This window comes from Schistocerca cancellata, chromosome 1 (genome assembly GCF_023864275.1).
Source record: "Schistocerca cancellata isolate TAMUIC-IGC-003103 chromosome 1, iqSchCanc2.1, whole genome shotgun sequence".
Taxonomy (NCBI): Eukaryota; Metazoa; Arthropoda; class Insecta; order Orthoptera; family Acrididae; genus Schistocerca; species Schistocerca cancellata.
The window spans coordinates 383,394,004-383,538,182 of NC_064626.1; the positions used below are offsets into that span (position 1 = coordinate 383,394,004).

At 41.2% G+C, this 144,179-nt stretch overlaps 1 protein-coding gene across 10 annotated transcripts; it reads right to left on the bottom strand.

Moving 5' to 3' along the window:
* Nucleotides 1-5,166: 5,166 nt before the first annotated feature.
* LOC126175285 (solute carrier family 25 member 45-like) lies at nucleotides 5,167-118,175 on the bottom strand. 10 transcript variants are annotated; one of them, XM_049921961.1, is made up of 7 exons: nucleotides 118,047-118,170; nucleotides 83,798-83,892; nucleotides 58,749-58,861; nucleotides 51,802-52,051; nucleotides 18,712-18,838; nucleotides 13,243-13,352; nucleotides 5,167-5,836 (listed from the first exon to the last, which is right to left on the bottom strand). In XM_049921961.1, the coding sequence occupies exons 3-7, from the start codon at nucleotides 58,800-58,802 to the stop codon at nucleotides 5,571-5,573; spliced, it is 807 nt and encodes a 268-aa protein (XP_049777918.1). In that variant the 5' UTR covers nucleotides 58,803-58,861; nucleotides 83,798-83,892; nucleotides 118,047-118,170; the 3' UTR covers nucleotides 5,167-5,570. The 10 variants fall into 10 exon arrangements, with proteins under 10 accessions (XP_049777918.1, XP_049777925.1, XP_049777946.1 ...); XM_049921968.1 differs by lacking the exon at nucleotides 118,047-118,170 and adding an exon at nucleotides 117,742-117,832; XM_049921989.1 differs by lacking the exon at nucleotides 118,047-118,170 and adding an exon at nucleotides 115,591-115,685.
* Between the last annotated feature and the right edge of the window lie 26,004 nt (nucleotides 118,176-144,179).

The window sequence follows — 144,179 nt, forward strand, 5'->3', positions numbered from 1 at the left end:
TCACCTGATTTGCTTCAGAACTGCTACAAATTCGTTGGGCAATAGAGCGCACCACTTGAACTGTTGACACAAGTGGCACTGCTAACAGTATCCTACAACTTCCACATCACTGGCAATGGGTTGTACACACTGTTGGTGACTACTTTGAAGGTCAGTAAAACTATTTTCCATGAGCTGTAAAGAAATAGTTGCCACTATTAAAGTTCCAACCCTTGTATTATATTCAGTTCATATCAAATGTTGAACAAATCACAGCTCCATCGTATCACTTGCATTGTAAGAATGTCCCCTTTGTTTGGAGAGATGAGTGCCAAGTAGCTTTTCAAAAACTTAAAGATGCATTGCTCAGTGATCGATGCTTAGTTCACTTTGATCTTGACAAACCAGTTGTATTGCAAGTTGACACTTCCTCTTACAAAATCAGTGCAGTGCTTTTGCACAGAATTGGTGTTGCTTTCACATCAGAAGTGTCGTCCAAAGCTCCTGTGTATCTATTCACAAACTCAGAAAGAGGCATTGGCTGTTGTGTATGTTGTCACCAAATTCCACCACTATTTGTATGGTAGAAAATTCTACTTAGTAATGGATTACAAGCCTTTGCAGTCCTTGTTTCATCTGACAAAACTGGTTCCTGTATGAACTGCCCAAAAATTGCAAAGATGGGCTTTGATGTTGTCTGAATACCAGTAAGAGATTATGTATCGTCCGACGACTGAACACGGTAGTGCAAACATGCTTTCACATCTTCCAATTGGCCCTGACATAGACTTTGAAGCTTCTGCTGCACCTTGTTGTCATATTGATGCTCAGGATTTTGAATTGCTTCAGTCTTCTCTGCTGAACTATATGAAAATTGCGCAGGCCACAGAAGCTGATTCAGATTTGAACATTTTGCTAACATATATTCACACATCTTGGCCTCACTCATTGAATAGTATAAAGAACTCTGTAGTGCACCAATACTTTGCACATTGGCATAGTCTCAGTGTACAGAAAGGAGTGATTCTTGGTCAAAATGATAGTGGACAGTCACATGTGTTGATCCCTAAAGCTTTGCAAAAAGATGTGTTGCAGTTACTTCACCAGACCACTCGGAGATCATTTGTATGTAACAGTTAGCATGTTGAGACTGTACTTGGCAGAGTATGGATGCCTAACTAGAACAGATGATGTCACAGTGTCACACATGTACAGAAAATCAGTCCACTCTGCCACAAAAATTCTCTGCTTGGCCTAGGTTGCAATCACCATGGCAACATGTGCACATAGACTTTTCAGGACCTTTTTGGAACACTCTTTGGTTGATTGTGGTTGACTCATATAGCAAATTTCCTTTTGCTGTGCCAATGAACTCGACAACATCCTGTAGCACAATGCAGGTGTTGTTCTCTATCTTTTGCATTGAAGACAACGGACAACGGACCTCAGTTCATGTCAAATGCATTTGAAACATTCTGTGAACACAATGGCATACAGCATGTAACTAGTGCACCATTGCATCCATAGTCAAACGGCGAAGCGGAACATTTTGTCAGAACCTTTAAGCAGCAGATGGCCAAACTTCGCTCTGTACACACCAGGAATCAAGCATTGCAACTGTTTCTTGCCTCCTATCATTCACATCCACAAGATGGACTATCACCGGCGGAATTGCTTCATGACCCCTGCCATCGGACACTGCTCCACCCTCCTCAGCATCCGGCACCGAAGGAAGGCTACAAGTATCACTTCACACCAAATGATATTGTCTTTTACAGGATTTTTAGCAGCAGCAGATGGTGGGTGCAAGGTGGATCATCTGTTGCAATGGTGCTTGAATGTATCTTATTTCAGGTCCAGATGGCTGGCAACACTGCTATGAAAATCAACTTCACCTCTGTCATGTGCATGTATGATCTTGCAGTGTCTCTTCTGCCAGATTCATGGGTCCAGAGGACTGCGTAGCCACAGCAGCTGCCAGAGGGTGTCCTCACAACACCACGGGATGATCCTATGGAGATGGAGCCTTCATCTCCTCCGCCTCCTCTTGTCCTATCGATGGAGCTGGGCCCGCCCACGCCCCTTCATTCACCGCCTTCTTCTTCTGGTTCCTGGCATCAGGAGGGGGATGCATACCCTTCTGGTCATTTTCTGGGGGACGTTTCCACCAGAGCACAGGCCAGATGGCAAGGTATGACCGGAAGCTTGACGTCCCCTGCCACCACAGCTTCCAATCCTGTGAGGCACCCACTCTCCTGCCTGCCCCACTGTGGTCGCACACCCCATATGATGACAGTCTGTTGCTTTGGGAGGCAGAAATGTTTCAGTGTATTGACAACCACTGGCATGAAGATGAAGAACACAAGAGCAGAGAAGGCTGTGAGATGATGTCAGCCGATAACCTGCTGACTAGGATCACACCATGATAACAGTGACCTCTACAAGAAGAGAATATAAGCATTGCTCCTCCCAGCCTTGGCCACACAGTACTAGGCCTGCATTAGGAGAGCACTATGATAGCACTTATTAGTGATCCATATCCATTGTTTGTATGGTCCACCCCGATAGCTGAGTGGTCAACATGATGGACTGCTGTCCTACAGGCCCGGGTTCGATTCCCGGCTGGGTCAGGGATTTTCTCCAATCAGGGACTGGGTGTTGTGTTGTCTACATCATCATTTCATCCCCATCCAGCATGCAGGTCACCCAATGTCGCGTCGAAAGTAATAAGACCTGCACCAAGGTGGCTGGACCTGCTCCGCAAGGGGCCTCCCAGCCAATGATACCATTTACATTGCTTGTATGGACACAGTATATAGAGAAAGACACTGACTGTTTGCTGTCACCCATTACTTGCAACACATTCTTGTAATACAAAGTTAAGTATTGTCTATCTTCTTTATTGTAATAAAAACTATTAACGTGATTTGTTTGAATTGTTGAATAGCAGTCCGAGAATGCAGCATCCTTTAGGCACCCTATACAAAACGAGTGGGTAGGACCCCACACATTTAAACATTTCTGCATAGCTTTGAAGTAATGGATTTTTGTTTTTATATCTTTGGTGCAGTATTGTTCACTTCCTATGATCCAAGATTGTTTAGTATATTTATCTCATCATAATCAGTTTCAAGGAACCAGTTATTAATTTATTATGGTTGCCAAGTACTATGTCTATCCATAATAACCCACAAGAACTATCTATTTCAATTTTCCTAAATGCTAAACTACTTCTGACAGCAATAAAAACTCCACCACCAACTGTATTTAATATATACTTTCTGAATGCGGTTATGTCCTTTATAAAAATTTTGACTCAACTTAATTCCAGTTTTAGCCAGCTTTCCATACCAATAAAAATTTGAGATTCAGTGTTTTTAATTAGTGCTTGAAGCTCTTGTCCTTTCTAACACAGCTACGACAATTTATAACTACAGCATTGATTGTTTATATGTTACCCTCTTCCTGTGTTCATCCTTCACCCTACAAAACTAAAGTCCTTTCTGCACTTTCCTGGGATGCTCTAACCTAAAAAAAACTGCTCAGTCCACTCCAAGCAGCCCTTGATACCCATGACCTATTTAGTGGAACCCAGAAATCCAGCACGCTATGGCGTAATTCAAGAAATCTGCAACCTACAGGATCACAGAACCATCTGAGCCTCTGATTCAGACCCCCCTCTCAGCTTTGTACCAACAGACCACAGTTGGTTCTGTTAATGAAGCTGCACTTTCATCTTGCAAGCAAGACTGGCAATTTTTACTACTTCAGCTAGCCACCTGAAAGCAGAGAGAATCTCTTCCAATCCAAAGTGACACACATTATCAGTACCAGCATGAGCCACCATCTGAAGTTGGCTGCACGCTGTGGTCTTTATGGCATCTGGAAGCACCTGTTCCACATCTGGAATGACTCCTCCCGGTATGCAGACAGATTGAAAACTGGATTTCTTCTCCTCCTTCGCAGCCTTATCCCTAAGGGGCGTCATTATGCACCTATGTTGGAACTCTCAACCACCAGTAATCCCTCACACTGTGACTGCCCAAACTTTGCAGGCTGAGAGGATTTCTCTGGAACAGGCCAAGTGACTTCATCTGGCTCTGGGACTTCATCAGTCGCAGACAGCGCCCAATACCTGTTCATCAGATGGACTGGGAGACCCTCCAACCGGCCCCTCAGAAAGTCTTTTGCTGCTTGCCACACCTTGGAACAACCTCCCACTAGACCACAGGTGAGGGATCAACATCAGTGTGAACAGTTCATGGGGCAGTCACATAATGGAGCGTTTGAAGGACACATGGCTCATGCTGGACATCCCTCCGATTACGCCGTCTGTTTCCCCGCAGTCATGCTCATAGGCAACAGCTCAAGCTGCGTGACTAAAGACAACACTGGCTGGAGCTGTTAGTGAGGGATCACCAACTTGGCTCGCAACTGGACACAGCAATTACAGTTCTTATCCATACTAAAGACAGCCTGATAAATACCCATACATGCACGAAGTACAACAGTTGACGCTAAAGAACGCTGATGAAATTTTAAATAAGTTGCTTCTTGTGAGAAGCTGTGGCAACTCACAATACTCTGATGAGCTGCTGGTACTGCTGCTGTTGATAGGAGAATTACCATTTGACTCTTTATTCTATGAAATTCATATTTGCTGAATGCCCAGTGGAGTGGTGAAAATTGCAATATCAAAAATTTCACTTAAGAAATAAGAAAAATAATATATGAGTGAGTATAATCAGCAGATAATGGAATTATTATTATTATTTCAGTGCAAGCATGGAAAGGTAATGAGTAGCAGAATCTGTAATGTTTTATACCCAGAATCTCCTTCTGTCAGACTTATTGGAAAGAAGGGAGATAACATGTACTGAATTAGAGAGAAAAACACTAAAAATCTAGAACTGAAAAAAGGTAATAGTTGACAGTATGATATGAATTTGATTGTTCCAGCCAGCAAATGTGATTGTGTGTGTATAAAAAGCTTAATAAAGTAACTGACAGTTATGGGTAGCTCTTCCTTCCTATTGCAAACATCAATATGATGTGAACTTGAATTCAGCAACTTTGTTTCAGATGTTTAGTCTAACCAGATGCCATAAAACATAATTTGTAAGAAAAAGGTCTAAATATTATTATTATTTTGGACATAATTTTTTATACATTCAAACTAATGAATCATATCACATTCATAATGGATATGTACAACGAAGAGACCACATTAGACATAATAATTCAGATATGTTTAAATAAATATTTGCCAACACTAATATTCTAAAAGCATTTATGTACAAAATACAAAACCATAAATAATCAAGTTCAGAAATCTATGATGGTACAATTAGCAAATAATCCATTATCAAGAGAGAGATAAGGAAAATGACAGAGAGGTGACCTAGTTATTGATCTGCTGTCTTTCTATATTCTTTCTGTAATGTTTTGTCTAAGCAGTTATAGTAGTCTTGAGGAAAACTGCTTAACAGTGTTATAAAATTAAATTTCTTACACTGAAATTATTTCCCATAAATACTGAGACATTGGTATTTTTAATGAAAGGTAAACATTATTATTAACTGATACAATGATTATTTATTGCATATTTGTTGTCCAAGATAAATACTTTCGAAAAATTGTAAACTTTTTTCTAGTCCAAGAAATGTTGCACCATTGACAGGAAATGCCCTTATAATTGTCATACAGGAACCTCTAAAAAATACTTTCAATCCATCACTTTGATAACTTTTGATGAAACAATCCATTAAACTTTTGTATTTTGGATTATCAGGGTTGTCTGCCTGGATCCTTGACTTCATCACATCAAGTGGTATAATACTAATCCAAGACAGCATACCTAAAAGTAATCACAAAAATTTCATTTTCAGATTCCTGAGAGATTAAAAAAGATACCACACAATCAAAAATAATTTAAATATTGTTATTATGTTTTAGGAAACGTGAAACAATTACCAATATATAAATGCAGAAGACTAAATTAGAAAGCTTCATATTATACAGTGAAAGAAAATAAGTTATACTCACAAGGTATGGGAGCTCTGAGGCATAAATAATAAATATACTGTACTCCAAAATAAAACATGTACAACAGCAGGAGGCACAAATGATTGTGATTGAGCTTAGGCTTGTTCTGTGTGCCTATGCCATGCAGTCTCTGACAGCCAATGAGCATTCAGTACTGTTCTCAGTGATCTGCTGTGAATGTCATACCTAGTGTGAGCATTAAACATGATGGGAGTGATTTATTTGGCAATTTTTTATTGCAGCTGTTGCGAGATGTGTGATGTAACAGAAATTAGTGGCAGTTACACCATGATTCTTACCACAGCAGAGTGTGTAAGTGAAAATATAATGGTACAACAGCTATTAAATTATTTAAATATGATGTTCTGATAATTTTTATTCATAAACTTTTGTTTGAGTTTGTTTCATGTCATGAGGAAGAGTTTCACAATGCACCGATGGCAGTACCTTCATCGCTGCCACCAGAGAAAATAAGCCAACCACTGCTACACACTAACCAGCAGCCAGTATGAAGAAGATTCTGCCAGCTGCTACTGCTGATCTCTGCCCTCATATGAATTCCTTACAAAAAATATTGTAACTGAAAAATAAATTAATAGCTTACTGTTAACTGATTGACATGTGGTGAGATTATTTAACTGTCAGTAGCAGTTGTGAACTTGCGTGTAGTTACTACTTTGTAATAAAGTCCACAAGAAGTGAAAATTAGTTGTCTGACTTAACATTCAAGCAGCATACAGTGGTACATTATACACAAATATCAAACAGACAATTATCTCAACTGTGTTGCTTGAAAGAACTGTGTTGATTCAAAAGTACTGTGGAGAACTGAAAATAATTTGAGACTGATGATTTCCATGAATAGGACATCTCAACCTGCGCTGCCCATTCCAGAGACAGGCTTTATCACTGACATTTTAAGTGAAGTTAACATGATTGTGGACATGGAAAAATTGGAAGATTATTTAGATACTTGCTCTAAGTGTGAATCATTAAGTTTGAAGGAGAAATAAATACATAAAGTTGCATTGGACAAATAAGTCATCTTGGAAACACACATAAATCAGCAGTAGCAGATCATGCTCTGGGGAAATCATCAAATTCCTTTCTCTGATAAGGTACTAAAATTTTGTAAAGGTCTAATTATTATTCACTATGATGTAGAAATTCAGAATGATAAAAAAACTTACTTCATGGTTACAAGTAAACAATTTTGCAATTTTGGATAGCTGAACTAGTTTATGTTGGAGAATGCACTACCTACATCTCCATTACCTCTGAAATTGTCCCCACAGTATGAGATAAAATGTTAGGCATCAAAATATGCTTTAAGCTACGGCCTGATACCTGGGAAACCAGTGTTGCCAAGTTTGTCTGGGATCTGCTGGTTTTGTGTGGAAGACAACAGCCTTTACGGAACATGCGCCATCAAATCTCAGCTGCCTACATGTGACTTAAGGCAGCTTGTGTTAGTAAAGCCTCTGTTGATGACAACCTTTTTCTTATTGTTTTGGCCAAAATTTGGTGGTTTCTGGGCCATATACTATGTTTTTAACTTTCAAGTATGTATTCTCTTTTTTAATTTTATCTTTGGAATTTTCTTTTCATCCAGAAAAATCTGAACTCATGTCACCAAACATGCATTTCACTCATAGTAACGGAGCTGCACAAGGGTGCCCATCTTCAGCTGTGTTTGACAACATTTTTGACTTGTTGCACATGTATTGCATACTGTGGTTATGTGTCCACAGTGATGACACCTGAAATAACAGATATGGCTCATGGACACATATTCTACTTTACAGGCAGCTGTTATATGCTCAGGCAAATTTGCTTTCTGTACCTATTCAGCTTGATGTGATGCAACTGTTTCCATTATGATGAGGGTCAGTGTGCTGACCAGTCTGGATATAACATTTAGACAGTTTTCCCCACCCGACTGGGTGAAACTGGGCTGGTTCACAAGCCTTACACAATTTTCAAATGTTAAGAGAACTTTTGCTCACTTTCACCAGCACTATACACAGATAGTTGGTGTACACATATTCCAATCTGGTGGGGGGAGAGTGGTGGAGAGGGGAGGGGATGGGAGGGAAGGGGAGGGGAGGGGAGGGAAGGGGAGGGGAGGAGTGGGGAGGAGAGGGGAGGGGACAACAGTGTGGCAAAAGGAATCCCATCTGGTCACCCCTTAAATTAACAATGCCAGAGCCATTCATAATGATGCCAACCCTGTGCTAATGTGGGACCAAGGCACATGGAAAAGAAGAAGGTTGACCCCCAGAAAGGAATGTGTTATGAGATGACCGAGTTAACTAGAGCTAAATACCCAGTTTTAAAGAAGGTCAAGTTACACTTTGACTAAGAACTCTTAAGGTATAACAGAGGCTACTCATTTTGCACAATAGGTTAACTCAGTGGATATTTCATTAAATATGCTATGTGTTGTTATGCTCTGATATTGTTTTCTGAAGTGAAGTCCTAAAGTGGACTGTATGAAACCCTTTTTGTTCAGTGGGTGGTACTCTTAGCAGATGGTACACCGCTCCTGGTGGGACTGTTCTTATGTATTAAACTGCATGCCACTATGTTCATACAAGTGACTAGAATTATCAAGGTCAATGCAGGTGGGGCACTGCTTATCTTTACAAGCCTTATCACACTGCAGGTGTATATCTGCTCCACTTTATTGGCAGACTTTGGGGTTAAACTTCTTATTAGACATTTATACCATCCTGACAGTCCAGGAAATTAAGACAAGGTCCCTGCTCCCTGTGATAGACAAGCTTCTACCACCACACTGCATGGTGGTTGCTGAAGTATTCACAAAGCCTGGTTGTTCATGTGAAATATGAATTATGAATAATTGTGCAGTGGGACAAACTACATAGACCTAACTTTTGATGCACTTTTGATTACCTTTCATAACATGTATGTCCACTGGAATATTCTGGGAAGCTCCATTATCGTACCAATTTTAACTAACATCCAGTTTTCCTACAGGTGAAAATTTAGCCAAAATTGTATATTTTTATGAGTAGAAAAATCTAAGAGCAAAAATAGTTACAAAAGCTGCTGTAAAAAAAAATTAACTAAAAACTGATGTTTCCACAGTATGATGTGTAAAAGATAATTTACATTTTTGTAAATCTGTGATTTTGCATGACATGAAATTGTTTTTCATGGAGTTAATTACATTCTCAAAACATAAGCTGAATATTTGCCTAGCAAAGAACAAATTACCACCTGTAAAAAATAAAATAAAATTTTGAGATTTTGCAAGAACATTTGGTATGTGTTATTATTTGAATGACTTAAATGATGGCAAATTGTGATACTTTCAGACATAATTTATTTTCAAAATTATGTACCTATTAAATTTTCCCTGTTTTAAAGTGAAGGTGATAAGATGACTATCTCTCTATGATTTAAGGTTTAAGAGTTGTAACTTGTAAAAACATTGTCGTCATTTATAAACAAATACAAGAAACATGGATGTTGAAAATGCTCCAAAATATTGCAAACTTTAATAAAAACCATGTATTGCATATTTTAAAACTGAAATGTCATCAAGCACTGTACAAGTAAAAGTGGTATCAAATGATTAATTTTGTCTAACTGTCAAAGCTTCACCTTCCTGCTCTCCCCATAAAATTACCCCTCTGCAATTTTTCTATGCAGATTTACCACATTTTATAATTTTGTAAGTAGATTAATATAAATGACAGATTACTGAAAAACAATGCGTAAATGAACCATATCCATGGAAATATTGCACACAACAAATTAAATGTATCATTATAATAAATAAATAACAAAAGATAGACTTTCTGAAGAAAACTGGAAGGCAAACAAAATCAATACATTTTTTGTTTATGGCCAATTTTGCACAATGATTTAGCACGATGTCTAATAAAGAACGGACTCATACTATTACTAGTGCAAAAATATTAATTATAAATAAAAGAAAAAGGCTATAATTAATAGTTGAGAAAAGGAATTATCTTTTTAATCTAATTTTAAGTTTCATGTTGTTGCTTTCAGCAAAGCAAATTACTGTTCATGTCACTGAAGTCAATATTGGCCGCTGCACTGTACTCTATTGACAAGATAGTTAAATCTGACAAGTTTGGTAGTTAAATCTGATAATTAACTCCACATAGTTTTTTTTTCATGGCCTTTAATTTGTGTCTCATTAACTGTGGACTTTGCTGTCTATGGGATGGCTTGCATGCATCAGCGATACAATAGCCATACCATAGGTGCAACCACAACTGAGAGGTATCTGTTGAGAGGCCAGACAAAAATGTGGTTCATGAAGAGGGGCAGCAGCCTTTTCAATAGCTGCAGGGGCAACAGTCTGGATAATGGACCAATACGGCCCTGTAAGATAAACCAAAACAATCTTGCTGTGCAGGTACCACAAACAGCTGAAAGCAAGGGTAAACCACAGCCGTAATTTTTCCTGAGGGCATGCAGCTCTACTGTATGGATTAACAATGGGGCATTCTCTTGGGTAAAATATTCCAGAGGTAAAATAGTCTCCCATTCAGATCTCCGGATATGGGTTACTCAGGTAGAAGTCATCGGGAGAAACAAAACAGGTGTTCTATGGATCAGAGTGTGGAACATTAGATTCCTTAATCAGGCAGGTATCTTAGAAAATTTAAAAAAGGAAATGGATAGCTTGAAGTTGGATTTGGTGGGAATTAATGAAGTTTGGTGGCAAGGATGAACAGGGCTTCTGGTCAGGTGAATAAAGATTTATTAACATAATTTCAATTTGCAGGACTGCAAGAGTAGGTTTAATAATGAATAAGAAAATAATAATGTATGTATGCTACTGTGAAGAAGCATAAAGAACAGAATATTATAGCCAAGATAGACAAGAAGCCCACACCTAGCTCAGTAGTGCATTTTTATGTGTGAGGTAAGTCCACAGATTATGAAGAGAATGAAGAAATGTATGATGAGATAAATTATTCAGATAGTTATGGAGATGAAAATTTAATTGCAAAGGGGGATTGGGATCCAATAATAGGATAAAGAAGAGAAGAAAAATTGCAGATGAATATGGACTGGGAGAAAGGAAAGAAAGAGGAAGCTGTCTGGTACAATTTTGTACAGAGCAGAGTTTAATCACCATGAACACTTGGTTTAGGCATCATAAAAGAAGGCTGTATTCATGGAAGAGATATGGAGACACCAGAAGGCTTCAGATTTATTACATAATAGTAAGACAGAAATTTCAGAACCAGACTTTTAACTGTAAATTGTTATCAGGGGCAGATGTGGACTCAGACCACAATTTATTATGAACTGTAGGAAAAAAAAAAGATAGGAAATTACAGAGATGGGACCTGGATAAATTGAAAGAACCAGAGGTTTCTGATAATTTCAGAGGGAGCAATAGGCAATGGTTGACTAGGACAGGGGAAAGGAATACAGTAGAAGGCAAATGGGTAGCTTTAAGAGATAAAATAGTGAAGGCCTAGTAGAAATTCCTGAATAATGTTGGAGATACTGAATTTAACTGATTAAAGGAGATACTGAATTTAACTGATGAAAGTAGAAAATATAAAAACGCAGCAAATGAATCCACTCAAAGGGAATACAAATGCCTAAGAAAAGAGATTTACATGAAGTTCAAAATGGCTCAGCAAGAATTGCTAAAGACAAGCGCTTGTGTCTGTGTATGTGCAGTTGGATATGGGTGTGTGTGTGAGTGTATACCTGTCCTTTCTTCCCCCTAAGGTAAGTCTTTCCGCTCCCGGGATTGAAATGACTCCTTACCCTCTCCCTTAAAACCTACATCCTTTCGTCTTTTCCTCTCCTTCCCTCTTTCCTGACTAAGCAACCATTGGTTGTGAAAGCTTGAATTTTGTGTGTATGTTTGTGTGTCTATCGACCTGCCAGCACTTTCGTTTGGTAAGTCACATCATCTTTGCTTTTAGATATATTTTTTCCACGTGGAATGTTTCCCTCTATTATATTCACTTGCTATTCTATCAGATACCCTGAACTGTTCTGGTTCATCTGCAAACAGCATAATTATATGCATCAGAACATGCTTACTGACCTTTGAGATCCTACAACACTACAGAGAAATAGCAGTAAGATCTTCATTGCTGAACATGAGCTAGCTGTGTAGGTGCAGGTATGAGCAAAAAACTCATTGTTGCACCATAAACCATACTAGCGATAGATGACACTGTCATCACCATATTGTATCATATCATATCATCAACATCATTGTCATCATTCTTATTTTTCCAGCCCCTGATTGGGTCTGTCTTGCACATGAGCCTCTCCATCTTTTCCTGTGCCCCCACAACATTTCTCCCTCCATTCTGTCCCAAGCTTTTCCTCTTTTCTTAAAAAATTCTTTCACTCCAACAATTCATGTTTCTCATGATCTTTCTCTAGGTCTCTTTGTGATACTGCTCAGATAAAATGACACTATTGAAACCGCATTGTGACAACAGGATACACTTATAGTTATGGACTGAGGGAAAGGCTGCTTCTTGTTGGTAGAAGATTACAACACAAGTGATAAGAGAACACGAGTACCTCTCTTGGTTAATTTGTAAACTGTCATTCCCTTTTGCTTTTTCTTCCTTGTCGGTACCTATGCCCTTGGTAGGACCCTATCTTACCATCCATGCAGTACAGCCCAGGCTGCTGGCAGTGCTCCTAAGCTGACAGATTGAGAACCTTGGGTTGCCAAAACCAAACTCAGCCATTAAGAATGAGATCCCTGGCATGACCCAGGAGGAACGCAAGCTCAAATAGAAAGCCATTAACACAATGAAAATTACTACCCCAAAAATTATTTAGAGTTGGTGGAGAATATAAATTAGGAAATAGGTGGTAGATTAATGGTAGAAGTTTCAAACCATAAAAAAAAGGACAAGATTGTGACTGAGAGAAAGTGGATAGAAAATGTTATAAAACTTTCAGGAGCAGCATGGACAGGAACTCAATGCATAGAAAAATCTATAGGCGGCCTTATTGAGCAATGGATGGAAAAGAGGACCCTGTGTATAAAACCTTGCTTATGGCCAAGCCTGTCAGTGGCATTCATTTAAAGTTCAGGTTCCACTTCCAATTTCAATGTGGCTTCACAACTCAGTGCAACTTATCCCTGGTTGTAATATTCCAATTATAGTAACATTTCAAACTATCTCATTAAATAACAATACAAAATTATAAAAGTGTTACCTGCCATTCCACCTGCAAATATTATGCTTGATACAGATTTCTGTTCAATATTATTTGTGGCACTCAATGCTTCATATACAGCTGTGTATATACCAGATGAAAAAACATCTCTGTGGAAAAAGATACAAAATCCATGTGTCACCCTCGTGTTTTCTTTGAATTTCAGTTCAATGGGTACATCTCATTTTAAATAGTGGCTAATATGTCTTCTGCAAAAACTCAAAGAGAATTATTGACAAGTTATTCATTTCCATATTTCTACTTTTAACACTCTACAGATAATGCAGACTGGCACTATCTTTGTTTCACAGTAAGGCACTGAAGCATTTATTTGTGTACACGTTTGTTTCAGAAGTTATTTCATGCAATGTCACTAACATTGCTAGTGTGGTGAATTATAGTAAAGTTAGTCCCTGGTCACATTGTACAAACATAAGTTAATATCACCAGCACATGAAAATACAAGACAGTTATAAATGATTGCAGTGATTTCATAAATTCACCACAGCTACATTAATTCACCTATTGTCACAAAACTCAACACTCATATAGAAAAATTAAATAAGTTATGTATTGTTGCACCCATACTGCAGATTTATGCCATGAGAGCACAGCAGGTAGCAGTTTGCCAAAATGGTGGCAAGTGCTGAGAAAGTGTTTGTTGTGCTTGAAATGTTTTCACTTCAATCTGCCATAACAGTGCAATGACATTTTAGAATGAAGTTCAACAAAGATACAACAACTACCATCTTCATCTGGTGATGATAGGTGCAGTTTAGAACTTGAAGATACCTCTCCAATGGAGAATCAGTGGGTCAGCCTGTAGTGAGTGAAGAAATGGATGACCACATGCAGGCAAGTTTCGTATGTAGCTCACAGAAGTGGCAGCTGCTGCGTAAGAGCACAAGAGCACGTGAACATCCTAACTTTCAACATCATGCAGATTTATTGGTTATTTTTCTTTGAATGCTCTTAAATGTAACACAGATGCTGCAATCTGTCAGATACAGCATGTAATCTACTGCGCTACTGCTCCTATAGACTCCATGAAACTTGGCAACATGGTCGTGAGAACACCTTCAGTTATGCACGTTTTAAGATGTGCAACTTGCATAATGTAATTACCCTATAGGCCAAATACATATGGATTTGATAAACAATGTACATGGTTCATAATGTGCACAGGTAGTCCTTGCCACTCAACTAGAAGTTTATGTCAGTTCCATCAGATTATAGCACACTGCGGCAGACTTTTATCCCTGTTCACTTGGCATAAATCCTGCTAGATGATAGTACACTCCTCAGATATGCTAATTTACTCACTATATAGTAAAATTAGATCAGATGTCAGTATATTTTAAAGTTGTACTGACAGTAAATCTATTTGGTGGGTTTCTGAATGAGTTATTGTATATTAACTTATGAATTCGATCATACAGTAATCCATTTGAGGCACTGAGAATCGCAAGTGCCTCACACACATCACTGTCTACTGTGAGATTGTAGCATTTATTCATGTTTCTGAAATCTATTGATCTTATGATGAGTCAGGTTTATCTGTGCTGTAGGCCCACATTCTATGCTTGAAACTTCATGAAAAGCTGTATCGCTAGTTTCTCTGGTTTTCATTTAAATGTGGGATTGATGGCAGTGTGGTTTAGGGTCTTATGGATCTCAGCACCTCATTTGTATCCTAGTCAGGTTACCACGTTGGTAGACATTACTACTTGAGTTTAATCATTTCCACAAATGGCAGTTTGTGTTTGGAGCTGATCGTTCATTGTACAGGAATCAGCTTTCGTGTGCAGTGTAAACATGAAGTATGTTGAATCAATTTTAAATTCTAACAGAAAAATAAAGCTGTGAGAACAGGTTGTGAGCTGTGCTCACGTAGCTAAGTTGGTAGAGCACTTGCATGTGAAAGGCAAAGGTCCCGAGTCTGAGTTTCAGTCTGGCACATAGTTTTAATCTGCCAGGAAGTTTCATATCGGCGCACACACTGCTGCAGAGTGAAAATCTCATTCTGGGAATAGAAAAGTAAATTACCATGAAAAGTTTGCCACAAAGGAACTGGGGCCTCTGAAAACAGATTCAGAGAGTGGCAAAATCAAATAAGCATGACTACAAGCAAACATTTAACAAGGAAGTGTACAGTTAGCACAAGTTGTTATGTGGGTGCAGAGTAAGAATATCCAATTTTTAGACCAGAAGTAAATTTGTGAACTAATACATCTGTTAGGGGATCTTGTACACTTGTCTGAAAAAATGGAAAAGTGTGGAAACTCCAACTCACACAAAGTGCGAAATGGAGAGTTGCGAAAGTTTACACATTAATTTGTTGTTGCCCTAAATTGTACATAATTATGTACAAAACAACAAAGTTCAACAAAAACAATTCTTTCTTTTGTCAGATAAGTTAAGCATCTTATTCTTTATATGATGATGATGATGATGATGATGATGATGATGATGATGATAATAATAATAATAATAATAATCACACAGAAATTAATGACACATACAACACAGAACAAAATTATAAATGAAGAACAAAAAGGCTGCTGCAAAGGAGCACGAGGATGTAAAGAGCAACTGATAATAGATACAGAGGTGACATATCAAGCTAAAACTAAACAAAGGTCCCTACAGTACGCATACATTGATTACCAAAAAGCCTTTGATAGTGTACCCCACTCATGGTTACTACAGATTTTGGAAATATACAAAGTAGATCCTAAATTGATACAGTTTCTAAACACAGTAATGAAAAATTGGAAAACCACACTTAATATCCAAACAAATTCAGATAACATCACATCACAGCCAATACAGATTAAGCGTGGAATATACCAAGGAGACTCATTAAGTCCTTTCTGGTTCTGTCTTGCTCTGAACCCACTATCCAACATGCTAAATAATACAAATTATGGATACAATATTACTGGAACATACCCACACAAAATCACACATTTGCTATACATGGATGATCTAAAACTACTGGCAGCAACAAATCAACAACTCAACCAATTACTAAAGTTAACAGAAGTATTCAGCAATGATATAAATATGGCTTTTGGAACAGACAAATGTAAGAAAAATAGCATAGTCAAGGGCAAACACACTAAACAAGAAGATTACATATTGGATAACCACAGCGACTGCATAGAAGCGATGGAAAAAACAGATGCCTATAAATACCTAGGATACAGACAAAAAATAGGAATAGATAATACAAATATTAAAGAAGAACTAAAAGAAAAATATAAACAAAGACTAACAAAAATACTGAAAACAGAATTGACAGCAAGAAACAAGACAAAAGCTATAAATACTTATGCTATACCAGTATTGACCTACTCATTTGGAGTAGTGAAATGGAGTGACACAGACCTAGAAGCACTCAATACACTTACACGATCACAATGCCACAAATATAGAATACGTCACATACATTCAGCAACAGATAGATTCACGTTAAGCAGAAAGGAAGGAGGAAGGGGATTTATCGACATAAAAAACCTACATTATGGACAGGTAGACAATTTAAGAAAATTCTTTCTAGAACGAGCAGAAACTAGCAAAATACACAAAGCAATCACTCATATAAATACATCAGCTACACCATTGCAATTTCATAACCACTTCTACAACCCTTTAGATCACATAACATCAACAGATACAAAGAAAGTAAATTGGAAAAAGAAAACACTACACGGCAAGCACCCGTATCATCTAACACAGCCACACATAGATCAAGACGCATCCAACACATGGCTAAGAAACGGCAATATATACAGTGAGACGGAAGGATTCATGATCGCCATACAGGATCAAACAATAAACACCAGATATTACAGCAAGCATATTATTAAAGATCCCAATACCACAACAGATAAATGCAGACTTTGCAAACAACAAATAGAAACAGTAGATCACATAACAAGCGGATGTACAATACTAGCAAATACAGAATACCCCAGAAGACATGACAATGTAGCAAAAATAATACATCAACAACTAGCCATAAAACATAAACTAATAAAACAACACGTTCCCACATACAAGTATGCACCACAAAATGTACTGGAGAATGATGAATACAAATTATACTGGAACAGAACGATTATAACAGATAAAACAACAACACATAACAAACCTGACATCATACTCACCAATAAAAAGAAGAAATTAACACAACTAATTGAAATATCCATACCCAACACAACAAATATACAGAAGAAAACAGGAGAAAAAATTGAAAAATACATCCAACTGGCTGAGGAAGACAAGGACATGCGGCATCAGGATAAAGTCGACATTATCCCAATTATACTATCAACTACAGGAGTCATACCTCACAATATTCACCAGTACATCAATGCAATACAGCTACATCCAAACATATATATACAACTACAAAAATCTGTAATTATTGATACATGTTCAATTACCCGAAAGTTCCTAAATGCAATATAACATATACCATACAGTTACAAGGAAGTCACGCTTGACCGAGGTCCGCGTCACGTTCCATTTTTAACCAGACTTAAGTCTGAGAAAAAAAAAAAGTCAAAAAGATAATAATAATAACTGTAACAACAGTTATTACTGTTGTTACTGTTGTTGTTATGGTCAGTGGCTGTAGTTGTATAAACTTGTCGATAAGCATAAATGTTGTACAACAGATGCTATTAATTTCACACTCTCAAATTTATGTGAATCTAAACATTTGTGAACACCCAGAATGTTTACTCACGAGCCGCCCTTGCTCTCACATGACTATGAACAGAACAACCAGGGAGCTGAACATACCACAATTGACCATTCGGAAGATCTTAAGGAAATGAGTGAAGCTGAAGCCTTACATCATAAATAACTTTAATCAAAATCAAACAATGGAAAATACAGGATGGAATGTAACAATATTATGAGGTGGAAAGTTGTTACCATATAGCAGAGATGCTGAGTCGCAGATAGGTGCAACAAAAAGACTCTCACAATTATAGCTTTTGGCCATTAAGGCCTTTGTCAACAATAGACAGACACATATGATTCTAAAATCAAATTGCAATTTTACTTTGAGCTTAATTTGTGTATACGAAATGTATGCAACTATTGAGAAGAATAATTTACGTATGAAATTTTATTTCACTGGACTGATGTAAACTAAGATAATTAAAAGTATTGTAAAAGAAAATACAAATTGGAAGTGATGAAACCACCTTCACAGAGGAGAGAGTATCAGAAAATGAAGTCATGGAACATTGATAATACATTTCTGCATAGCTAACAAATGTGCACAATGTAACTTTTTGTTAGTTTCCACCCACATACAAAGAAGAATTAAGATTTAATAGATACTATTATTGGTTCACGGTAAGCTACTCTGTAAATCTACTCTAAGCTTCCATCTATTATAATCATAAGATTTTAGTTGCAGAATATTAACATTGACTTTTACCCACCTACCGGTAGATTGTACAGCGGTATCCTTTATAAAATATTTTGAATCCATAATCTTTATAAAGTCCTCGTACAGATCCAATAACACCACTGTACTTAGATTCATATTGCATTTTCCAAATTGATGGAAGTCCTAAGGAAAGATATAATACTGGTCAGAATGTTTAATTTTAAGAAATTTAAAGATAATCTGCATACAATTAATGCTAAGTCACCGTATCATGTTTAATAGAAATGCTAACTGCAGAATATTATTTCATGTTTGTGTTTAATGAGAAGTAGGACTATTGATATTTTAAAAAATATTGGGAATCTGATATGCCAATATTTAAAAAATATCATGATCGGCTCTCAAAAAAAGTATTGATATAGTGATGGAAAAAAATTGACATACCAACCTATTTATTTCTATTATCTTTAAATTCCTCCTTCCCTCTTTCCTGACGAAGCAACCGTTTGTTGCGAAAGCTTGAATTTTGTGTGTATGTTTGTGTTTGTTTGTGTGTCTATCAACCTGCCAGCGCTTTTAGTTGGCAAGTCTCATCATCTTTGTTTTTAGATATATTTTTCCCACGTGGAATGTTTCCATTTAACAATACCAGAGAAGGAAAGTTGCTACTCACCATATAGCAGAGATGCTGAGTCGCAATAGGCACAATAAAAAAGAGTCACACAATACACAACTTGCACAAATGTCTGCAGTCTCAGAGAGCTGAAACCACACTGCGAGCAGCAACACCAGTGCATGATGGGAGTGGCGACTGGGTGGGGGTAAGGAGGAGGCTGGGGCAGGGAGGGGGCGGGATAGTATTGTGGGAGTGGCGGACAGTGAAGTGTTGCAGTTTAGATGGAGGGCAGGAGTGAAGGTGCGGAGGGGGGAGGAGATAAGTAGCGGAACGAAGAAAAATAAAAAGAAATTAAAAGACTGGGTGTGGTGGTGAAATGACGGCTGTGTAGTGCTGGAATGGGAACAGGGAGGAGGCAGGATGGATGAGGGCAGTGACTAATGAAGGTTGAGGCCAGGAGGGTTATGGAAACCTAGGATATATTGCAGGGAAAGCTCCCACCTGCACAATTCAGAAAAGCTGGTATTGGTGGGAAGGATCCAAATGGCACAGGCTGTGAAGCAGTCATTGAGATGAGGGATATCATATTTGGCAGCATGTTCGGCAACAGGGTGGTCCACTTGTTTTTTGACCACAGTTTGTCGGTGGCAGTTCATGTGGACAGACAGCTTGTTGGTTGTCATGCCTACATAGAATGCAGCACAGTGGTTGCAGCTTAGCTTGTAAATCACATGACTGGTTTCGCAGGTAGCCCTGCCTTTGATGGGATAGGTGATGTTAGTGAGCAGACTGGAGTAGGTGGTAGGAGGATGTATGGGACAGGTCTTGCATCTAAGTCTATTACAGAGGTATGCGCCATGAGGTAAGGGACTGGGAGCAGGGGTTGTTTTTTTTTTGTTTTTGTTTTAGGGCGCAAAACTGCTATGGTCATTAGCGCCCGGTCTGTGACTTAGGAAGCAGTAAAAAACCGAAAACGGAAACCAGCAGCAATGGGGACGAAAGTCATAAAATTGGAGAAACTAAAAGCAGAAGGAAGGCTTAAAAATTCACTACAGAAGGAGGTTGGTTGTCCCCCCCCCCCCCCAAAAAAAAAAAAAAAAAAAAAACAACGTCAAATGACTGACGTCATTTCACTGGCATGAATGAACTCTAGAACGCGATCTGCCGATCGCGTGTCATCTGCTAAAATTGACGATATATCAGGCGACAGCTGTAGACGGGTGCGTAACGGAGTAAAATAGGGGCACTCAATTAAAAGGTGTCTTACCGTCCACATCTGAGAGCAGTGGGGACAGAGTGGGGGAGGATCGCCGCTTAAAAGATGTCGATGGCTAAAAAGACAGTGCCCTATCCAGAGTCTAGTTAAAATTACCTCCTCCCGACAACGCGTTCGGGAGGAAGAGGTCCAAGCACAAGGAAGAGTTTTTACGTGCCGCAATTTATTTTGGGGAAGTGTCGACAAGTGCATGTGCCATAAATGAACAACACGACGACATAAAACGCTCCGTAGATCAGTGACAGGAATCGATGGAATAGCTGGCCGGAGAGGAGAGACTGCAGCCTTGGCCGCAATATCGGCCGCCTCATTTCCGCAGATACCAACGTGTCCCGGGAGCCAGAGGAACGCCACCGAGACGCCCCCCTGGTGGAGCAGGCGCAGACAGTCCTGAATCCGGTGGACCAGAGGGTGCACAGGGTAAAGAGCTTGGAGACTGAGGAGAGAGCTGAGAGAATCGGAGCAGATAACGTACTGCATCCGCTGATGGCGGCGGATGTAGTGGACAGCCTGAAGAACAGCGTAAAGCTCCACAGTATAGACCGAACACTGGTCAGGAAGCCGAAAGTGATTTGGGGTGTCGCCAACAACATAGGCACTCCCTACACCTAACGATGTTTTCGAGCCGTCGGTGTAAATAAATGTGGCGTCCGTCATTTGTGCACATAGAGCAGCAAATGCCCGACGATAAACAAGTGAAGGGGTACCATCCTTGGGAAATCGACAAAGGTCACGGAGCAGGCAGATCCGGGGACGGAGCCAAGGCGGTGCTGTACCCCAAGTTGTCAAGAAGGTTTTTGGAAAGAGGAAGGAAAGAGAATGGAGCAATTGACGGAAGCGGACTCCTGGTGGTAGTAGGGAGGAGGGGCGGCCTGCATACCCTACATCAAAGGAGGCGTCGAAAAATATGTCATGGGCTGGATTAGCAGGCATGGAAGACAGATGGCTGGCATAACGACTCAGAAGGACTGCTCGCCGATTGGACAGCGGAGGTTCAGCAGTCTCAGCATAAAGGCTTTCCACAGGGCTGGTGTAAAAAGCTCCAGACACTAAACGTAATCCACGGTGGTGGATAGAGTCGAGACGCCGAAGAATAGACGGCCGAGCAGAGGAGTAGACTATGCTTCCATAATCCAATTTCGAGCGCACTAAGGCGCGATAGAGGCGGAGAAGGACCACTCGGTCCGCTCCCCACGAGGTACCAGTCAGGACACGGAGGGTGTTGAGGGATCGCAGACAGCGAGCCGAAAGATACGAAATGTGGGAGGACCAGCATAGTTTTCTGTCAAACATAAGACCCAAGAATTTAGCGACGTCTGAAAACGGAAGGTTGACAGGTCCTAGATGTAAGGAGGGTGGAAGAAACTCCTTACGTCGCCAAAAATTAACACAAACGGTCTTACTGGGAGATAAACGGAAGCCGGTTTCGATGCTCCAAGAGTGGAGGCGATCGAGACATCCTTGAAGACGTCGTTCAAGAAGGCTGGTCTGTTGAGAGCTGTAGTAGATCGCAAAATCGTCCACAAAGAGGGAGCCCAAGACATCAGGAAGGAGACAATCCATAACTGGATTTATGGCAATGGCAAACAGTACAACACTCAGCACGAAGCCCTGGGGTACCCCGTTTTCTTGGGAGAAAGTACGGGAGAGAGTAGTGTTCACCCGCACCCTAAATGTGCGCTCTGCCATAAATTCGCGAAGAAAAAGGGGCAGCCGGCCGCGAAAGCCCCAAGAGAACAGTGTGTGGAGGATGCCTGTCCTCCAACAGGTATCGTATGCTCTCTCAAGATCAAAAAATATTGCTACTGTTTGGCGTTTCTGGAGAAAATTGTTCATGATATAAGTGGAGAGAGCAACAAGATGGTCAACTGCAGAACGATGCTTTCGGAATCCACATTGGGCAGGTGTTAAAAGACTGCGGGATTCCAGCCACCAAGCTAAACAGTAATTCACCATACGCTCCAAAACCTTACAGACACTACTCGTGAGAGAAATGGGGCGATAGCTAGAGGGGAGATGTTTGTCCTTTCCAGGTTTCGGAATAGGAACGACGACAGCTTCCTGCCATCGTCGGGGAAAAGTATTGTCGGTCCAAATTTGATTATAAAGGCAAAGGAGGTAACGCAGACTATGGGTTGGTAAATGCAGCAACATTTGGACGTGGATACCATCCCGTCCTGGGGCGGAGGAGCGAGAAGAAGAGAGTGCATGTTGGAGTTCCCGCATGGAGAAAACAGTATTGTAGCTTTCGCGATTTGGAGAGGAGAAAGCAAGAGGTCGCGCTTCCGCTGCACGTTTCTTCGGGAGAAACGCGGGCGGGTAATTGGAAGAGCTCGAAATCTCAGCAAAGTGCTGGCCCAATGAGTTAGAAATTGCGACGGAGTCCACTAATGTATCATGCGCAACAGTGAGCCCAGAGACAGGGGAGAAACTAGGCGTGCCTGAGAACCGTCGAAGCCGACCCCAAACTTCCGAGGAGGGAGTGAAGGTGTTAAATGAACTAATAAAGAATTTCCAGCTTGCCTTCTTGCTATCGCGGATGATGCGACGGCATCGCGCGCGGAGCTGCTTATAGCGGATACAGTTGGCCAAAGTAGGATGGTGACGGAAAATACGAAGAGCACGTCGCTGCTCACGTATTGCGTCACGGCATGCCTCGTTCCACCAAGGAACTGGGGGGCGCCGGGGCAATTCGGAGGTGCGTGGTATTGAACGTTCCGCAGCTGTAAGAATAACGTCGGTAATATGTGTGACCTCATCGTCGACGCTGGGAAAGCGACGGTCATCGAATGTCGCTAGAGACGAAAAAAGTGTCCAATCGGTTTGGGCAAACTTCCAGCGTCGCGGGCGCATATATGGCAGTTGTGGCTGCAGTCTAAGGACATATGGAAAGTGGTCACTCGAGTGTGTATCATCAAGGGCGAACCATTCGAAGTGCCGAGCTAGCGGAATAGTACCGACCGCAAGGTCCAAATGAGATAAATTTGTCATGGAGGCAGACAAAAATGTGGGGACCCCAGTGTTGAGGCAAACTAGATCCACATGGTGGAAGACGTCTAGCAATAGGGAGCCACGTGGACAAGGATGTGGAGATCCCCAAAGCGGGTGGTGGGCATTGAAGTCACCAACCAGCAAATAGGGGGGCGGAAGCTGACCAAGAAGATGAAGGAGATCAGCTCGTGCCATTGGTGTGGACGATGGAATGTATACAGTACAAAGAGAGAACGTGTATCCAGAGAGGGAAAGGCGGACAGCGACAGCTTGGAAGGAACTGTTTAAGGGGATTGGGTGATAATGGAGAGTATCATGGAGAAGAATCATGAGTCCTCCATGGGCGGGAGTGCCTTCAACAGAGGGGAGGTCATATCGGACGGACTGAAAATGAGGGAGAACAAAGCGGTCATGGGGACGCAGCTTTGTTTCCTGAAGACAGAAGATGACCGGCGAGTAGGATCATAAGAGGATCAACAATTCATCCCGATTGGCTTGAATGCCGCGGATATTCCGGTGGATAATGGACATAGGGTGAACAGAAAATGAAGGAATGTGACCAAGGGTGCTGTCAACTCAACGACTGCTCAGAGCTTGCAACAGACAGCATGAAGTGGCATTCAGCCGTAGGCAGAAGATCCTGATCCATAGGTTGGTCAGGAACAGCTCCTGCCACCAGCGATCAGCCGGTTGACCGGCCACCAGCAGTGCGCCTCGGCGACACAGAAGACGGCCGAGGGCGATTTCCGCCAGGTGGTGCTGTAGATGGGACACGCCTTGGCGGAGAAGGAGAGGAACTGGGTTTCTTTGTAGCCTTCTTGGAAGTATGATGTTTAGATGAAGGAGGAACCTATGGTTGTGAAGTTGCGGAACGTAAAAACTCTTCACGAGTATGCTCTTTTTTCGAAGACTTGGTGTCTGACTTTTGGGCTCGAGATTTAGCAGAACCCGACGAAGGGTGAACCATAGAGTGGGCAGGCAAAAGTGGTGAGGTTGAACGGGCGATCTTTGCGCTGGCCGATCTGACGACCGTGGCACTAAAGGTGAGGTCACAAGTCTGCGTGGCCACCTCCTTTGTTGGCCGAGGAGAAGCAAGGACAGTGCTGTATTGTCCTGTCTGAAGCACGGTGGGCTGTCGACTGGCGAATAATTTTCGAGCAGCAAAGGTCGACACCTTTTCCTTCACTCTTATTTCCTGAATGAGCTTTTTGTCCTTAAAAACAGGGCAATCTCGAGAGGAAGCAGCGTGGTCACCCATACAGTTGATGCAGCAAGGGGATGGAGGTGGACAAGCACCCTCATGGGCATCCTTGCCACACGTAACACATTTGGCCAGATTGGAACAGGACTGGCTGGTGTGATTGAACCGCTGACATCGATAGCAACGCGTAGGGTTTGGGACGTAAGGGCGAACGGAAATTATCTCATAGCCCGCTTTGATTTTCGATGGGAGTTGAACTTTGTCAAACGTCAAGAAGACAGTGCGGGTTGGAATGATGTTCATGTCAACCCTTTTCATAACTCTATGAACAGCCGTTATGCCCTGGTCAGACAGGTAGTGCTGAATTTCTTCGTCAGACAATCCATTGAGGGATCGTGTATAAACGACTCCACGTGAGGAATTTAAGGTACAGTGCGGTTCCATCCGGACAGGGAAGGTGTGGAGCAGAGAAGTACGCAGCAATTTTTGTGCCTGGAGGGCGCTGTTTGTTTCTAACAACAGGGTGCCATTCCGTAATCTGGAACAAGACTTTACAGGACCTGCAATTGCGTCGACACCTTTCTGAATAATGAAAGGGTTGACCGTGGAGAAGTCGTGACCTTCGTCAGACCGAGAAACAACAAGGAACTGTGGCAACGATGGAAGAACCGTCTGTGGCTGAGACTCGGTGAACTTACGTTTGTGAGCAGACATAGTGGAAGGTGAGGAAACCATTGCGGAAGAATCCCCCATGATTACCGGCGTCTCCGATGGCGCGCTCCTCCCTTGTGGGGGCCCTCACTGAGGGCACTCCAGCCTTAGGTGATTGTTCACACCTCAGGTCACACCTCCCGACAAACGGACGGAGGGACCAATCGGCACTTTCGGAAGGTATCAGCTCGGGTAATCACCCCTCCCTGGGCCTGGCCGTTACCAGGGGGTACATACGCTACCTGTCTACCCGGGGCGGGGAATTACGCGTTACCCCGTCACCAGCTACGCATGGAAGTGCGTGGGTTGGCCTTCAGACACGCACAGGGAGGAAAAAAGAGAAAGGGAAAGGAAAGAAGAGGGGTCTCAAACGCCGCAGCGGAGAAAAGGGCAAAGAGAAGAGGAAAGGAAAAGAAAAGGACAGAGGAAGGACGAAGACTTGCAAGTGTAGAAAGCAAGGAAGTTGGAACAGTTTCGAGCGTCCTCCGGACGTAGGCACAAACCATACTCCCAGATGGGGAGAAAGGGAAGCAAAGAGCCAGAGGTGAGGGGAGGAGGGGCGAAGATGCGGGACGGGGAAGGATGCGGAAAGGGAAGGTATGCAGCCCGGAAAGGAAGGAAGGCCACATTAGCTCGGGGTCCTGTGCTCGCTACGCACGTATCCACAAAAGAGTTGTGGACCCCTTGGGGGGGATCAGGGGTTGTGTAAGGATGGACGAGTATATTGTGTAGGTTTGGTGGACGGCGGAATACCACGGTAGGAGGGGCGGGAAGCATAGTGGGCAGGACATTAATCATTTCAGGGTATGCCGAGAGGTAATCGTATTGATTTATTATTAGATACTTTTTACATTAACATGCTAGCAGCCTGCCTATTCCCCTTTGAGCAAGAACTGAAAGGAAAACAATGCACATTCACATTTGGCAATAGTCACTTTGCTTACAATGGTAACTGCATGTTAAATGCCACAATAAAAGGTGTCTGATAGGTTTGTCATTCGGTTTCGTCAAATATCAGATTTGTTCTTTTCATTTCTGCCAATGCCAATGACCTAGCAGTGGTAATGTCAAAACTGCATAGTGAAACTAAATGTTGCAGTTTTTCTGGTAGCACCAAGTGCCAATTACATCAGCATTTCCCTCACACATTTCCACCCACTGCAAAGACAAAGCTTGTCATTTAGATTTTTCCTCATCATTTTCAACAATTGGTTTTGAAGAATGAGAAAGTGAAGAAACAGCATATCAGTTGTGTTAAAAATCAATGAAGATAATTGTGAATTTTTTAGAACTATTGGAAGCTACCATTGTCTTGTGCATAATGTAATTTGTAGCAAATTGGCATTTGTAATTCAGATACTGTAACAGATACTCTAACAAACATATTGCGTTGCATCTAGTTTTCCCTTGAAGAGGAGTAGCCCAATACATCACCTGTATTCATTGCAAATTAACTCTGTTTTTGAGCTTGCTAACTACTGTAATTAACCTCAAAACAGCTGAATACATCATCTGCATTCATCATACATTAACTGCATTTTTGAGTTTGCTAACAACTGTAATTAACCTCAAGATCTTTTAGGAAACTAGTAATTTTTCTGTAACCTTAATAGTATTCTCATCTTGTGTATTTGTTTTAATTCTCATAGGGCATTAGCAATTTTATAGTTCAACAAATTAAGAGATAATCAGTGGGATTACTTGTTCACTTCCTTGTAATGCACCGCACCAGCCAAAATGCAACCCCAGTGTGAAAACTGTTCTCGAACACAGAATGAGTTAGCTGACAATCATAAGCAGCTGGAAATCGCCTTGACTACTATCAGATGATTGGCAGTCACTGCAAATCAGTGTGTTGGAAGACCTCCCGAGAGCAGTATATCTGTGATACTGGTACCAGAGCTACTTCAAATAGTATCCTGTCTCTTCTGCAGAGAGTACAGGATCTGCCATTACTCATCCACTTGACTGTACAGAATGGTTGCAGACTATGGAGGACTCAGGGTGTTGTCTGTTAGATCAATTGCCCTAACTGTAAAGTTTGAGATGTTGTTTTTCATTGAGTTGGCCTCACTTCACATGTTTTGGAGAAACTATTTTTGTCTGGTGTCAAGAGGAGGCAAGTACAAAAGGGTATGGGTCTATTAACTGTCAGCAGTTCAAACATATGGCGAATGATGGTACCCCTCAGGGAAATGGGAGCAAGGAACAGGAAGGGACAGAAGGTGCACTCAGTGTGTAAGCCTGGGGGCCTCATCCAACACATTGAAGAGGCTATTCTGGCAGCCACTGAGTGATACAGTGTAACCATCTGCAAATTGTAGGGCACTTTGGAGCGACTGTGCTCTGAGGTCACACGTGGATCATTGCATTGAATGGCAGAGAAGAGTGAGAACACAAGCCTTTGACATGGAGTTTCAATGAAGATCACGATTTGCAGCACTATCTCAGAACTGATCATGATCTTCTGGTTCTGAGTTGAGTGGAAGGACTGAACCAGAGACTTCAAAGGTTCTGTGATGAGCTAGGCTGCAACTTCCTGGACATGGGCCATAGGGTTGAGAACTTTAGGGCCCCCCTAAATGGGTCAGGTGTGCAATAGACAACAGGGGCTGCTACTCAGGTAGGTGACTGTGTGTTGGGTGCACATAAAGGTTTTTTAGGTTAGGAGACCCTCTATCCAATCCAGATATTAATAGTTGTAGAAAACCCAGAAGTATCAGTGAATGATCGGAAAAAATGCCTCCCACAGGTCCTAATGTCCTAATGGTAAAGTTCCAAAGCATTCACAACAAAGTGCCATAGATTGAAGCACTCATGAAAATCAGTGGACTTCATATAATACTAGGAACAGAAATCTGGTTAAAACCTGAAATTGGTAGCAGTGAGATTTTTGGGGAAAATTTGAGTTTATATCGAAAGGACAGGTGAATGGGAAATGGACACAATGTATTTGTGGCAGTAGACAAGGAACTCAAATCTACCAAGGTAGAAAGAGATACTGCATGTGAGTACCTAGAACAGGTAATTAGAAACCCCACTCAATATGGAAATATATTGGATCTATTGGCGACAACCAGTCCTTACCTCTTTGAGGATTTCCACACTGAAACTGGTATTGGTGACCATGACGTGGTTGTGGCAACAATTATTACCAGAGTGCAAGAACAACTAAAACGCACAGAAAGATATGTATGTTCACAAAATTAGATAAAATATCAGTAGTATCATATCTCGATGAGGAACTTGAAATTTTCAACACAGGGCAGGAATATGTAGAGGAACTGCAACCAGCAGTACAGTTCATAATGGGAGGGAACCTCCATTGTATACAGTCACTGTAAAGAAACTTCTAAGGAAACCGAGATTAATGCACAACAGGTGTAAAACCAAGCAATCCATGATGCCTTCAATGATTACTGTAGCAGAATATTTTCAAATGATATTTCATGAAACCCAAAGAGATTCTGGTCTTATGTAAAGGATTTTAGTAGCACCAAAGTTAACGCCTAGTCCCTAGTGAAAGAGACAGGAACTGAAATTGAGGGTAGCAGAGCAGAAACTGAAATGCTTAACTTTACTTCTGAATGCTTCTCTACAAAGGAAAACCAGGAGAACTGCCCCAATTTAATCCTCGTACCACTAAAAAAATGAATGAAACAAGTATTAGTGCCAGTGGTGTTGAGAAACAGCTGAAATCATTAAAACTGAAAAAAAGCTCCAGGGCCTGTTGAAATCCTTGCCAGATTCTATACTGCATTTGTGGCCGAGTTAGCCCCTCTTGTAACTATAATCTATCATAGATCCATTATACAGAACACCATGCCTAGTTCTTGCAAAAAAGCACAGGTCACACCAATCTACAAAAAGGGTAGTGAAAGTGATCCATAAAGACACCCTTCAACATCCTTGATATCAATCTGTTGTAGAATCTTAGAACACATTCTGAGTTCAAACATAATGAGGCATTTTGAACAGAATGCCAACCAACATGGGTTCTGAAAACACCAATCATGTGAATCTCACCTCACACTTGTAGATGAAGTATTTCTCAATTTACAAAAAGTATCTGACTTAGTAGTATACCTACATTTATTGTCAAAAGTAAGATCATATTGGGTATCAAGTGAAATTTGTGATTGGACTGAGGACTTTTTGGTAAGGAGGATGCAGTATCTTGGCTGGAGAGTGTGAGGTAACAGGCAAATTGTGGTGCCCTGAAAATATTCTAAGTTGGTGTGGCCACTCGGCCAGCCGGGGCCCAGCAGCAAACAAGCGGTGGCGGACGTTAGCTGGGCAAGAGGGGTAGCCCCAGTGCATGGTCCAGCCACGTAGCTGGGAATTCCACTGTCAATGAAAGAGACTTGTATGCTGAAAGTGCCAAGGATGGCGGACTTTGTGAAACCATCATGGCACACATTTCACAGTTTGTATAGAAATTAATAGTATCCAGATGAATGATGAGACCTCAAAAAGAAACATGTACATTACTATTATTTGCATGACAATTGTGATAGTGTAATCACACTTTCAATACCTTTATTAGTTTAAAGTTTAGTCTCTGATGGTAAATTATACAAGTAACATCCAGCAATGAATTTCCAAAATTTAAACGCTTCATCCGATTTCGTCGATCGATGTGTCTTTAGAAAGCTACTAGTGTAAACCTAAAATGGCATGATTTACAGGCATGTAACTTGAATAGTACATGAGTTACTGGAGGTCAAAGTGGCCAATTACTATCGATTGCGTCAGGCCATAAGTACTCCACAGTTACACGAAAAAAACGGTAGCAGCATGCTTGTAAATATATTTATTCGTCTATGTATTTGTTTATATTCCAATATATACTATTCATGAAGAAATTGGTTAAATATTTACTGTATGTTAGAAAGCACAGAGACATTAGGCTCCTGGCCTAACTTTTGCTTCTTTTCTTTTGAAATATTTTTATTTAATTGTTTATGTATTTAATAATGTGTGTTAGAGCATGTTTATGGTCCAGCCATAGGAATATTTATTTTATTTCAAGGATTTAAATGTAAATCCAGTATTCTGAATATGTTTCAATATGTTTGTGAGTGCATGTTGGCTTGGAGACATGGAGGAAGCACTCTTGCCAATCACAGCGCTTGTTACTAAGAGAGATATATGGAGGTTGGGGAGGAGCATCGTTTCTGGAGAGGACACGATACAGTTCTGGGCAGGATGGCACAGGACATGGACAATATGGCACATGACACAGGAAGTGCTGGACACGACGGCAAGACAGACATGGAGTTGGTGGAAAGACTTGGACAGTGGAGCAGTTTGCATGTGGTCACGAAGGATAGAAATATTTCAGAGTGCCGAGCTGTGCTCTTGTGTGATTTCCGTGGCTTCTGCAGTGAAGACGTAGTGTGCATTTAGAAGTGAATATCTCGCAAGCTATGTTGTTGTTCATAACTAATTATGTGCAGTAGGAATCTATTGTTTCCCTGTTATTCAACTCATATTTTATTTAATTGCTGGACCATCAACACCAATAATTGTTTTGCAGAAATATATCACATTCTCAAAAGGACTTCTACTATCGTACTCATCATTTAAAGTCATTAAGATAGTGCCTGCAGATTTTATTTAATTGCAATCTTTCATTTATAAATTTATATGTTACATTCATAATTCACAATTTCCGAGTGACAGAAACCTTCGACCATTCGATTCATGTGTGTATTCTTATCATATACTGTAGACTCAGCAGTATTTGGCCTGTAATGCAGCAACTATGTATCCCAGCCCCTAGACAATGAAACCAACCAAAACTTTTCGTATTGCAACTCTGAGTCGGAGGGTATGTAGCTGAGGGCCCACATCCTTTCGTCTTTTTATTGTTAGAAAGCCAGCAAGAGTCATAATGAGATGTTGACATAACTTTAGGTGTGTCCCAGGGAAATGTGCTGGGACCCTTACTGTTCATGTTGTATATTAATGACCTTGCAGACAATATTAATAGTAACATTTCGCAGATGATGAAGTTATGTACAATGAAGTACTAAGTGACAGAAGCTGCATATATATTCAGTCAGATTTGATAAGATTTCAGCCTGGTGCAGAGATTTACAACGCGCTCTAAATGCTCAGAAATGTGAAATTTTTACACTTCACAAAACAAAAAACTATGGTATCCTATGACTATGATATCGATGAGTCACTGTTGGAATCAGCCAACTCATACAAATATTTCGGGGTACCATTTTGTAGTGATATGAAATGGAATGATCACATGGATTCAGTTCTGGGTAAGGCAGGTGGTAGACTTTGGTTTATTGGTAGAATACTGGGGAAGGGAAATCAGTGTACAAAGGAGATTGCTTACAAATTACTTGCACAACCAATTCTAGATTATTGCTCAAGAGTGCGGGACCCATATGAAATAGGACTAATAGTGGATATTGAATATGTACAGAGAAAAGCAGCATAAATGATCACAGGTTTATATGATCTGTAGGAGAGTGTCACAGATATACTGAAGAAACTGAACTGGAAGACTCTTAAAGACAGATGTAAATTATCCCAAGAAAGTCTATTAATGAAGTTTCAAGAATGAGTTTTAAATGACAATTGTAGGAATATACTTCAATCCCTTAAGTGTTGTTCACATATGGATTGAGAGGATAAGATTAGAATAATTACTGCACACTCAGACACATTCAAACAATCATTTTTCTCGCACTCCATATGTGTCTGGACCAGGAAGAAACCCTAATAACTGGTACAGTGAGATGTACCCTCTAACATGTACCTCATGGTTGTTTGAAGAGTATAGAGGTGAATGCAGATGCAGAAGAATGGTTTGGTTTCATATAGAGGGGTGTACTTGGTTTTATGTAGTATGGTACGAAATAGAGCAGACAGGGTAGGTGTACCAAGAAGAGAGGACATAAACCTGTGATGAGGTATTAGGGGAGATAAATTTGAGGATGATTTAGGTACATCATCTCTGAAGGGAAAAGAAGGAAACTGGATGTGAAAAGAGTATGCCTGAGCAATGAGGAGAAAATAATATGTTACTTCAAAAAGTAATGAAACATTTAATTTTTGAGACCTACTCTGATATTGTGCAAAATAAAGGTAGCCTGATTTGTAAAATAATAGGGGATTAAAGTAAAGAAGAAGGTAATAAAGATATCAAAGTCTGAAATTGTGTAACTGAGGTAGTGCACATAAAAAAGGCAAATTTAAAATAATAAATTAATACAGGAGTTATGTGAAAACTTTAAAGATTTACAAGTCTTCAGAATGTAATTTCAATAAACTGACTTTAAGTCAAAATAAAACCTTTTATGAAACTACACAGGGTGGTTCAAAAAGCCATTTACAAACCTAAATCATACATCGGGCATACAACAAGGATCAGTAATCGCGTAGGAATAAGGCTTCACGAACTCCATGAGAGGGCTCTTCGGTCACGAGAAGGGATTATTATACAAACATGGGTGAAGTGCATGGAGACCATCGCCATTCACACCACAGAAGTGTTGGAAGTTACATGACTATCTACATGTACCACTAAATAGCTGAGAGGCATTTGATTCATGGTGCGGCCAACCACCTTTCAACACCAGTTGGACAAAAGTGGCTCATTCCATGTCCACCAGCTGGATGCTGGTCACCAATGAACAACACAGACATTTGCGGGGGAAGAAATGGTGCAGCATATGCTGTCAACAAGTACCTAATTTTTATCCTGTGCCACCGATATCATCCAACCATCTGTACGGCATATTATACATGAGAAGGGGCTGTATCCATTTCATTTCCAAAGCATCCAGGCATTGCTACTGGGGGGACTACAAACAAGCACATGGGGTTTTCTTGGTGGTTTCTGCAGGCATCTGCTGTAGACTGAAACTTCACCGCAAGTGTCCTCTTCACCAATGAGGTGATGAATGTTCGCAACCTGCATACGTTGGTGGATGTAAACCCACATGCTTTATGTATGAATGCCTCACAATGTAAATTTACTGCTAATGTGTGGGCTGGCACCACTGGAGACCATTTAACTGGGCCATCCAGTCTCCCAGATCAACTTGATGGTTGCATGTATCTCATATTTCTGCAAGAGGTTTTGACAAACATGCTGAAAGCCATGCCTATTTGTCACACATTCAGTTTCAGCATGACTGAGTTCCCATGCATTTCAGCAGACAAGTGAGGTCACATCTCCAGGCAACCTTTCCTGGCCAAAGGATTCGTCCTTTGTGGGCCACTTGCATGGCCATGACAATCACCCGATCTGTCCCCAGCCCATTTTTTCCTGTGAAGGTACCTGAAGGGCCTTGTGTATGAAACACTTCTTACATCACCAGAGGACCTAGTGGGTAGGACTGTTGTGGCAGCAGGATATATTTGAGATACACCAGATATTTATGAGAGAGTGTGCTGTTCAATGCAGTACCAATGTCAGGCGTGTGTCGATGCATCTGGAAAAAACTCTGAGCATCTTCTGTAGTGGACATCCATTTGTAGCATGTAACTAAATAACGACAATGGCATTTAGTAGCCCTGGATGGCATTTGCGACCCTCAATTGCTATGCAATTTCTGATCCATGTTGTATATGCGAAGTGCCATGTCAGTTTGTAAACGTTTTTTGGTTGGCCCTATATAGTGGCCAGAACCTGTTATGCCACTTATGAAAGTTCAATGGTTTTGAAGATTATTTCTTGTAATTATAGCCTGTAGGCCTAAGCATGGTTTATTTTTATTATTGAAGCTCATATGAGAAAGTGTGCTCCTTTAAGTTGAAAAAAAATCTTGCTGCTGTAACCATTAAGTTGTCAAAGAGCCAGTTTTCAACATCTACTAGTCATAATATGATAATAAAGATTTTATTGTCTTTAGGCCATTACAGCAATTGACAACGTCAAATGAAGTTACAATTTATAATACAGTGTGATAAGGTATTGACTACTGAAATATTTTAGCTTATATTACAATAAATGTACAGTGGGTCATCTGTTGGATTACTGCATTTTACAGTTGAAGAATTCATTGATATCATAGAACGGGTGGGCAATAAACCATTCATGCAGTCTTTCTTTGAATGTATGTTCAGGAAGATCCTGTATGGCATGTGGCAGCTTATTAAATAGCTTGTGTCCTGTGACTTCATAGCTATTTATTGATTTTGATAGTCTGTGGTAAGGCGTGTATATGTGTTTGATGCTTCTTGTGTTGTAACAATGTACATTTTCTCTACGTTTCACATCTTGTAGGTTCTTCTTCGTAAAGATTAAGACATTGTATATATAGAGGTTTATTACAGTCATAATTTTTTGTTTAGTAAATAAGGGTTTGCAGTGAGCCTTATGTGAGGAATTTGTAATTATCCTAATGGCTTTCTTCTGCAATAATAGGATGTCATGTATATGACTACAGTTACCCCACAAGATAATGCCATAGGATATTATACTCTGGAAAAATGCAAAATAAGATGATCTGATGTATGTTTCAGGTACACAATTTCTGAGTTGTCTTAATAAATAAATTACTCTAGATAGTTTACTACTAATATAGTTTACATGTTGGCCCCAGGATAACTTTTCGTCAAAATAAACTCCCAGGAATTTAACAGAACTAGGGTCATCAGATAGTGGCTTTTCTCTTAGAGTGAAGATTATCTGCTGAGTTTTATTTTCATTTAGCAGGAAACCATTTGCTCTGAACCAATATGCTGCATGAGTGAGTGTATTTTCAGCACAGGTTTTAAGATCATTAAGATTGTTACTGCTATGGAGAAAAGTCGTATCATCTGCATACAATACAGTGGTGTATCTAATAAACGAGGGGAGGTCATTGATCATTATCAGAAACAGGAAGGGCCCCAGTACAGATCCCTGAGGCACACCTACTTTAACATTTTCTATGTTTGACATTTCCTTACCAACACAAACTACCTGTTTACGGTTGTTGAGATAAGCTTTTAATAGTCTGAGACTGTTTTCTTTGATGCCATAGAATTCTAGTTTCTCTAGTAGTGGCATGTGCTCAACACATTCGAAGGCCTTGCTTAGGTCACAGAATGAGACCTGAGCAAAGCCTTTGTTCTCAAAAACTTTGAGGATGTAACTGACTACCATGTTGATTGCATCAATGGTCAACAGATTCTTCCTAAACCCATATTGTGTAGCATTAATTATTCCTAGGTTCTCAAAGTGAGATGATAATTGTTGGTACATGATGCATTCTATTACCTTTGAGAATGCGGGTACTATTGAAATAGGCCTGTAGCTAGATGGAGAGTCTTTATCTCCCTTTTTGTATACTGGGACGATCCTAGACAGTTTTAACTCATCAGGAAAATATCCCTCAAGTAAGCACTTGTTTATGCAATGGGTTAAGGGGTAGAGAATGCGGTCACACACTTTTTTTAGCAGGTTGCATGATATGCCATATATATCTAAGCTATCAGATGATTTCAGTTGTTTTATGACCCCTTGTACATATCTAGGCGATACTTCGGAGAAGGTTACCATGCTTGTATTTAGTGACTGTCTACCCCAATTTTGGGAGAGTAACTCTGATGGACTAATGTCTGGTTTGATAATTGCGTCTCCTATTTCTTTCACTGAATTAATAAAAAACTCATTGAGTGTTTGGGGTGGGATATTAATTTTGTCTTTTTTAGTATCTCTGGCAGCACTGTTAATTACTTTCCAAGCGGTTTTGCATTTATTGGTGGAATTATGTATGCTGTTGGCATTGTAGGTTTTTTTGGCTTGCAGGATGGCTTTTTTGTATTCATTCCTGCATTCCACATAGGCTGATTTGGCACAGTCAGACTTCATACTATTGTATATGTTTTACAGTAACAAAACTTGTTTCTTTTGATCTGTCAGCTGTTTATTGTACCATATATTTTGTCTGTTTTGAGATCTGGATTTGTGGCTGCTGTCCATTATTTTGATTTTCTTTATGGGAATACTATGGTTAAATAGGGTCAAGAATGCATTAAAAAATCTATCAAATATTATTTTGGCTGGCAGGTCATTACTTGATATGTAATGTCCATCGACACTACAATGGCCAAACCAGACTCTGTCAGCAAGGGAATTACAAAATGTGTTAATTTTATCCTCAGTTATGGGTCTGGTAATCACAACTGTTGGGACAGGTCTGTTTGCATTGCTCCTATTGAGGGGAATTTTACTTGCATAATTTAGAGATACGGAGTCATGTTCAGAGAATGGGAACACTATAACTTCGCATGCGTTTTCAGTGGTCTTAAAGTTTACAAAGATGTTATCTAAACATGCTTTGTTTCTTGTGGGCCTGTTATTAACATGATATCAATTGTATTGTCTTAGTAAGTTTTCCAGATCTGCAACACTACCCTTACATTTAGTAACATCAAAATCAGCATTCAAATCACCTCCTATTGCAATATCATAATGTAGCCATTTAATATTACTTAATTCACTCAATAGCATGTCCATTTTTTCTAAAAATATGTTAATGCTTCCCTTTGGTGATCTGTACATGGATACTACTATTAGCTTATGACTATTAATGATTATACCCATAACTTCAAAGTGCTGTTCATCACACAAGGAATTTAGGTCTAGTTTGGTTATTGTACAATTGAGTGACTGGTTGGAATAAATTGCCACACCACCTCTAACGTGCTCTTTCCTACAGTAGCTATTTACTATACTAAAATTGTCAAATTTGGCAACTGCAAGTTCATTCTCATTAGCCCAGTGTTCACTCAGACAAAAAATATCAAACTGGTTATCAAGACCAAACTCATTTATGATAAGTTCTTTATCTTTCAGTCCTTTAACGTTAAGGTAACATATTTTAAGATCCATGCTCTTATTGCTTACACGCTGAACACTATGGTGATTGGTTTTCAAACGTTTTTCAGGGCTTATCTTTTGGATTTCTGCCTCTTGTTGCCTTTTACTAAAAAATTGTCACTTGGAGTGGTAGCACATCTACTGTTGTATGCCTACTGGTGGTTGCTTCTTCTTCTGCTGCTGTTGAATCTTGTTGGTGATGTGTGATAGGTACTGCTGCTGCTGCTGCTGCTGTAGGCATTGTTGTGGCAACTGATGACAGTGGAGATTTGGATGTTGCTTCATCTTCTGCTGCTGTTGAATCCTGTAGATGAAGTGTGGTAGGTACTGCTGCTGCAGCATTTCTTATGTGTGTAGGTACAACTGCTGTTTCCACCTCTACTTCTACTGCTGCAATAGAAGTAAGCATTTCTTCAGGCTCTGCTTGCGTCAAGCAAGGAACTGGAAGAGCAGCAATTACTTCTTGGTTGTCAGATGCTTTCAGTATCATGCTGATGTTTTGGCACAGAATCTTCTTGCCTCTGTTATTAAGGTGCATGCCATGTTTCGTGTAACAGTCTCTTTGCAAGGAGTCCATACTTATAAAATATGTGTTTTGATAGGCTCTGCAAATCTTTGAGTATTGCCTGTTTGCTTTTATGATTTCCAAGTTCACACATGACCATTCCGAAAGGTCATGCCTATGTGGAATTCCGACTACAAAAACTGATTTCTCTCTTGTTGAATTTAGTATTGCCTTAAGGTTTCGTGTTGCACTGTGGAGGTCGTTTTTATATACATTATTGGCTCCAGCTATGACGACAATATGACGAGCATTTTCAGTTTCTATGTTTCTAACGAGTTCTTGGATGGGTGCACCTGGTTTGACAATACTAGTTGCTTGTATACAATGACTGTAACGTAGTATTTTTGCGATCTCACGTCCATGGCTATCAGAGAATATTTTCACTTTGAGTTTGTCTTCACGTTTATTGCGGAAGTTTCTGCTCATGTGCTTGTCACTATATAGATTCGGGGTGTTGTTGTCGTCACAGTTTTCCGTGGATTCCACATTTATATCTGAATCTAGTGCATGAAAACAGTTTTTTGTTACCACAGGAATTCTACAGTCACTGGGTTTCACACGACCTACCCCTTTTGGCCTAGTAAACCTATGTTGCCTTGTTGTTTCTGCCTTTAGGCCTATATCCACTTCAGAGCACTCGTTTATTGTAGGTAGGACACTGAAACTGCTTTTATTGCCGCGGTTCATTCCATTCATTGTATTTATCACCTTTTCGCTTCTTTCTTCCATGATCATGCTAGTCCTGTGCTCCCAGTTCCGTGTTTTTCTTGCTTTTGCGATCGGGATATTATGCGCCTTTTTCAGTTCGGCATCTTCATTTTCTAAATGCGCAATGTCCCGCCTTAGTACATCTACACTAATAATAAAAATAACAGACTACCATAAATGTCTGTTATGGTCAAGCAACAAATTGTCAATGATTTTAGTACACTACTTTCACCTCTACAAATTTTTCATTAACTTTCTAATATTTCTGATGAAAACTAGGAAGCTATAGTACAGGGAAAGTATATTGTGTGCAGAGTCTAATCTCTTTGCCAGAAGTAAAATCAGGAATGAATATCAAAAGAATCATTTTTTAAACTGTCTATGCTTTGTGTAAATGTGTGTAAGCAGATGTAGCAGAAAGTTTTATTACTCGCAGATGAAGTCTGAACATTACAAACATATCATATTAAGTGTGCCATGTAGATGTACCATATGACAACAAGAGCGTTTGTCTCATGCGAGGGGAATGGAGTATTTTGTGATAAGAAAGGGGAAGGGCAATTTATGAAACACCAAATTGGACATAGTAATAAGTATTCCGTGTATCACTATTCCACCCTGGAGCAGCACAGAATACCCAAGAAATTACATTGTAACAACAAAGGTGTATTGAAATGAGAGCCAAAGAGATGCTGATGTACAAGAAAGGTATTATATTTTGAGGAACTAATATCTTACATTCATGAAGAATGTTTACATTTGAAATACTGTATAGTGCAGAGGAAATAATATTTCTCTCAGTAGTAGTAGTAGTAGAAGGGTTTTGTGGGCGCACGACAGCAAGGTCTTCAGCGCCCGTTCAGTATCATAGTGAGACGGGTGTCAAGAAAAAACTCAGAACATTTACATCTAACGCAACATAAAACGGAACATAAAACACGGGGAACAATCATTGAAAAATATGTGCTCACCCACACCGAAGCGTGGGATGAAGCAGGGCGTCAGCAGTAAAACATGGACAACACAGGAAGAAAAAGGTAGAGGGAGCTAAAACAATGGAGCAGATGGAAGTGGCTGGCTGACCACAAGGAAAAAAGGGAGGAGTCAGCCACTCTGCAATACACTAAAACCACCAGCCTAAAAGCTTAGGCCAGAGTCCAGACACATCACAAAACTTAAAAACCCTAGACACACACGTCTCATCATTAGTTAAAACACAGGGCAGATCCCCATCAACTTGTGCTTCTGCCCTTGCATCACGGTATAAAACGCAGTCTGTCAAAATGTGGCGGACAGTGATGTGCACACCACAAGCATCAAAAAACGGAGGATCCTCCTGCCGTAATAAATAGCTATGTGTCAGAGGACAGTGCCCGATCTGAAGACGTGTGAGCGCCACCTCTTCCCGCCTGAGCAGCCAGCAGGAGGAACGCCACGGCCGAGTGGTTGACTTTACTAACCGCAGTTTACTGGCCGTCACCGCCAGCCATTCAGCCTCCCACAACTCCATGCACTTCCTGTGGAGTGCAGCGATGACTGACTGCAAGGGGATAGGACACTGGACCACATCCTGCTCTCTGCAGGCCTCCTTGGCAGCCCGATCAGCCTGTTCGTTGCCCCATATGCCGACATGACCAGGCACCCAGCAGAAGGATACCTCTTTACCCCGCCGTTGGAGCAAGTACAGTTTGTCATGTATCAGCTGGACCATCTCTTCAGTCGGGTACAGGTTCTGCAGTGATTGTAAGGCACTAAGAGAATCGGAGAAGAGAAGAAATCGATCGCCCCGAACTCGATTCATCTGCTCCAGTGCCGTCAGGATCGCGTGGAGCTCCGCTGCGAAAACGGTATATTCAGCAGGGAGGCGAATCCGGGTAACATGAGCAGGGAACACCACAGAACAGCCAAGGAAAGTCTCCTGTTTGGAGCCATCAGTATAAACGACAGTGAAACCGCGATGCACATCTAAAAGGTTAAAAAACAGAGATTGGAACGTAAAATCTGGTGTGCCATCTTTCTTAAAATGAGTCAAATCTAAAATAAGTTTGGGTCTCCGGAGGAGCCAAGGTGGAGATCTGCTCCAACCGCGACGTAAAACACGAAGACCAGCCATAGACATCGCACTGAGGCAATCCTGTGCACGAATCCCATAGGGCTGCGTCGCACGTTGCCGGTTATGAAACAATCGTGCCAGAGGAGGCTGAGCAACGGTATGGTATGCAGGGGTGTAGGGTGTGGACAAAGTTTTATACGCCTGGCGCACTGTAAGTAGCCATCGCCGCATATGAAGTGGCGGTTCACCAGCCTCTGCACAGAGGCTGGGGATGGGGCTAGTTCGGAATGCCCCAGTGGCCAACCGAAGCCCTTCATGGTGCACAACGTCCAACATTTTTAAGTAAGAAGGCCTCGCAGACCCATACACCGTGCACCCATAATCGAGCCGAGACCGCACAAACGCCCTGTAAAATTGGAGCAGACAAGTCCTGTCAGCTCCCCATGTACTGTGGCTAAGACATTTTAAAATACTTAAAGCCTGAAGCGACCGCCGTTTCAGGTCTTTAAGATGAGGTAACCACGTGAGCCTCGAGTCAAAAATGAGCCCCAGAAATCTCACCGTGTCTTTAAAAGTAAGAATAGTATCCCTCAAGCGCAACTCAGGAAAGGTTAAAAGCGAACGAGAACGGTTAAACAGAACACATACAGACTTCTCGGTGGAAAACTGAAAACCACTCTTCTTCGCCCAATCATCCAAACGCCTAATCGTAAGATGCAACTGACGGGTTGTCGTTGCAAGGCTTGAAGAAGAGCAGAACAAAGAGAAATCACCCACAAACAAAGAACACTGGACAGGACTTTTCACTATGGACGTAATGCTATTAATAGCGATGGCAAACAGAGTCACACTTAAAACGCTACCCTGAGGGACACCATTCTCCTGCTCAAAGCGATCAGACAGGACGTCACCAATTCGGTATCTAAAATATCGTGGCGAGAGGAAAGACTGAAGAAAAAGAGGAAGACAACCACGAAAACCCCATTCGTGAAGCTGCTCCAGGATGAGACGCCTCCAAGTAGTATCGTAGGCCTTCTCGATGTCGAAAAATACACCTAGAAGGTGATGACGGCATAGGAAAGCCTGTTGGATAGCCGCCTCCGGGAGGGCAAGGTTATCGAAGGTGGAACAAAACCTCCTGAACCCACACTGAAAGCGACTAAGGAGTTGCCGGGATTCTAACATCCAGACAAGGCGGCGGTTGACCATCCGCTCCAAGGTCTTCCCTATGCAACTAGTGAGGGCAATGCTACGGTAGCTACTTGGGCTCGAGCGGTCTTTCCCGGGTTTTAAAAAAGGGATTAAAACCGCCTCACGCCACGCGTCAGGAAAGTGACCCGACGCCCAAATGGCATTAAAAAGTGCGAGGAGGATGTCTTTGTTGCGCATTGTGAGGTGCCACAGCATACTGTAATGGATCCTGTCGTGGCCAGGGGATGTGTCACGAGCGCCAGACAATGCAGAATCCAGCTCCCACATAGAAAATGGGCAGTTGTAAACTTCATGAGAGGTGGAATGGAAGTCCAGACTACATCTCTCAGCAACGGCTCTATGGCGCTGGAAACCTGGATCCTGACTGGTTGTTGCAGTAACTGTGGCGAAATACGCTGCCATAGTCTGGGCAATGTCTCGCGGATCCGTGTGGAGAGTGCCATTATTCATTACAGCAGCTATGGGGCACCTCCCTCCTCTGCCAGAAATATTTCTCTCAGTATAAGAAAATAAATACAGCTCTGTTGACAAAGTCTTGGAGATCAAAATGGAAAGTATATTAATATCCTAAAGCTGCTGGTATGTATCACTAACACAGATCACACAGTAACAGCTGAATCACAGAGTAGATGTGGAAACATCTATATTCACCTACAGAAAGGAAGTTCAGCAGCCAAGCTTCTGCAGGAAAGTTGATGACAATGTTTTGGAATATGAAAGGTCCACTGCTGATTCATTACACTCCTAAAGGTCAAATAGTAAATAATGACAGCTACTGTGATATCTTAAACACAAAATCACAACAAAGAGGAGACGGAGGCTTACAGAAAGTGTGATTTTGCTTCAGGATAATGGACACCCTCATACAAATAGTAAAACAACCGAGGGTCATTCAAAGTTTGGTTTAGAGCTGCTGGCACACTGTCCAGTACTGATCTAGCTGCAAGTGATTTTCATCTTTTTGGTCTGGGGAAGTAACACCAAGACGAATTCAAGTTTTCATCAGATGGTGAGATTGTGGAGGTGGTGCAAGAGTGGATATGCATGATACCATAAAGCTTCTTCCATGACAGAATTAGGAAGAGATGGACCAAATACATACAAGTTGAGGGGGAGTATGTATAAATCTGATATTACTGGCAGTGTTCCTTTCCCAATGAAAAGCTGAATTTAAAAAATTGCCCATACTCTTTTATTGACCCTCATATTATTGTTTGCTTGAAACTTTTATTCTTTTGCTTAAGAGTTGCCTTTCCCCTTTCAAGATTTTCTATTCTTTCATCTACATCATACATGAAACACTTTGTACAGTTTGCCTAACATAATTGTCTCTTTTGTCTTTGTCTGTATAATCTTCATTTCTTAAGGTACCAGTATGCCACTTCATGATTAATTTTACCTCATATTTCTCCCTATTCTTAAGTGACCACTAATAATCTACATCTATGATTTCCTACCTGGTTAGTGTGTCTTTGCAGCTCTGTATCACATTTATTCTGCATTTAGTTGGCTGCCATCAGTTTAATGTCTGAAGTTGTTTATGACCATTACATCATGTACAATTTTCATAAAATATAGTTGTTTTATTCAATTTAGCTCTTGTCATGTCGTCTTTCTATTTACTTTCTTCTAGAAAAAAAGAGTTACAGGTGGAAATGTTGTTCTTGTTACTGTATTCGACTGATATATGACATTTATCATTTCTAGTATCATATCCAAAATATCCCATTGAAGATGTTTCTTTAGTTTTTGTTCTATTTCCCATTAAAACACTTGTTATCAGCTCACAGTGGACTTGCTGTCATTTTTCATCTTCTATAACTTCTGGTAGAGGTCTTCTACCTCTTATTGTAAGTGAGCACATACACTTTAATAACTTATATGGGATACCTCCAGTTAATTTTTTTGTAAAAATAGTCTTGCTCTTCTGCTTGAAATTCCGCGAATACTCACAATTCTGATTAATTATCTTGTTCGCAACAAAGTCTGCACTTGAATGTCATCCATTCCCCATTTCTCTGTAATAAAATGTATATTCTGGGTTTTATTCTATTTGGTCTTTATTTTAATTGCGAATTATGAATGTAACATATAAATTTATAAATGAAAGATTGCAATTAAATAAAATCTGCAGGTACTATTTTAATGACTTTAAATGATGAGTACGATAGTAGAAGTCCTTTTGTGAATGTGATATATTTCTGCAAAACAATTATTGGTGTTGATGGTCCAGCAATTAAATAAAATATGAGTTGAATAACAGGGAAACAATAGATTCCTACTGCACATAATTAGTTATGAACAACAACATAGCTTGCGAGATATTCACTTCTAAATGCACACTACGTCTTCACTGCAGAAGCCACGGAAATCACACAAGAGCACAGCTCGGCACTCTGAAATATTTCTATCCTTCGTGACCACATGCAAACTGCTCCACTGTCCAAGTCTTTCCACCAACTCCATGTCTGTCTTGCCGTCGTGTCCAGCACTTCTTGTGTCATGTGTCATATTGTTCATGTTCTGTGCCATCCTGCCCAGAACTGTATCGTGTCCTCTCCAGAAACGATGCTCCTCCCCAACCTCCATATATCTCTCTTAGTAACAAGCGCTGTGATTGGCAAGAGTGCTTCCTCCATGTCTCCAAGCCAACATGCACTCACAAACATATTGAAACATATTCAAAATACTGGATTTACATTTAAATCCTTGAAATAAAATAAATATGCCTACGGCTGGACCATAAACATGCTCTAACACACATTATTAAATACATAAACAATTAAATAAAAATATTTCAAAAGAAAAGAAGCAAAAGTTAGGCCAGGAGCCTAATGTCTCTGTGCTTTCTAACATACAGTAAATATTTAACCAATTTCTTCATGAATAGTATATATTGGATTGGTTGGTTTGGGGGATTAAAGGGACCAGACTGCTATGGTCATCGGTCCCTTTTTCCAAAGACAAAGAACACCCACAGAGAATAAAAACGAGGAACAAAAGAGATCACAGACGATACAGGACAAGAGAAACTGAAACAAAGACAAGACAAAACGAACTAAAAGCACACAGAGTGTGACGGTGGTTGGCCGACCAGAGAAATAAAAAAGGAAAAGCCAACCACTGGAAACACATTAAAAAATCAGTTTAAAACCGGAGGCCAAAGGCCAGAATCAACACAAAACAATAAGATAAAAACAGAAACACTCAGAGTAAAGAATAAAAACCCCCTGCCCGAATAAAACGTAAAACTAAGTCAGCCATAGCCGGGTCATCTGTTAAAAGGGCAGGGAGCGAGGCAGGCAGTGCGAACGACTGCCTGAGCGCAGCTAAAAACGGACACTCCAATAAAACATGAACCACGGATAAAACGGAGCCGCAGCGACATAGAGGCGCATCCTCACGGCGCAATAAGTGGCCGTGGGTAAGCCGAGTGTGCCCAATGCGCAGCCGGCAGAGGACAACAGACTCCTTGCGAGAAACCCGCAAGGAGGAGCGCCACACACCGGTAGCCCCCTTGATGGCCCGAAGTTTGTTGCGTGAAGGCAGGGCGCGCCATTCAGTGTCCCAAAGGTCCAGAATTTTGCGGCGTAGGAACGCCCGCAAATCGGTCTCCGGGAGGCCAACGTCCAGAGGTGGTGCACTAGTCGCCTCTTTCGCCAGCCGGTCAACATTCTCGTTGCCGGGGATCCCAACATGGCCTGGGGTCCACACGAAGACCGCAGAGCGGCCGCAACGCGCAAGAGTATGCAGGGACTCATGGATAGCCATCACCAGACGGGAACGAGGAAAACACTGGTCGAGTGCTCGTAAACTGCTCAGGGAATCGCTACAGATAACGAACGACGCACCTGAGCAGGAGCGGATATACTCTAGGGCTCGAAAGATGGCGACCAGCTCAGCAGTGTAAACGCTGCAGCCAGCCGGCAAAGAACGTTGTTCGGAATGGTTCCCTAGAGTTAGCGCATACCCGACACGACCAGCAACCATCGAACCGTCGGTGTAAACAATTCCAGAGCCCTGATACGTGGCCAGGATGGAATAAAAGCGGCAGCGGAAGGCCTCTGGAGGGACCGAGTCCTTCGAGCCCTGTGTCAAGTCGAGCCGAAGGCAAGGGCGAGGAACACACCACGGGGGTGTACGCAGAGGCGCCCGGAAAGGAGGTGGAACAGGGAAAAACCCAAGCCCACAGAGAAGCTCCTTGACGCGTACGGCGATCGGACAACCCGACCGGGGCCGACGGTCTGGCAGATGGACGACTGACTGCGGGAACAGGACACGATAATTTGGATGCCCGGGCAAGCTTAGAACATGGGCCGCATAAGCGGCCAGCAAACGTTGGCGCCGGAACCGCAGTGGAGGTACACCTGCCTCCACTAGTACACTGTCCACAGGGCTGGTGCGGAAAGCACCAGTGGCAAGGCGTATCCCGCTGTGGAGAATTGGGTCCAGCACCCGCAACGCAGATGGGGATGCTGAGCCATAAGCTAGGCACCCATAATCCAGGCGAGACTGGATTAACGCCTGGTAGAGCCGCAACAGGGTAGATCGGTCGGCGCCCCAGCGGGTGTGGCTCAAACAACGCAGGGCGTTGAGATGCCGCCAACACGCTTGTTTAAGCTGCCGGATATGAGGCAGCCAAGTCAACCGGGCATCAAAAAGGACACCCAAAAACCTGTGGGTCTCCACCACAGCAAGAAATTCGTCGGCAAGATAAAGCCGCGGCTCAGGATGGACCGTTCGGCGCCGGCAGAAATGCATAACGCGGGTCTTGGCTGCTGAAAACTGAAAACCACGCGCTACAGCCCAAGACTGCGCCTTGCGGATTGCGCCCTGTAGCTGACGTTCAGCTGCTGCAATGCTAATAGAACTATAGTAAAGACAGAAGTCGTCAGCATACAGGGAAGCGGAGACAGAATTTCCCACTGCCGCAGCGAGACCGTTTATTGCAATTAAAAACAGGCAGACACTGAGGACAGAGCCCTGGGGTACCCCGTTCTCCTGGACGAGGGAGGAACTATACGAGGCCGCGACTTGCACGCGGAAGGTACGATACGACAGAAAATTTCTGATAAAGATCGGCAGAGGGCCCCGAAGACCCCATCCATGAAGCGTAGAAAGGATGTGATGACGCCATGTCGTATCGTACGCCTTCCGCATGTCGAAAAAGACAGCGACCAGGTGCTGACGGCGGGCAAAGGCTGTACGGATGGCCGACTCAAGGCTCACCAGATTGTCGGTGGCGGAGCGGCCTTTACGGAACCCACCCTGAGACGGAGCCAGAAGGCCCCGAGACTCCAGCACCCAATTTAAGCGCCGGCTCACCATCCGTTCAAGCAACTTGCAAAGAACGTTGGTGAGACTAATGGGACGGTAGCTGTCCACCTCCAGAGGGTTCTTTCCAGGTTTCAAAATGGGGATGACAATACTTTCCCGCCATTGCGACGGAAACTCACCCTCGACCCAGAGACGGTTGTAAAGGTCGAGGAGGCGTCGCTTGCAGTCCACTGAAAGGTGTTTCAGCATCTGACAGTGGATGCGATCTGGCCCGGGAGCGGTATCAGGGCAAGCGGCAAGGGCACTCTGAAATTCCCACTCACTGAATGGAGCGTTGTAGGGTTCAGAAGCGTTGGTGCGAAAAGAAAGGCTCCGACGTTCCATCCGCTCTTTAATGGAGCGGAAGGCCTGGGGGTAATTCGCAGAAGCGGAACTCGTAGCAAAATGCTCTGCTAAGCGGTTTGCAATGACGTCGGAGTCAGTACAAACAGCTCCATGCAGTGAGAGCGCAGGGACGCTGGCAGGGGTCCGATAGCCGAAGACCCGTCGAATCTTGGCCCAGACCTGCGATGGAGTGACATGGAGGCCAATGGTGGACACATACCGCTCCCAGCACTCCTTCTTGCCTTGGCGGATAAGGAGGCGGGCCCGCGCACGCAGCCGTTTGAAGGCAATAAGGTGGTCCATGGAGGGATGTCGCTTGTGACGCTGGAGCGCCCGCCGGCGATCTTTAATAGCTTCAGCGATCTCAGGCGACCACCAAGGCACAGCCCTCCGCCGAGGGGACCCAGAAGAACGGGGAATGGCAGACTCGGCGGCAGTGACGATGCCGGCGGTGACCGATGTAACCACCGCATCAATGGCATCAGTTGAGAGAGGCTCAATAGCGGCAGTGGAGGAGAACAAGTCCCAGTCAGCCTTATTCATAGCCCATCTGCTAGGGCGCCCAGAAGAGTGACGCTGTGGTAGTGACAGAAAAATCGGAAAGTGGTCACTACCACACAGGTCGTCATGCACACTCCAGTGGACAGATGGTAAGAGGCTAGGGCTACAGATTGAAAGGTCAATGGCGGAGTAGGTGCCATGCGCCACACTGAAGTGTGTGGAGGCACCATCATTCAAAATCGAGAGATCGAGCTGCGACAATAAATGCTCAACGGTGGCGCCTCGACCTGTTGCCACTGACCCACCCCACAGAGGGTTATGGGCGTTAAAGTCGCCCAGTAATAAGAAAGGTGGCGGCAATTGGGCTATCAGCGCAGCCAGGACATGCTGCGCGACATCACCCTCCGGTGGAAGGTAAATACTGCAGACGGTAAGAGCCTGCGGCGTCCACACCCTAACAGCGACAGCCTCTAAAGCTGTTTGTAGAGGGACAGACTCGCTGTGAAGAGAGTTAAGGACATAGATGCAGACGCCACCAGACACCCTTTCATAAGCTGCTCGGTTCTTATAATAACCCCGATAGCCACGGAGGGCGGGGGTGCGCATTGCTGGAAACCAAGTTTCCTGCAGAGCAATGCAGAGGAAAGGGTGAAGGCTGATAAGTTGGCGGAGCTCAGCTAGATGGTGGAAGAAACCGCTGCAGTTCCACTGGAGGATGGTATTAGCCATGGATGGGAAAGGCGTGAAGGGACTGGGGGGGGCAGATTACGCCTCCAGGGCCCCTGCTGCTACTGAGGCACCACCTGGACAACAGCTATCCACTGCATCCGAGGGACTGGCGAGATCCATGTCCTCAGCGGACGCCAGGATCTCCACCTCATCCTCGGACGCAGAGGGAGAAGGTTGCGGTGGGACAGGTGCCACCGCAATTTCAGGATGCTTGGGAGCCTTTTTCTTTGACTGCTTTGCGCGCTGAGCCTTAGGTGGTTCTGGCTGGGAGGGCCTCACTGGGTCAGTCTCTGGGACTGAAGACGACCGTGACGCCCTACGACCAGCGACCGGTGGTTGTTTGACAACCTTGCGGGTGTCCACTTTGGCACTGGGCAAAGCCTGGGATGGGAGGGCCCCAAGGGACCCCTTCCGAGCGAGAGGAGCCGAAGAAGGCTCACGCTTCTCCGGCTGTGAAGGGGGAACAGATGTCCCCGGTGGTTGGGGTAGTGTTGCTCCTGAAGTAGATGGAGCAGGAGCAACAGGGAGTGAAGTGCCCCCCACAACCAAGGGGGCCGGTGAATGCTGACCGAGCTGAGATCGAACTGGTGTTGCAGCAGCGGCATAACTAGTTGGCATTGACACAGGATGTAGCCGCTCAAATTTCCGCCTTGCCTCGGTGTAGGACAGGCGGTCCAGGGTCTTATATTCCATTATCTTCCTTTCTTTCTGGAAGATCCTACAGTCCGGCGAGCAGGGGGAATGGTGTTCTCCGCAGTTAACACAGATAGGAGGCGGGGCACATGGAGTATCAGGATGCGAAGGACGTCCACAATCCCGACACGTGATGCTGGAAGTACAGCGAGATGACATGTGCCCGAACTTCCAGCATTTAAAACACCGCATCGGAGGAGGGATATATGGCTTCACATCACAACGGTAAACCATCACCTTAACCTTTTCGGGTAAGACATCACCCTCAAAGGCCAAGATGAAGGCACCGGTGGCTACCTGATTATCCCTCGGACCCCGATGGACGCGCCGGACGAAGTGAACACCTCGTCGTTCGAGGTTGGCGCGTAATTCATCGTCGGACTGCAGAAGAAGATCCCTGTGGAATATAATACCCTGGACCATGTTCAGACTCTTATGCGGCGTGATGTTAACTGAAATATCCCCCAACTTGTCACAATTGAGCAACCTCCGTGACTGGGCAGAGGATGCCGTTTTGATGAGCACAGAACCAGAGCGCATCTTGGACAAGCCCTCCACCTCCCCGAACTTGTCCTCTAAATGCTCCACAAAAAACTGGGGCTTGGTTGACATAAACGATTCCCCATCAACTCGCGTACACACAAGGAACCGGGGTGAATAGTCTCCACTGCCTTCTTTTGCCATACGTTCCTCCCATGGAGTGGCCAGGGAGGGAAATGATCGTGGATCGTATTTCCTGCCGTTGAGGTTAGACCTCGATCGCTTAGAGACTGCTGGTGGTGGCCCACCAGCGAGAGATGATGTACCACGCTTCATTGCGGGTCATCCGCCCTGATGCCACCTACTCCGACCAAGGGCCCTCCCCACGGGCGCCACCCAGCCGCAGCAATAGCCACCTGGCAGGATGGCCATTGCTGGGAGTCCTGATGCCCCAGGGAGATGGGCATCTACTCCTTGGCATACGTGGGGAGTTAACGGCGCAGGCATCAGTAGAGCGATCCCTGTGTTGTCAGGGGGCTACAACCAAGAGGGTACATGGCGGCCCCACCACAACGGGCTGGCTACCGTGCTGGATCTTAGGTGCAGAAATGGCCAAGGTCGTCGTCGCAGTTAAAAGAAACACTGCAGAGTGCAGTGTGGTAATCGCCCAAGAGATCGAAAACGAGCGGGACACCATTGCAACGACGAGAAAGACGGCTAAAGGTCTAATTGCACGACGGATACAGTGCACCATGTAAGGCGCCCTTCCCCAATTGGCTCGCTCTTCGGAATAATTTAGAAAGATGGAGGTCAAACCCGAGAGGGGACCAGCACATAAGGCCGAAACATGTGAGACTCCTTTTAGTCGCCTCTTACGACAGGCAGGAATACCGCGGGCCTATTCTAACCCCCGAACCCGCAGGGGGGAGTATATATTGGAATATAAACAAATACATAGACGAATAAATATATTTACAAGCATGCTGCTACCGTTTTTTCGTGTAACTGTGGAGTACTTATGGCCTGACGCAATCAATAGTAATCGGCCACTTTGACCTCCAGTAACTCATGTACTATTCAAGTTACAAGCACATCTGCTAACCATGCTATATCCCATTTGATTTTATTCAACACAACTTTCAACTTCACTAACTTTTGAAACAACAGTTTTGACTTTTATTGCCCATAAATAAATGTGACATGAGATTTATTCATCAATTTTCAAGTCATTGTATAATAGAAATGTCATGTTTGACAATAAGAATGTTTTAGGAGAAATACAAAAATTTATATATTTTATACAAATTTCTGAGCTATAGCTACACAAACATCTATTAAAGTTTTTCAGTGCACAAAATAAAATATATAAAAGGCAAAATCTCATGCCATGTGCTGCATTCACAAAATTAGCCAGGCATGCCCCATGGCCTGATGTGTTGCCTGAGATCTCAAATCCACAGCACCAAATATTTATTCATGTGGACAAGAATACTGACACCTCACAGGCTTGCATGTGGCCGTAGGGATCTGAAAATCCTATTTATTCTACATAACAGAGGCTGAAGAGATTTTCAAGACACATGAACAGTACTAAACTCTGATAGAATTATATACACAATGTAAATTTGTACACATCATAAATTTGTTATTAATATTTGGATTTTTGCCTAATCTTTATCATTATACTAACTGAAAATCTTGGGTGGAATAAAACTGTGAGTGTTTTCTTTTGTCATACCATTGTTTGTCTAAAGCTTTGTGTTGATCAAGAAAATAGTCTCTTGTATGGTTAAGACGGAACATGGGAGGTTAGTAAGAAAACTTTTAAAAAACTAAAATCATTTAAATTAAACACTAGAGAAAATCATATGCATTCTAAAACCAATGACTTTTCACAAACAAATTACCTGTCTTGGACTGAAGCTTTATTTTCAGTACTTCAATAGGGCAGTTAACAACACTCAGCAACAGGCCTGCAATACAGCCTGCAGTAAAGACATTCCAATTCCAAACATTCGGTTTTTTTGTTTCCTCCTCAGCTTGAATACCTTGAGGTTCGAGTACTTTAAGTGTGTTTCCATAAGATCCAAAAAACAATGCATTCAGCACACCAGCTGATATGATTGGAAAGGCCATTCCTTTGTAAAATCCTCTTATCTGAAAATAGACAACTTTAGTTTATCGTGGAATTATAGAAAAGAAAAAGGCATATATTGTTTCTGTTTTTGAATCCTTTCTTTAGTAGTCACTGTTTTACAATATGGGAGTAATGCTACCTTTTCAAAGAGTCTATACCAGCTCTCAGACATGTTGATGTACTGCATCTGCCACCAGGATCTCATCCCTATGAAACATACTGCCCTACATTTCCTCACTAAAACATCAGGCCCCTCCTAGAACTAACCATGATTGCTGGTTTCAAAGCACCCACTGAATGTATATATACCTTAGTAGATCAACACCTGTAACCTATAGTATGAAGACTTTCCTTCTGTATTAAAGACACGAGCCATTTCCTAGATGATTGTAATCTACATCCATCCCACTCCTACTACATACCTTGACTTTCACCATTGATGTCACCTCCGTCTATACCAACGTATCCCATGTACATGGTCGGTCTGCTGCTGAACATTACCTTGACCCATGCCCACCTGATTCCAAAACTATGATGTCCTTCCCACTCACCTTAATCAACTTCATACTTACCATCAACTACTTTATGTTTGAGAAGCAGACATAAAAACAGATCAGGGGTACAGCCATGGGAACCAGGATGGCTCCTCCGTATGTGTCAAGTTCACTAGGACTTTTCTGAAATTCATGTCATTCATCCCCTTGTTTGGTTTAAATACATTGATGATATCTTTGTCATATGGACTCACTGTGAGGCTGACCTGTTTAAATTCTTGGAATCTCTAAATACATTTCCCCAATTAAATTTCACATAGACCTATTCTGAATCCCATGATGTTGACTCATTCTCTATAAGGGTCAGCTACACACTTCTGTTCACATTAAACCTACTAACGATATGGAGTACTTACATTTTGAGTGTTTCCATCCTTTGCATGTCCAACATTCTCTCTCATGCAGACTTGGGATTTGAGGAAAATTTATTTCTTTTCATGCAGACTCTTTACAGCAATACACCAACCATCTCACTTCGGCTTTCACTGGACATAATTACCCTACCTGCCTAGTTCAAAGGAAGATTTACTGGTTCATCACATCCAATCCTGATATTGCTGATCCCTCAAAAAACAGCTGAGGAGTACACCTCTCATTATTATTGTGGCCTTGAACGTATTAAGCAGCTACTTCAACAAGGTCATGACTTCCTAAATTTCTGTCCTGAAATGAAGTCCATTCTCTTGAAAACTTTGCCCACCATATCTCTAATAGCTTTCTGGCACTACCACCCTCTCATCCCCCCCCCCAACCCCTCCCCCTCCACCTCCCCCGCCCCCCACTCAATTGCTGCAATTCTCTGGTCAGTCCCTATGCTGCTCCTGCACCCATTCCCCTATCCTATGGCTCATACCTCTGTGACCATCCCCATTGTAAGACTTGTCCTATGCACCCTACAGTCACCACCTATACCAGCCCTGTAACTGGCAAAATATATAGTATCAAAGGGAGAACCACTTGTGAAACAGTGCAAGTTGTGTACCAGCTGTTACCTGAACACTATTCAGCCCTTTACATTGGTATGACTATCACCAAGTTATTGGGTAGGATTAATGAGTGTAGACAGAGGGTGCATACTGTTGGCACACATTATCCTGTAGCAGAGAATGGTCTGCAACATTATAGTTGTGACCTCAGTGGCTGATTCACCACACATGCTATCTGGAGTCTTCTCTTCAACAGCAGTTTCTCAGAACTATGCAGGAGGTAACTGGTGTTACAATGTGTCCTTGTTTGTCATCATTCACCTGGGCTTAATTTATGTTAATTTCTTTGGTCTCAGAATTAATTCTCAGTAACTATTCCTTTCTTCACTCCCTTTTAGTTTTGTATACTGAAGAGGCAAAGAAACTGGTACACCTGCCTATGATAATGTAAGGCACCTGTGATCATGCAGAAGTGCTGCAACACGATGTGGTATGGAGTCAACTAACATGAAGTAATGCTGGAGGGAATTGATGCCATGAACCCTGCAGGGCTGTCCATAGATCTGTAAGAGTATGAGAGGGTGGAGATCTGTTCTGAACAGCACATTGCAAGGCATCACAGATATGCTCAATAATGTTCATTTCTGAGGAGTTTGGTGGCCAGCGGAAATATTTAAACTTGGAAGAGTATTCCTGGAGCCACTCCATAGCATTTCGGCACATGTGAGGTGTCATATTGTCCTGCTTGAACTGACCAAGTCCATCAGAATGCACAATAGACATAAATGGATGCAGTAGATCAGACAGTATGCTTACATATATATCACTTGTCAGGATCGCATCTAGACGTATCATAGGTCCAATATCACTCCAACTGCACACTCGCCACATCATTACAGAGCCTCCATCAGCTTGAACAGTCCCCTGCTAACATGCATGGCTCATGGACTCACAAGATTGTCTCTGCACCCATACATGTCCATTCGCTTTATACAATTTGAAACGAGACTCGTCCAACCAGGCAACATGTTTCCAGTTATCAACAGCCCAATGTTGGTGTTGATGAGCCGAAGCTTTGTGTCATGCAGTCATCAAGGGTATACAAGTGGGCCTTCGGCTCTGAAAGCCCATATTGATAGTGTTTCGTAGAATGGTTTGCACGCTGACACTTGTTGATGGCCCAGCATTGAAATCTGAAGCAGTCTGTGGAAGGACTGCACTTCTGTCACATTGAATGATTCTCTTCAGTCATCATTGGTCCCATTCTTGTAGGCTACAGTGACAATGGAGATTTGATGTTTTACTGGATTCCTGATTTCACAGTACACTTAAATGGTTTTATGGGAAAATCCCCATTTCATCATCATTACCTCAGAGTTCCTGTGTCCCATCACTTGTTTGCTGACTATAACACCACATTCAAACTCACTTAAATCTTGATAAGCAGTAATTGTGACAACAGTAACTGATCTAACAACTGTGCCAGACACTTGTTGTCTTATATAGGTGTTGCCAACCTCAGCACCGTATTCTGCCTGTTTACATATCTCTGTATTTGAATACACATGCCGATACCAGTTTCTTTGGTGCTTCAGTGAGTATCTCTTATTTTCTGACCTGTCTATTTTTCTCCACCCTCCACCTCTACCACATATAATACATTTAGCTTTCCACCCTTATTAACTCTTGCATGTTATTTTGCCAGTAATCTTTTTCTTGCTTATTACCATACCTTCCACCTTTAAGTTCTCAGGTCTTCAAATATTGTCTGGTGTAGTGCTGAACAGTCAGTCATTCCTTCTCATCCCATTCAGTAAGTCTCCCCTGACCCTGGGTTCTTGGCAATGTCTCTGAACTCTCCCCATTTCCCAAACCTTACCAGTCCTTTTTCCTTAATCCCTGTTCCATCCTCTTCATCTCTTCTATCATAAGAAGGAGCCACTGACTCTGAAAGCTTCTATGTTTACTTAACATTTAGGTACGTTTTCTCCTGCCACAGCGTTATGAGTATATTTTTTATCTAGCCAGTTACATTATAACAAATAAGAAATCACACAGTAATTACATGAGAAATAAAATCTTGGTAGTGCTCAGAGTTATTCTGCTCAGAACTTAAATATAGTAATGTCTTTCCTACACATTGCAACACCTTGACAGTTACTTTTTCACTAGTTTTGATTTATAGTTGACTTTTTAAAATATATTTTTCTTTGTTCTTCTTTCTGGTGAAGGTAATTTCATCTGATTTATTTATAGTGACATGTTTCTTACAGTTCTGTATTGTTCTTGTTGGTGAGTTTCTTAAGTTAGTGCTATATGGTGACCACTGGACTACCTTTCACTGAACAAACATTTTAAGCACTGTGCTGCACTAAGCTAGTTAGTGGAAAATGTAACAATGTAATTACAAGTATTCTCTGATGTGTGCGTGTTTTTTCTTTTTTTTTTTTGGGGGGGGGGGGGTTGCATACGTCCTGGTTGTGTGGGTGCGCATTTTTGTGAGCATGTACGCATTTCTTATTCGACTAATTTGCACTGACTTTTTATTTATTTCTGTGTGCGACAGAACTAGCAGAAACTTGCCATGATGTATTTGACACAGAAAGATCTATTACAGAATACTCCCAGAGGAGGGTAAGCTATTTTAATTAACCATCCCTGTAAATTTCCTGTTCACACAATATCAGAGTTTCACCTATAACAAAGTCCATAATATAAACACTGTATACCATACCAAAATGCCAATTAGTGTGCACTTCACTGATTGCATTACAACTGACTCTGACCAGGCCTGGGCAGGATTTGTAGAGGGAGCTTCTGGAGACAAGTTCTCTCTATATAGTGGCACTATGGTGGTCACCAGTAATGTTGCACTAACTACTGTTTCCATAGTGATGTCAGGTAGCATTACCATATCTCATTCACCCCAAAGTGACAACTGATGGAGCAAAATGTAGGTGGTCTATGGTCTGGGCGGGACATCCCACTGGACGGAGCAGTAGATCAATGTCCTTGGGCACTGCTGCAGAAGGCCCAGGCAGGATGAGGCTAATGGAAACAACACAGGTTGCCCCACGACTGGAGGGTCTGCCGGGGGCAGAAAATGAGGCAGCTGCTGAGCTGAGTGGTGGAGACGAAGTCAATTTTGTTGGTGCTGTGGAAGTTCATCTGTGAACAACACAGTATACACCACAGAAACATTAAATACTGAGAATATCCTGTGGATCCAGGGTAGATGGCACCTGAACTCATCAGCCCCCACATGAGGCATCCATTTGGAAGGAAGAGGCCTCATTGTCAACATCTGCTGGGGTGAATGCAACATGTCCAAGTGAGTGCAATGAAGGTGACCATGAAGATGCTACATCTACATCTACATCTACATTTATACTCCGCAAGCCACCCAACGGTGTGTGGCGGAGGGCACTTTACGTGCCACTGTCATTATCTCCCTTTCCTGTTCCAGTCGCGTATGGTTCGCGGGAAGAACGACTGTCTGAAAGCCTCTGTGCGCGCTCTAATCTCTCTAATTTTACATTCGTGATCTCCTCGGGAGGTATAAGTAGGGGGAAGCAATATATTCGATACCTCATCCAGAAACGCACCCTCTCGAAACCTGGCGAGCAAGCTACACCGCGATGCAGAGCGCCTCTCTTGCAGAGTCTGCCACTTGAGTTTGTTAAACATCTCCGTAACGCTATCACGGTTACCAAATAACCCTGTGACGAAACGCGCTGTGGCCTTCACCTGTGGAGGCCCTGTAAGTTATTAGAAAATTGCAGAGGCCATTAGGTGCAGTGTTGGACATAATTTCCTTGGAGGAGAGGTTGAACCACAAATAGGTCAAGGATGGTTGCATGAAAGAACAATGGCACAAGTTCCATTTTAGCCCTGTACATGTATTTGTAACTAGAGCTTGAGGTTGTGCCAGATGTCCTCTAGAGTCATACCTGTAATCAAGATCACACCAAAGTATGTGGTTTAATTTGAAATACCTTGTAGCAATTGATCCATGAAATGCTGGAGTATAGGATTGGCTGAAAATATTCCAAAAGGTAACCAATTACGATAGTAAAGGCCATATGACATATTTAACACTAGAGAAGCTTCTGGCGCTGGAACCAAGGAGACTCAAAAATATGCCTCTATGAGGTCAATGTTACTGAATATAGTGCCATATGTAGAGTAACAGAATAGTGGAAACTGTCATGCTGCTGTTCTTACCTCCTTAGCAAATACAGGTGTTAAGATGACTTAATTACATTTAATGCATGTAAAGGTATTTGATTTAAATTTATATTATTACAGCTGCTTATTGCATGGATGTTTGGTTTCTTTGTTTCATGATGAAATGAAGGACAACCAGATATGCCAATGGCAGAGTTTTTGATGCTCTGGCCAGAGATGCTGAACTGTCCACTGCTACAACTGAAGTGACAACCAGCAATAGTGATAAGATCCTGGCAGCAACTGTTGCAAAACTCTGGTTCCATTGGGCATCAGTTGATGCTATTGTAATTTAAATAATCTAACTGTAATTGTAATGAACATGAAATGATAGAGAAGTAAATCTGCAGTTGTCTGCTACTAACAACATACATTTTGACACTGTCTGTCTAATTAGAAGGCAGTAAACTTGTACAGAGCTGAAAGTTAATTTTCCATCTTACTTGCTTATGAAATGATGAAGTAATTTTATTTACAAAGAAATATTAAATGACAGTTTAACACTGTTTATACATTCAGGTATTAGAAGAACTTTTTCAACCATACAAATAGTTTGAGAGTACGATCACCATCTGAGATAATTAAATTTTGGATCAAATTTCATTAGAATAAAGCATCTTTGACTTGCTATTGACTGAATTGCAGTTTCTAGAGAACAAGTAAATGGAACGTTTATTCCACCCAAACCACATTTCAATACAAAGGCTCTGCAAGTTTAACAAAGAAATATGGCAACAAAAATGGAGGTAGCTTTACTGAATAATACTTAGCAATGTTTTGAGCTTATCACAGTGTGTGCAGTCATTTTCAGTACATTATTCAAGTTACGACATGTACTTCATAGACCTTTCCCTGCTATATTTGCTTATAATATAGCAAAATAAGAAATTAATTATGCAGTAGTACTTTCAAAAAAAAAAAAAAAAAAAAAAAAAAAAAAAAAAAAAAAAAAAAAAAAAAAAAAAAGTGTTGCTTCCAACACAAACAATTTTTATGGCCTTCAAACTTACCCCTTCATGTTTGTACGTCCGTCTGATAACATCCACTAGGCCTGTATCGCCCATTAACTGTTGACGCACTTTTATTGTGTCTGCTGGGTGCCCAATTACAATGCCACATATCCCTGTAACAGATTATAATACATGCTTCTTTATAATAAAAAAATTAATTTGATGAAATTTGTAGACAGACATGTGTATATTTCTAACAACTTTTGTTGTCAACATTACAAATTAATGCAACATGCTAGTACCAATAACTGGGTCCTATATGTTGCATTAATTTGTAATGTTAACAACTGCAGTTGTGAGAAACTTATATGATGTGAATGTCAAGTTTTGCAAACATTTCATATGTTACCTTTCTTTCATACAAATTCTAGCTTAATTCTCCAACTTTCAGATCAAAAACACATTACTTTCAAGTTAAAACTGAAGTGTAGATGCCATGTTTCTTGCTAATCATAACAGCAGAAACAGCATCAGTATAATAATATTACATTTTTCTAAAAATACCTTTCATGTTAGACATGATAAATAGTCTCTAATAAAAAATATCACATTAAAAACGCCTAGCCTGACATGAAGCTGTAAGCTCCCTCCAACCATGTATATAAAAAAAAAGACAAATATTTTCCATGTAGATTGGAAAGTTACACCTTCACTATCAGTTAATTGGAAAAATAATTTCCCTGCCATTGCATTACAAAATGCATTATCAGTTAACAGATACAATCAAGCTGGTTCACATCACTGTCCATCGCATCCCTAGACACTTCTTTGCTGATCATTGGGGCTCAATTTGAAGCGGGATCCATCGCCGAAGTTAATTCTACTCCAGTCAATGAGATTCCAGGCCAAAGACATGTCTGTTGATGCCCCAGACAGTGGTGGGATACCAAAATGACTGTTGCTTGCCATATGACCCAACAAACCGGAGTGATGGTCTGGGGTGGCATTTCTTTCCTTAGCAGGGCCCCTTTTAGTGTCATCTGAGGCATCCTTTCAGTGCAGCGATACCTTGATGATATTCTATGTCGCATGGCAAGCCACCCTGGGCTTACATTACAGCAAAATAATGCCCAGCTGCACACAGTGGGAGTTTCTACTGCTTGTGTACTTGCTTGGCAAACCCTACCTTGGGCAGCAAGGTCACCGGATTTTTCTCCAGTTGAGAATGTTTGGAGCATTGTGGGCAGTGCACTCTAATAAACTCAGGATTTTGATGTTCTAATGTGCCAATTTGGCATAATATCCCTTAGGAGGACATTCAATATCTGTATCAATTAATGGCAAGCCAACTGCTTGCATAAGAGCTAGAGATGGAACAATGTGTTATTGACTTCCTCAATCTGTGAAGCTCCTTCTCTTGAATAAATCACCCAGTTCTTCTGAAATTGTAATCACTTGTTTGCTTGTACATGTACATGTACATCACTTATACCAATTTCTAACTCATTTGGGTAATACCTACGCAGCGCAGCTTTTTTTTATGTGGTACTATAGTGGACCTAGTTTCAATCCTTGGGGAACCCCATAAGTTATTTCTATTCAGTCAGAAGCCCACCCACATAGGTCAAATTATTATGTATAACTTTGCACATCCTTTTTGTTAGGTTTGATGATATTATCCACTGTTTTCCTATACCACCAACTCCATAAAACCTCAATTAGCTCAGGAGGCTATTAAGACTCAAACAGTCGAATGCCTTAGGTAAGTCACAGAAAATACCAACAGCTGCTGTTTTGTTATTTAGTACTTGTATATTCTGGGTAGTGAACATTTAAATGGCATTTTCAGTTAAGCAACTCTTCTGAAATGCAAACCATGATTCCCTTTTGTTACTCAGTGGGATACTATTCTAGAATACATCACCTGCTCAGAAATTTTGGAAAATGATGTCAGTAGTGAGATGAGATTGTAGTTGCTGCATCTCTCCTGTTGCCTTTCTTACAAAGGGGTTTAACAATAACAGATGCCAAACTCTGGACAAATTCCCTGAGTTAGTGATCCATTATATGTTTCAGAAACACCATGGCTCATTATATGGGAACAAATACTTAGCACTCTATTGGACACACCATCAAATTGAGAAGTGATTTTTCAGAAGCAAAAGTGGAGGAGGCATCCATAACATTGAATTTCATGTATGTTGCTGTTTCGACATACTGTTTTGGTTTTTCCTCTTGAACAGTTTGTTCTTATATTTTCTACTTCATTTAAGAAATGATTATTAAACAGACCTGCTACCTATGACACCACCTGCAGCTGTTTTATTTAAATCAATAGTGATGTATTCCATTAAGTGGCTGTTTTCCTGTCCCTCATTTTACGACATTCCACAGAGAATTTCCTCCTCTAGAGTAATGGCGAGTAATGAACATGGAAGAAGTAGTGATAGTGTCAGTGGAAGTGGTGGCAGCAAAAATTATCAGTTAAGAAAAGATGAAATTTTATTCTACATACAAGAGCAGAAAATTACAAGGTGTAAATGGAATTGCGAAAGTAGAACAAAAGACATGTTTAAAGGACTTTAGAGCTTAAAATCCAATTGTGCCAAAAAGACCACACAGCTCAACAGAAGGAATAAGGACAAATGGGCAAAGAAGGAGGAAGGAAAGAATATTAAGATTTAACTAACATCTTATTGACAATGAGGTCTTTAGAGACACAGCAAAAGTTTGAATTGGAGAAGTAACTTGGCCATGCCCTTTCAAAAAGAACCTTTCTGGCAGTTGCCTTATGCAGTTTAGGGAAAACCTGAGAAAATATAAATCTGGATGGGGATTTGAGGAATTGTCTTCCTGAATGCAAGTCCAGGATCTTACCATTGTGCCACTTCACTCAGTTGAAGAGAAAAGTAAGGAAAGATGGCAGGAGATGCAAATATATTCATCCTCATTACAGCAAGTATAGGGAAATCTAAAACAACTAAATAAAACCATATTAGAAAAACACAGTGAGAAAATTCGAGGAGAAGATAATGGAAATATACACTACACTGATCAGCATGAAGAACAAAACATGTAAAAAATTATGCGTAATTATCTGTTATATCAAAGTGTAGCACTTTATCCTATACTTTTAGATGGGGAATGTTACTGATATGGTATTGTGAGGAAACAACAATGCATGGAGTAAACATGTCGCTAAGCCCTGAAGATGTTGCAAAAGCTATTGCATTGGTGGAAGATGGTCATAGTGTGCACTACTTTGCAGTGGTATTGGAACTACACTTTTGACATATGCCAGAATCATAAGAAGGTACAGGGAAACTGGAGGCTAAGCAAGGAAACTTGTATCAGGCCCAAGAAGAGCAGCGTATGTAAGAAGATGACCACTTCTTACAACTTCAAGTTCTCTGCCACCGTCTCGTCACTGAAGCATGAAATCAAATCCAAGTTTGAGGGGCCAATGTTAATGAGAGAACTATCTGAAAAAGACTGGAAGAAGCCAATTTTCAATCCTGAAGATTTGCTATGAGCCCAGAACTCACCTGAGAGCATCACACTGCTTGCCTACCTTTTGCAAGGGAATATTGATGCTGAAGAGTACAACAGTGAGTGCACAAATGTTGTTCGCCATTGAGTCCTGATATGGCCTGTGGCAACCTGATGGTAGAGAGTGGGTAAGGAGAAAACCGATTCTCATTCAGGATGCCTTCTGGGTGGTTCCCTAATGGAGTGTGAGGAATCAGTATAACTGCAGAAATGGATTTGATCTTCAAGGAGCATGGGAGCCTTACGGCACATCAGTAAGCCAAGAAAATCCTTTTGGAGCATGTTGCACTCAGCACTATTTACTGATGATGGTTTTACATTAATGCATGACAGTGCATGCCCACATAATCCAAGAAATGTGCAAGAGTTCTTGGATGAACCAGAGATTCACATTAGGGCTTGTTCTATTTGAAGCTCTGATTTAATCTTACTGAGCACATACAGGACCAGCTGGAGAGAAGGGCCCATCAGCACTACTCAGAGACCCTACAAGGCCTATGGTAACCCCCTTGAAAGAATGGGAGGTGATTCCTCAAAAGGACATTGCAGCATTAACCAGGGGCAATCTTGAAAGACTGGATGCCATGATTGGTGCAAGAGCAGATATTAATGCTTTTGAAAATGCATTACCTTTAAAAGCTTCCTCATAATTTGCCTGAAGTGTGATTCCATTCATGTCACTTCCATGTCTCTGGCTTAATTTGTTTATAGTCCCTTTTCTGATAGATTTGTAGATAACTCTACATCATAATATTCTATCACAAAGTACTACTTTAGAGTCATAAAAGTGACAGGAATTTCAAATAAAAATTTACAATAAAATTGTTTCAAGAAATTGCAGTATTCTGTTTTTTATTGTGTCAGTCAGTGTAGAAAGAGGATGGGGGAAGAAAATCATTGGAAGAGAGAGAGGAAACATGGAAGTATAAAATTTCAAGTAATATATTGTAAATATACACAGAACCACCAAGAGACTGGTACAGGCATGTGTATTCAAATATAGAGATATGTAAACAGGCAGAATATGGCGCTGCAGTCAGCAATGCCTATGTTAGACAACATGTATCTGGTGCAGTTGTTAGATCTGTTACTGCCACTTCAATGGCAGGCTGTCAAGATTTAAGTGAGTTTGAACATGGTGTTATAGTTGGCACATGAGCAATGGGACCCAGCATATCTGAGGTAGTGATGAAGTGTGGATTTTCCCATGCAACCATTTCATAATTGTACCATGAATATCAGGAATCTGGTAAAACGTCAAATCTCCAGCATCGCTGCAGGATGGAAAAGATCCTGCAAGAATGGGACCAACAATGACTGAAGAGACTCATTCAATGTGACAGAAGTGCAACTCTTCCGCAAATTGCTGCAGATTTCAATGCTGAGCCATCAACAAGCGTCAGTGTGTGAACCATTTAATGAAACATCATCAACATGGGCTTTCAGAGCCCAAGGCTCACTTGTGTACCCTTGATGACTATATGACACAAAGCTTTACACATCACCTGGGCCTGTCAATACAGACACTGGACTGTTGATGATTGGAAATATGTTGCCTGGTTGGACTAGTCTCATTTCAAATTGTATCAAGTGGATGGACGTGAATGGGTATGGAGACAACCCCATGAATCTATGAACCCTGCATGTCAGTAGATGACTGTACAAACTGGTGGAGGCTCTGTAATGATTTAGGGCTTGTGCAGTTGGAGTCATATGGGATCCCTGATATGTCTTGATATGACTCTGACAGGTGACATGTGCGTAAGCATTATGTCTGACCACCTGCATCCATTCATGTCCCTTGTGCATTCCTACAGACCTGGGCAATTCCATCAGGACAATGCGACATCTCACAAATGCCGAATCGCTATAGGAGCACTCTTCTGAGTTTAAGTACTTCCACTGGCCTCCAAACTCCCCAGATGTGAACATTATTGAGCACATCTGGGATGCCTTGTAACGCGCTGTTCAGAAGAGATCTCCTCCTTCTTGTACTTTTACGGATTTCTGAAAAGCCCTGCATGATTCATGGTGTCAATTCCCTCCAGCACTACTTCAGACATTAGTCAGGTCCATGCCACGTCATGTTGTGGCACTTGTGTGTGCTCATGGAGGCCCTACACAATACTAGACATGTGTACCAGTTTCTTTGGCTCTTCAGTATACATCAACCAGGCCCACAACACCTACAAAGATGCTGCCATCATCAGGGAAACATTGGGCAGAGGTTGTCAAGTTCTCTCAACTGTGCTCTGAACTGCAGATATGCTCAGTCTTCAAAAAGCACATGAACTATACTGAGAACTTGGATAGCTTCTTGTCATATACCAGTTCTGCTGTAATATCTGCACAACATTTTATGTGGACATGACAACCGATCAACTGTCCATATTAATGAATGGCGACCGCCAAGCTGCGGCCAGGAGCAGAGTTGATCATGCAGTACCACACATATTGCCATACACAACATGATCAATTTCAATGGGCACTTCACAACCCACATGATCTGGATTCTGCCCCACCAGTCTCTCTGAATTAAGTAGATGGGAATTTTCCTTGCAACACATACTGCAAACTGTAATCCTCCTGGCCTCAACCCCCTGCCCACACCCACTTCCTCCCTGCTCCAGGTTCCCAACTTCATTCATCATGCATCCATACAGTCTTCATCATAGTCTCCTCTGCCTCTGTTCCATCTCCCCATCCCAATCCACACTTCACATCATCATATGCAGAGAGAGAGAGAGAGAGAGAGAGAGAATGCATAGAAGTGCACTGTCTTTCTCTGTATCTCTGGGAAAGGTATCATCTAAAAGCTAGTAAAATTCTCAGTCTTATATGTGTATCTTTTAAAGCCTCAGCACCTGAACTAGCTCTAGACTTACATGTCAAGCATAGCAGTGAACAAGAAGTACAGGTCTATAGTATTGTACACACAATTCTTTTCATTGATCAGTTGTGTGTTCAACACCAAACAGATTTTGCAGCCATACTCATGCACTTTCTCACTTATCTTCTCAGAATCCAATTCCTTTTTTATTGTTCTTTTCTTTTCTTCCAGTAATCTTTCATCTGTTCACTATGATCTTTCGTCCTGTTCTCTGTTCACCTCAGACCAGTTCTTCTCCTCTCTCGTCCTTAGAAACCTTCTATATCAATATTTTTCTCATTAACACTTTTCTGTCAGTTGTATCTTCAGCTTTTATATGGATCCAACTTATTGTTGACCTTTTATCTCACAAATATTGAATATCTTTTTGGTTAATCTACTGTCTTCCATTCAGTATAAATGTCCAAAAAATACCAATCTTCTTTGTCTCATTATTTCATGTATGTTCTGAATGTTTTAATAAATTTCATTGTTACTTCATAATTTCCAACCTTCCATAGTTTTTTGTTGGCCAAATATTTTTCCAAATGATTCACCATTCTAGTCTTTCTAATTTATTTAAATGTAGTTTAATGCTATATACTTCCTTCCATAGAGACATTCTGGCTTTACTACTGTATTGTACTACCTTGTTTTTGCATTTTTAGACAAGCATTTTTTTATTGTGACATTCTTTAATAATTATACCGTATGCTCTTCCCATTTTATGTATTCTTTTCTCAATAGCATCTTTTTCCATACCATTTTCTTGGATTATCTCCCCCAAAATATTTTCCTTTTTTACCTTCTCTATTTTTGCCAATATCAATTTTTATGAATTTCAGTGTATTTTTAATGCTTGTTTAACTTCATTTATTTATCTTTTATGCAGAAATTCTTAAGTCAGTCCTACAGGATATTTATTATGAAAGACAGCAGACGTCACATTTTCAGAAAGTACAGCAAAGTCATCTGCAAATCGAGACAGTTTATTTCAACATTTTTGTTTTCCCTTCTCAACCTTGTTGGTGAGCTCACATGTTCATTTAGATTTTCATTCCAAATTCTCACTCTTTTTCTAGAATGCAATTAAAAAGAATTTGGGACTCTCCATCAGATTTCCATACACCTGTGGTTATTTCAAAGAGCTGAGACTTTTCACACAAAATTTCACTTTCTGTTTTTCATGAACTACATTTGCTAATTTAGGCTTTATACCAACTTCTCAGAATATTTTATCTATAGTTTTACTGTCTACAGAATCAAAGTCCTTTTTGAAATCAACAAACATTGCTATAATATCTTTCATATTCAGTAATTGGGGTGAATTATTGACTTCAGATACATTCATAACTTGTTTAATTATATTAGCACCATTTTATTACTATTTATTGTATAAAAGTAATTATCATTCTTTAAGAAACAGGGATGTAAAAAGTACTACACATGTAAAACCCTGGTTCAGTGTAAGAGTGTGTTGTAAGGTACAATCTTGTCAGGTAAAAATAATTAAATAAATAACCAAACTGAGACTACAAAAAGATCAATATTAAAATTTACCTAATAAAGAAATATTACCTAAATCTTTGTTAAGGTTAAAGACAATATTAACTGTTTCCATATTCTAGAATATTCGATGTTTGTATCAATAGCAGCACTCTCTGTCAAGGAGGCAGTTCCATTCTGTCTGTATGTTGGTGTCCATAATAAATGTGCTTTCAGTGCTAAGTGCTGTACGTCACTGATGACCCTGTTTCAAATTTGGACTTGATTGTGTTTATAATGTGGGATTGTTTGATGGAGACACCAGGTACTTCAAAACATGTACATTATATTGGCTTCAATTAGGCAACTTAAAACACACTGGCTACATGAACTGAAACTGCAATACAAGCAGTGCATCATTCTTAAGGTCCATAGGATGGCACAGCCCAACGGTAATTTGCAGACTCAATGGTTTGTCCCTATGCCACATTGTGAATCCAAGTAAGAGATGTACCAAGGTTTTCTGGTAAAGGATGTCATGACAACAGAGGAATTAATCAAGTGGGGCCAAGACATTTGGGGGAAAAAAGCTTCCCAAACGGGTCGCTATAGCAGTTGTGGAATACTGCTATGACCTCACCACTCTTATATGTCAGGTAGTAAGGGAAGAAATACAGCAGTTTATGGCAGTGAAAAATATCAGACCAAGAATGCAAGAAATAGCTGTTATGAACCTTTAAGACGAGGCGTGTCAGTCTTCAGCATCAATCTTGGCCACCAGACAAAAGTGCCAATGAAGAATGGACTCTGCCATGTTGGACTTATACCACAGCCATCAAACACTAACTCAGTATCTGACCAACACAAGTACAACCAACTCCTCTGCCAAGTACAACACCCCACAGAAAAACAGACATCTTGAGGACAGAGGACAACATCCTAATATGTTCCCATTCTGTACACCCTAGACACATTGCACACTGATGCTGCAGAGGAAAAAGACAAATGTTCAATGAATATTATGCAACATAATGTCAACCATCACAACAGACCTACTCACAGCCATTGCCTGCAGATGATTCTATTTGACCTGTGGAAGGTAGCCCATCGTCTATCTGGATTACCGTGACAGAAGGGGTGAGCAGCAATCTGTGGCTGTTTGCTGTTGATGCTGAGAAGTGCAGGAAGCTTTGTGGTTTAGTGGCTGTAGGAGGATACAAGATGACAGACAGAATTTGTAGATGGTGTGAGGAATGGCAGCTTGCTCTGAATGTAGAAAAAATGTAAGTTAATGCAGGTGTGTAGGAAAAACAATCTTGTCAACTATTATAGAAAGGATAGGTAGCTACTTACTGTAAAAATGACACACTGAGGTGCATACAGGAACAATGAAAAGACTGTTAGAAATTGAGCTTTTGGCCAAAGCCTTATCAGTAAAGAAAAACACACACACATTCACACAAGCAAGCACAACTCACACACACGACTGCTATCTCTGTCAGCTCAGGCCAGACAGAAACTGAAAAGCATCGAACAGTAGCAACAGAACATAGTGGAGTGAGGAGGGGAAGGGATAGCAGAGTATGGGTGGGGGAAGAGGAAACAGTGCTGCCTGGCAGAGTGCGGAGGGACTAGAAGTGGGAGTGGGAGGGGGGGGGGGGGGGGAGTATAAAAAATAGTGAAAAGGAGAGGAGCAGAGAAGACGGGTGTATTGGCAGAGAGCAGTGCACAATAAAAATAAAGGTGAGGGGACATGAGTTTTGAGGAGATGATAGGACAGATGAAGCGGAAACTATCTGACAGAGGGTATGGGGACAGTAGGTTACCATAGGTTGAGCACAGGAAGATTTCAGGTGCAGAGAACACATTGTAAGGATAACTCCCATTGGAGCTGTTCAGAAAAGCTGTTGATGGAGAGGAGGATCCATATGGCCCAGGTTGTGAAGCAGCCACTGAAATGAAGCATGTAATATTCACATGCATGTTATGCAACAGGTTGGTCCACTTCACTCTTGGCCATAGTTTGGTGGTGATCCTTGCTGCGCGGGATTAGCCGAGCAGCCTAAGGCGCTGCAGTCATGGACTGTGCTGCTGATCCTGGCGGAGGTTCAAGTCCTCCCTCGGGCATGGGTGTATGTGTTTGTCCTTAGGATACTTTAGGTTAAGTAGTGTGTAATCTTAGGGACTGATGACCTTAGCAGTTAAGTCCCATAAGATTTCACACACATTTGAACATTTTTGGTGGTGATCCTTCCTCCTGTTGGATGGCTGATTGATGGTCAAAGCAATATAAAAATCTGAGCATGTTTGCATCAGAGCTATTACACAAACTGGTTGCTTCCACAGGTGGCCCATCCGCTGATGTGGTAGGATAAGCCTGTGACAGGACTGGAATAGGAAGTGCTGAGTGGGTGTACTGGGCAGTTCTAACACCCGGGTCTTCCACAGGGTACTACATGCCACGTGGAATTGCCACCAATGCCAAACCAACACATTCAAGCACTTTTACTGGATGGAGAAAAGCTAAAATTTAAAAAAAATGATTTTTGCAGTTCCTCCAAGGAGGACAAACACTTTCTTTATCTAGACAAGATGTTAACTAGGACTTCGTTACATTTAGAAGCATAGTCTCAGGAGGATTTGAGAATGTGAAGAAAGCACATAGTGATGCTGTCCATTGCATCCAGGATTATGTGAATCAGCAGTGGCTGATAATGGAGCAGAGAAATCTTGCAGATGCTCAAGATGTTCCACCCACAGACTTCAAGAAAAACCGCCTGAGAAAATACAGGTCAGCGACAATGATGTCAATGCAACACTGTGTTACCTGTGCTCTGTCATTTGTGGACCAGCCTCCAGCTGTGAGTGGTGTCAGAGACAATACTGTGCGTAAAATCAATACTGTAGCAGAATCCACAGTCTTCCACAAGGTTTAATGTATGGCACCAGACAAGTTATGTGCTACAAAGGCAGCAATCAATGAATTGTCACAGTTGAGGATTATGCAACTTTTGGATAGCACTTGGGCCTCCCTTATTCACTTGGTTCTAAAAAATAATTCCTATAGATTGTGTGGGGACTGTTAGGTCCTGAATGCTTGTATGGTGACAGATGGATACTCCATACCAAACATTCAGGATTTTGTACACACATTAGCCAATGTGTCAATTTTCAGTGTCCTCAACTGTCAAAGGGCATGCTTACGCATTCCTTTAGCCTTGAAAGACACACCAAAAATGCCATTATTATGCCTGTGGACTGTACAAATTTCTTTTCATGCCACTTGGTTTAAATTAGGCTGCCCAGATATGGCAGCATTTATTCAACAAGGTCCTCCATAAGTTTTCTTTCTACTTCCCTTACTTGAACAACATTCCTATATTCTCAGCATCTTCATAAGAGCATGAAGAGGATCTGGGGAAAATCTTTGAAGTGCTAGAGACATTTGTAATACAGGGCATTAAGTAAATAATGCAACACTTTTTTTTATTGGCCAATTTTGCCTGAAAAATACGGACTTTGTTGTGGAACACCATGGAATATTCACACTTCAGTGCCTATAGTTTCGTGAAGTTTCAGTAGGTAGCAGTGCTATACGTAGCCTTCAAAATGATGTCTGTAGTGGAGGTGCATCCCAGGCAGAGAGCTGTAATTGAATTTCTCTTGGCAGAAAAGCAGAGTATTGCAGATATTCATAGGAGTTTGAACAATGTTATGGAGACTGGCAGTGAACAGAAGCACAGTGAGTCACTGGATGAGGTGTCTGTTATCATCTCAACAAAATCATGCAAACCTGCTCTATCTCTTGTATGGATGCCAACTGCACACAGCTGTGACAACTGCAGTGTTGCAGTTTGTAAACTCTCTCACTTGAGGTGATCGATGGACCACAACCAAACACCTCGCTGGTCAACTGGACACTCGTCCACCAGATGGGGTACCCAAAGGTGTGTGCCCACCAGATTCTCTGCTGGCAAACAGAAGGCCTTAAGAAGCAACAGAGAGCCATCTGTGTGGAACTGCTTTTGTGTTACAAGACTGTTTGTGACAACTTTTTGTTGAATATCATTGCAGGTGATGGTGCATGGGTTCATCACTTCGAACTGGAAACAAAATGGCAATCCATGGAGTGGTGCTACACCATCTCTCCTACAAAGAAACAGCTCAAAGCTGAGCCCTCAGCTGGTAAAGTAACAGGACTCTGAAGGGGTTATTCTGTTTGATGTCCTCCCTCGTGGTGGCACAATTAACTCTGAAGTGTATTGTGCTACCCTTCTTCTTCTTCTTCTTCTTCTTCTTCCATTGGCACTACATCCTGGGGTGTGGTTTGGCCTCCTCAATTTTCTGCCATTCCTCTCTAGACTTTGCCGTTGACCTCCAGTTATGGCAACCGATGCTTTCCTTGCAGAATCTGTCTCATCAAGTCACATGTTCAGCCCATCTAAATCTACACTGCTTTATGAAATTGACCACATCATCCTCCTTATAGTAGTCATAAAGTTCATCATTCCTTCACCTCCTCCAGGTCCCATTTTCATATAAAGGTCCAAAAATACTCCTCAATATACTTCTTTCATGTCATCTCAGTTTGTTTTCACCCTGCTTTGTCATTGTCCATGTTTCTGAGCTGTAAATAAGTACTGGGCATATCAGCGTTAGTAAAGTCGGAACTTAGTCCCTCGTGATAGAAGCTTGGATTTAAAATGTTGCAACATTCCAAAGTAGCATCGGTTAGAAGCACTTATGTGAGCCATAATTTCAGTACAGGTGGTGCCATTTTCTTCTATCTTTGAGCCCAGATAGGTGAAACATTCTACTCACTCAAATGTCATTCGATCAAGGGTTGTCGGCTGTAAGGATTGGTTAGTGCCATTATACATTTACTTCATTTTTCCTTCATTAATTCTCAGGCCCCTCTTTTCCGCACTCTGTTTTAGAGCTGAAAATGCACTTTGTAGATCTCTAAGTGTTCTGCTCTTTAAATCCACGTCATCTGCATATCCCGGCAATTGTACAGACCTATAGTTGATAGTACCTCTTGTCTGAATACCTGATTCACATTCCACTGTTTCAAGTGCCATGTTGAAAAGTAAGCAGGAAACTCCATCTCCTTGCCTTATCCCAGTTTGAGTGGGAAACTGAGGTGATAGCCTGGACTGCACTTGCACAGTACACTGGGGGTACTTCAGGGTTACCTCTATTAAACACACCTACTTTCCGGGCACTCAAAATTCCTTCACTGCCTCAGAGTTTGGCCCAGTTTATTGTGTCATATGAAGATTTAAAGTCAATGAAAATATGGTGCACACCAACATTGAATTCACTGGTCTTTTCTGCTATTTGTTGGAGAGTAAATATCTGGTTTACAGTTGACTTTCCTGGTCTGAACCTGCACCCCTTGATAGCTTCTAATAATGTCTTCTGCTGTAGGTGAAAGTCTATTAAACAGGATACTTGATAGTATTTTATATACAACATTTAAGAGTGTTATGCCCCTGTAATAGCTGCATTCAAATAGATCTCCTTTCTTATGCACCATACATACTATTCCTACTTTCCATTCTTCTGGCAACTCTTCCTTTTCCCAGATGAGGCACACAATCTTGGAGATCCTATGATTTAGCCCAACTCCTCCAGCTTTCAATAGTTCATATGTTATATTATCAGTCCCTGGTGCTTTATTGTTCTTTGATCAGGCAACTGCTTTGTTCACTTCTCCTTGGGAAAGGGGGAGATACTATGGCATCATCTTCTGGAGAGACTGGGATATCTTCAATAGGGGACTCTGAAGCATCCAACAGGTCACTGAAATACTCTACTCAATACCCCTTAATAATTAGTTAGTAATGTCCCATAAAATTTTCTAACATCATTTGTTTTTCGAATTGTTTCCGGTTCTTCAATCTGCTTTCTTTCTCATTCCCTTTTCTTTCTCCAATACAGTTCCTTCTCTTCTTTCCTTTTTTCTTGATAATTTCTTACTGCTAGATGAGTATATGATTTCTCAGGCATTTTCCTGTATGACAGATTTTTCTCCTGACTTATTCTCTTACATTCTTCATCAGATCAGGAATTCCTTGGTTGTTTTCCTTCTTTCCCTAGCACTTCTTCTGCTGCCTTAATGACTGCATCCCTGCAAGCATTCCATTCCTGATCCAGATTATCACTTAAACTAGGGATGTATAATGAAAGATTCTCAGTAACCTTCTCAGAGTATGTTTTAGAGATATCTTCATTTTTTTAGCTTTGATACCATGTACTTACTTTGAGGTGTTCCTTTGACTTTTCTTGAATTTGATATTCTAGCTCTTAGTTTCACAATTACAAGGTAGTGGTCTGAATCTACAATAACTCCTGTGTCAGTACGTAAATCTAGTGAGGCATCACAACAAAATCATGCAAACCTGTCTATCTTCCATATGGTAGCTGACTGCACACAGCTGTGACAGCTGCAGTTTTGCAACTTGTGGATACTCTCACTTGAGATGATCGACGGATCACAATCAAACACCTCACTGCTCAACTGGACATCTCTGTTGGTAGTGCTGACACATTCATCCACCAGACGGGTACTCAAATGTGTGCGCCCACTGGATTTCCCGCCACCAAACAGAAGACCATAAGGAGCAACAAAGAGCTACCTGTGTGGAATTGCTTTTGCGTTACAAGGCTGATAGTGACAACTTTTTTGTTGAATATCATTGCAGGTGATGAAGCATGGGTTTATCACTTCAAACCAGGAACAAAATGGCAATCCATGGAGTGGTCCCACTCCATCTCTCCTCCAAAGAAAAAGCTTAAAGCTGTGTGTCATGGCTATGGTCTTCTGGGACTCTGAAGGGGTTGTTTGTTTGATGTCCTCCCTCATGGTGGCACAATCAACTCTGAAGTGTATTGTGCTACCCTGGGGAAGCTAAAGCGATGACTTTAGAGTGTTCTTCACCACAAAAATGCAAATGAACTTCTCATTCTCCATGAAAAAGCAAGGCTTCACCTAAGACTGGGCATCTGAGAGGACCTTGCAAAACTTCACTGGACTGTTCTTCCTCATCCACCTGACGGAATGGATCTCACACCTTCTCACTTCCAGCTGTCTGCCCCAATGAAAGATACACTCAATGGGAAGCAGTGCATGGATAATGGGGAAGTTATTGATGCATCAAGATGTTGGCTTGATGTCGACCAGTAGAATGGCACCATGTGGGAATACAGACTCTCCCAGTAAAGTGGTAAAAGTCATTGCACTGAATGGAGATTATGTTGAAAAAATAGGGCTTTGTAGCCCAAAGAATGGGGAGTAATATGGTGTACTGGAATCCTAAATAAAACCACCCTGCTTTCAGACAAAATGTGTGTTGCATTACTTACTGAACACTTCTCATATTTGACAAAAATGGAAAGTGCCACCTGTGCAGGCAGGAAGTTACCGTTTTAGGCCACTAAGCAATTTGTACAGCACTTGGCCAACACAAGAGCAAATTAAACTCATGAAGCGGATGACTCAACTGATAACTTTTCACAAACTATGAAGTTTCCTGGGGATTGTAAACTTCTACTGCTGCCATATACATTAACTAATATTTTAGCCAGCAAGAATGTTCATGACAAGCAGACTCTGAAGTAGCATGAGCAGATGCAACAAATATTTGATTCAATGAAAGGTTACCTCCACCAAGCAGCAACCCTGGTACATCCCTTGCCTTCAGCACACATATATTTCAAAGGATGCCAGTGGCACTGCCCTTGTTGCAGTTTTACAACATATGACAGAAGGTCAACAACAACCACTCTGATTATTTTCTCAGAAACTCATGGAATCACAGTGAAAATGGTCAGCTTGACAAAGGGTTATTGGCACTCTATGAAACAGTCCAACATTTTTGTGATGGCATTAAAGGATTAAAGGATGCCCACTAACAATTTTCACAAATAATTAATTGGGTGGTGGTGCAGGCTATACTCAGTCCAGGAATGGCTGGTACACTCCACTGGTTCTCTCACTGCAGTCTTACAGGATCATTCACAACAACATTCATTATACTAAGGGAGCAGACAATGTAGTGCTCAAGTTTCTCTCTCATATCAACTCAGTGAGTGCCAATATAGATGATGAATTGGCTGAAGTGTAGCAGCACAACCTGCAAATTGCAGCACTTCTGCAAGACAGCATCACCAAATTGATACTGGAACAAGCAACAATCTTTAGTATGAACAAACAACTTTGGTGTGGTATGTCACGTCATAGGTTATGTCCAGTTATTCCACAAAAATTCTGCAAAGTGATTTTTGTTGATTAGTACAGTATGTTGCATGCTGGAACTGGACCAATCACCAGGCTGGTCAGAGTTTCATGTGACCTAATGTGAAATCTGTCTTCAGGGAGTAAACATGATCATGCATCAACTGCTAGGGCAGCAAGGCCAAACGTCAAGCATTTCTGAAACATGACACAAATACAATACCAAAGGGCTCATACAACACACACACTTCAGCCTAGTGGGAACAGTACATAAAATAAGGGAAAGGCAATCACTCACTTATAGTGGATCAATGTGTGGAGCACAGAAAGACATAACATTTGAACACTAGCTCTTTTTTTAGCAATAGTATACGCATTGAAGCAGTGGTACCTCTACCAGAATTCAACAGCTATGGTTATATCCTGCCAGCAATAGACACTGCCACAACTTGGGTAGAGGCCTTTTGGTGGATATGACAGCAGAGAGTACAGTTCTGGCTTTCCTACAGATGCTGATAGCAAGGTTCATCTGTCTTAAGTCAGTCACCACAGACAAAGGATGCCAATTCAAATCACACCTTGTGACAGTTTGCCTTCTTTATTTCTTCATTTGTTGTCCTTGGTGTTGATGTACTGCATTGTGATACTGTCTGAAAAATGGGGTGTGGAAGTACAACACTGACTACTTTAAATAATATAGTCGACAGGTACACAGTTGTATTTCACAGAAGTTTACCTTCATTGTTCACAACCCCCCCCCCCCCCCCCCATAATACACATTTATATATGGCCAGTGCACTATTGTTTTAACTTTCCAAAAGCCTCATTAATAGTTTGCAGGCAAAGCTCCACATACTGCTACAATAGTTTACTAGTGAACATCTACAAACAGTAAAAACCTAACCACAAAGTTCACAGTTCTTGAAGAATATAAAGGTACATATGGAGCAGACACTCATTGTTTTAACTCATGGCCTAATTGTGTTACACTTATTTCACAGATGCATTGTTGTTAATCTAACCAACACAGGTTGCTCGGCTGAAACTTGGCTGTGGAGTGACTGTCTCAGAACCAAAATATCCTCACAATAATAGGTACTGAAACTTCACATTGTCCAATGTTTAATTTACAGAAATTACAATTACAACTTAACTCATTAAATTAACTGAATACATCAAAAAATTCAGTCTTTTCAACAGTTTCTTCTACTACAAGAGTTGGGCCTAATTATTTGTTTAAATCATGAAATTAACAAATATAAGTATGCAAAAACAATAATTTGGACAAAACTGTTAATTACCTCAGAATTAATTAAGAGCCAGCTTTGCTAACATGTTTTCGAGTAGAGCCAAATAGTTCCTTTAAGAATACTATTAGTTGTTCCTCCAAATGTTTATAATTAGTACAGAAATTATATTTGTTTATACATCAACAATAGAATTTAAGTTATGAATCAATTACTGATTTCACCCTACAACAAAAGATACTAACTAGGCATAGTCAAAATAAATTAGAAAATTAATTACATACATAAAACTAAGCACAAAATTAGATCTGGTGTTATATTCTGTAAAATTGAGGGCCAACCTTCCTCTTTTATGAAAATGCAGATTATATGCATGTATGTTAATGATAATTAGTTAAAAGTGAAAAAATGAATTCCAAGGAGGCAGATGACAAAACAAGAGGGGAAGTAAAAATATCCCAGCTTGCTTTGTCACAACCTATTCTCTAAACTGTACAAATTGTACAGTGTTCAATGCTTTCAGACAACAGCATACCATTCCCAACGTAATGGCCTTGAAATTCTCACTCCACACTTAAGACAGTACTAATGTAACACATTGGCCAGTGGACTGAAGCACTGCCTTGGATGCTGGTCCTCCTTGGGGTATGCCTACAAAGCAGATTTACAAGCATCCATGGCAGATATTTTATGCAGAGTATGCCTTGTTCTCACAGTAGATGTTATGAATCCTGTTCCACCATCTGCTGACACTGTGTTACTGGAATTGGTAAGGCAAATCAAGTGATATATTGCTCATGTCAACACACCTCCTCTACAACCTCATGGTGATCATAAAATGTTGGCAGATCGTGCACAAGTACTGCTTCGCTAAGGCAATATTCACATCTGCAACCGTCTTACACTGGTCAACATTATTCACACCTGCAACCGTCTTTCACTGGTCAACATAGGGTCCAAGAACAAGATGAACAGACATTCTACATCTATGTCTATACTCTGCAAACCACTGTGAAGTGCATGGTAGAGGTTAAATCCCATTGTACCAGTTATTAGGGTTTCTTCCCATTCCATTCACATATGCAGCACAGGAAGAAAGATTGATTGAATGCCTATGTGCATGCTGTATGTATTCTAATCTTATCCTTGTGATCCCAATGTGCATGATACCATTTAAAACCAGTTCTTGAAACATTGTTAGAGGACTTCCTTGGAATAGTTTACATCTATCTACAAGAGTCTGCCAGTTCAGTAAATTCATGTACAAATTCAGTGCCATTTTGAAAGTCTAGATTAGCATATTTTACTGTTTGCATTGCTTCTGCATAATTTTTCATTGATTGTATCAATACCTATTTGTATTGTGATATACTGTGAAATTTTGAAGAGCTGCGAGGGCCACAGTATAGTCTTACTGTTATTGTCAATTGTAGGCTTAAGCTTATTTATGCTCTCTTAAAGTTTTTGAAAACAGTAGACCTATCCTCATTCAAAATAATCATTCTCTAATTTCGTTGTATAATTATATGAGAAATGGTTGCTTCTGAGAATTTTCAGATGCTTACAAAACTATATTTTTGTAAGTTTACCGATACAAGGGTTTTGGATATGTAAGTTATTTCATAGCAAATCAGCATTTGTGGTACACAGTTACTGCCAAAGAATACATCACCCCTGAATTTCAAAGTATTTCAGTGAAGATAAATATGCATATTTGAGAACTTCCAGAAGCTACCATTGTCTTTTGCATAATCTAATTTGTAATAAATAGGCATTTGTGATTTGGTTACTGTAACAGATATGCTAACCAACATATCGTATGAGATCTAGTTTTCCCTTAAAGAGGAGTAGCCATATATACAATCAACAGTCATAGTAAATTAATAGTAAATCAATTCTGTTTTTGAGTTTGCTAACAACTGTAATTAACCTCAAAACGTTTTAGGAAACTAGTAATTTTTACCACAGATTTTTCTGTCACCTTTTCAGAAATCTCATTTTGTGTATTTGCTTCAATTATTAAAGGGAATTAGCAACTTTTTAGCTGAACAGATTAAAAGATGATCAGCAGGCTTAATTTGAAGTTATTTGTTCACTCTCGTGTAATATATGGCACCAGTTAAAAATGCAGCCATTCAGTATGTTGAAGAGACTGTTCTAGCAGCCATTTATGGATACAGTGCAACCAACTGCAGAGTGTGGTGCACATTGGAACAAATTATGCCTGACGACTGCACTCTGAGTCATACATTTGTCATTCCAGTGACTGGTAGAGAAGTTTGAGAAGACCAGCCTTGCACATTGTCCCCAGAACTGATTGTGGTCCTCTTGTTCTGAGTCAATGGAAGGACTGAGCCAGAGACTTCAAAGGTTCAGTGACAAGCTAAGCTGCGACATCCTGGACATGTGCTGTTGGGTTGAGAACTGTGGGTCCCCCTAAATGGGTCAGGTGTGGACTACACATCAGAGGCTGCTAAGTAGGTAGCACAGGGGTTTTTTTTTTTTAATAAGCAACTCTCCATACAATACAGATAACAATACCTGTAGGAAACCCAGAAGTATTGGTGTAAGATTGAAAGAAATGCCTCCCACAGGTGAGAGTATTAAAATCCTAGTGGTTAACTGCCAAAGCATTCACAACAAAGTATCAGAGGTTGAGGTTCACCTGAAAAGTTGTGAAGCTCACATAATACTTGCTACAGAAAGGTGACTGAAGCATGAAATTGATAGCAGTGAGATTTTTGGGGAAAATTTAAGTATACATCCAAGGGATAGGTGAATACTTATAAATGGGAAATCTTCCATAGTTTCCTCTCACTTTCTGAAACCAGTTTAGAACCCAGAAGAGGATATTGGACGTCTGCCTGAAATATAGATCTTACAAGCTGACACACCCTCTGAAGAGTTTCATCACCATTTTCCTCTCATGGAAATTGTCAACATTGAAACACCACTCTCACAACAGGATGACACCAACCACATCCCTCATTCTTGTTACGGCTGTGTCTTTAGGGCCCCATAGTAACTGAGTCAACACATGTGGGAGTAGGGCTACCACCTCATAACCATGCAGAAATGGTCACAAAATGCTCCACTTGGCAGCCTGCAACAGAACGATAGCTGTAGGAGACCCAGAAGTATCAGTGTAATATCAAAAGAAATGACTCCCTCAGGTGAGTGGGCAGGGGTGGGAGATCCCTCTATGGGGATTTCGTACTGATCATCAAAATCAATTGTGCACACAGTGACCTTAGTAGGTCTCTTTGGTGTGCTATTTCATATCTGCTGTTAAATAGTGATTCAGTCTACTCTTTGAATCCAGCTTATGATAACCTGTTTGTATGACTGCATGCATGCGCTATTTGTAATAAAGTATCACAGTTTCATCCTCCTATCTGCACAATTATTTTCTAGTTCAATTGTGAACTTAAGGCTGGAGTGGTTGAGTTCAGATGGTCAAGAAACTCGTGCAGTTCTTCCCAGCCATGTGGCCAGATGACAAATGTGTCATCAACGTACCTAAGGAAACAGGTTGACTTGTAGGCAGCGGTCGTAAGTGCCACATCCTCAAATCTCTCCATAAACAGATTTGCCACTACCAGAGATAAGGGACTACCCATCACCACTCCTTCAGTCTGTTCATAAAATTGGCCTCCACATAGGAAATAGGTCGATGTGATATGCTTGAAAAGGTCCAACACAGCTCCACCAAATTTTTCACTGACTAAATTGAGTATGTCCTGAAGTGGTACCCTAGTGAACAGAGACTCAACATCGAAGCTGACCATGGTGTCTTTGTTAGAGATTCGTAGGTTTTTGAGATGTTCCATGAAGTCTGATGAGTTGCACATGTGGTGGACGCACTTTCCCACATACGGTGCTAACATCTTCTTAAGGTGGGTGGCTGCGAAGTTGAGGCCCATTCCGAGTACTTTTAAGGTGGCATCTTCTAATGGGCGACCACTCAAATTTACCACCTTGCAAGTATCATGTGCCTGTTGCACTTTTTTATTCATGTGCTCAAATTTTGCCAGTTGTTGAGCTCTAGCGTTGTGTTTAATGCATGCCGCCAGCAACCATGATGTACCGTCCATCCTGTTCCAGTCCTATGGTGCTAAGCTGTTTGCCAAGTCCAGGTGTAGTAGAAGCAGAGTCCTGGAGGTGATGTCCAGTCTATGCCGCATATCATGGATCCTTTCCCTTACCAGGGCCATACTGGCACTATGCCACTTTAAAAGTATTCAGAAGGGGCCACAACTGTGCAGTCACTCCTCGAGACCTGCCAATCTCCAGCTTCATCAGCTCTGTGGAGCAAGTGGTCAATACACTACCATCAAATGCTGCAGAAAAGATTTGTAGAGATACATGCAGGGCACTCACAAAAGCCAGACCATCTAAAACAAACATTTCAAGAGATGAGAAGATGGCTCTCAAGAGTTTGCGAAAGATGAAAGTGTAGTGGTGTTACCGGCAGACAAGGTGAATTCTATTGTCGTACTGTTGAAGATCGACTATGACCAGAAGATCAGTCAGCTTTTACAGGACCCTGCTTACAACTAGAGAATGACCCCACCAATAGAGTGGACAGGAAAACCAGAGCTCTGCTCAAGAAAACAGGATGGCCTGAGAAGGTTGTCAAGCAACTGAAAGCTAAGGCACTAGTACCACCTAGATTATATGGATTGCCCAAGGTCCATAAAGAGGGTATTCCATTGTGTCATAAGTTAAGCAATATTGGTGCAGCCATCTACCCTACAGCCACCCACCTTAAGAAGATGTTAGCACCGTATGTGGGAAAGTGCATCCACCACATTTGTAACTCATCAGACTTCATGGAACATCTCAAAAACCTAAGAATCTTTAACAAAGACACCATGGTCAGCTTCAATGTTGTGTCTCTGTTCACTAGGGTACCACTTCAGGACACACTCAATTTAATCAGTGAAAAATTTGGTGGAGCTGTGTTGGACCTTTTCAAGCATATCTTAACATCGACATATTTCCTATGTGGAGACCAATTTCATGAACAGACTGAAGGAGTGGCGATGGGTAGTCCCTTATCTCTGGTAGTGGCAAATCTGTTTATGGAGTGATTCGAGGACAAGGCACTTATGACCGCTGCCTACAAGCCAACCTGTTTCTTTAGGTACGTTGATGACACATTTGTCGTCTGGACACATGGTCAGGATAAACTGCACGAGTTTCTTGATCTGATCTCGAGACGCTCCAGCATTAAGTTCACAATGGTACTAGAAAATAATTGTCAAATTCCTTTCCTAGATGTCCTGGTGAAAAGAAAGACAGACGGCACATTAGGCCATAGTGTGTATAGAAAACCTACACACACCGACCTATACCTACAGGCTGACAGCTGCCATCATCTGGCACAGAAGAATGGGTTGCTGAGAACACTTTTTCACTGAGCCAAAACACTGTCAGACTCAGACAGCTTGGCAGCAGAGTTAGAACACCTACAGCAAGTGTTTGATGACAACGGATACTCAACAAGGGACATCTGCAAGGCGCTACATCCCTCCAGATGACCTGATACTGAGGGAGAAGAACAAGAAGAAGAGGCCAGGAGGGTAGCCTTTCTACCGTATGCAGGACCCGTATCTGCTAAGATCAGCAGAATACTGAAAAAGCACAATATCGAGAGCATGTTCTGACCACAAAACAAGATCAGAGCGCTTCTTGGAACGGTTAAGGATGATCTGGGATTGAGAAAACATGGTATCTACCATATACCATGTGAATGTGTAATGTCTTACATTGGCCAGACCACCAGGACCATTGATATAAGATGTAAATAGCACCAAAGGCATACCAGGCTACGACAAGCCACTAAATCGGCAATAGCAGAACATTGCTTGCAATTTGAGCACACCATGAATTATGATAAAACCAGGATCTTATCTCAGACCATCAAATTGTGGGACAGCGTCATCACTGAATTGATCGAAGTCAAGATGGCAGAGAACCTGATAAACCGAGAAGCTGGATACCAACTCAGCACAGCATGGAGTCCGGTTTTGGACCTATTACAAAAACAATGGGAGAAAACACAAGACCAGGAGAATGACAGGGGCACTGGAGAAAGTTGGAACAGTCGCCAACAGCAACTGCAGCCTGTCAACAGTGCAAAGAACATGCCTGGTGGGCACAGACCTTGTAGGGAATGCCATGAAACAGCTGCCACTGGGGAAAACAGCGGAAGCGGGCACGGACAGAACACCTGGTGACCAACAGACATGGTCACGCTGGAGAAAGTCGGAACAGTCACCAACAGCAAACGCAGCCTTTCAACAGTGCTAGGAATGTGCCTATCAGGTGCAGACATAGTAGTGTACGCCATGAAATGGCAACCACTGGGGAAAATAGCGGAAGCGGGCATGGACAGAAGCCAGAACATCTGGCGACCAACTGACACGGTCGCAGTGGGAGCGGATGGCGTAGGGAATGCCAGACACTGTCCAGATATAAGTAAGGGACACAGTCAGCCTGTTATTCAGTCACACGAAGCACCTGATGAAGATGTCGAGGCACGGCATCTAAATATTGTGTTAGAAAAACACAGACCACCGGCAGTACACCCGCTTCAACAAAATGTCAACATTGCTTTGGTTCACTCCAAGACAACTGGACACTACTGTTGTTGAGACCCCTTCCTGGCACAATGTAACAATGTGGACATGATTGTACCGTGGTATTGACCATCTAGGCATGGTTGAACTACAGACGACATGAGCTGTGTACCTCCTTCCTGGTGGAATGACTGGAACTGATTGGCTGTCAGACCCCCTCCATCTAATAGGTGCTGCTCATGCACGGTTGTTTACATCTTTGGGTGGGTTTAGTGACATCTCTGAACAGTCAAAGGGACTGTATCTGTAATACAATATCCACAGTCAATGTCTGTCTTCAGGAGTTCTGGGAACTGGGATGATGCAAAACTTTTTTTTTATGTGTGTATATTGAGTTCATCAGAAGAAAATGCTGTACATGGCCTGAAACACCTTTTTGAAAATTACCATAACTATTTCACATATATAGACAGCTGTTTATCACTGCACTGCACTGCACTTCCAATTATTAAGTGGACTACTAACTAATTAGTTACCATCACAAACAGCGCCACCATCATTATTTTACTGACAATGAATATGTTATGTCCTTAACTGTATCACAACTGACACAAATAATTTTCAGATCCATTTATAAAATTTTTAATGACTGTCAATACATCAAAAGAATAAGTTATAGTTCAATAAAAAGATTTTCCTGAGCATGTCATCTTTCTTTTGATTTTTGTCTATTATTCATATTGTAGTCTCACTTTCTTTTTTGATTTTTTGAAGCATTGTGACCAGTTTTGTTTGCATTTGTTTATTTATTTCCAATTAAAAGCATCCTCTCTCTCACCTTCTTTTTTTCATTACCTGTTAAAAGTATCCTCCATCACCTTCTTTCTAAATTCAACTTCCATCTTTTGAACATGTTTCCCCAAAATCTACTTAGCCTCCATCTTATAACTGTAAAGTTAGTAGGACTGCATCATTCCTTAAAAATTATTGAGTAATGTTAGCTGCACACATATTACCAGGAATTACATAACTGCCTAATTTGTAATGTCTGAGATAGGAATGACAAATTTGTAGAAAATTCATCATGAAATTGAAGGTAATATAATGTGAAGTTTTTACATTTAAAAAAAGCTTACTCCATGAGCTGTCTGTCTATTGTCCACTTCCAGAGAAAATCAGTCCCAGTTGAAAGAATCTGCATGCAGCTTGACAGCAACCATGGGATCATCACCTACGACACCAATAATGTGACCACATTTAAATATCAGATGGTCTAACACCACAGTCAAATTACTGACATTTTACTTAGAAAATAAATCCATAATCAGCTCTATCATATTGTAAAATATGCATTGTAAAGCATCAAAAAAGCCTGTGGCTACCTGCAGCAACTCATATCTGAGAAACATTTTCTAATCTGAACTTTTGTTGTATTCTGTTTCCCTCAGAAACATAATGCTACTCTTTATTTTACAGAACACTCTGAAGTACTGTGTTCTTGATGCAATGGAAGAAACAAATTAAATAATTTAGTAGCATTTTGCTTATATAAGCCAGTAGACATGCATCCAGTTCCCATCTCATGGCAATTGTATATTGCTAATGATTCATGTTGTTTTACGATTTTCAGAGTCTTCTCCAATATAAATACATGAAAAAATGTTCGCATCACCTCTATTCCAAGAGTTCCGGGGCCTGTACAGTAAATTTGAATAGAGATCAACATAAACATCATTTCCACCCTTTTTATTGCTCATGAAAACCACACAATTCATGTTGTACCACCATAAAGCGAGACCTTAAGAGGTGGAGGTCCAGATTGCTGTACACATCAGTACCTCTAATACCCAGTAGCACATCCTCTTGCATTGATGTATGCCCGTATACATCGTGGTATACTATCCATAAGTTCATCAAGGCACTCTTGGTCCAGACTGCCCCACTCCTAGATCCATCAGAGTGGTTGGTGGGTTATGTCATTCATAACAGCCATTTTCAATCTATCCCAGACTTGTTCAATAGGGTTCACGTCTGGAGAACATGCTGGCTTCTTTAGTTGAGTGTTGTTATCCTGAAGGAAGTCATTCACAAGATGTGCACAATGGAGGCACAAATTGTCGTCCATGAAGAAAAATGCCTCACCAATATGCTGCTCATATGGTTGCACTATCGGTCGGAAGATGACATTCACATATTGTACACAGCCATTACGGTGCCTTCGATGACGACCAGCAGCATATGTCAGCCCCACATAATGCTACCACAAAACAGTAGCGAACCTCCACCTTGCTGCACTCGCTGGACAGTGTTTGTAAGGCGTTCAGCCCGACTGGGTTGCCTCCGAACACATCTCTGACGATTGTCTGGTTGAAGGCATATGCAACACTCATTGGTGAAGAGAATGTGATGCCAATCCTGAGTGGCCCATTCAGCATGTTGTTGGGCCCATCTGTATCATGCTGCATGGTATCATTGCTGCAAAGATGGATGTCCCCATGGACATCAGAAGTGAAGTTGCACATCATGCGCCTACGGCACACAGTTTGAGTCATAGCGTGATGTCCTGTGGTTGCACGAAAACCATTATTTAAACATGGTGGCATCACTGTCAGGGTTTCTCCAAGCCATAATCCATAGGTAGCGGTCATCAACTGCAGTAGTAGACCTTGGGCAGCCTGGGCAAGGCATGTCATTGACAGTTCCTGTCTCTCTGTAATCTCCTCCATGTCCCAACAACACTGCTTTGGTGCACTCCGAGATGCCTGGACACTCCCCTTGCTGAGAGCCCTTTCTCACACAAAGTAACAATGCAGATGCAATCGAACCATGGTATTGTCCATTTAGGCATGGTTGAACTACAGACAATATGAGCCGTGTATCTCCTTCCTGGTGGAATGACTGGAATTGATCGGCTGTTCGACCCCCTCTGTCTAATACACACTGCTCATGCATGATTGTTTACATCTTAGTGATATCTCTGAACAGTCAAAGGGATTGGGAACCCGGGTGGTGCAAAACTTTTTTTGATGTGTGTGTGTGTGTGTGTGTGTGTGTGTGTGTGTGTGTGTGTGTGTGTGTTGTTGTTGTTGTTGTTGTTGTTATTGTTGTTGTTGTATGGGTCTAGGAGAATGAACCTGCTAAAACGGGAAAAATTATCAATGTAGAAGTGTGAGCTGTGTATGATTCCCTGGAGTGATGTCACGGTGTAATTGGCTTACTCGACTTATTGATATTCATCTAGTTATGTAAGAGTTCTTGAGCTGGCAAGAGTTTGAGGGAAATTCAATTTGTGTTATCCTTGTAATTGCTGATACATGTAACAAATACATTATTCATGTTCATGTACATTATTCATGTTAATGTTGGTGCAAGTTATTGTCAATTAGATAATTTTGTTGAATATTAAAAGTTTGTATTAAGTTTAAAGTTGGCAAGATGAAGGTGTAAGATTCTAGATTTGAATCAGCACAAGAAATTGGATTCATAAATAAAACAGATGCATGGTGGTGTGAATTTGATCACTAAAAGTGAAGATAGTCTTCAGAGGTTGATACAATGGGCCTGGACCCTCACAAGTGATGACCTACCATCCATACTTCAATCTACAGTGAGAAATGTGGAATATTAAGAAGAAAAGTGAAGGTGTATCAAAATGCTACAAGTGCAGAGGGGTGGAATAATAGAAAATGTACATAAAAGAAGAAAGTCACTCAAAGCCAGCACATAAATGAAGAACAATGATACAACTACAAGAACTGAATATGTGAAAGAATAGTTCCTCCAGAAGTAAAAGTGAGGGGCTTTTTGTGTATTAATGCTGCACTGCGGTAGCAAGATATGCCCATGTATAGTGAATAGTATTTCTTGCTGCACTCTGCTTACTACCCAGATCATTTTGTTGATGCTATACAAGAAAAAAATTATAATTTGAAGATTGCTTAATTAATGCAATGTTCATCTATTTGAACCTGGTTATTGCAGACAAACCTTGGTCTCCTCCTACAAATTTTACCTTCCCACACTTACATCCATTACCAAACAGATGATTTCCTGATAGCTGAGGATTGCCCTCTGAACTTATCCCTTCTATAGTTAAGTTCTGCCGTAAATCTCTTTTCTCCCCAATTTAATTCAATACCACCTCATTAGTTATTCAGTCTATCCATGTAACCTTCAGTTTCCTTCTATAGCACCACATTTCAAATGCTTATACTCTGAAAATTCTATTGTCCATATTTCACTTCTACATAAAGATATACTACAGACACACTAAAATTTATATTCAGCTGGCAACCTGCCCCACTTTCACATGTGTATGTATCTACTGCCGGACAACTAGTATGACATAGTGCTAATACATTATTCCTTCTTCATAAATCAGTTAGTCTATTAATGAAAACCATATCAAATCAGTACAGTAGTTCCTGAGATTAACCTTCACATACATTGAGAAAAACAAGATGGGCAGTTTTCATAAATGCAAATAATTTTTTCTTTTTCAAAAATGCTTTTCTTGCTACTTGCAGCCTGCATTTTATATTCCCTGTAATTCAGCTATATCTAGTTACTTTTTTGTTTAAATAGTGAAATTCAGCCACTACTTTTGGAGTCTCATTTCTTAATCTAACTCCCTTAAAACTGTCTGCTTTAATTCAACTACATTCTATTGACCCTGTTTCAGTTTTGTTGATGTGCATCTTATAACCTCAACTGATCTTCTAAGTCATTTGCAGTCTCTCATAGAATTACAAACTCATTGTCAAACCTCGAAGTTCAAAATTGGCAAAAGCTTTCTCTAAATTTACAGATGATATAAACACAGATTTGACTTTCTTCAGCCTGTCTTCTAGGGTAAGCTGTGGAGTCAGTACTGCCTGTGTATTCCTACAGAACCAAAACTGATGTTCCACAAGGTAGACTTCTACCAATTTTTACAGTCTTCTCTAAATAATTTGTCAATACTTTGTACCCATCACTTATGAAACTGATAGTTTGGCAGTATCGCATATATCAACACCTTCCAGTTTTAGAATTGGAATTATTATATTCTTCTGAAAAGTCTGAGGATGTTTTACCTGTCTCTCAAATATTGCACACCAGATGATATATTTTTGTCATGGCTGGCTCTCTCAAGGATCTCAATAATTCAGAGGGAAAGTTGTCTACTTCATGAGCCTAGTTTCAACTTAAAGTCTTCCAATGCACTGTGAAATTCTTCTCACAGATTCATAGCTCCCATATCATCTTTATTTACTTCCTCTTTTCCTTATACAATGTTGTCACATTTATTTCCCTTGTATTCCCCTTCTATATATTCCTTCCACCTTTCATCTTTTGGCTTTCAGCTTAGCTCTTGATATTCAAACAGCTGCTTCCTATCCTTCAACAGTCTCTAATTTTCCTAGTGATGACATCTACCTATCTTTTAACTAGTCAGCATGCTCCAATAGCCTTGCATTTGTTCTCTAGTCACTCTTGCTGAGGTATTTTGCAGTTTATGCCAATCTCATTTTCTACACATTCATATTTTGCCTGCTTCAGTTGCTGTATTTTTATTTTTCCTCCTCCCACCAATTAAATTACATAATTTGTGTTTTATCCAAGGCTTTCTACTGGGCCTTGTCTTCTCCCTGTTTGTCCTCTGCTGCCTTCACTATTTCATCTCTCAAAGCTACCTATTCATTTTTTCTATTTTACTCAACTAATCTGTTTCAGTCAATCAATGCCTAATGATCCCTTTGAAACTGTCAACAATCTCTGTTTCTTTCAATATATCCAAGTCACATCTCCCTAATTTCCTATCTTCCTGGAAATTCTTCAGTTTTAGTATTTAGTACATAACCAATAAATTATGGTCTGAATCCAAATATGACCTTGGAAATGTTTTGGAGTATAAAATCTTATTTTGAAATCTCAATCTTACTAATATATAACCTATATGAAAACTTCTAAAGGCTCTAGGCCTCTTCCACATATTCAATCTTCTTTCACTTTGGTGACCAAGCCCCAGCATAACTAGGGCCACAATGCTGTATTCTGAAGACTATGCCCGAGTAAAGCACACTTTGTGGTTTGCTAGATGCACAAGCCACCAGTCACTCAAAAACATGACATTTCATATAAGAACAATGTATGGACATCTAACTACCTTTCCCTTGATAGAAGCTCCCATCTGCTGTCTGTTTCTAGAATTGCTTTGAAAGAAACTGTAGCAAACATAAGAGTTGTCATGACTGACTGACCCAATGTGAGCTCAGTTGTCAAGAGCTTCATGCATGTTCCTGGTAGATTTTTCCTGTTTGCTGTAATTCTGCTACAAATATGTAATATTTGTTTAGTGAGCATAAAATTTGAGAAGTTTAAGAAGAAAAATTCAATGATTTTGGATTGGAGGGAGAAATACCTGAGTGGTAACTTTCTGAAGACATTCATAGTCAGGTAAGTTTCTGTCTGCTACAATTTCTCATCACTAATATCCTTGCTACAGCCACTGCTGCTGTGATTACAATTTAGTTCTGTTTTATTTTTCTTAATCTCATCTTTATTGTGGTCAAATCTCATGACACATATCCAACACAGGTTTCCAAGAGATGCGTGGAGTATACAAGACAATTTACTGGCAAAACAAGCAGGAAAGAAAGAAACTAATAATGCCCTGACTGCAACACACCTCCTGGAACGCCAGTATACTTCATTTTTTTCATAGAAAAGGCAATTACATATGAAATTGTTCAAGATATCAACATAGCAAGACCATGTTGGCTAATACTTCAAGGCCAGATCAATCTGTCATCCAGACAGTTTCCAGAATGAATTTTCACTCTGCAGTGGAGTGCACATTGATGTGAAACTTCCTGGCACATTTAAACTATGTGCTGGATCAAAACTCAAACTTGGGCAAAGGTCTTGGGTTCAAGTCCCATTCTGTAACACAGTCTTAATCTGCCTTGAAGTTTCATTCAAACAGTTGCCACTGCAACTATCAATAAGACTGCTGCCCCACTTCCGGAACCACAGGTTTGTCTGGCTTCTCCACATATACCCCTTCTATTGTGACTGCACTTACATTATGGCTATCTGCATCACTGAGGCACACAAGCAACTCCAGCTCGGCAAGATCCATGTTTCACAAGGGATTTCTTGCATATGATGAAGTTGTCTGTAAAGATGTAGTCTGTAAAAAGCTGCACAAGAATTCACTCTGATCTTGATAAGATTTCAAGGTGGTGCAATGATAGGTATTTTCATTTAAATGTTGAATAACAATTTTTGTGCACTTCACAAATGTGAAAAATGTAGTACTGTGCAACAACATTATCAATGATTCACAAGTGGAATCAGTCAATTGAGCAAAATAGCTGGCTTTAACAGTTGGTAGGGATATGAAATGGAATTATCACATAGGTGCAGTCACAGTGTATTGAAATATAATGAATCGCATTATTCACTAAAGAAATGGATAATAAATTGGATCAGGTAGAACACCAAAAAGTACTGACATTGTGAAAGTCAATACAAAAGTTTCATGAACAGTTGACATGTGATCTATACTCAACAACTGAGACATGTATTAAAATTTAACTTTAATTTAAATGAAATTACCCTATTTAAATCATAAAAAAGAAACATTTTAAGAGGATAAATAAACATCTGTAGCACGGAGTAAGTGAGAAATATTATTACTTTCCTTATCTGTTAATGGATAGAAATGGTAAAATCTTTATTTAATATCAAATCATTTAACTGGAAGTATAACAAAATTCAAAATGTAGAAGAAAGTTGCTGGTTATTACATCTATAGTGTTTGTCAAAACAATATCCATAAAATCAAAGTCAATAAACATGTAGTAAAAGAAATGAAAATTATCAACTGAAAATTATTTGTTGTAAGATAATAGAATTGTATTAAAAAAGAGCTACATTTTGTCAGCCAATTTTACTGCTAAACTTCACATTCTACATATTTTCTTTGTTTTGACTCCAACACAAATGGGGTGCTTGTCTACATGAAGTATCTGTGAGAGGGAGCTCATAGTGTACAGTTAAAGCTAAAGTTATGTAACATAACAACAGTAGTAAAAAAAAAAGTCTGAACTGAAAATATAAAATTTGTCAAGAGCAATATTTTGTTATCTGGCTGAACCTTTTCTGCAACTTTGCCAAAGGTAATAAATAGAAGATATTTTTCAAAACTGTATTTTCATTAACAACACAAGAAATGAGAGCCTAGATTTATCAATTTCATATATTTCTATGCTGTTCCTGGGACCATGATGAATAAATACAAGCAACAGATAAAGCCAGACAAATATTCTAATGTTATCAAACTATGATAATCAATTTTCAAAATTGGTGATAAAATCTTAAAAAATATTTTTGCATGCATAACGTGTGTGTGTGTGTGTGTGTGTGTGTGTGTGTGTGTGTGTGTGTAAGCGCGCGCGTCCATGGTTGGGTGTATCTGTGTGGTTGTGTATGTATGGATGTGTGTACTTTTGCTAGAAACTAGTGTGATTTCGGTTTCCTGTTGCATGTTTATGTGCTACATGCATTGATCAGCTATAAATGATTGGTTGCCTTTCCCTTATTTTATGTTTTAACTTGCATGGAATTTCAGCAGGAAAGATACAGTGATGCAGTAGATAAACTAGGTAGCAAACTTTGGTTTGTTGTTGGGATACTGGGAAAATGTAATCAGTTTATAATAGAGTTAGATTATGGAACACTCACACAGAGCAGCCTAGAATATTTGTCAAGTGTGTGGGAGTCATAACAAACAGGATTAACAGAAGGTACTGAATGTACACAAAGTATGGCAGCACAATTAGTCGCAGGTTTGTTTCATCCACATGACAGTGTCATGGAAATTTACTCCCTTTCACAGATGCCAGCTGAAAGACTACGTACCAATTTTTGAAGTACAGAATTGAGGAATGTACTACAATCCTCTATATATCACTTCTGTATGAGCTGTCAAGACAATGTTAGACTAATTACAGTGTGCATAGAGGTATTTCTGCTGTGATTTTTTCCTTGCTTCCTTTACAAATTAAATGGGATGAAGTCCTCATACACAGTACAATGACTAGTAGCTTGTGCCATGCACTTCACAGTCCAAAGCATAGACACAAATTAGTCTCTCTTTTCTGGGTGGGAAGTTGAGGAGAAGACTATGCTTATTAAGAATGGTTAGTACTTAATTTATTTTGTTGGTCACTCGCAGCGTACCACAACAAAAAGAAAGAGTTGAAAGCAGAAATAAAAGATGAAATTATCACTCTGTTTTAAGCCAAATGAAAACAATATTATTAGTGTGAAAAGAAGCCAGATGACAGTAGAGACTTTTTTTGTCTTTGCCACAATCTACCTTAAATGTACGAAGTGCAATTTTAAGGAATATAAGAGAGATGAGGGAAGAGAGGGGACTAATTTAAAAATAATTACACTAAAGTGAGAAATAAATTTTCCATTATTTCACTGTTTGTATTGATAGAATACTGGTCTCATGCTATTCAGATTGAAGAAATAAGTCTGTGGTGGCAAGTACTGATCTTTATCACAGATCAGCAACATATAACAACTATTTTGTCCTATTGTTTGAGTTGCAGGGAGAATTAAATAATGGTTAACTAAACACTGTGATGAGCTGTGGAGGTGCAGCACAATTACAACCCGAGAGACGTGTTGCTGTGCTGTTTCACAAGTAATATTGTCTTCGCTCCACAGTTTCAGCTGGTGTGAATCGAAGTTTGGGTATTTGGCAACTCATATCTGCCTGTACAATGCATACCCAATTACTTACTTAGTTTCATCGTCTATGGATCATTTGTATGAATAATTGGAATGATGTGGAACACAAACATTTTATATTCACATTACACATTAGTATGTAAATATGTTTACATGGTGACAAATTACAAATGTGTTCTTTGTTTGTTTCTTTCATACAGTTGTCAGTTAGTAATTGCTAGCCACCATTTATTATATACTACAAAAATAATAATAATTCTATGGAATAAAAGGAGTAATCAAGGTGAAATTTTCTCAGTTTATTTTCAAATTTAACATTGCTCTTTGTCAGGTAGGTTAAGTGACCCAAACTTTTGGTTGCACCACTGCGCAACATAACCTTAATGTGCACTAACAAATGTCATTTTTTCTTCTCTTATTGTAATTATGTACATCATTGTTCCTTGTGAACAGCAGTGAATTATTTACAATGTGCTTCATCAGGGAACAAAATAGAGACTGTGAGGCAGTAGTCAGAATGCTTGATTCTTTGAACAAATGTCTACAAGATGACCAGAGTGAGCACTACCTATTTTCCTTACAGTAAATTTTTGAACAACGAACACTTTCTTTCTTAAAGATGAGTTACCCCAAACAATTATTACATATGATGTAATTGAATGAAAATACACAGCATATAACTTACTGATTTCTCACACCCCAAGATCTGCAATGATTCAGAATAAAAATGTGTTTGAACTAAGTCATTTTAGGAGTTCCAGTTTAAATTTTCATCAATATGAACATCTAAAAATTTTGGAGTTCCTATCCTAGTTATTATTTCCTCCCAAGAGTATTGCTGGAGTCATACCTCTAGGTGTGCAGAATGGAATATGTTGTGTCTTTTGAAACTGAAAGACCATTTGCAGAAAAGCACTCAGTAGTACAGGGTGTATCAAAAAGCATCATCCGATTAGGCACATCTACATTTCTGAAACTAATAAACACATACAATGAATTTTATTTTTTGATCAGTGGGAAACTCAAAAAGTTTTTTCATACCTTTTCATGGTGTTCAATATCCCTCCTTGAGATGCATGGAATACACCAATGTGGTATTCAAATTGTTCCCAGACTGCAACAAGCATGTCTTGAGTTACAGCTCGCACTGCTGCTGTTATGCTATGTCTCAGTTCATTCACTGTTGTTGGTAATGGAGGCACATAAACAAAGTCTTCTGCAAACCCGCAAAAGAAATAATCACATACAGTCAGGTCCAGTGACCTTGGAGACTAGTAATGCAAGGTTGAATCATTTGGTCCAGAGTGACCGACCCATCGTTCAGTAATCCTTTGATTTAAAAATTCCTACACTTCCAGACGCCAGTGAGACAATGCCCCATGAAACTGTTCAAATCAGTATCCAACTGTGGGAAAAGAAAGTTCTAAAGTATATTGAGATATGTGCTTCATGTAACAGTGTTCTCGGCAAAGAAAAATGGACATACACCTTTTCACATGACCCTGCACAAAATGCATTAAATTTTGGAGAGTCCCTCTCATATTCTACAGCTTCATGTGGTTGATCCGTATCCCACATGCTCACATTATGATGGTTCAGCTTTCCATTTAAATGGGATGTTGCCTCATCACAAAATACTAAGTGTAGAAGAAAATTGTCATCCTACATCTTGCCAAGAATGAAATTACAGAACTCCATACATTGTCTGTCACCTTCATGAAGAGCTTGCAGTAGCTGAATTTTGTATGGTTTCATGTGTAAACGTCAATGTAAGACTCACAGTGAACAGATTTCTGTGGACTCCTCGTGAAACTATGGCAGATGCCTCTTCTGTGTCACACACTGGCAGATGGCCCAACAATTTGCCTTTACACAAACAACCTGTGTCTCAGAATTGTTCATGCCATCATCTAATGCTCTGTGCTGTAGGAGTTCACACCATACCTAGTATGAAAGGCATGCTGAACAGTTACCACTGACCCACACTGTGCAAAACATAGAACATAACATGCTTTCTGTTGTCCAGACACCTATTTTACTGTAACTGAAGTGGGTGCACACTGCTGTTACCTAGCAGGAACCACGTAAATCTCAAGAGTTTGCTCTTTCCAACAGTACGTTGCTCATGCACATATCTCAAACAACATAATAGTTATGATTTTTTTTTAAATCGGATAATTCTTTTTGACAAATCCTGTACTTTTAAGAATATTATTTATCACATCTTCTCTTGTTGTATGTTTGGAAATGTTACAAAACTAATATCACCTACAAAAAGAACTAATTATTCTTGTTGTACAAGGGATTTTTACTTTTTTCAAACTCTGGTCACTAAATTAAAAAAGCACGTAAGAAATCTGATGAAGCTTTGCCTTGATGTGTTGACAGTGACTCTAGTATGCCCGTCAATTATGTTGCATCACACTTTTCGTTTCCAAATGCAGTGTGAGGAAATAAAGATGCCTAGAACAATAGTGACTCGTGCCAGGTGTTAATTGCATGCTGTCATTCGCTGAGGGTTTCTGACCAATATCATGCAATCCACATACATAACTGTCATGTGTGACAGCAAAGAGTTGTAATTTTGCAGAATCTCACTGCAGCTGCAATAAGGATACTTCTGCAGTGTTTTTAGTGGGAAGTGTTTGATCGCCCACCATACAGCCTGGATATTCATCCTTTGCCCACATGAACAGCTGGCTATGAGGAACAGCACTTTGGCACAGATAAAAAACTGCAAACCAGAGTAAGGAAGTGGTGGAAAGCACTGTCACCTGGCTTCGTTGACAAGGGTATTGGAAAATGGGCCCAATGCCATGACAACAGTCTAAGTTGGAGTGGCGACTATATAGGGAAGTAGCAGGAAGGTGTAGCTAAATGTTGAAAACAAAACATTTTTTTATTTTCACTGTGGTTTCCATTTCATGACCAAATGGAAGTTGAAAAAAAATAGTACCCTTATCGTGGTGTCAACGCCAGACACCACACTTGCTAGATGGTAGCCTTTAAATCAGCCGAGGTCCACTAGTATACGTCGGACCTGCGTGTCGCCACTGTCAGTGATTGCAGACCGAGCGCTGCCACACGGCAGGTCTAGAGAGACGTCCTAGCACTCGTCCCAGTGTACAGCCGACTTTGCTAGCGATGCTACACTGTTAAATACGCTCTCATTTGCCGAGACGATAGTTAGCATAGCCTTCAGCTACGTCATTTGCTACGACCTAGCAAGGCGCCATTACCAGTTTATATTGAGATTGTTATTAATGTACAGTCAAGAGAGATGTTCAACAATTGTGGATTAAAGTTAAGTATTCTACCAGTTACCTCCTGTTTTGCTAGTCTTATTTCTCTGACCTGTTCCAGACCTCACGCCAGCCTGCATGAGCTTAAACGCGTGCCTTTCGGCTTCCTCCAAACCCCGTGAATTGGCTCCTGCCAAATCACAACACATGCGGCATTGGCACAGCCGGAGTGGTCACGCCAATTTGGATCCCATCCTCGTCGCCATGTGTTGTGATTTGGCAGGAGCCAATTCACGGGGTTTGGAGGAAGCCGAAAGGCACGCGTTTAAGCTCACGCAGGCTGGCGTGAGGTCTGGAACAGGTCAGAGAAATAAGACTAGCAAAACAGGAGGTAACTGGTAGAATACTTAACTTTAATCCACAATTGGTGAACATCTCTCTTGACTGTACATTAATAACAATCTCAATATAAACTGATAATGGCGCCTTGCTAGGTTGTAGCAAATGATGTAGCAGAAGGCTACGCTAACTATCGTCTCGGCAAATGAGAGCGTATTTGTCAGTGTAGCATCGCTAGCAAAGTCGGCTGTACACTGGGGCGAGTGCTAGGACGTCTCTCTAGACCTGCCATGTGGCGGCGCTCGGTCTGCAATCACTGACAGTGGCGACACGCGGGTCCAACGTATACTAGCGGACCGCGGCCGATTTAAAGGCTACCACCTAGCAAGTATGGTGTCTGGCGTTGACACCACACTTATATTAGAGAGAAGGTCATTTAAGAATATGAGAAGCAACATTGGACCTAAGATAAAGCCTTACAGAATCTCCCCAGTCAGAAGATTCTCTGCTGCTTACATTGGTTGAATTATTAAGTATAACTTACTGCAATCGTTTGGTTTGTATCATTAGCTGCAACAGGTAGAAGCATGCTTTGTTGATGGTGCACATTTTCGCAATTTTGACTGAGATAAGCACATGTTGCAGTGTCCTCCTTTGGCACACAAATGTAGAAATTGGCACAGACACAGTCAAATGAAAAATCCATGCAATTCACCTGTTTATTTATATGTATAAACTGAATCCAGAATTTTCCTTTGTGTGAGATCACGCGTACAAAATTCATGTGCCAATTTGAAAGTCTAGATTTCCATGTTTTACTGTTTGTGTCATTTCTCCATAAGCTTCCATTAATTGTACAATATCAATTTGTATTGTCAAATACTATGAAATTTAAAACATTAACATCATATCAGCATTTGTGATTAACAGTTACTGCCACTCTGAATTTCACTGTATATCAATGCAAATAAATGTACATTTTGGGGAATTTTCAGAAGTTACCATTGTCCTGTGCATAATCTACTTTGCACAAAAACCAACATTTTTTATTTAGTTACAGTGGCAGATATCATAACTAACATATTGTGTGATGTCTAGTTTTCTCTTATAGAGGAGTATATACACTGAAGAAACGAAGAAACTGGTACACCTGTCTAATATCGTGTAGGGCCCTGCGAGCATGTAGAAGTGCCCCAACATGATATTGCATGGACTTGACTAATGTCTGAAGCAGTTCTGGAGGAAATTGACACCATAAATCCTGCAGGGCTGCCCATAAATCCACAAGTGGTGAAAATCTCTTCTGAACAGCACACTGCAAGGCATCCCAGATATGCTCAATGATGTACATGCCTCAGGAGTTTTGGGGCCAGTGGAAGTGTTTAAACTCAGGAGTATACCTGGAGCCACTCTGTAGCAATTCTCAACGTGTGGGGTGTCATATTGTCCTGCTGGAATTTCCCTTGTCTATTGGAATGCACAAGGGACATGAATGGATGCAGATGATCAGACAGGATGCTCGATACAAACTGAAACTAGTGTCATCCGACCAGGCAAAATGTTTCCAATCGTCAACAGTGCATTGTCAGTGCTGACAGACCAAGGCGAGGCATAAAGCTTTGTGTCATGCAGTTATCAATGGTACACAAGTGGGTCTTCAGCTCTGAAAGCCCATATCAATGATGTTACATTGATAGGTTCGCACACTGATACTTGTTGATGGCTCAGCATTGAAATCTGCAGCAATTTGCAGAAGGTTTGCACTTCTGTCACATTGAACCATTCTCTTCAGTCATTGTTGGTCCCATTTTTGCAGGATCTTTTTCCAGCTACAGAAATGTTGGAGATTTGATGTTTTACTGGATTCCTGATATTCAAGGACCACTCATGAAATGGTCGTACCGGAAAATCCCCACTTCATCGCTATCTCGGAGATGCTGTGTCCCATTGCTCATGCACCAATTGTAGTGGTAGTAACTGATCTAACAACTCCACCAGACACTTGCTTTATATAGGTGTTGCCGACTGCGGTGCCGTATTCTGCCTGTTTACATACCTCAGTATTTGAATACGCATTCCTGTATCAGTTTCTTTGGTGCTTCATTGTATTAACTACAATCATCATGAATTAACTCTATTTCTAAATTTGCTAATAACTATAATTAATCTCAAAAAGTTTTAAGAAACTAGTAATTTTTACCACAGATTTTTCTGTTGGCTTAGTAGAGAACTTGTTTGTGTATTTGATTCAGTTGTTATATGGAATTAGTAATCTTTTTAGCTTGACAGATATAAAAGATAATCAACAGGTTTAATTTAAAGTTATTTGTTGACTATCCTCTAACACATTTGTGCCAGCCAAAATGCAGTCTCACTGCAAATGCTATTCTCAAACATGGGACGAGTTATTGATTTTTATTTTTTTCTTTTCTTTTTTTTTGTTTTTGTTTTGTGGCGCACAACTACAATGGTCATTAGCGCCCAGACTAAGTTAGGAATGCACCGCAGTGCACAAGATTAAAACAGCAACTAAAAGGGACAACACTATAAAAGACATATTAACAGGCATAGGATTAAAAAACAGCTTAGACAGGTTTGTCAAGTGGATAAAACGAAGAATGCGAGCAGCTGCTCCTGGGTCATCCGCTAAAATGGCATCCAGAGTACATGGCAGGCCAAGATCAATGCGCAGTGTATTAAAATTCGGAGAGGACGTTAAAATGTGGCATACCGTCAGCAATTGCCCACATGGGCAGAACGGCATTGGCGCAGCCATCAGCAGATGGCGATGGCTGAACTGGCAGTGTCCAATTCGTAACCGGGCCAAAATGACCTCCTCCCACCGAGAAGGGTGTGAAGAGGTCGTCCAAGCCGTGGGAAGAGGTTTCAAGGCCTGAAGCTTGTTGTCTGTAAGTGTAGCCCAATCAGCATGCCACAGCGATAAAATGCGCTGACAAATGACCCTGCTACAATCTGATGAAGGGACACAACAAGAAGCTGTCCGAGGCTGGAGGACCGCAGCCTTGGCCGCGGCATCTGCAGCTTTGTTCCCAGGGTTACCGACATGGCCAGGAACCCACATAAAGGTAACCAGAGAACCGTCATTCGCCAGCTGCTGAAGAGAGCGTTGGATCCGGTGCACAAAAGGGTGGACCGGATACGGATCACTGAGGCTCTGGATGGCACTCAGGGAATCGGAGCAAATGACATAAGCAGAATGTCGGTGGCGGCAGATGTAAAGAACAGCCTGGTAGAGGGAAAATAGCTCAGCTGTGAAGAACGAACAGCCGCCATGGAGCCGGTATTTGAAACTGTGTGCCCCGACAATAAAAGAACGCCTGACACCATCATTGGTCTTAGAGCCATCTGTATAAATGAAGATCATATTAATGAACTTCGAACGAAGTTCGACAAAATGGGAGCAGTATACCAAAGCTGGGGTAACCTCCATTGGGAGCGAGCTGAGGTCAAGGTGAACGCGAACCTGAGCCTGGAGCCAAAGTGGCGTTTGGCTCTCGTCCACTCAAAAGGTTGCAGGGAGTGAAAAATCAAGGTGCTGAAGGAGGCGATGAAAGCGAACTCCAGGGGGTAGCAGGGCAGAGACATGCAACCCGTATTGACGGTCGAGAGATTCATCAAAAAAGGAACGATAAGACGGGTGGTCGGGCATTGACAATAGCCGACAGGCATACCGACAAAGCAGTAGGCTAGTGGCAATTCACCGGCTTCAGCATGAAGACTCTCGATGGGACTAGTATAGAATGCTCCGATCGTAAGACATAAACCCCAATGTTGTATAGAGTTGAGGCAGCGTAAGATGGACAGCCGTGCAGAGGAGTATACGAAGCTCACATAATCCAGCTTTGAGCGGACGATCGACCGATATAGGCGAAGCAGGATGGTTCGATCCGCTCCCCACGACATACCGCTGAGAACACAGAGGACATTTAGATAACAGGTACAACAGACAGCCAAATATGACACATGTGGAGACCAGCTAAGTTTCCTGTCAAATGTAAGACCTAAAAATTTTGTTGTCTCCACGAATGGGAGAGCAACGGGACCAAGTCGTAAGGACGGTGGGAGAAACTCTTTGTAGCGCCAGAAGTTAATACAGACTATCTTCTCGGAAGAAAAACGGAAGCCATTGGCGACACTCCAGGAGTAAAGACGGTCAAGACAATGCTGAAGACAGCGCACCATGAAACATGTACGCTGCAATAGATGGTAAAATCGTCCACAAAAAGGGAGCCTGATACATCAGCTGGGAGGCAATCCATTATGGGATTGATTGCTCTGGCGAAGAGAGCGATGCTCAAAACTGAGCCCTGTGGCACCCCATTCTCCTGGCAAAAGCCGTTTGACAGGACAGAACCCACACGTACCCTGAACTGTCGATCCATTAAAAATGCACGAATAAAAAGGGGGAGGCAACCGCAAAGGCCCCATGTATGCATGGTGCGGAGAATGCCTGCTCTCCAACAGCTGTCGTAAGCCTTCTCCAAATCAAAGAACAAAGCCACAGTCGGGCGCTTCCGCAAGAAGTTATTCATAATGAAGGTCGACAAGGTAACCAGATGGTCAACAGCAGAGTGGCGCCTACAAAATCCACATTGTATATTGGTAAGTAGGCATCGAGATTCGAGCAGCCAAACCAAATGAGAGTTAACCATTCACTCCATCACCTTACAGACACAGCTGGGAAGGGAGATGGGTCGATAACTGGAAGACAAGTGCTTGTCCTTTCCCGGCTTAGGAATCAGGACACCAATAGACTCGCGCCAGCATGTGGGAACATGACCCTCAATCCAGACACGATTATAAGTATGAAGAAGAAAACCTTTACCTGCAGGAGAAAGGTTCATCAGCATCTGAATATGAATAGAATCAGGCCCTGGAGCGGAGGACCGTGACCGGGCAAGTGCATTTTCGAGTTCCCGCATGGTGAATGGGGCATTATAACTTTCACGATTCGAGGAGCGGAAGTTAGGTGGCCTTGCCTCCTCTGCCTGTTTTTGGGGGAGGAAGGCAGGGTGGTAATGAGCGTAGCTCGAAACCTCTGCAAAAAAGCGGCCGAAGGCATTGGAGACATCCTCAGGGGCCACAAGGACGTCATTCGCGACCGTAAAGCCAGAAACTGGTGAGTGGACCTTAGTGCCAGATAGCCGGCGCAGGCTACCCCAGACAACAGAAGAAGGAGTAAGACAGTTGAAGGTGCTTGTGAAAGCAACCCAGCTGGCTTTCTTTAATAACACGACGATGCTGCGCACGTAATCGTTTATAATTGATACAATTCACCATTGTAGGTTGGCGTTTAAAGGTGCCATAAAGCACGTCGACGAGCACGTAAAGCGTCTCTACATGCTGCGGTCCACCAGGGGACCGGTACGCAACGTGGAGAAGAATTAGTGTGAGTGATGGAATATTCAGCAGCAGTGAGAATGACATCCGTGAGATGTGCGACCTTACTATCGCAGCTTGAGAAGGTTTGATCCTGAAAGGTCGCCCTGGAAGAGAAGAGCCTCCAGTCTGCTTTGGAGATGTTCCAACTAGTTGAGCACGGAGAGGGGGTATGATGCAGGAGATGGATAACACAAGGGAAGTGGTTGCTCGAATACGTATCAGAGAGTGCATACCACTCAAACCAGTGTGCAAGTTGGGTAGTACATATAGAGAGGTCTAAATGGGAATAGGTGTGAGTTGTGTCTGAAAGAAAAGTAGGGGCACCAGTATTGAGGCAGACAAGATTGAGGTGGTTGGAAAGGTCTGCTAACAGGGAGCCTCTTGGGCAGGATGTTGGAGAGCCCCAAAGGAGATGGTGGGCATTGAAGTCTCCAGTTAACAAAAATGGTGCAGGTAGCTGAGCAATAATTTGCATCATGTCTGCCCTGGTACGCCAGACGACAATGGAGTGTAAATGGTACAAATGGAAAATGTAAAAGTGGGGAGAGTAATTTGGACAGCAACTGCCTGCAGGCTGGTGTGCAATGTGATGGGATCGTAGTAAATATCATCCTGGACCAGCAACATAACCCCTCCATGAGCCGGAATACCTGCCACAGGGGGTAGGTCAAAATGCACAGAGGCATAGTGTGCCAAGTCAATTTGATCACATGGGGGTAGCTTCATTTCCTGGAGAGCTACGACGAGTGGACAGTGCAAGTGTAGCAGCAACTTTAAGTCCTCTCAGTTGGAACGAATGCCGTGAATATTCCAATGAAGAAGTTCCATCGTGAGAAGAAAAAGGAGAAGGAAGAATGGGTCACCTCGAAGGCCGCTGAGGGCCTGGCTTCGAGCAAGCACTGCCGCCGTTATCAATAGGCAGAGAGTCATCGTCCATTGGTTCAATAGGTTCGTCAGCCATCTGACTTCTGGGTCTTAGTCTTGGCAGAAGCTAATAAAGGTGCTTGTGTCTTAGGGGTGATGGGAGGAATAGGAGACGTTGACAGGGCGATCTTAGCACTGGCCGAACGGACAACCGTAGTGCTGAAGGTCAGATCACATGTCTGTGTCGCCACCTCCCTGGTAGTCTGAGGAGAGGCGAGGACAGTACTGTATTTCCCTGCTGGGAGCAGTGTGGGCTTCCTACTAGCAAATAGCTTGCGAGCAGCGGAGGTGGACACTTTCTCTTTGAACTGAATTTGCTGTATACAGCATTCATCCTTGTAGATGGGACAGTCGCGGGAGGACACTGCATGGTCACCCTGACATTTCACACAACGAGGAGACGGAGGTGGACAGTCACCCTCATGGGCGTCCTTGCCACAAGTGACACATTTAGCTGCATTAGAACAAGACTGGCGAGTGTGATTAAAACGCTGACACTGGCAGCAGTGCGTAGGTGTTGGGGCATAGGGAGAACAGAAATTACCTTGTAGCCCACTTTGATGTGCGACGGCAGCTGAACACTATCAAAGGTCAAGAAAAGTGTCCGGGTCAGTACAAGGTCATTGTTGACCTTTTTCATGACCCTATGGACAGCTGCCACACCCTGCTCAGTGAGGAAAGACTGAATCTCCTCGTCAGTCAATCCGTCAAGTGATCTAGTATATACCACACCACGCGACAAATTCAAAGTGTGGTGAGCCTCCACCCAAACAGGGAACGTGTACAGGAGTGTGGCCCGAAGCAGTTTTTGTGTCTGAAAGGTGCTCTCAGTTTCTAACAACAAGGTACTGTTACGCATCCTGGTACAAGACTTGACTGATCCAGCTATGGCATCTACGCCCTTCTGGATAACGAAAGGGTTGACAGATGAAAAATCCTTTCCATCCTCAGATCGAGAAACTACGAGGAACTTTGGGGCAGACGGTAGTACTTTTGTCACTGGTGGCTGGTCAAGTTTCCATTTTTGGGCAGAAGTCGAAGGAGAAGAAGAAGAGAAATCCATTGCGGAGGAATTCCCCACAATCACCAGCATCTTCGATGGCATGCTCCTTCCTTGTGGGGACCCCCTCAGGGGGCACTCCCGCCTTAGGTGAATGTTTACACCTCAGGTCACACCTCCCAAGAAACAGACGGTGGGACCAATCGGCATGGTCGGAAGGTGTCAGCTCAGGCAATCACCCCTCCCCGGGCCTGGCCTTTAGCAGGGGGTACGTGCGTGCCTTACTTGTCTACCCAGGGGGCATGCACAGGGAGGAAAGAAGAAGAGGGAAAAAAAGGGAGAGAGGGAGAGAAAGGACAGACTGTCTCAACGCCGAGGCGGAGACCAGAGGGTGGACAAGAAGGCAAGGAGAAGAAGGCAAAGAGAAGAAGTAAGGAAGACAGTGAGAGGGAGAAGGACAAAGAAAGGAACCAAACAAAGGAAGGAAGAAAGCAGAATAAGTGAAAAACCAAAATGACCACAAATATAAGCCATGGAACCATCCGTCTCCGGACGCAGGTGCAAACTACCCCCTTGAGGGAGAGGGACTCCTTTTAGTCACCTCTTACGACAGGCAGGAATACCTCAGGCCTATTCTAACCCCCAGACCCGCAGGGGGGCAGTTGGTTGATGTTTGCAAGCAGCTGGAAATCACCGTGACTACTGTTGATTAATTGGCAGCTTTGAATTTGAGAGTTGGGAGTGCTCCTGAGATTCATGTACCTGTGGTATCCATACCAAGGTACTTCAAATACTATCCTCTCCTGCAGAAAGTATTCGATCTGTCATTACTCGTCCACTTGATGACAAGTGGGGTTTCAGCGGTAGATCTAGGTGTCCTGTACAGGGTGGATATGAACCAGGAAGGACTCAGGGTGATATGCCAATCCCCTTACCAAAAATTTTAAGGTGCTGTCTTTCAATGAAAATGAGCCAGTGAGACTCACATCATCTGTTCTGGGGAAACCTGTTTTTTATGGTGTCAAGAGGAGGCAAACGCAAAAGGGTAGAGATCTATAAATCATTGGCAGTTCAAATGTACATTGTGCCTTTGGGAAATAGCAGCAAGGGACCGAAAGGACACCAGGTGCACTCCATGTGTATGCCCAGGGTCTCATTCAACACAATGAAGAGGCTATTCTGACAGCAATAGGGGAAACAGTGTGCGACCAATTGCAGCTTGTGGGGCATCATGGAAAAATGGTGCCCGTCATCTGGGCTACAAGGTCATATTTGGAACAGTACAGTGACTAGCAGAAAAAGTGGAGATGACCGGACTTGCACATGGAGTTTAAACAAAGCTCCCAATTTGCAGTATTGTCTCCAGAATTTATTGTGGCCACTGGATTCTCAGTCAAATATAAGAAATGGACTAGAGACTTCAAAGGTTCTGTGACAAGCTAGGCCGTGTCTTCCTGGACTTGCGCCATTGCATTGAGAGCTGTATGGTCCCCATACATGGGTCAGGTGTGCACTACACTTCTGGGGCTGCTACCCAGGTAGGTGACTGTGTGTAATGTGCACACAAGGGTTTTTTAGATTAGGGAACTCTCCACCCAATCCAGAAAATGATAGCTGTATGAAACACAAATGTATCAGTTTAGGATCAAAAGAAATGCCTCCCGCAGGTGAGAGTATTAAAATCCTTGTGGTTAACTGCCAAAGTATTCACAACAAAGTGCCAGAGGTCGAAGTACTACTGATAAGCAATGAAGCTCACATACACTAGGGTAACAAAGGTCATGGGATACCTCCTAATATTGTGTTGGACCTCCATTTGGCTGGCATAGAGCAGCAACTCAAGGTGGCATCGACTCAACAACCCATTGTAAGTCCCCTGCAGAATTATTCAACCATTTTGCTTCTATAGGCATCTTTAATTGTGAAAGTGTTGCCACTGCAGGATTTTGTGCACAAACTGACCTCTTGATTATGTCCCATGAATGTTTGATGGGATTCATGTCAGGAAATCTGGGTGGCTAAATATTTCCTTCAAATGTTCTTCAAACCAGCTGCAAACAATTGTGGTCCAGTGACATGACGCACTGTCATCCATAAAAATTCCATCGCTGTTTGGGAAATGGTCACAGAGAGTGTCAAAGATATGCTGAAGAAACTGAACTGGCAAACCCTTTAAGGTAGACCTAAACTATCCTGAGAAGGCCTACTATCAAAGTTTCAGGAACCAGCTTTAAATAACAACTCTAGGAATGTACTACAGCCCCATATGTATCACTCACATACGGATCATGAGGATGAGATTAGAATAATTACAGCAAGCACAGAGGCATTCAAACAATCATTCTTTCCACACTCCACACATGAATGGAATGGGAAGAAACCCTAACAACTAGTACACTGGGTCATACCCCTGTCGTGCACTTAACAGTGGTTTGCAGAGTGTAGATGTAGATGTAGACACTATCTATTGGTCAGCTACACAATCTACTCCCTTAGACTTTAACTTACCTAGGATAATATCGTGACATACACAGTCAAATGCCTTAGACAGGTCACAGAAAATACCACCTGGTGCTATTTTGTCATTTAATGCTTGCAAAATTTGACGTGTGACCTTGTAAATGGCATTCTCAGTTGATCAACTCCTCTGAAATGTGATTTACTGAGGATATTACTGTTGGTCAGATGGGATACTATTCTAGAACCAATGACAAACTCAAAAATTTTTGAAAATTATGTGAGCTGTTGGTTATTGACAACTCCCTTACTTTTCTTACAGAGGAGATTATCACTGGCATATTTCAGTCTCTGGAAAAATGCTAAGAGTTAGTAATCCACCTCATATTTCAGAACAGACAGTGCTTATTATATGGCAGCAAGTCCTTACTACTCTGTTGGAAACTCCATCAAATCCAGATGAGCTGCTATTTTTCAGAGAATGTATAATTTTCTTGAAAATGTTGCTCCATCTGAGTCATGTGGATGTGTGGATAACAGTGATATTGCAAGCACAAACTATGCATAACCACAGACCCATGGAATTAAAATCCACTGGTCAAAATAATAACATTAATTTATCACAAGACGTGGTTTTGGAATAATTTTTATCTGTTTGTGAGGTTATTAAAGAAATTATCATGTTACATGCCTCATTTTGATATCCACCATCACGTCTAACACGAATCTCTGCCAATTTTATTACCATTTATTCCTTAATAACTGAATTCAAGACGGATTTGGTCAGAGGCAAGGTTTTTGTGACAGAATAATCCGTACACTGACCCACGGAAGAACAATGCTCAGCTATGGCTGACTTATTGGGCTGCAAAAGGCGAGTGTGGTGATACCGTTCTGAGTACCCTTCATGAACTGTGCTTGTGGTCTGAGCAATATATGCTTTGTCACAATGACTTGGCATTCTGTAGATTCCACCTTTCTGAAAAACCCAAGGCACAAACACTAGATGGAAATAACATTCATTTAACATAATGTTCTTTTAGGGTGTTGACATATAGGAGGAACACCCTGGACCTAACAGCCAATCATCCTCCTCATCTTGTATCTGGTCATTTTTACTCCTTGTTAAAGTTGTACTAATCTGATAGGAAGAGCATCCATTTTCTTTGAACACATGTTGTAGGCACAGATATTCCAGCTCCATTGCAGTCTGTCTGTCAGACACAACATGTACTTGTTTCAAACATAGACTACCTTGTGAAGGAGCTGGAACATCTACAGTGTGGAGATTAAAATTTTAAAAAAAATTGCGTAAAGGTACGAAATGAAGAAGATGGGACTTGGATAAGTTGCAATAACCAGAGGTTGCTGCGAGTTCCAAAGGGAGTGTTAGGCAATGAGCCAACGGGTGATAGAAACAGAGGAAATGAATAAACCAAAAATAAAGGGGCAGCTTTGAAAGCTGAAATAGTTAAGGCAGCAATGGAACATCTAGGAAAAAAGCCAAGACCCTCTAGAAAGGGGAAAATATAAAAATGTTACAAATGAAATAGGTAAAAGGAGAATACCAAGCTCTAAAAATGAGATTGGCAGAAAGTGAAAAAATATAAATCAGGAATCACTAGAGGAGAAATGCAAAGCTGCAGAATTTTACATGACTTTAGGAAAGTTATGTGGTGAGCATAGCAAAATTGAAGACATATTTGGATAAAAGAAAGGACATGTATGAATATCAAGAGATCAGATGGGAAACCAATATGAAGCAAGATTGAATGGTGCAAGGAATATGTTAAATGTCACCTGAAAGGAACAAAACTTGAATGCAATATCATGGAAAGGATGATTGGGGATAGTGCAAGAAGAATTTGGAAAAGCACTAAAAGTCCTAAGTCAAAACAAGGCCTGGGCAGTACACATCATTCCCTCAGAAGTATCTGGAGAACCAGGAGACACCTACTCCACTAGGCATGCAAGGTGTACGAGACAAGTTAAATGCCCTCAGACTGCAAGGATAATATAATAACAATTCCAAAAAAGGGAGTTGCTGAATCTTACTGAACAATCAGTTTGCTAAGTCACGGTTGCAACATGCCGACATGACTTATTTGCAGAAGAATGGAAAAAACTGTTAGAATCTGACCACAGATTAGGTCAGTTTGGGTTCTGGAGAAATGTAACACATGAGGAAATAGTCACCCAATGACTTCACTTAGAATATAGGTTAAAGAAAGGTGAACCTATGTGTTATGTCCGCACTATAACACAACAAATATTCCGTGATAACCAAATTTATTTGACCTTCTGTCACTTAAAACAAAACTTAAGTTCGACTACCTACACTTCGCTGGCTGTAGCGCCAAGGAGAAATCAGAGTCACTAGTAGAGAATACAAGTCCAAACCACTGCCAACCAGTCGATACCAACACATCGCAAGTTTCCAGCCAGGGAGGCCACAGTACGGTTCGGTCATCGTGAATCCAGAAGCCGGGTAGTAACACAGTCATAGGCGAAGATTGAACTGGTTAAACGGGCTCAGGGAGCTCGCTTAAATCTGCAGGTCCGGCCAATCAGAGTGTTGGTAGATGGCGCCCTTATACGGTTGCTCACTCTGGTGGCAAGGGCAGCGCCGCCAGGATAATCTGTATCGATAGTGGTGTGTACGCTGCCGCTAACCCCACGACGACGCGTTCACTTGTGCCAGTTGTTGAGATCGTGTGCGGCGCCAGCGGTACTCGCTGTGTGCCGCACGTGTTGTAGCACACCGTGCCAAGTTGATGGCTGCTGTGCGGTGGCCAATACGACACTATGTTTATAGCAGTGGCATATAAATATGGGGTGGGGGCACACCCCTCCCCCCCTTGCGGGGCTGCCCACTTTGCCACCATTGCCACCCCCGCCAGTCAGTCCGCACACTATTCATTTGGTTATTTCATCAGTTGACTCGAATGAATTGAGTTATTGAGCATTTGTACATTCCTATGTAGCATGAGTGTCCATGTTGTATTTTATATGTTTCTGTCCGGCACATAGATAGCTAACAAATACCTACAAGAAAAGTTGTGGCCATTCTAGTGATCTTGATACACTATTCTGTCAGACATTTGTTAAAGAAAAGTCCCGAATATTCTACTGTTTTCTTGGACAGAGAACCTACAATACGTAGCATTATAAATGTGGACTATTCGTCGAATAGGAAGCTAGTTTACATTCAGAAGCAGAAATATTAAGACTGAAGAATGAATAAGTAAAAAGCTGTCTGTTTGTCCTAGAAATGACTATCCTGCTTTGCACAGGCTGTACAAAATATTTGCTTGTCTACATGCATCTATTGCTACAGTAGATAGAAGTTTTTCAACATTGTGGCATACAAAGACATGACTGAGGTCGAAAATGAAGGAGGATAGACTTAATGGCTTAGCTCTGTTGAACACTCACCCTGATATAGACTGTCCTAACCACAATTGTAACTTTTTTATATCATAAGATGGCATTGCCTTGTATAAGCGTACAATAAGCTTAAATAAAACTTTCTTAAGCTTTGCATGTGACTTGATTATTTTTTATTATGGGAAAAGTAAAGGTAGCTCAAGATATATTTACCACCCCCTCCTAGAAGTTTTTCTTCTGTATCTGCAACTGGTTTATATTATTTCTAATCTTAGAGAAATCTTTTGACAATGTTGACTGGACTAGACTCTTAGAAATTCTGAAGTCATCAGGCATTAAATACAGGTACCAAAATGTTATCTACAGCTTGTACAAAAACTAGACTGCAGTTTTAAGAGTCGAAGAGTGTGTTGAAATGAGAGTGTGAACAGTTTGTAGCCAAGGGGCTATGATTAACTCATTTCTATGCAGTGTCCTTTCTTACAAGAGTGCTAGTTCTGTAATGTTAACAGTAGAACTTCTGTAAAGTTCTGAAGATTGGGAAGATACACCAGCAGAAATGAAGCTGTAAGGACACATCTTGAGTCATGCTGGGACAGCTCATTTGGTAAAGCATTTGTCCTCAAGGACCATGGGTTCTGGTTTTAAATCCCAGTCCAGCACACAAAGTTTTAATGCACTGTATTAGAAAGTTTCAAATGTCATCGACATGACTGTCAGGGTTTTTGGGATAAAGCAAAATGACGTACCTGCAGAGTTGCTACAGATACTGGTAGAGAAAGAACTGCGACCCAGTATGTGTTCTGCTACTTCATTGTTCCATGAAAAGGTCTAGTGTGGAAAAATGGGTGGAAGTAAATGAAGACTAGCAAGACCGTGTTGGTAAAGCCCTCAGACCAGTTGTCTCAATTCCTAAATTTATTACTCAGGTGAAAGGGAGTAGCTATAACATCACTAAGAATGGAGACATGTTCCAGTCTCTACAAAGAAGAAACCTGGCATGAGTGCAACATTTCTGGAGTGCAGCTTTCTATATATCAACTGACTTTTTTGTGACAAAGAGCACTTTACTTGCTTCAGTTTTTGTCAAGCTTCTTTCCAATAGGGACAGTGATTATGATGAAGATAGATTGTAGAGTAGTAGAGTTAATGTCGTAGATATACTCAAAGTACTAGTAATTCCAATCCAAAATGCTAATACTGGTATAGTTATTTTTTAAATTATTTTGTAAGAACTTTTATAGTTCTTTCCAGCTACCTTCTGGCATTGCTTAATGAGTGTATTACTATATTTTATCTGTTTTATGTAATGATTCTGTCAAATAATTAGAGAATATTGGAGTCATCCATGGGTGTACAAGTTATTGTTGTTTGTTCACTTTTTGAATGCAATATGAAGTGTGATCAATAGCACTAGTATACTATTATATATTACACACCATATAGGAACATACAGAGCACAGCTATTAATGTTTATATGACTTTTCAGGCTTTCTCTGAGGATGTGTTGCAAATCCATCTCAACAATATTATGAAAAGGACAAATCACTACCCACCATACAGAGGAGACATTACAGACAGATACAATGAAAATTACCACTCACCATACAGAGGAGACATTAAGTCACTGACAAACACAATGAAAAAAAAAAAAAAAAAAAAAAAAAAAAAAAAAAAAAAACACACACACACACGAGGACTGTTCTTGCTGCTCGCTGTGGCCATGGTGGCCAGATACTGGTTGTGTGTATGTGAGAGTTGCACTTTTGTGAATGTGTATGTGTTTTCAACTTTGGAAGACCTTTATGGCACAAAGCTTAAATATATAGTGGTCTCTTCATTCAGCCTGTCTATGGCTCCGATCTATACTTTTCATAATATTGCTCAAATTCATTCCTGGACCTCCCACTATTTAACCACACATCTCAGGTTTGACACTGGATAACACTGAGTAAGTCATATAACATTTCATTGCAGCAGTTGTTTAATGTCTGTAGGTAGTTGTAGAAGCTGCTGCAGCAAGACGTAAGTGAAGGCCAAGAGCAGGAATCACACATGCACAGAAAAGTGCTGACAGTTGGGTGAAAATAGAGATAATAATCCCCCCTCCCCCAATGGATGCCAAAAAGAGGCCTTCTACATGTGCATTGTAGGCACCAACTGTGCTGTCAGATGTTGCTGAGGTTAAAAGCTGAATTAAAATTCTAGAGTGTGCTGTATCAAGTCTCTAATTTTAATATAATGGCAGCTAGGGCTGTATTTTGCCAATGGCCTTCCCAAAGTGGTACCACCAAATTCCATCAGATCACAAAAGTTAAGCATTTTCAGGCTTATCTAGCACTTTGATGGGTGCCCAACCAGGCCTGCTGATTGCTGTTGACATGCCCCTACACATTTGCATCCTCTGCCACCTATCGGCTGAGGATGACACGACAGTCGATCAGTACCACTGTGCCTTACAAGTCCTGTTCAGATGGAGTTTAGTGCTGGATTCCAGACAGTGCTTAGTCATCTTCTCATAAAGCATGTGATGTTAATGTTCAAAAAATGCTCTGCTGATTTAACTTCCTCCATCTGACTATTCAGTTGACATGGAAGTGGCAAAAGATGGCCACTTACCATTTTCAGATACTGGGATAATGTGACTACCACAAACCAAATCACAAAGAATTATATTTGCAGGCAAAAAGCTGCAATCATCCTGCACAATGCAGTATAGCACATGTGGTCTCAGACCATGACAGGCTGCCAGGTGAGCTTGCAACACCATGAGTTTTCTGATAAATAGATATGTAATGCATTCCAATAAAAGAGAATTTAATCTATGGATGTAAATGAAGCTGATGAGGCACCCACTGCAGTGGCCTTCTTGCCATTTTTTTGGCAGCATGCCTTCAAGAATCAAAAGGATCCTCAAGAGGTATGATATTAATTGTGTTCTTTACCATCTGGCAAAATTGTGTAATCTATTGCATCTGAACAATCATGAACTTGGTCTTAGGAAACAAAATATGTAAAATTCCATGTCAGTCTAGGAAGTCTTATATTGGATAGGCATGTTACACAGTGCAAGAATGCTGTGTTGAACATGATCGACATACATGTCTGGGCCAACCAGATGAATCATCAGTAGGGAAGCATTGACTAGACACAGAACATTGCATGTTTTCTGAGAAGACTGAAGTGTTACTCTCGGCATCACGCACAAAAGCTCGATAAAACTGAAGGAGACGCGCCCTGTTTTGCATGTCACTGCCTTGTTAAAGTAGCTGATTAATACATTCGAGACAAGGATAATACTCAGTGACAACAGGTATACTCTTAAGTTGTTTTTGGAGGGATCAGCAGTACCAATACTAGGATTGTATGTGATGGCCCAGGAAACTGCTTTTGAACTAGGCTGGCGCGGTAACTACAGCCAGTGAAGGCTGAGGTGAGAATGGTGTATTGCTATATTTTGTATTTCAGCACTAAACCTGCATTTAAACATGTTGCTTACTTTTCTTTACATGTAATGTCAACTGCAAGAACCATTTTGTAACCCAACCCTTTCCAACAGCAAACCTGACATTGGACTCTGTCTTGAACAGTTCTGACAACAATCCCAATTACATCCACCACCATTACCTCAGTTCAGCTCTTACAAGCCTTCCATGAATTGCCTAACATCCAGCATTGTTTCAGAACCCTTCCTCAAGTCCCTACAATATGACACTGATCTGTCCTCTGTAGAACTCCAGGCTTTTCATTCCCTAAAAATTGATGACTCCATCATTATCCTTCTGGTGGACAAGGAAATTTCAACTGTGGTACTTGACCAATGGGAATCCTTAAGCAAGGGTCTACACCACGTGTCCGACATCTCTACATACAGCACCATGCCATCAAAACCCCAGCCTTGTTGTACAAACTGACCTATGGTCCCTCCTCAAAACCTCAGGCCCCACACGAAGACTAACATCTTAATCCATAGAACTTCTACCCCACCCAAACCACATATCTCCACTTTGACCTTCTTCCTAAGATCCACAAACCCAATCACCCTGGCAGTCCCATAGTTACTGGCTTCAAAGCACCGCAAAACATATATCAACCTTAGCTGATAAACATCTGCAACCTGCAATACAAAGACTTCCTATATTAAAGACACCATTTCTAGATCGTCTGAAATCTGTGTCAGTCCCACTCACACCACACACCTTACTTGTTACTATTGATGCAACCTCCCTCTATACCAACATCCTTTATTTATATGCTCTGTCTGCTGCTGAACATTTCATCAGTCAGTGCCCAAACCTATGGCATCCTTTCTGCACACCTTAATCAACTTTATACTTTCCATCAACTACTTAACCTTTGAGGGGCAGACACACAAACGGATTAGGGGCACAGCAGTGGGAACCACGATGGCTCCTTCCTATGCCAACCTTTTCATGGGCTGCTTGGAGGTGGCTTTCAAGGGATCCATAAGCCTTGAGATGCTGGTTTTGTTTAGATACATTGATGATACCTCTGCCATATGGACTCATGGTGAGGCTAACCTGCTAAAATTCTTGGGAGTCTCTAAATACATTCTCCCAGTTAAATTTCACATAGTCCTATTCTGAATCCCATGATGTTGACCTCTTCCTCACTGAGGGTCAGCTACACACTTCTGTTCACATTAAACATACTAACAATAAACAGTACTTACATTTTGAGTGTTTCCATCCTTTCCATGTCCTACATTCCCTCCCATATAGACTTGGCATTCAAGGAAAATATATTTGTTTTGATGCAGACTTTTTACAGCTATACACCACCATTCTCACCTCCGCCTACACTGGGTGTAATAACCCCACCAGCCTAGTTCAAAAGCAGTTTTCCTGGGCCATCACATACAATCCTGGTGCTGGTACTGCTACTGCTGATCCCTCCAAATAACAACTTAGGAGTACACTTGTTGTCACAGAGTATTAAGCTGGTCTTGAATGTATTGATCAGCTACTTTGATAAGGTTAAGACTTCCTAAAATCAAGCCCTGAAGTGAGGTCCATTCTGTCCAACATTTTGCCCATCACACCTAGAATAGTTTATTGTCACCTTTCCAATTTTCACAATATCCTTTTCAGGCCCTATGCTCCTTCCGGACCCATTTCCTATGGTTCGTACCCCTATGACAATTCATGCTGTAAAACTTACTCTATACATCCTCCTACCAACACATGTACAAATCACATAACTGGCAAAACATATTCTATCAAAGGGAGAGCCACCTCTGTTCAATGGCACATGTCATGTACCTTCTATTACATAAACCTGAGTTTCTGGGAAGTTTTTCTTAACTCTTCCCATTTCCTAAACCTCACCAGACCTTTTCTTTAATCCCTCTTCCTTCCCCTTCAACCCTTCTGCCAAAAGGAGCCATTGGCTCCAAAAGCTTGCAGATTTTAGTGCCTTTATATGTGTGTTGTTCTGCTGCTGCTTGGTAAGCAGATTATTTATCTATCCAGTTACATTAATTTAAGCTGTGCACATATTCTTCATTTAATATATTCTCTCACTGAAAATCTTAAACAAAATTTGCAAAATTACTTCAAATTAAAAGATATTTTCAGCAATCACTTATCATTAATGCACATATGAAATATGAGCAACCACAGAGGCTGCTTCTAGAGCATGCACAGACAATCCATGTGCCACTTACACACAGATTACTGCCAGTATCTTAAGTTCAGTGTTCCACAGTATATTTTTATATCAAAGTGTTCGGTGTGGAGGTGACCAGTATAACAATTATTCCTGCAACAATCATTTGCCACCAGACTTTGATGTATGAAGGACACACACAATGCTGAATTTTCACACTATGCAACAAAACATGGTTGAAATTCCAAGATTCCTACAGTAATCAAGTGAGGAGAAACAGCAATCCTGCATCTCCCTTTTCTGCCAGCTAACGAGAAAAAATGTTAATAGCTGTTAGAAATTAGATAGAGTAAAAACATTCTATGCGTATAGAAACCATTACAATATTAAAAACTGATGGCCATTACTCAAATGCAGTCCCACTTTTGCAACAGATTTTTGTCATGAAGCACTTTCTGTAATTTACGTCAACATCTACACTTTGCAAACCACCATGAAGAGCAAGGCAGAGGATTACTCTAATCTTATCCTCAAGATTGCTGTAAGAGTGATATGTAGGAGATTGTACAATATTCCTACAGCCATCATTTAAAGCCGGTTCATGGAACCTTGTTAGCAGACTTTATTGAGATAGTTTGTCTATCTCCAAGAGTCTGCCAGTTCAGTTTCTTCAGTATCTCATGTGTAGACTGCACAGCTCACCCCATTATTTAGGAATTGAAAGAAAGAAGATTAGCAAATGAAAGATATACTTCACTAACACATAGAAAACGTCATCTGAAAGAGTTCATCAAATTACCTGAATAAATATTAAGTCCTAATCACAGCATAACCTGGTTTCAGGAAAATCTAATCAATAAGTTGGCAGTACTGTTGCCAGCTTTCAATTGCATAGTGCAAATGGCTGGAGGCAAAAGCAATAGAAGTCAAAAGAGCAGTGACAGGACTGACTCATTGCCACAGAGACATCTATGAAATGTGTTATGTCATTGGTTGAGATAGACTTGAGAAGCAGCCGCATCAAGCCCACTGCAACTGTAAGGGACTTTCTTTCACTGACTTTATTACAGTTAATTGTAATTTTGTGTAGTTCACTTTGCAGAAAACAACCATCTTAAATAAGACTGCCAACAACATGTAAATCTGGTCATTTAATAGAGGACAGTAGGAATCAACTATTTTCTTCTGCAGAAGTGAGCCACATGTTGTATGGCAGCACTGTCCCATGAGAGCTAAAATTAAGAAGATTAGTGGCCATAAGCATTATCCATATTGGAGTAAAGAAGGAAATTTGGGGGTTATGATTAAGATCTCATGCCTTCCTTGATGAGGAGATTGTTAGAGATTGAACACAATCTCACAGTAGGGAATGACTGGAAAAGAAATCAACCTATCATTTTCAAAGGAACTCTTCTTACATTTGCCTTAAGTGGTCTAAGGAAACCACAGAAAACCAGATTCTGGATGGCCAAGATGGGATTTGAAACACCATTCTTCCATACGTTAGCCGAGTGTCACTTTATGCCATAACACCTTATTTGGTCGCAATTTGGAAATGGGATTCCTAGTAGGGGCATGCTTCTGTTGTGACAGGTGGAGTCAGAGAATGGACAATTTGTGAAATTATTGGATGACTAAGATTTAACAAATTGGGTGATCATCCACATATTTAACATAAAGTGTCTCAGTTAGCTAATCTATATGCATTTCTTGTCCAGTGTAGGGCAGTGTATTTACACATATGATTCCATGCCTTCATCCAAAGTTTCGAAAGAACACTATAATTTCACGAATAAAAATTATTTTTTGATCGAAAGTTACATTGAATTTAGGCGTTCTGTGGCAGCTAAAGGGAAATTATTCCCGATAAACGCTTTATTTACGGCGGGCCACAGGCTATTTCCTCTTCCGATTCTTGTAAAATACGAACAGATGTTGTTGCTTCAATTATTCCGCTAGTTGGTTGGTTGGTTTGATGTTTAAAGGGACCAAACTACATGGTCATCGGTCCCATTTCCGCTAGTATACAAATAATAGTGATACCAATAAATAAATGCCGTAGATAAAATGATACGAGAGTCCATTCCTTTTTTATTGTTGGCCAGAGAAATGTCTTGTTTCTCTTTACTTCACCTAAATCTTTCTTTGCTCATTTACATTTGGATGCTGCTATAGCGTCATACTTTTGATGGAGGACATTCTTACAGTTTCGAGAAAATTTGCGCCCTTCCTTCATACTTTCTGGAACGGATAATGCGAATTGCCGAAAATGTGCAATTAACTTGTACCGGTACGAAGAAAACAAAAGGAAAGAATGTATGGTTTGGTCTCCTGTCGACGATAAAATTACCATAGCTGTAGCTAAAGCTCAGTTTGTACAAGAGTGGCTCGGGAAAAAACCGCTCCTTTTTTTCGTAACTTTCCCGATATTCACCTGAGTTGTTTAGAGAAACTGCGAAAAGGCTAAACTGGGATGGCCTAAGAGGAATTTTAACCCTGCCCTTCAGAAAACGAGTACAATGTACGGTATATGTATTATTTTACTATTGGTCTCGTAAATCGTCATACGCTACCGTACACGACACGTACGATGTAGGGCAGACCACCAAGAGCAGTGCTTACAGAATTATCTGTCCTTAGAACTGCATGTGACAAATCCGTGCGTCAGTTTCTTACTTATCACATTAATGTAATCTTTCTACTTGCGAGATTAATTCGATGTTTCTGGGAAGTCATTGGTCTTGCCAATATCGCTGTCTTATCCGTTTTTGTCCATATTTCCCAGTTCGCAAAATGGTCTTTCCGCGACATCGCCCCCAAACGATTTCACAACAGGAGACACACAATCGTTTCTGCCTTGTACGCGACCTTCTCAAATACCGAGGAAGGCAATGTGTAGTAATGAATACTCTACAAACAAGGCAGCTAACAAGAATATAATAACACGTACCGTAAATAAAAATTCTCTGCGATTCACTGTATGTTTTTCAGCGTGCTGGAGGTAGCACACAGTGTAGCATACTGTAAATTCTGAATACTTTATACTTCACAGCGCTGCCAGTAGTAATATTCACATTGGAATATACAGTAGTTGTACTTTCATATTATTTAAATAAACATGTAGTGAATGAGATGCACAAGCTTAGATTAGTTCTGTCAGAGTTTCCTATCATTCCTACCATCTCTTGGATTTAAAAAACCAAAGTACAGGAAACAGTTGTGCACAAATTATTGGTGTTAAATCTTGTTTCATACCAGCGTTCCAACCAGCCAAGAAATCGGCGAAAGTAAACATCTCGGCCCAGCGACTAGGTAACTTCTGCCCTCAGTACTGTGGGCATTCGACGCGTTTTGTACTTTGCTCCCGTCACTACACTATCTAGATAACACTGTATACTTATTTCTAGTTGCCTCGACTGTAAACGGCGAGCGTTTATCGGTTGCCCAACAGTTTCCAAAAGGGGTCGTAAAGATAATCCTAAGTAGTATGTAGTTCCATTTACGTTCTACGGGTGTGTATGTAATGCATATATTTTGTTTGTCCATTGAACATTTTAATCCTGCTGTGGTCGCATGAAGTTCTATTACATTGGACGCGTGGGTGATGGCTCTCACCCATCTATGTTTTCAATGTTACTTTAACAACGATGAAATAAAATTGGATACGGTATATACTTGCATAATAGTATAGATTTCAATTAGTTACTCAACTCTAGATCTGAATGCCCTATATTTACTGTAGCACCCACACAAAACCTACCAGTCTTTTAATGTAAACAAACAAAAGTGCACGTATATTGCATTACAAATTAATAATAAGTGATGTTGGTGAACCATACATTATAATAGCTGTGTATGAACCTTGCTAATACAGCAATTAGACCAGTATTTTCAAAATAACTTTTTTTGACCCAAGTATTATTTCAGTGTGCACTGTCCAAACAGTTGACATAAACTTCCTTCAAATGATCAGGGAGGTCCAGTTATCAAACCCAGCACAGCACTTCGTGGTTGATTTTCCCTGTGATCTACTACATTCTTAACATTTTCCTCTTCACGCTAACTTATCTCTTGCGACCTGGTTGCAGTGTCTTTCATTTCAAGCAAAAAAAAAAAAAAAAAAAAAAAAGACCACGCCTCTCAATCTCGGAAACCTGCTGTGCTTCACATCTTTCTGTTAGGGCCTTCATAACTTCATGTACAAGATTGGTTCGGAAAGTCTCTTCCGTGCTATACCTTCATTTTATTGAATTTATTACTGCAAAATGCTTTTTTGCATCTATGTTTACTTTATTATAATTCCAGGCTTGATCACAATGTTTATTTCTGATCAAGTTGTAAATTGGTGCATACGTTAGAAGCCCTTTTGTTTCGCATGTTGGTATTCCGGTTGCTGAGGGTTTATTTATCAATTGTCGTGTTTCATTTGTAGTTCACTGTTGTTGTTTTGAGTTTAAGTTTGTCGTGTGAAGACAGAGTGAACCCATAGACGCTAGAAATTTGGGTGCCAAGTCGAGAAACCGGAACCTTTCCAGCATATTTTTTTGTTTGAGTTCAATAGAAGGGTGATCGCAGCGGAGGCAGCCGGAAACTTTTGCGGCGTGTATCGGGATCATGCCACTGAACAAAGTACGGCAAGAAAATGATTTTCTACTTTTAAGGAGGATCGTTTTGGCATTAGGCACTCCCCACGCTCAGGAAGACCTTCGAGATTTGACAAAGGTCGTTTAAACACTTTAATCCACAACGACCCACGTCAGTGTACGAATCGAAAAGTCACACCACCGTTGTCCGACTGTTGTAAATAGTAAAGGAGATTACATTATTGCTGACTATAGTCTCTGTTGCGTGTATCTGTGTTGTTTTTATTAAATTTATGGAAAAAAGGTACGAATTTATGCACCAACCCTATAATTTCGGTCGGCAATGTCTATCTCTAGACCTGAGTAAAACCTGTTGCATTTCACATGTCACGATATTACATGTTATGGGGCAGTCAAATTGCTTAGCCACTTCGGCTACCACAAACAAGAAGCAGCTGAGTTTAGCAGAATATGAGAAACTGCCACAGACCAGCATCTCGTATTTCGAACTACAGCTGGCCAAGTCGTATCTTAGGAGTCCCTGGTTTGTCAGTTAGATGTGGGACTCCGTCACCTCCAAAGGTCCGAGGCATTTTGCTCTGATTGTTGCCAGCATCATATTTAAAGTACCAGGGAAGCAGGTTGCTAGCCTTACTTGCCCCGAGTCCCATTGGGTTTTACCCCTAACGGCTGTGGGACTAACCGGTGGATTTGGTAGTCTTTGCCGTATGAGCACAAAGGTGACCACGACTCAGAATATGTCCGAGATGCCCAGCCTTATTCCAAAGTAACTGGTATCCCGACTGTCGGGACCACTTACTTGGCCACTCATACGTTGCCCATGGTTCATGAACTAGGACATGACTACAGGAACCCACACCATGAACCGAAAAGTCAAACTTTGTATGGGAGCGAAAGCTGGGTGGATTCAGGTTACCTTATCAACAAGGTTGAGGTTACGGATATGAATGTAGCTAGGATGATTGCAGGTACTAGTAGATGGGAACAATGGCAGGAGGGTGTCCACAATGAGGAAATCAAAGTAAAACTGGGAATGAACTCTATAGATGTAGCAGTCATGGCGAACAGGCTTAGATGGTGGGGTCATGTTACGCGCATGGGAGAAGCAATGTTACCCAAGAGACTTATGGATTCAGCAGTAGAGGGTAGGAGGAGTCGGGGCAGACCGAGGAGAAGGTACCTGGATTCGGTTAAGAATGATTTTGAAGTAATAGGTTTAACATCAGAAGAGGCACCAATGTTAGCACTGAATAGGGGATCATGGAGGAACTGTATAAGGGGGGCTATGCTCCAGACTGAACGCTGAAAGGCATAATCAGTCTTAAATGATGATGATGAGACAGCTGGCCAGCTTTGGTAATGTAAAATGATATGATCGCAGGCTGTTTTGAGTCCCCTGTATCGCTGTCAATAACATCCTCGTGGTGCATTGTAGAAATTACAAGCATAGCTTTACTCGTCTTGGGACAGTGTGAAACAAGGGCTTTGTCGTTTTTAAAGACGAAAATTGAAGGTTTTTCTGTTCTTCGTTAATTTGAAAGGAACGTCAAAGCCACTTCCTGTTTATTTCGGCGAATTGTTCCCACGTAAGAACCTTGACTTGAGATTTTCAGTAAGGGACTACGTCGTAGGCTGTACACTGTTGTTCATTAACTGAAGAAAGACGTGTTTCGGCCGTATAGGCCATAGGGCATTATCAGGTTATCTTAAAATGTAAGGCGGTGGCGCGAGGGGGGGGGGGGGGGGGTTGGCAACAGTAGAATAAATCCGGCGTGGTTCTTTCTCAGACTACTATAAAAGCAAAATAAGCTTCGAGCACTGACCGCACAAAATTACGCAGTGAAACTATGTAACTAACGTTAAAAATGCCAAAAAACGTCTGTCAAGGAAGATATGATACCGAATAAGACATAGTAAAAAGCAAGCTCTACGGAAACATATTAAAAATATGAGTAGAGAATGAAGGAAAAACCGAAACATGCGTATTACCTCACGGAGGCGACGACAGGCGTAGCAGCACAGAAAGTCTAAATTCAGTTACAAATGGTTACATTTCCTTAGTCCCTGCAATCTGCTCCACCATTCTTATTAGAACATCGAGTAGGCTATTGTTTTATTTATAACGTCCATCTGGCTGCGAACCAACGTAGTTTTCTAAATTTACTGTACTTATTGTCTTACCATCAACTAAAGCAAATGTTTTTAGTCCATAGGCTAATTGCTGGTTTGCTAGGTATGAACTGCTGAAAAGGACAGTTACCCCTAAATGTTAACATCTGTTTATCTACAGTAAGATACTTACTTTCTCAAGTCTGTCTCTTACATCATCCAAACGCAACCATCGTAAGAGAAAGCGGGAACTTTCTTCAGTCATTGATTAGTAACATGATTCTAAACCAGTGGTCATGAAACGTTTTTGCTCAAGAGGCAATACTGACATTGTGTGGCGGAGCCTCGGGCTCCACATGTGTACCGAACTTATTATTTATTGTACATGACTTAGGAGTTGCAGTCAAACACGTGATGCCAGTTAAGAAGCTACTTGGCCGAATATTAGTGGCTCTAGGTAACGAAAACTGACAACGGCCGGGAGAGCAGTGCGTTGACCGCATGCCTCTCCATTTCCCCATCCCATGACGCTATTGGCGGAGGATGACACAACGGTCGTTCGCTACCGATATACCCGTCAGGGCCTTTGGACAGAGTTAACGTTTTCTCCACGCGAATTAGTATATTATTAGCCTACAACAGAATAGCTATAGAAAAAGCGCTATAAGTTGACCACCGGCAACACGCGGAACACTTTATGTCGACTGTTTTCTGTTTCTTATTGTCGCCAGCCCTCAATGACCCCAAAGTTGTTGCACCCACGAAGTGGTATTCTGTTGTCTGCGTGAGCGGATGATTAATTGATTAATGACAGTAATTGCACATACATATAAATGCATTATGCAATGTGAGACAGATCACAAAAGGTTACTATCTGTTTTGAATGCCATTTTTCTTTTGCTCATTGTATTTATATTACAGCAGCCTTAATTTAATTTCATATTCCTTGCTGCAAATAAGTATCGCATATTAAGATGACAGTCTCATTCACAAATCCGTGTTATTTCCGTGTCTAAAGTTACACCACAGCTGTTTATCGCTACGAACTGTGCACGTCAGTGCTGCTTACCGCTACGAGTTGTGCGTGCACGTCAATGAACTATCAGCACTGCTGTGTTTTACACCATTGATTGTCGAACTGCCCCACATTTGATTACATTTTTCCTAAATGACATCATTGTATCTGTAAGATGCAGTAAATCTTCTCTTTCGTGTTTCAGCGTTGTTATGGACATTTCACTTCTTGCCAAAATGCTACCTGATAGTATCTCTGTAAATATTTGCAGTTTCTTATCCTAAGAGAGGGCGAAACTGGTCAGTTTCCGGATTCATCTGTCGGGCTCTGTTTTAAGTTCCAAGCAGATGTGTGATTACATTGTGTGTCCGCATAAATGTATGTCGGTAGATGGCTTCTGGTTTAGCCACTTAGTAATCTTATCTTTACCCAAGAAATACCTTTCATTTGCATCTTCAATTACAACACCCTCTTCTTCATCCTCTGACATCTCTTGCTCGAAAGTTGAATTGTGCTCACTGAGGACTACAGTGTTTTCCTCAACTTCTGTATCATCAGAGAAGATGAGAACCTCCTCTGCATCCATGATGTCAAATTTGGAATAAAAAACCTAGTTAACAACCACAGATAACATTTAATAACAGGCCGCTTACGTCCTTCAAGATGGCGTCAACAAGATATACCATAATGGCCGCAAAGAAGCGTAAGAAACACGCGAAATATTTCAGTCATCCAATAAAACGAAGCTGGCGGGACAAACGCGGAAATTATGGTTTTTTTGGACAAAATAAAAATACAACACTCTCATCATTCCAAAACAACCACATAATCTAACAATAATACACACGAATTCATATAGAATAAAAAGAACTAAAATAAAACTGAATAAGAAAATGGAATTGGAATCGAATATTTCACTTGACCTACAAATCTCAAACGAAGACATTAATACCAGACACCTCCCCTCACAACCCCAAAAATCGGTATCGCAAAACACATTTAACCCATAGAGCTCAAACAATGACAAAGATACTAAAAATCCCACTCACAACCATAAGGAACCCAACCTCCCTACCCCAAAAAAATTTACCAACCCCCTTCAGCCTACTCATTTTCCAACAGATTTCATGAAAGCTTTAAATGGACAAAAATTATAAGGCACACTTCTTCACTAACAATACACATCAAAACGAGGCTGCAGAGTAAAAATGTACCTTTACGCCATCCTTACAACAGATGTAACTCCCACCCTCCAAATAACCTCTACCATGATAATACATGCCCCCATTTTGCAGTCTTTAAATTCCAAACTATGATTAACTGTAAAACAATGTAATCCCTATGTCCTAAATCACTATAAAATGAAAAACAATCTGAAATAAATATAGACTTTCCTCAATATATTGCTCAATTCATCCCTCCAAAACCCGTTTAGTCACCGACCAACAACCCAAAAAATAGTCAGAACACCCATCTTCCGAAACACCAACCCTCCCCGCTGTTTTTTCAACTAGCTGGTTCCCTCTGACATATTTCCTTTTACGAAACTGTGACTCGTCAACCTCAACACATGCACTCCTCCTCCCCCCCTCCCCCGCTCCTCCCAAAGATTTATTATCTATACTAATAATAAATCTGTAAAACTGTCATATCTGTCTGTTTGAAGACGATAATCTCCAAAACTACTAGACGAATTGTCATTGTGCTTTCACAAGTAATTTGAGTATAGCTTTGGACACGATATAGGCTTTATTTCTTCAAAATAGTGTCAGGTAAGAAAGAGATATCATGATTTAAAGTTTTATCTAAAACCGTCGTATCTATCTACCTGTTTGAACACGCTAATCTCCAAAACAACTCAATGGTTTTTCATATGAGTTTTCACAGGTATCTTGAGCGTACCCTCGAACACCATACATGCTTTGTTTCATCAAAACTGGATTACAGAAACAAAGATTTCATGAATTAAAGTTCTATCTAATACTGTTGTATCTGTCTCTTTATCTGTTTGAATACGCTTAATCTGCAATGCAGTTCGAGTTTAGGGGGAATACCAAGTGGCCTGAGGCTTGAATGTAAATTTGGATTCAGGAGGGAGGCATGCTAGGGTAGCCTGTGCAGTTGTGCAAAGGCAGTGTGCCAGGGTGGTGTAGTGGTTAGTTCATCTGTGAAGTGAGCAGGAGACTCTGGTTCAAATCCATGCCTTGGTGCAAATTTTCATTTCTTGCAGCAATCCACACACACATATCAAAAACATTTAGCTTTAGAAAAAGCTTTCTACTCTTTGACTTTTTATCGTTATTGTACTCCTGAAAATGCTTTTATTAGTTGATATGTGCCATGTGATAGATTCAAAGTAATGAATACAATTTTCAATACATTTAGTCCACATTATTTGTTGCATTATGTACACAGTGTATACTGTACAGTTACTTCGATAACATAATGCAGAGATGAATACTCCAACCCATACCCCATTGTATGCACTGCTTGGCTGTGATGCTGTACATGCTGACACATCGAGTTTTGGAACAGCATGGGAGGGGGAAGAGTGAGGTACACATCAGAAGCTATGCTTACCAAATAAGCAGACACATGAGGGCAGTTGATGTTATTACCTGCACAGTAGCTTACTTACTCACCATAAACAAAACACCTGACTAGTGGGCGCGGCCATGGCTAAAAGGCATTACTTAATAAATTCACTGCATATCTTCTAACAGAACGAATGCCAACTGAACACACACCTCCTACTCAGAACAGTCTCATGCACACAGAATCACAATGGATACCAGTAACACCGACAGTAAGTCACACACACATCTTCACACAATACTAACCTAGAGTTTTTGAACCAGAAACCTCTCCTCATCGATCTCCGCACATTATTTCTCCTACATCTGCAAATACAAAGATTTCCTGGTCCGATATGCCGGAATCTCGACACCATCATTATTTCCTTGCATTGCAGGCACCTCACACATTTGACAATAAGGCCAAATCGCAAAAATCTAATCATGCTAAGCATATCTTTGCCCACACAGCAGGATGAAGTGCCTTTAAATATAGTTTCACGGTCGGGTCCATACCTCGACGACACACACACAACATTCAATCTAAAAAACGAACAAACTGCAAGCGAAGACTGACATCTCAAAAATCAAAACAACTAAATAACTGATAACAACTAAAATTAAAAATTTTGCAATACAGTCAGCCACAGCCGTTGAACTTCATAATGAATTAGAAATACCCACCATAAGCCAAAATAAACTCCAAATCCAACCATACTAGAGACAACAGAATATTCAAACGCATCTCCAGCACGAAACTACATACAAACGAGCGACACAACCACAACATTCAAACTGAAATACCAACAAACTGCAAACGAAAACTGATAGCCCAAAATCCAAAAACAGATAAATATAACTGTGAAACACTCTGCTCCATTCAGCTAAACTATGGTATTACTATAAAGCAAATCATAAACACAAACATTCACCCCGTGAATACATCTGCCAGAGCTTAATGTAAGGTATCCCCTATAAAAAAAGTTCATTTCAAATACGCGCCATAGACCATTACACGTATTGTGCATGATTACATTGTTCTGAGACCAAGATCTAAGTCACATGACTAACGGCAAAAAGCTTCAGGAAGCTGAATTTCTGTGATTGTGTACACTGTCTTGGAGCCGATTTTTGGAACACAGTTCACTTTATTTTAAATGTAGTACTTTTAGTTACAGTTTCTTTGTTATAATGGGCAGATCTTGTGGAGCGTTTGGTTGCATTAAAAGGTACGCAAAGTGAAGTAATGTTTCGTTGTTGTAATAACACAAAAAGATTTGTTTATAGATTTTTTGAAATTATGTCAATTTACTAACAGACTGAAGCAAAGGAGTGATATCATTACCAGACAGGTGAAAAAGGTCCTCTATCTGAGAGTAATTATTTGAGTCTAAATATCACTAAATGAATCTTAAGGGTCATTCAATATCACTGTTCGATCTCGTCCGCATTGTTACTTTGTGGCAGGAAGAGCTCTCAACAAGGGAAGTGTCCAGGCACCTCGGAGTGAACCAAAGTGATGTTGTTCGGTCATGGAGGAGATACAGAGAGACAGGAACCATCGATGACATCCCTCGTTCAGGCCGACCAAGGGCTACTACTGCAGTGGACGACTGCTACCTATGGATTATGGCTCAGAGGAACCCTGACAGCAACGCCATGGTGTTGAATAATGCTTTTTGTGTAGCCACAAGACGTTGTGTTACGACTCAGACTGTGTGCAATTGGCAGCATGATGCGCAACCTCACTCCCAAAGTCCATCGTGAAGCCCATCTTCGCAACCACGACACCATGCAGCGCAGCAACACGCCGAATGGACCGCTCACGACTGGCATCACCTTCCCTTCACCAATAAGTGTCGCCTATGCCTTCAACCAGACAATCGTTGGAGATATGTTTGGAGGCAACCCAGTCAATGACTGCAGCAAGGTGGAGGTTCCTGTTGTTGTGGATGACATTATATGGGGCCGATGTACGCCATTGGTGGTAATGGAAGCCGCTGTTACAGATGTATGATACATGACCAATAGTGCAACCATATTAGCAGCATATTGGTGAGGAATTCGTCTTCATGGACTACAATCTGCGCCCCTATCATGCACGTCTCGTGAATGACTTCCATCAGAACAACGACATCGCTCGACTAGAGTGGCCAGCACGTTCTCCAGACATGAAGTCCTATTGAACATGCCTGGGGTAGAGTGGAAAGGGCTGTTTATGGACGACATGACCCACCAACCACTCTGAGGGATCTACGCCGAATCGCTGTTGAGTGGTGCAAACAATCTGGACCAACAGGCCTTTGTGAATATGTAAAACATTCTCGGTTTTCTTGCCACATCAATTCGGGATAAAATCTCAAGCTTACGATATCCTCCATTGTCACCGTCAGGAGCAACTGACTGTCTTCACTGCTGCTGTGGTAGCTTCTGATTGGTCGGCGATTACGTACTGCTGTCGCAGATGGTGTCAATGTGTGCGCCGGTGGCGCCACCACTTGCAACATAAATCTTGGAAGGAACGTCTCTGCTGCTTCTCTGCATCAAGCCCTCGATTCCATGCACAGCTCAGATGGTATCCACTATCGCAGCTTAAGTTCTTTTGGCTCATTCTTATTTCAACAGCAGCCTTAATAACAGAATCCCAGTACGTGGAGGCATGGGACCGAATTTTTGTTTCATCAAACAATATTTTATGATTGTTCATGAGGCTGTGCTTCGCAATTGCCGATTTCTCAACTTCTCTATTTTTAAAATGGCGTTGGAGTTCTGCACAGCGGTCGGAAACGGTACGAGTGGTCTGACCTATATAACTGCTTCCACACTCACAGGGGATATCATAAACCCCAGGGACCCTGAGGCCGAGATTGTCCTTAACAGGGAGGACGAAAAATCGTCTACGCAGGACTCTTCCTATTTCGCTGGAAATAGCGCCACAAAAAGGAAGACCCGCAATCGGTGTTTCATCCTGTGAGTGTGCAGCATTTTCACGTTTCCTTTTATTTGGAGAACGCTGCCTTTATATCGCATGCACCAGAGCCATTCTTTCAGAACACTTACTTCAGATGGTTAATCTTGGACCTTAAGCGGTCATCGTCAGAAACAGTTTTTGCTCTATATACAAACATGTTCAAAAACGCCTCTCTTCTGAGCAGGATGATGGAAAGTCTGTGCATTCGGGTATAAATCGGTATGCGTCGGCTTATGATATACAGAGTGGCCAAGACGCCCGTCCGCCTGTCGTTGTACTAAAACGTCTAAGAAAGGCAGTCTCCCTTCCTTCTCCATCTCGACAGTGAACTGGATGTTCGTATGTATGCTGTTCATGTGTTCCATGAATTGTTCGAGATGGTTCTGCGCCGTGTGGCCAGATCATAAGTGTATCATCACCATAACGATAAGATAAGGATGGACGGAGGGGAGCCGAATTTAATGCACATTCCTCAAAATTCTCCATAAAAATGTTAGCCAGTGATGGAGATAACGGAGAGCCCATTGCCATACGGTCCGTCATTTCATAAAATTTGTTACCATACAAGAAGTAGGTGGTCGTCATCACATTCCAGAAAAAATTTATAGTCTCAGGAGGAAAAGGTCCGCCAGCATTTTCAGAGTGTCCCCCACCAGAACTGTTGTGAACGGCAATCCACATCCAGGCTGACTGAAATGTCATTCGGACCAATTCTAATCTGTTTGATTTTCTCAATGAACATCTGGGAGTTATTGATGAGATGTTCACATAAGCCGACAATAGGAGTCATCAATTTTGTTAGGTATTTGGCCAGCTTGTAAGTAGGAGAACCAGTTGCACTGACAGTAAGTCTCATGGGAACATCATCCTTGTGGATCTTCGGCAATCCGTACAACCTGGGCGGTCTAGGAGCTCGGACTCTGAGATTTTTTGTAACATCGTCTGACAGCCCGGAATTCTTCAGTAACTTCACGGTTTTTCTGCTGTATGTCAAAGTTGGGTCCCGTTCAAGACATTTATACGTACTGTCCTTCAACAGTGATGTCATTTTAGTATGATATTCGGTAGTGTTAAGGACCATGGTGGCATTTCCTTTGTCAGCTGGTATTATGACACGATCTCCATCCTTCCGAAGTAAACGGAGCCCCTCCCTCTCACTCCACTAATATTAGATTGGGAGGCTTAGTTGAGGCCAAGAAGCGACTGGTAGCAAGTCTCACTTCGTCGGCGTCGTCCTGTGCAAGATGCTGCACCGCCTGTTCTACTCCACTGATAAAATCCACGATGGGTATAGTACGTGGTGTAGGAGCGAAATTCAAACCTTTATTAAGAGCCGAGATGGCTCCTTTGTCCAGGTTCTTGCCCGACAGGTTGACGACAGTGCGTGCTGTTTCGTATAATGACTCTCATCTTTGCGTAGCTGCAAGACGCTCAAATTTCTTTACTTGTTTAGCCGATGTGTTGCTAAGACGAGCTCTTTGATGAGCAGCCGTCGTCATATCGACCCACTCCCAGTCAAGCGGCGAGAGAACTGTAGATAACAAAAGATGGCAACTATATAAACTTCGTGCATTAAAGTCCAGTTCGTCCCTTGTGTGTTGTCACCTTTCTTTGACGATCGCTCGGCTTGTCTTCTGTAATCTATTCTTCATTCCAACCGATTTTATATGGTGTTTAACCTCAGCAAACTTAGGCACAATCTTCTTATCGCGCATCCTCTCCAGTTGACGAACCTGGGGTGCGATGTCCTCCCCGTAGAGGAAAGTAATATGGGAACGAAGTCTTTCACGACGGCACTTGTATGTAAAACTTTCTCAGTTTTCTTGCCGCGTCAGTTCGGGATAAAATCCGAAACTTTCGACGATATCCCCCGTTTTCATCGTCAGGAGTAACTGACTGTCTTCACTGACGCTGTGGTAGCCTTTTATATAGCCCGTGGACGGCTTCTGATTGGTCGACGATTACATACTGCTGTCGCAGATGGTGTCAATGTGTGCGCCGGTGGCGCCACCGCTTCCGTTGGAACATAAACCTTGGAAGGAACGTCTCTGCTGCTTCTCTGCATCAAGCGCTCGTTTCCATGCACAGCACGCATGTGCACGTGCAGTAAACGACGACACTGACTGCATTTATATGTTCAAAGATGGATAACACGACAGATACAGGATGGACTCCCGCGAGAAGTAGAGGGGGACAGTGAAAAAATTTTCCAATGATCTGAAGCTGTTGTACATTACCACTTACTTAAATTGTTAGTGGTGTTTTTCATTACCAATAACCAAATTTGGAACATTTCGGGATATTGGAAAAATCGAAAAGATTGCATCATATTTCTTAATAGAATCTTTATTTTGAGAAATAAATAGTCATTCTTCAGAATTTGAACTAAAGAGTGTTGAATACAAAAGGTCAGAAATTTCTCATGCTTAAATTCTAGACGACCTGCGATCAAAAGATAGCCTTACAGGTTAATTCAGTGCATTGCCTTTTGCTTTTGGCAAATTTCTCGTTGTAGGAAAGCATAGCCAGTTCAAGCTCAGACAATGATCTTATGTTATCAGGTGTCATGTTACATGTCCAGTGTCAGGTTACACATTTGGGCTCATAGGTGCCACCTACTCCCTTTCTCTTGCAGAACCACTGGTAACTGAACAAACTCGCCCAGGGTATTGCTCCTTCTCACATCTTAGGCAATTGTTGATATTTGTCATGTCACCTGAAATAGACGAAAAATCCTTGACAGCCAAGGGGAGTACAATAAAATGGCGGGATACCCAATGGACCTACAGGAATCAGCTCTTTCCTCCTCCACTTCTATCCTCATCTTTCATAACTGGAACACTTTTGTGGGAGGGATTCAGTTTTGGCTAGCATAGGGTAAGGATCAGGGTGTGTCCATTTATTAATAACAAATGATGTTAAGTCACATCACATGAGTTCTATTTGTTACTACCAGTTTAACATGATGTCATTTGAGACACCAGTAGAGAGCACACCCTGACAGATAATTAAGTATTCTCTCCCATTCTTTCAAAATTTTATTTATTTATCCATTTTTTGTATGTTCCCCAATTTTATATATTTTCCACCCTTTTCGTTTTTTTTACGGATTTTCCACATTTTATTTTTTTTCTATTTTTCTCGTATTTTTTTCAATCATGCAAGATCTACCCCACTCTCCCAGTCATGTCGACATCATGACGCTCTCAACCAATCATAATGCAGCAGGATTTGTATCATTTACTTGCTATTGAAGCACCCCTTACCCATCTTCGTCCTTTATGATTGGGAACACTTGAGTGAGCAACAGAGGTAGAGCTTCTGGGCTGTCTCTATTTGCTAACAACAAAAACTATATTAAGTGGTGTCAGTTAGGTATATTTGTTAATAGCACTTTAATATTATATCAGTCAAGAAAGGAGCAGAGACCACACCGATGCAGTATGCAAATACTCTCATCAATCCTTAGTTTTACGTATTTTTCACCCGTTTTTATATTTTTTCCGCGTATTTACATTTTTTTCGTATTATATCCAACTACGCACGAACCACGCCACTCTTCCTGACACTGTGTCAACATCATGATGCTCTCTCTCAATCACAGTGCAGGATGTCCGAATTATTTATCGACGCTATCTTCATCTTTCGTAACTCCGACACCAGAGTGGGCACCAAAGAAGATTTTGTAGGGTGTCTCTATTTGTTAATAAGACAATCCCTGAAGCCTGTTTGCTAATAATAATTTAATATTATGTCATTTGAGGCACCAAATGAAGTCACACATAAGCCGATATGTAAGTACTCTCATAATTCCCAAAAATTTGACCTGTTTTTGCATTTTCCACAATGTTACACATGTTACCCAACTATGTAAGTTCTGACCCACAGTTTTTGACGTCGTGTTTCAGCGTTACATCCTGTCGACGTCATGATTCTCTCAGGCAATCACAATGCATCATAGTCCCAATTATTGTATCATTACTAAGCCACCAGAACGTTACTAATGTGTGTGACGTTATTGTGTGTGCATTAGCAACGAACACATTGGTAGAAATGATGATGTTACATCATATTAATGACATTATAGCAAATTCTATATGTATCATCAGTTTCTAAACGAAGATATTGTATGTATAACAGAAATCTCACCACACTAGATAAACCCGGACCTAACCACCACTACATTACTATTCCAACGCTGTCTGGGCCGTATCCAGACACGTTCTCGACCTGGAATCTCTTTGACTGGAGTAGAATTGTCTTTAGTGATGAGTCCCACATCGAATTGAGCCCCAGATAGTGATGGGATACCAACACGACTGTCGCCCACCATATGGCGCAACAACCGGAAGATATGGTCTGAGGTGCCACTTCTTTTCATAACAGGACCCACTGCATCTGCAGCAACCTTACAGTACAGCAATACATCGACAGAATTCTTAGCCCCATTTTGTTGCCCTTCATGGCAAGCCATTCCAGCCCTACAGATCAGTAATATAATGCCTGACCATACATGGTGACAGATTCTAGTGCTTGTCTTCGTTCTTGCCAAACCCTACACTGACCGACAAAGTCGCCAGAGCTCTCCTCAATTGAAAACTTTTTGAACATTTTGTATTAAATATAGTGTCTGTAATAAAGTTTACAGGTTCCGAAATAAAAGTATATTACAAATTATCAACAGATATTAAACAGTGAAAAACTTTGGATGTTGCAGAAGGTATTTTATCTGCACTTACAGAGTTACATGTGCCCCATTTTCCATGAGTTTTTTCCTGAAGGTTAACAGAATGTCTGAAGAAATACAAACGGAAATGCAGATGTGTAAAGCCATTCAGTTTTGTCTGTATAAATGTTGTTAATCACTCATTAAACTTCTCATTAATTATCATAATTATGTGTGGTCACGTAATTAGTATGACAGCACTGTGTCATTAAAACTCAAAATATTATAGGGTACCATAACACATTTTAAACAACAAAATTATATTTTTCAAAAAACCATCACATATGAAGTGGTTCGTGTATTATGAAAATTTACTATATTAGTACTATACAAGAAAAATAAGTAAGTAAGATAAAGGTACTAAAACAGTAAGTAAAAGGATAGGAAACAAGATAAGAAATCACTATTTACAAGGTTTATTGTACATACTTTTTCATAAATGTCATAATCATTAATAGATTGCATTTTTCATTATGAGAGTTCATGTGTTTCAAGCAAGCAACGAGATAAAACCTAAATGCTTACATCAAAGCTTTACTCTGGTTGTGCTGAAAGGAAAAAAGGTTGTAATCCACACACTTATTTATTTACAAATGACGTTGCAGCGTTCTAAGATCCTCAGCGGCTCAGTTCAGACATAATGTTGTTGCATGCGCCACAGCTGCACACTTGATCTCTCTATTTGTTTGTGCAGTGCCATTCCACAAAGTCCACCCGCCTTGCATTTTTTAAACTCATTCTCGGGTAATCTCAAGGTATCCTTTTATTTCTGTGAGAGTGGATAACCTAACACTGTCCATATTCACATGCATGCATAGACCTGAAACATACACTGTCTGAGTGCGTTGATAAATGGTTCAACTGGCTCTGAGCACTATGGGACTTAACTTCTGAGGTCATCAGTCCCCTAGAACTTAGAACTACTTAAACCTAACTAATCTAAGGACATCACACACATCCATGCCCGAGGCAGCATTCGAACCTGCGACCATAGCGGTCGCGCGGCTCCAGACTGTAGTGCCTAGAACCGCTCGGCCATCCGGCTGGCGTGTATAGATATTCACATACATAATACACGGTATAAAAGAATTTTTTCATCATCATCATCACCATCTTCGTTTCGCCTCTATCCAACATCTGATTCAAATGGTTCAAATGGCTCTAAGCACTATGAGACTTGACATCTGAGGTCATCAGTCCCCTAGACTTAGAACTACCTAAACCTAACTAACCTAAGAACATCACACACATCCATGCCCGAGGCAGGATTCAAACCTGCGACCATAGCAGCAGTGCAGTTCTGGACTGAAGCGCCTAGAACCGCTTGGCCACAGCGGCCGGCCATCTGGTTAGGATTGGGTATCAATGGTACTTGACCACTTTACTCTGTCTTTCCACCATTCTTCTTCCACAATTTGGTTCCATAGCAAATTTCTCCTCCTTAAACTCATCTTTATTATATCTGTCCATCTTGTTCTCAGTTTTGTTCTTGGCCTCATGCCCTCAATCTTGAACTCCATCATTCTTCTTGGTATTCTTCCCTCTCCCACCCTCTTCACATGCCCAAACCATTTTAATCTATTCTTTTCAATTTTCTCAGTCAACTTCTCCACTTCGTTCCTAACATCTTCGTTTTTCGCTCTGTCTCTTCTTGTCTTCCCTAGCATACTTCTCAGAAACTTCATTTCACTGGATTGTATCCTACTCTCCTCTCTCCTAGTCACAGTCCAAGTCTCTGAGCCGTAAATTAGTATGGGTGTGAAGTAAAATAAGCACCAGCTTGCACCTCATTGGCACTTCCCTTCCCCACACCAAGCCCCTCACATACTGGTAAAATGTACTACTCTGTAGTATTCTTTTGCTAATTTCTCCAAATGAGCATTTCCCATGAATACACTCTCCAAATATTTAAAGTTGTCCACTGATCCCTTATACCTTCCCTTAATATGAATTTGTCCCTTGCCCTCTCTATCCCCTTTGGTTACCACCATGGTCTTGCTTTTCTCCACACTAAATTTCATTCCATATTTCTCGACCTTATTATTTAGTCTATTTGGTTTTTGTACCTCCTTACTGCTTGTTCCCCACACGACAATATCATCAGCAAACAGTAACAACTTCATCCCCCTTTCTCTATGGGCTTCTTTCGTCTCTTTGAATATTACATCCATCACCATTATAAATAGTAGTGGTGATATCACACTTCCTTGCCTTAGTCCCATAACATTCGTAAACCATTCAGTTCTTCCAACTGGTGTCTGCACATAACTAGAGCTTTTTCCATACATTGCCTGAATGACTTCAAGTGTTTGCTTTCCAACTCCCTTTCTCTTCAAGGTTGCCCATACCTTTTCCCTGGGGACACTGTCATATGCTTTTGGAAGGTCGAGAAATGTCATCATCAGATCTTTCCCATGCTCCCAATGTCTTTCCACCAACCGTCTCATACTAAAGATTGGGTCCACTGTTGATCTTCCATGGCGAAAGCCATACTGCTCCTCTTCTCACTGCCCTTCCACTTTTTCTCTCACTCTTCTTTCCAGTATCCTCTCCATTATTTTTGCTACTTGGGTTATGAGTGTGATCCCTCGATAGTTGACACATACTTTCCTGTCATTGAAAACTGGGATTATTATTCCCTTTCCCCATTCTTCAGGTACACAGTTTTGGTTCCAAATGCATCTTATTTGTCCATATAGCCACTGTAGCCAACTTGGTCCAGCTGCTTTTATCATCTCCATAGTAATTTCGTCTTTCCCATGTGCCTTTCCTGTTTTCATTTTTCTCAGAGCTAGTTCCACATCTAACATCATTATATCCTTCTCTTCTTCCAGACCCCTGCCCCCCTGTCGTACTTTTATTCCTTTCCATTGCCATTCTTCACATTTAGTAATTTATCAAAGTACTCTTTCCATCTTTTCCTTATCTCCTCTGGTTGCATTAATAGCTCTCCGCTTTCCTCTTTCACTGGCTTTTGTATGTTTTTTCCTTCCTCATACTCTTTGTAATTCCATACGTATCCTCTTACCACTAGAAACATCTTTTTCCAACTTCCGGGTGAATTTCTACCAGTTTTTTCTCTTTTCTTCTGCTACCATTTTCAGACACTTATTTTTACTATACTGGTATTTCCTTTTACTTTCAGCTCTTCAATCTCTGTTCCATTCATGCCAGGCTTTCATCTTTTCCTTTGCTGCCTCCTTCACCCTCTCATTCCACCATGGTGTCTCCTTTTCCTTTACCCTTCTGGACATTCTGCCACAGGTCTTCTTAGCAGAGCAAACAAACTTACTCCATTCCTCTTCCACATTCCCATACTTGGTGTTAGAGATTTTATGCTTAAGTAACTACTTAAACTTTTCTTGTACCATGCCATCCTTTAGTTTCCACACTTTTATTTTCCTTTCCCTTTCTTCCTTTATGTCTTTCAATTAATCGAATCTCATCTTTGCCACCATCACTCGATGGTCTCCATCAAAAGCCTGGGAGTGCAGTTACATCCATCAACATTCTCCGATTTTTCTTTTCCACCAGAAAGTAATCGATGACCGTCTTCATCCGCCTATCACCCCATCCATATCTCGTTATCTTTTGGCTATTCTTTTTAAGAAACCATGTGTTGCCCACAATCAGCCTGCTTCTTTCACAGAAATCAACCAGTTTCTCTCCTTCCTCATTTTTCCTCCCATATCCATATGGGCTAATTATCTCCTTCTTCCCTAGCCTTTCTTTGCCTACCTGGACACTTAGGTCACCCATTTCTATTCCTTCCACATCTGTAATTATACTCTCTAATACCTCTAGAACATCCTCCATGTTCTCTTCTTTATTTCCTGTTTGTGGTGCATATACTTGTATGAAGTCCTTCACTACATTCCTTGTCCTCAGGCGAATCCTCGTCACTCTATCACTTGTGTATTCTACTGCTTCCACATATTACTTTGTTGTTGTTGTTGTGGTCTTCAGTCCTGAGACTGGTTTGATGCATCTCTCCATGCTACTCTATACTGTGCAAGCTTCTTCATCTCCCAGTACCTACTGCAGCCTACATCCTTCTGAATCTGCTTAGTGTATTCATCTCTTGGTTTTCCTCTACGATTTTTACCCTCCATGCTGCCCTCCAATATTAAACTGGTGATCCCTCGATGTCTCAGAACATGTCCTACCAACCGATCCCTTCTTCTAGTCAAGTTGTGCCACAAACTCCTCTTCTCCCCAATTCTATTCAATACTTCCTCAATTAGTTATGTGATCTACCCATCTAATCTTCAGCATTCTTCTGTAGCACCACATTTCGAAAGCTTCTATTCTCTTCTTGTCTAAACTATTTATCGCCCACGTTTCACTTCCATACATGGCTACACTCCATACAAGTACTTTCAGAAACGACTTCCTGACACTTAAATCTACACTCGATGTTAACAAATTTTTCTTCTTCAGAAACGCTTTCCTAGCCATTGCCAGTCTACATTTTATATCCTCTCTACTTCGACCATCATCAGTTATTTTGCTCCCCAAATAGCAAAACTCCTTTACTACTTTAAGTGTCTCATTTCCTAATCTAATTCACTCAGCATCACCCGACTTAATTCGACTACATTCCATTATCCTAGTTTTGCTTTTGTTGATGTTCATCTTATACCCTCCTTTCAAGACACTGTCCATTCCGTTCAACTACTCTTCCAAGTCCTTTGCCGTCTCTGACAGAATTACAATGTCATCGGCGAACCTCAAAGTTTTTATTTCTTCTCCATGGATTTTAATTCCTACTCCGAACTTTTCTTTTGTTTCCTTTATTGCTTGCTCAATATACAGATTGAATAACATCGGGGAGAGGCTACAACCCTGTCTCACTCCCTTCCCAACCACTGCTTCCCTTTCATGCCCTTCGACTCTTATAACTGCCATCTGGTTTCTGTCCAAATTGTAAACAGCCTTTCGCTCCCTGTATTTTACCCCTGCCACCTTCAGAATTTGAAAGAGAATATTCCAATCAACATTGTCAAAAGCTTTCTCTAAGTCTACAAATGCTAGAAATGTAGGTTTGCCTTTCCTTAATCTTTCTTCTAAGATAAGTCGTAGGGTCAGTATTGCCTCACGTGTTCCAACATTTCTACGGAATCCAAACTGATCTTCCCCGATGTCGTATTCTATCAGTTTTTCCATTCGTCTGTAAAGAATTCGCGTTAGTATTTTGCAGCTGTGACTTATTAACCTGATAGTTCGGTAATTTTCACATCTGTCAACACCTGCTTTCTTTGGAATTGGAATTATTATATTCTTCGTGAAGTCTGAGGGTATTTCGCCTGTCTCATACATCTTGCTCACCAGATGGTAGAGTTTTGTAAGGACTGGCTCTCCCAAGGCTGTCAGTAGTTCTAATGGAATGTTGTCTATTCCGGGGGCCTTGTTTCGGCTCATGTCTTTCAATGCTCTGTCAAACTCTTCACGCAGTATCGCATCTCCCATTTCATTTTCATCTACATTCTCTTCCGTTTATATAATATTGTCCTCAAGAACATCGCCCTTGTGTAGACCCTCTATGTACTCCTTCCATCTTTCTGCTTTCCCTTCTTTGGTTAGAACTGGGTTTCCATCTGAGCTCTTGATATTCATACAAGTGGTTCTCTTTTCTCCAAAGGTCTCTTTAGTTTTTCTGTAGGCAGTATCTATCTTACCCCTAGTGAGATAAGCCTCTACATCCTTACATTTGTTCTCTAGCCATCCCTGCTTAGCCATTTTGCACTTCCTGTCGATCTCATTGTTGAGACATTTGTATTCCTTTTTGCCTGCTTCATTTACTGCATTTTTATATTTTCTCCTTTCATCAATTAAATTCAATATTTCTTCTGTTACCCAAGAGGTTCTACTAGCCCTCGTCTTTTTACCTACTTGATCCTCTGCTGCCTTCACTACTTCATCCCTCAGAGCTACCCATTCTTCTTCTACTGTATTTCTTTCCCCCATTCCTGTCAGTTGTTCCCTTATGCTCTCCCTGAAACTCTATACAACCTCTTGTTCTTTCAGTCTATCCAGGTCCCATCTCCTTAAATTCCCACCTTTTTGCAGTTTCTTCAGTTTTAATCTACAGTTCATAACCAATAGATTGTGGTCAGAGTCCACATCTGCCCCTGGAAATGTCTTACAATTTAAAACCTGGTTCTTAAATCTCTGTCTTACCATTATATAATCTATCTGATACCCTTTAGTATCTCCAGGGTTCTTCCATGTTTACAACATTCTTTTATGATTCTTAAACCAATTGTTAGCTATGATTAAGTTATGCTCTGCGCAAAATTCAACCAGACGGCTTCCTCTTTTATTTCTTAGCCCCAATCCATATTCACCTACTATGTTTCCTTCTCTCCCTTTTTCTACACTTGAATTCCAGTCACCCATTACTATTAAATTTTCGTCTCCCTTCACTACTTGAATAATTTCTTTTATCTCCTCATACATTTCATCAATTTCTTCGTCATTTGCAGAGCTAGTTGGCATATAAACTTGTACTACTGTAGTAGGCGTGGGCTTTGTGTGTATCTTGGCCACAATAATACGTTCGCTATGCTGTTTGAAGTAGCTTACCCATACTCCTATTTTTTATTCATTATTAAACCTACTCCTGCATTACCCCTATTTGATTTTGTATTTATAACCCTGTATTCACCTGACCAAAAGTCTTGTTCCTCATGCCACCGAACTTCACTAATTCCCACTATATCTAACTTTAACCTATCCATTTCCCTTTTTAAATTTTCTAACCTACCTGCCCGATTAAGGGATCTGACATTCCATGCTCCGATCCGTAGAACGCCAGTTTTCTTTCTCCTGATAACGACGTCCTCCTGAGTAGTCCCCGCCTGGAGATCCGAATGGGGGACTATTTTACCTCTGGAATATTTTATCCAAGAGGACGCCATCATCATTTAATCATACAGTAAAGCTGCATGCCCTCGAGAAAACTTATGGCTGTTGTTTCCCCTTGCTTTCAGCCGTTCGCAGTACCAGAACAGATAGGCTATTTTGGTTAGTGTTACAAGGCCAGATCAGTCAATCATCCAGACTGTTGCCCCTGCAACTACTGAAAAGGCTGCTGCCCCTCTTCAGGAACCACACGTTCGTCTGGCCTCTCAACAGATACCCCTCCGTTGTGGTTGCACCTACGGTATGGCTATCTGTATCGTTGAGGCACGCAAGCCTCCCCACCAACGCCAAGGTCCGTGGTTCATCGGGGGGGGGGGGCATATTACTTTAGGTTTGGTTTCACTGTGATACCTACTCCATATTTGGCTTCTTGTCCACCACTCCAGTAGAATGTGTAGCCTTTCCTCATTTTCCTCCTTCCTCTTCACCTCCATCTAATTTCACTAAGTCCCATCAGTTCTATGTTCTCCTTTTTCATGAAGTCTATCAACTCTTTCGCCTTCCCAGTAAGGGTCATCACATTAACGATACCCACCTTCATTGTGTTGGTGCCTAGCCGCCTACTCCTCACAGTTCCCCCAGCACCCCAAGAACTTTGCGTCGCCTACAGGGAACGCCCTAACCTTTTCTGAGGCTGGTTCTGAAGTACCATTTCCATATAGGCTATTATTACGATGGTGTTGCCACTCCCAAAGGCATTTTAGAGCTGCTGCCGTCGTATGTTTAAGCCGCTGTTAACATGGAGAACAGATGCCGTTTGTAGCCGCCCCTCTGGAGTACAGATGCTACGGGAAGTAATATATGAAGACAGTTCTTCCACTTTTCCACCGTTGGGACTTGTAAAACCTCTTCAGCTTTCCAACCGTTGTCTGTCTTCATCTGTTACCCTGGCAAGGGGCCCTTACAGGATACTACCATCCGGAGCCAGATGGACCCAGGTTTTTTAACGACGTTGTTACTCCTCCCTCTCCTCCTTCCTCACCACTTGAAAGGTGAGGCCCCAGGCTTGGAACCTTCACTGCCGAAGTTTATAACATATTACATGCAAAAGTGATGTTTATACACATTGGTCACAGCTTGGGTTTTTCTTTCATTTCAGTTGCTTTCGCAACATTTACTCTGTAAGGTAAATACAATTTCAAGTCAACAGTATTACCTACAAATAACAGCTTGCCAGAATTAGGAAAAGCTAAACAGTAAGCGTTAGAGTGAGGTATACTGACTATCTTAAGTGCTCCATTACGAATGAATTTAAATTTTGAAATCTCATTGTTAATCTCGCTTGATTTCTCGCTCGCTTTAACGAGAATCAGGGCACCAGTTACAAATTTAGTAAACGGTGCTTTCGCGTCATGACGCAGTATTCGCGCGTCGGCTTTCTTTTTCATTACCTCTCGTAAACGCTCTTTCTTCACCTCAATGCCAGTACAACTCGCGGAGGGAAATCGGTTATCTCTTCCACCAAACACTTAGATTTATGGTGTAATAGGATTTCCTCTGAAGTGAATCCTGTAGATTCGTGCCTCAAAGCATTCATAATCTTTTCAAAATTGTTTATATATTTGCCCCACGCCCTGTGAATGTGGTGACAATGCGCTCGGCAAAGTCGCCCAAGCTCAAGCATGTACCATTTCACTGGATTTACGACCAGGCAGTAGCCCAAGATGTGTATCACTTAACCCATTTGCGTTCCACATCTCCATTCCATAATTTGAAAGTAAAATGTGTCTCATTATAGGAAAAAATCCCTTTTGGTTCGTTGATGTGCACAAAGTAATCAATAGCAATATACGCTGAGATGTGTATCACTTTAACCCCACCGCTTTCCATATCTTCATTCCATAATTTGGAAGTAAAGTGTGTCTTATTATCGCACAAAATCCCTTTTGGTTTGTTGATATGCACACAGAAATCGTTTGCAAAAGAGGCCGAGATGTGTCTCACTTCAACCCCACCACTTTCCATACCTTCATTCTATAATTTGGAAATAAACTGTTCCCCATTATCGGACAATATCGCTTTTGTTTTGTTGATATGCACGGAGTAATTGTTTGCAAGTTTGTTACAAACCGCTTTAGCTGTCGCTTATTGTATCACATATAACTTGATGGACTTCGAAAAGGCTTCCGGCACTACTAATATGCAGGCGAAATCACCAGAGGTCTTTGGCAGGGGGCTATAGAGGTCTGTGCGCTATAACTCTAATACACTGTCAGGTATTATGCTTTTCACGTGTCCGCGATTTGTGCAGTTGGTCACTTTACCCTCTGACAATATTATTGCAAGTCTTTATCTTAAATGTTATTCTCTTTAAGGGCAGTACGTATGGTGAAATTAGTCAAAGAGTGACATTTTCTGATTATTATATCTTAATAATATTAGATTCCTCCTGAAGAATTTGATGTGTCATCTGTCAATTAATTCCAATTGAAAGTATGCTTTTTATCATTTCAAAGTTAAAAGTGCAAGTGTAAAAAAATCCGGTGTTCCTGCATTGACTTGCTATCTCTGGAACTATTCAATCTACAATGCTGTGGTTTTCAACTATTTATACCTTCAATTCATGTTAAGAGGTCGGATGCACTGTGTAAACAGAAATGGGAGCATTGCACATGCATCTTGTGGATTTACTATGTGGGTGTAGTATTTTATAGGTATTGAACTGTAAACATAGTGGTTTGGTGTAGTATTGCACGTTCTTATACCTCTTTTCAAAATGACGAAAAGAGATCTTTTAAGAAGCGAGGTTTCCATGGAAATCAGCATACGACTGGATCTGAATCCAGTGCTGATCCTGAAATAGATGTTTCACAGGCATAAGAAAAGGACACACCTACTAGTGATTCGAGAAGGTAACTTAGAAACCATGAGGATTTATTTATTGACAAAGATCATGTAAATAGTTCATGTTATCTTTTATTAGATTTGAGTGTGTTAGGATAAATTTTACAAGATGCTGTATCATGTAAGGTTTGTGGACTAGCTAACGAACTTGTTGTTCAGAGTAAAGTTTGCAGGCTCTCTAGGTCATTTTGGATTTCTCAGAAGTGGAAGAATGACTTCTTCGAGAGCAATGTTAGATTCTTGTATGGAATGATGTGCATAGGTAAAGGATTGACTGCAGCTCAAGTATTATGTGCGATGCTGAACTTGTCAAACCCACCAATCAGACCAAGTAAGTACACAGAGGTAAATGATGAATGTTGAGGTTGCTTTTATGAAAGCCTCTGTTAAAGAAGCAGTAGAATTAAATAACATGGCAGACTTCTCTGTGACAGCTGATGGTACATAGCAGAAGAGAGGCCACACATCTAAAAATGCAGTTTACACATGTAAAGTTTTAGACGTCGAAATGCTAACTAAATACTTCCATCAGTTTAAATCAGTTGACAATGAAACAAGTGAAAATCATAAAACAAATTCTGCCAAGAATTATAAGGGAACTAGTGGGGATATGGAGGCTGCTACAGTTGTTTCTACGTTCAGACACTCACAGCAGGAAAGAGGTGTGTGCTACGCTGAGTACTTGGGGGATGGTGATACGAAGGCCTTCAAATCAGTCGTGGAAATACAACCTTAAGGTGAAAAACATATTTTGAAGATTGCATGTGTGGGCCATGTTCAAAAACAGATCGGAGCACGTCTTCGGAAATTGAATGGCTCTGAGCACTATGGGACTTAACACCTTAGGTCATCAGTCCCCTAGAACTTAGAACTACTTAAACCTAACTAACCTAAGGACATCACACACATCCTTGCCCGAGGCAGCATTCGAACCTGCGACTGTAGCAGTCCCGCGGTTCCCGACTGCAGCGCCTAGAACCGCACAGCGACCGCGGCCGGCTCGAAAATTGAAGCAGACAAAAGGAAAAGAGAAATCATCAGGTGGAAACACTCTAAATGGTAAAGGAAGACTTACAGGCAATATTATGGAACGGCAATAAGGAACAACATACATGACCTACAACGAATGAAAAGAGCAGTGTGGGCTACATTCTTCCACAAATCATCCACCGATGGTACACCTATACATGGTCTTTGGCCACCTAGTGCTGATTCATGGTGCAGGTACTGCAAAACTCAGGCGGCGGGTACAAAGGAACAACAGCATATCATCTGCAGTGATGGAGGTAATTAAGCCAATATATGGAGAGTTAGCTCATCCTGATCTTTCCAAATGTCTCCATGGTCGAACGCAAAACCCAAATGAGTCTTTCAATAATGTCATTTGGACCCGCATACCAAAAATCTCTTTGTAGGCATGAAAACTTTATGCTTGGGTGTTTTTGATGCTGAGACAACGTTTAATGATGGCAATAAGGGAAGAATTACGGTACTAGAGCAACTTGGTATCACTCCAGGAGCCTACACTCTGCAAGCCTTCCAGCGAATGGATCGACTCAGCATCATGAAAGCCCAGTGAGCAGCAGAGGAAATGACTAAAGAAGCGAGAGGCAGGAAAAGAA

Excerpts from the sequence above, each read along its gene's own strand:
- LOC126175285 (XM_049921953.1), bottom strand. The coding sequence starts at position 118,086 with ATGTTTACTTTCGCCGATTTCTTGGCTGGTTGGAACGCTG. Across the intron at positions 52,052-58,748 it reads GGACGTACAAACATGAAGGG|ATAAGAGGATTTTACAAAGG; the intron begins GTAAGTTTGAAG and ends GTCTATTTTCAG. Across the intron at positions 5,837-13,242 it reads ATTTGCAGGTGGAATGGCAG|GTATGCTGTCTTGGATTAGT; the intron begins GTAACACTTTTA and ends GATTACTTTTAG.